Source organism: Lissotriton vulgaris, unplaced genomic scaffold (genome assembly GCF_964263255.1).
Source record: "Lissotriton vulgaris unplaced genomic scaffold, aLisVul1.2 SCAFFOLD_1365, whole genome shotgun sequence".
In the NCBI taxonomy this organism is placed as follows: Eukaryota; Metazoa; Chordata; class Amphibia; order Caudata; family Salamandridae; genus Lissotriton; species Lissotriton vulgaris.
Window position 1 is genome coordinate 315,381 of NW_028242984.1, and position 144,179 is coordinate 459,559.

General features: G+C 43.7%; 1 protein-coding gene across 1 annotated transcript; it reads left to right on the top strand.

The window, feature by feature from the left end:
- Positions 1 to 21,127: 21,127 nt before the first annotated feature.
- Positions 21,128 to 71,717, top strand: LOC147668761 (nicotinamide N-methyltransferase-like). Its single transcript, XM_086948450.1, has 3 exons — positions 21,128 to 21,308; positions 60,740 to 60,947; positions 71,022 to 71,717. The coding sequence occupies exons 1-3, from the start codon at positions 21,161 to 21,163 to the stop codon at positions 71,455 to 71,457; spliced, it is 792 nt and encodes a 263-aa protein (XP_086804576.1). The 5' UTR covers positions 21,128 to 21,160; the 3' UTR covers positions 71,458 to 71,717.
- The last annotated feature ends 72,462 nt before the right edge of the window (positions 71,718 to 144,179 follow it).

Here is a 144,179-nt window from a genome sequence, read left to right on the forward strand (position 1 = left end):
GCTACCAGACCACGAAACTCACCCGCAAACAGACGGAACCCCCCCTAAGAGCACCTCAAAGGCAAGCAAGTCATCAAAAACACAAAAAAAATTCCGCCTGGGATTTGGTCCAAAACACTTTTATCCGGTATTAGAGCTTCCCAGCAATGGCCCCAGAGCCGTCAACCCAGGAGAAAACGAGTAGAAGACCCCCAAACAGCCAAAGAGCAAAAGTACAAAAATGGGGACTTAGTCACTTTTTCACAAATTTCCCAAATCACTCTGCGCGCGCTCTGCAGCTAGGCCCTAAGTCCCCTCTGCCACCATGGATTTGCTTCAAACCTCTTGCAAAGTAAAGTATATATAGCCAGCAGTGCTCCCAGACCACGAAACTCACCCACAAACACCAGGAAGCCCCCCAAACAGGCCCCCGAAAACGCTACATAGAGCAAAATGTCAGAAATAGCCAAAAAAAAAATCGGCCTGGATTTTGTCCCAACCACTTCTACCTGGTATTAGACCTTCTCAGGAATGCCCCAAGACCCGGCAACCCACCCGCCAAGAAGCGTAACACCCCCAAACAGGCCAAAAGCAAAATCTCATACTTGCAATATTTCTGGGCCTTCGGTCCAAACGCGCTGCGTAGCTAGGCCATAAGTCGGGGTTGGCACGACGGATTTCCTGAAAAGCAAATGCAATCAAGATTAGAGTGTCCCAGCAGTGCTCCCAGACCACGAAACTCACCCACAAACACCAGGAAGCCCCCCAAACAGGCCCCCGAAAACGCTACATAGAGCAAAATGTCAGAAATAGCCCAAAAAAAATAATCGGCCTGGATTTTGTCCCAACCACTTCTACCCGGTATTAGACCTTCCCAGGAATGCCCCAAGACCCGGCAACCCACCCGCCAAGAAGCATAACACCCCCAAACAGGCCAAAAGCAAAATCTCATACTTGCAATATTTCTGGGCCTTCGGTCCAAACGCGCTGCGTAGCTAGGCCATAAGTCGGGGTTGGCACGACGGATTTCCTGAAAAGCAAATGCAATCAAGATTAGAGTGTCCCAGCAGTGCTCCCAGACCACGAAACTCACCCGCAAACACCAGGAAGCCCCCCAAACAGGCCCCCGAAAACGCTACATAGAGCAAAATGTCAGAAATAGCCAAAAAAAAAATCGGCCTGGATTTTGTCCCAACCACTTCTACCCGGTATTAGACCTTCCCAGGAATGCCCCAAGACCCGGCAACCCACCCGCCAAGAAGCGTAACACCCCCAAACAGGCCAAAAGCAAAATCTCATACTTGCAATATTTCTGGGCCTTCGGTCCAAACGCGCTGCGTAGCTAGGCCATAAGTCGGGGTTGGCACGACGGATTTCCTGAAAAGCAAATGCAATCAAGATTAGAGTGTCCCAGCAGTGCTCCCAGACCACGAAACTCACCCACAAACACCAGGAAGCCCCCCAAACAGGCCCCCGAAAACGCTACATAGAGCAAAATGTCAGAAATAGCCCAAAAAAAAAAATCGGCCTGGATTTTGTCCCAACCACTTCTACCCGGTATTAGACCTTCCCAGGAATGCCCCAAGACCCGGCAACCCACCCGCCAAGAAGCATAACACCCCCAAACAGGCCAAAAGCAAAATCTCATACTTGCAATATTTCTGGGCCTTCGGTCCAAACGCGCTGCGTAGCTAGGCCATAAGTCGGGGTTGGCACGACGGATTTCCTGAAAAGCAAATGCAATCAAGATTAGAGTGTCCCAGCAATGCTCTCAGACCACGAAACTCACCCACAAACAGACGGAACCCCCCCTAAGAGCACCTCAAAGGCAAGCAAGTCATCAAAAACACAAAAAAATTTCCGCCTCGGATTTGGTCCAAACCACTTTTAGTGCTTCCCAGCAATGGCCCCAGACCCGTCAACTCACCTGCAAAGAGGTAGAACAACACCCCCACAAGTGCTGAGTCTTTCTTCATTGGGCGTAAACCAGCCCTCTGCTTTGATGGAAATAGGAGTCTGGAGGAGGAGGATAGAGGAGCATGTTCTTCTGAACTTGTGAACCTGAGGAATGCAGACTGCGGCACCTTCAAATAAATTAGCAAACAAGTGAAGACAGTTCTGCTGATGGGCTTGTTTTTGTGATTATCTGATTAAAGTTTGAATTATATTAACTGTGCACAACAAAGAAAGACAGACACACAGGAATAAAAGTGAATAAGGATGAAAAAGAAAGTTATTGATTCGTTGTCTCATTTTCAGGGCTCGAAGTCGGTATCACGGTCCAGGAATAAGAATAAGGCTTCGTCATCATACTCTGCGAATTCAGCCAGGGTGAGGTCAGTGCCACCTGACAGAGTAGAAATTCCCTCATCTATGTTGCTGGCCACCTCCTCTTCATCCGGCACGCTCTCTCGTACTCTTATATCTGGTGGTATGAGGTGCTGATTCATCTTGATCATTGTTAACCTCTCCACATTTTTGGGCGAGAGGCGGCTCCGTTTGGGAGTTACAATCCCACCAGCCGCACTGAAAACCCGTTCAGAAGACACACTTGCGAGTGGGCAAGACAAGTAGTTTATAGCCAGGTTGGTGAGCTGTGGCCACAATTCTTTTTTCCCATGCCAATACGCCAATGGGTCAGAATTAACATAGACCTCTGTGGAGTCATTCAGATAGTCCTTCACCATCGACTCAAGGTCCTCCTCCAAGGTTCCTCCACTTTGCGTAGCTCTTGCTGTGCCTCTGACCTTTTGAGAACCAAACCCACGCAGAGCTAGCCAATCCTCTTCAGCCTCCAATGTTTCTGTTGTCTTTCGTGCAGATGATCCGGTTGCCGGTGTCTTTAACGGCTGAGAGGTCACTTGTGCCACAGCCACAGGTGCAGAAGTGGATTGTTTTGACTGGGGATGGCCTGCTGATGTACTGCCATTTCCTTCAATTTCCAGCCGTTCTGTTTCAAACTTCTTGGCTGACAAGGCTAGCCAACGTTTGTACTTTGTAACATCTTCATCACCAAAAGGAAAGAATGCTCTGCCTGCCAGCGCCTTTTTGTAGCGTGGATCCAGAATAGTAGCACAAATGTAATGCTGTTCTGAGTGGATCTTTTTAAGACGTTCATCACCTTGTAGGAGCTCTAATAATTGCTCAGCCAGAAGCAAAGAGTCTTTCTTTTTGTCATCTTTTCGAAACACAGAACACACCTCCTTCAGTTGGTCCTCCAGCATGTACAACAATGGGATAGCTTTTCCCAAATTAGAGTCCTCCTTGCTGACTGCACGCGTGAAGACCTCAAAAGGACGAAGCATGCGTGTTAGGCTTTCAACTATGTTCCATTGCGGCCCACCCATCCTCAGCTCCTCTATACGATCTTTCAAGAAATATTGATCGAGTTGCGTATACTGCTCATACAGACGCTCAAGCATGTAGAAGGTTGAGTTCCAACGTGTTACCACCTCCTGGATGAGTGCTTTCACTGGCATTTGACATTGATATAGCATGCTCCTCAGCTGCTTCCGGGCCTTAAAAGAATGCCTGAAATGCTTGCAAATTTTTCGGCAGTTCTCCAATACACTGTACGCTGCACTGCGTTTATTACCCAAGAATTTTTGGACAACCAGGTTTATACAGTGCGCCAAACACGGCACTCTGAAATAGTAACCGTCCCTCATGGCCTTAACTATATTGGAGCCATTGTCCGTGGAAACATAACCAACCTTGCGTTTTAGTGGGGACAGACAGTTAAGGACCTTTGTGTTAAAGACATCCAAAATGTTTTCTGCTGTGTGACGTTTCTCCAAACCAAACATGGCTAGTGTTGCATGTTTCCGAGCACCTTTAAAAACAATGTTAGTGTCAACACCTGAGTTTAGCTTTGCTTTAGCCCCTGAAAAAGAGACCCAGTGTGCAGTGATGCACATGTAATCAGCGCCTGCGCCACTGGTCCACATGTCTGTTGTCAGATGTATAGTGTGAACAGCACTCTTCTGCAAAGCTGCCCCAATCACCTTCAGAACATCTTCATGTAGTGCTGGAACCGCAACTCGGGCAAAATAGAACCGGCTAGGAACCTTCCATTTAGGGCAGAGCGCTGTCACTAATTCTAGAAAACCAACCCCTTCTACAAAAGAAAAAGGGAGAAGGTCCAGAGCTAGCATTTTAGCCAGCTTAGTGTTATACAGACGGGTCATTGGGTGGTTGCGTTCATATTGCGCTTCTGTAAACAACATCTTTTTAATGTTGCCCTGGACCAATGATTTACGGGATGATGATGATCTCTTCGACCCAGTTACGCTCGCTGATGAACTTTTCCGCATTGATGTCTCACTCTCTCCCACACTCTTAGTGTGGCTCCCATGGGGTGTGCTGCTGACATGGGAACTGGGTGTAAGTGAAGTGTTTGAATCGTCTTCTTCTACCTCCTCGTCATCAGCAGATGACAAATCAACGTTTTCATTACGTGCAATTCCGGCTTTCTTGACTTGGTGCGGAAACCATTCGACAGCGTGCCTTCTCTCAAGATGACCTCTCTGGCCTCCGGTACCATAGTTAGAACCAAGCTTACCACGACTAAATCGAAGCTTACAAAGGCTACAAATGGCTACGTTTTCCTTTTTTGGGCAAACACTAAAGAAGTCCCAAACTGGAGACTTGAAATGTCTTCGGGGGCCGGAGGAGGCGGCGATACTGGTGGTGGTGGTCCTGCTGCTAATGACAGATGAAGTGGAGGATGTGGATTGCCGAACTTCAGTACGTTTTGCACTTTCACCACCACGAATTGAGGTCGAGGACGAGGTGGGTACCTTCTTGCGAAGAAATATGGAAGCGGTAGGTTTTGGTGTACTACTTAACTCCAAATCTAATGATTCCATTTCCATTGCCTCCTCGCCGACATCATCATCACGCTCAGCAGCTTCTCGGGATAGGGTCAAAATGTCCTGCAGTGACCTTTGTGATGACTGGCTCGTCGTCATCGTGAGAGGCTTCATCACCAGCAGTATCTGTCACTTCTTGTTGAGCCTCATCACACTCCATAGGTTTGAGTTTTTGGACGACCTTCCTTTTACGCTTAGGTGCCGGTGTCAGATCATGGTGTGCCTCTGCCTCACTGTCAGACCGCAGTTGTGGTTCCCAAGACAGATCACTTGCACCAGAACGAGGTGGGCTTGAAGAAGATGTAGACACCCCCCTTGATCTTTTCCTTGCTAGGGATGTGGAAGACAATGAATGATCATCAGGAGGAGTGGCTTCCAATGATACCTCAGCTTCAATGTCGATTTCCAAATGTGCCCCTACTTCGGGAGGAACAACTATTGTGGGCACTTGTGAACCTCCATGCACCTTTGCTTGCGCATCTCCTTTTGCTGCCTCTCCTTCCACATGTACTTGGGCGTGTACTTGCACATGGTGTTGTTGTTGCGGCTGTGGTTGTTCAACACTTGTCAGATGAGTTACAACAACCTGTGTTGATTCAGGGACATTGCTGCTACTTTCTTGCGATGAGCCAACATCACTGGTCGATGGTGATTGGAGAAGTACACTGACTGCCTCTGAAGCACTCAAGGGCTTTGACTTAAGTTGGCGTGGTGGTGGAGGCACTGAACCCAATGGAGCAGGGGTGCTGCTCTCCGGTTGGTCCCCAGCAGATCCTGCTGCTGCAGGCGTACTTTTTTTTTTGCTCCCAAAAAAAGTGGCGGGTGGCACACCAGCCTCCTTGGTAACTTGCTTCTTCTGCTCCTCACTAGCAACTTTCTTGCTAGAGGAGCTACGGAGAACTTTCTTTGGGGGCGGGGCCATCTTCTTCAGAGCAGGTCAGACAGCAGGCCGCAGTTGCACGAATTGTAGAGTTGTCTGAGGCCAGACGTGACGTCGCGTGACGTTATGCTGCACACACACACCGCTGCAGGACTTCTTCCTGGCACTGGTGGTTCTCTTGAGTCTTGTGCACCTAAAAAAAATGGAAGACAGAGGAACATCAGTTCAGTTATAGAGCACAAAAAAATCGAAAAACACTGCAAAATCAGCACAATCCCAATCCATCCATGCCCTCCATAATGTTTAAATTCAAGACAACCCACAGAAAGACTAGGCCCATGCAAGACTCACTACCCCTGGGCATAAATAAAGGTTGAAAAGTAGGCAAAATGGTTGGAGGCCTAACAACAAAGCCTGCATTCAAAATGGCCACTTGCCTGCCAGCACATGGCCAGTGCCTGTAGCTGCACTCAAAATGGCCACCAGCCACATGGCATGTCCCTCCCCATGAACACACCCAAAAATCGAAAAACACTGCAAAATCAGCACAATCCCATTCAATCCATGGCCTCCATGATGTTTAAATTCAAGACAACCCACAGAAATACTAGGCCCATGCAAGACTCACTACCCCTGGGCATAAATAAAGGTTGAAAAGTAGGCAAAATGGTTGGAGGCCTAACAACAAAGCCTGCATTCAAAATGGCCACTTGCCTGCCAGCACATGGCCAGTGCCTGTAGCTGCACTCAAAATGGCCACCAGCCACATGGCATGTCCCTCCCCATGAACACCCCCAAAAATCGAAAAACACTGCAAAATCAGCACAATCCCATTCCATCCATGGCCTCCATGATGTTTAAATTCAAGACAGCCCACAGAAAGACTAGGCCCATGCTAGACTCAAATACCCCTGGTGAAAAGGCCACAAGTACAGGCCCAAAAATCGAAAAACACTGCAAAATCAGCACAATCCTATTCCATCCATGGCCTCCATGATGTTTAAATTCAAGACAGCCCACAGAAAGACTAGGCCCATGCTAGACTCAAATACCCCTGGTGAAAAGGCCACAAGTACAGGCCCAAAAATCGAAAAACACTGCAAAATCAGCACAATCCCATTCAATCCATGGCCTCCATGATGTTTAAATTCAAGACAACCCACAGAAATACTAGGCCCATGCAAGACTCACTACCCCTGGGCATAAATAAAGGTTGAAAAGTAGGCAAAATGGTTGGAGGCCTAACAACAAAGCCTGCATTCAAAATGGCCACTTGCCTGCCAGCACATGGCCAGTGCCTGTAGCTGCACTCAAAATGGCCACCAGCCACATGGCATGTCCCTCCCCATGAACACCCCCAAAAATCGAAAAACACTGCAAAATCAGCACAATCCCATTCAATCCATGGCCTCCATGATGTTTAAATTCAAGACAACCCACAGAAAGACTAGGCCCATGCTAGACTCAAATACCCCTGGTGAAAAGGCCACAAGTACAGGCCCAAAAATCGAAAAACAATGCAAAATCAGCACAATCCTATTCCATCCATGGCCTCCATGATGTTTAAATTCAAGACAGCCCACAGAAAGACTAGGCCCATGCTAGACTCAAATACCCCTGGTGAAAAGGCCACAAGTACAGGCCCAAAAATCGAAAAACACTGCAAAATCAGCACAATCCTATTCCATCCATGGCCTCCATGATGTTTAAATTCAAGACAGCCCACAGAAAGACTAGGCCCATGCTAGACTCAAATACCCCTGGTGAAAAGGCCACAAGTACAGGCCCAAAAATCGAAAAACACTGCAAAATCAGCACAATCCTATTCCATCCATGGCCTCCATGATGTTTAAATTCAAGACAGCCCACAGAAAGACTAGGCCCATGCTAGACTCAAATACCCCTGGTGAAAAGGCCACAAGTACAGGCCCAAAAATCGAAAAACACTGCAAAATCAGCACAATCCCATTCAATCCATGGCCTCCATGATGTTTAAATTCAAGACAACCCACAGAAATACTAGGCCCATGCAAGACTCACTACCCCTGGGCATAAATAAAGGTTGAAAAGTAGGCAAAATGGTTGGAGACCTAACAACAAAGCCTGCATTCAAAATGGCCACTTGCCTGCCAGCACATGGCCAGTGCCTGTAGCTGCACTCAAAATGGCCACCAGCCACATGGCATGTCCCTCCCCATGAACACCCCCAAAAATCGAAAAACACTGCAAAATCAGCACAATCCCATTCAATCCATGGCCTCCATGATGTTTAAATTCAAGACAACCCACAGAATGACTAGGCCCATGCTAGACTCAAATACCCCTGGTGAAAAGGCCACAAGTACAGGCCCAAAAATCGAAAAACACTGCAAAATCAGCACAATCCTATTCCATCCATGGCCTCCATGATGTTTAAATTCAAGACAGCCCACAGAAAGACTAGGCCCATGCTAGACTCAAATACCCCTGGTGAAAAGGCCACAAGTACAGGCCCAAAAATCGAAAAACACTGCAAAATCAGCACAATCCTATTCCATCCATGGCCTCCATGATGTTTAAATTCAAGACAGCCCACAGAAAGACTAGGCCCATGCTAGACTCAAATACCCCTGGTGAAAAGGCCACAAGTACAGGCCCAAAAATCGAAAAACACTGCAAAATCAGCACAATCCTATTCCATCCATGGCCTCCATGATGTTTAAATTCAAGACAGCCCACAGAAAGACTAGGCCCATGCTAGACTCAAATACCCCTGGTGAAAAGGCCACAAGTACAGGCCCAAAAATCGAAAAACACTGCAAAATCAGCACAATCCCATTCAATCCATGGCCTCCATGATGTTTAAATTCAAGACAACCCACAGAAATACTAGGCCCATGCAAGACTCACTACCCCTGGGCATAAATAAAGGTTGAAAAGTAGGCAAAATGGTTGGAGGCCTAACAACAAAGCCTGCATTCAAAATGGCCACTTGCCTGCCAGCACATGGCCAGTGCCTGTAGCTGCACTCAAAATGGCCACCAGCCACATGGCATGTCCCTCCCCATGAACACCCCCAAAAATCGAAAAACACTGCAAAATCAGCACAATCCCATTCAATCCATGGCCTCCATGATGTTTAAATTCAAGACAACCCACAGAAAGACTAGGCCCATGCTAGACTCAAATACCCCTGGTGAAAAGGCCACAAGTACAGGCCCAAAAATCGAAAAACACTGCAAAATCAGCACAATCCTATTCCATCCATGGCCTCCATGATGTTTAAATTCAAGACAGCCCACAGAAAGACTAGGCCCATGCTAGACTCAAATACCCCTGGTGAAAAGGCCACAAGTACAGGCCCAAAAATCGAAAAACACTGCAAAATCAGCACAATCCCATTCAATCCATGGCCTCCATGATGTTTAAATTCAAGACAACCCACAGAAATACTAGGCCCATGCAAGACTCACTACCCCTGGGCATAAATAAAGGTTGAAAAGTAGGCAAAATGGTTGGAGGCCTAACAACAAAGCCTGCATTCAAAATGGCCACTTGCCTGCCAGCACATGGCCAGTGCCTGTAGTTGCACTCAAAATGGCCACCAGCCACATGGCATGTCCCTCCCCATGAACACCCCCAAAAATCAAAAAACACTGCAAAATCAGCACAATCCCATTCCATCCATGGCCTCCATGATGTTTAAATTCAAGACAGCCCACAGAAAGACTAGGCCCATGCACCACTCACTACCCCTGGTCAAGGCCCCAACAACAGGTCAAAAATCGAAAAACACAAAATTTTACAAAAAAAAAAAATCGAAAAACACAGAAAAATCAGCACAATCCCAATTCATCTATGGCCTCCATGATGTTTAAGTTCAAGACAACCCACAGAAAGAATCAGTCCACCCACCACTGAGTACCCCTGGGCAAAAGGCCCCAAAACAGCCCAAAAATCGAAAATCCCAAAATTTTAGTTGCAGCAACTGTAATGCCCCAAACAAACTTACTTGTAAAATTTCTAATCCAACAGTGATCCAAACAAAGTCAAAAAGGCCTCAAATCCAAAGATCCAGCAGCATCCACAAAAAGTAATCCTTCCAGGTCCACATCCAAATGAAAAGTGACCAGGAGATGGACAAAGCACTGGGAGGAGCCTGCTGAACAGGAACAGGAAGTTGAAGACTATGGGGCACTTTCTTCCTCCCACCCCCCTGCCCCCTCCCCAAAATGGACTCCTCGCTAAAAAAGTGCAGGCAAATGTCAAACTAAGGAGTTATTCACATAAAAATCATCATTTCTAGAAGGTTTATGCTGCTTGCTGGTGGATTTCTTGTGCAGAATTGCAAATTTATATTTTCGCTCGCCGCATCTCAAATCTCGCAATTGCGAAGTACCGCGAGACGTGATCTCGCCGTACTCGCGTTGACAAACTATCGCTGGCAAGCCGCGATGACGTAATCGCGCTCGCCAATTCCCGCGGGATCACACAGCAAGATCCAAAATGGCGCAGCACTCGCAAACTAACGAAAAAAACAACTCGGCAAACGATGATAAACGCCGCGCGCCGCAAAAATTGTATCACCAACGCCGCGCGCCGCCAAAAAAATCCGCTCTGTGCGAATTTGCGGATTTTGCGGGAAATCCGCAAATCTCGCGGATTGCGGATTTCCCGAAAATCCGCAAAATCCGCGAGCGGAACGGATTTTCCGCCCACGCTTAGTGGCACCTGCCAGGGGTGCCCGTTATCCCCTCTGCTTTTTTCAATTTCTATGGAGCCATTTCTAGCTGCGCTATTGGCTCAGTCCAAGATAATCCCATTTAGCTCCGGACCCCACTGTTTGAAAATTACCGTTTACGCGGACGACATAGTGGTATACTCATCAAATGTTACAACAGCCCTAGAGGGTATAATGATTGAAGCGGAAAAAATTGGCAATGTATCTGGTTACAAACTAAATGCGAACAAAACTCAGATAGTGGTTAATTATAAATTATCGGGGGGAACTAAGGGGATCTGTAGTGCAGCTAATTATTTAGGGGTTAACATTTCATCCAAGATTAGCGATATAATTCCCATTAACTATGATGTGCTGGTCAAATTAACTAAGCAGCTTCTTAAAAAATGGCATAAACTACCATTAAATATTATAAGTAGAATTAACTTAATTAAGATGAAAATCCTGCCGAAATTTCTTTATTTCTTCCGTTCTATTCCTTTGGCACTGAACAATATTTTTTTTAAAAAGCTAGACGGAATATTTAGCAGCTTTATCTGGGGTTTCAGGAAAGTTCGAAAAAGCTTATCTTCACTAAAAGGATCTACTGATATGGGAGGCCTTTGCTTCCCAGACTTTAAACTTTACTTTTGGGCAACTTTTATAGGACATCTTCGTTCCTTACTTAATCCCGAGCTTAATAATTTTTTCTTTCATACTATAATGTTGAAATCAGATGCAAGAATGTTTCTGCTCAGATTGAACGACCCAAATTTTTACAAACGAGTAAAATTTAGGACAGCCCGAGACATTGTTAAGATTTGGTTTGGTATGATGTCCTTTTGTAAAACTTCCTTCTATCATTCAAAATTGAGGCTATGGGACAACCCAGGACTTCCGGGGATATTTAATGACAGTAGGGCTAGTGTTTGGGCAATACAGGGTATATCAACCTTAGGGGACTTGTATGGTACTAATGGCTTTTTAGATTTTGAGACATTAAAACATCTGTACCATCTGACAGAGTCTATGAGGTTTAAATATATTCAGATCCACGACTTTTTGATACGTCGTATGAAAATCTTAACTATCTCAGAATCCGATATTTGGGATTGCCTCTACTCATCTAAAATTAAATCAGTAATAAGCACTGGCTATAACTGTCTAATCTCTTATGTAAAACAAGATTGCTCCAAACTAGCGGAGAAATGGAGCTCTAAACTTGGTATGACGGTCTATCCGGATCAGATCTCACACTCCCTCTCTAATATAAATAGGCTGGTTCACTCAGCTAGCCTTCGGTTGCAACAGTTCAAAACTTCTTGTTTATTATATCACACCCCGGAAGTGATTCTTAAATGGTCTTCAAACCCACTATATACAGATCGTACCAAATGTCCTAAATGTGATACTATGGGTGCAAATATAGAACATATGCTATTTTCATGCCCTCAACTGAAAGACTTATGGCTCAATTTGGATAAAGCCTTGAAATTTAAATTGGCAAGACCACCGGTACTGTCAGCCTCTGCCATACTTTTAGATATACACGGTACTACCTTACCCCAAAAAGCTTTAGTCACTATTTTGCTATCCTGTGCTAAATTTATAGTAGCTTGGGCTTGGATATCGCCACAGCCACCACAGATTATGCAATGGTGGTTTTTGGTTAATGAAATCCACAATATGGAAGCTGGAATAGCTCAAATAAGGGGTACCAGTTCTCTTCTTAAATTTGAGAAAATTTGGGGCAACTTTCTGTAAAAAATTTCTTTGCAGGGACATTATCTTCTTTTCTTCCTACTGTATGAATTTTCTTGTATACTTTTTAATTTATTTCTTTTTTTTAGTTTCTATTTTTATGCCTTTCTGTATAGCTCTATGTATAGATAATGTTAATATAGTTGTACTGTTTGTGTTTGACTTTTCATTATGTGCTGATAATAAAAATAATTTAAAAAAAAAAGGGAATTGATATCAGTCCATTCCCTGAGGAGTGAGGGTATCCAAGTAATGACAGAGGTACTCTGAGTTGAAGAATTCTTTGGATATCCTGTCTTTAGTGATCTTCAGACGTGCAGGGCTCAAAGAGGCCATACTTGCTGTCTACCTGTTGAAGTCACGGTCTGAGAGAGATAAATTATTTGCAATGGTCATTTGTTTCCTTTGAATAGTCCACTGCTGTTCATTTCTCATAACTCTCAAACATGTATGGACCGTGAGTACAAGCTGCCCTGATCAATTGGCAAGCCTGTTTGTGATGAAGGAAACAGACAATAATCAGGCACGATTGTGCACTCTTTCCTGTGTTGGCTGATCCAATGTGGATGGGCTGTCTGCATATCTAATGTAAGGTCAAAAGTGAGACTTGTGAGTTTTGGGAGGACTGCCTTTAGAAAGAATTTAGTGTTGGATCCTTCTACTTTTTCTTGAATGCCAAAGAGGCGGTCATTAGCCCTGCACCTTCTTTCTTCCACGTCTATCACGTTGGTCCTGAGGGAGGAAAAGTTTTGGTACTGATCCAGTATGGTGTCGAGGTGGACCTCTACTGCGGCAAGCCATGCTGTAAGGCTGTCCATTCTGCTGTGGAATTCAGCAATGTCTGTGCAGATTAACTTAATCTCAGTTGTGAAAACATATGTGGATGACTCAATACCCTCTAGACGTCAGCCCACAGTAGAAATTTTTAAGAGTATCTGCTCTATGGTGGAGTCAAGCGATGTTGACCCTAAGGGGCTGGAAAGTTTCAAAGTCAAGGAGATGCCCATGTGTCTCCGAGATGGGGCAGCCTTGGGTTAGAGCCTCAGCAAATAGGAGTTCTCATACAGACTTTCCAGTCATCTTGCTAAAAGGCATTTCTTCACGTCTGTGTCGGTCCTCAAGTGTGTAATCATTGCCCACCACTTATGACTCCCCTGCTGTGTTCAGTGAGTGAAGGGACATAGAAAGTGGGCAAAGGAGAGAGGACCCAGAATCAGCACAGACCACTGTTCTGCTAGGAAAGAGGTTTGGGAGGCTTCTTATTGAAAGGTTCCTCACAGCCTGTGTTTTACACCAGAGGTATCTGCGTTTGGATCCAATTTTTATTTCACATAAAAGGTTGAAGATAGGCCTGTGTCAAGTAGAAGAGCAGATGGATGGTGGATAACAGGGTCCTAAAGGGTTTGTTGGCAGTATTCTGCAGTGTCTTCTGCTTTCAGATACCCAGCTGTGTCGCCTCCCTTGCTGTGTGAGCCTTTCGCTGGTAGTCAGCCCATCAGCAGAGGCGGCAGTCATAGGTTCAAGGGCCTACAATCGGGCAAGTGAAATTTGGAGACAGTAGGTATGAATCCACATGGGAAGGAATACGCAGGCAGTGTATCATATCAAGCAGATATGTGAGAGCTATGATGGCCATTTTTCCAGGTGTACACATCGTAAACAGGTTCCTGTGCAAGGGTCACTAGTGGGCCTGTTTGTTGAAGGGCCAGAGTACAATACTCTTATCTAATATCCCTCTGCTGATGTACATACCTCGGGCTACATAGTAGGGGAATAGGGAACAATGATAAACACAAATGCAATCCGCTTTATAAAGTGAGGGAACGTTTAGTCATTTACTGACAGGAAACCCCCTGTAGCATAGGACTGAGCAGGTCTTCCTTACTAGCTGTTAATTCAGGTTTAGTAATGGCATTGCATGGGCTCTTCAAAGTGGCCATTTATAGCAAGTCTCGCCAAGACTCCTGAAAGACTATGTCCCCTCCACTGGTAATCCCACTCAGTAGCACCATGTTCTTCCAGTTAATATTGTTGCAATTTCTCCCAGCAGTCTGGTATGTAGGGGCCACTATGGGCAGAAGACACTGAAAATTATACACTTCTCCCAGCTAGGCATTACAACTCTCCCCTTGTCTGGCAGAGGGAAAATAGAATGACATTTCCAAGATCAGTATAGCTCTTAAATGTAGGCATCCCTCTGTCTGCTGAAAGAATGACAAAAGGCCACAGTAACACAATGAGCGCAGATGAGCAGCGCCGGTTCACTTCGTCCAGGGGTGTGGGGAGGCCATGACCCAGTCACTGCACATTAACATGTCCAAAAAAGAAGTCAATCAGACTCTGTTGTGTATTGATTTACATTCGGTAAGAATTTCCTGAGTGATGCCCTTATATAGGTAAAATTCGCATTGCCCTTATATAGGAATAGAAATCCCCTTAACTGGATATTGATTTCTCCAAGAACATCTATTCCTTATGGGTTCATTCATGACGTTCTTATGCCTGACTTTAACATCAATACTGGCATTTCTAAACACCTTCAAGGTATAAATATACCTTCACTTGCTATGGAAAAGCACGGTGTGGTTCGGTGCAGTTCGACTACCTACTTCTTGCATGACACAGCTTGCCACAGCAAGTCCCAAAGGAAGCCAACTTTCCAGCTGACGCACTGACCAGAAGCTGCCATTCTCCTTGCTGAGAATCCAATTCCAGTGTTTCTGATTCCCCTTGAGGGGTGTTAGAGATCGAGTACCGGGAAAGAGATACCAACCTCTTTCATTCTAAGGTATGGAGCTGATTAGAACCTAGAGAAAACTTTGGCAATTCTTGGCACAACTAAACTAGACTATAGCTAAAACAGCACCTACTTCTTCCCTCATACTACACTTAGGTTAGGTACACTTGAGAAGGATTATATTATAAGCACCAGTTGAGTTTTTTAGCCTGTGTTATTTATGTATATATTTTAATGAACATGTGTTAGCCACAAAACTATGCTATTTCAATATTATTTACCCATTTCACATTCTGTCTTACGATTGTAGCAGCTTATATCTCTTGCATGAGAAATAAGACTGTTCAATAAACCCTTTTATTGAAACGGCTGTCTCACTATTTCTGTGCAACTCTGTAGAAGCGAAGCATGCACTGAGTGAAATAGTTATCGCTTGTTTCCACGAAGATATTGTTCCAACTCTAAGGGAAACACAGTTGTCATGTTTATGTGGGTGAAAGAAACTAATCCCTTCTTGTTAATTCAAGAAGATTCTAGTGACTCTGAGTTACCTGGCACACAAACACAATTAAGTTTAATACACTCAATAGAGACATACTGACCTCAGACCTATGTCAAATCTATAGTGTATGTTATTCCAATGCGCAGAGCCTATCAGGGATATAGGAACTACACTACAACTCCACATTGGAGAATCCGGCTCGGACTCAGTGCGGAGTCCATGACCTCTGTTTATGTCCCCAATTTCCCACAATAACACCATGTTGGCCCCACATTCTCACTGTGGGCCAAGGACTCCCTGTGACACCAGGCCTCACTTAAGTGTGTGAGGAGGAATGTTGGCATGCCAGCATGGGGGCACCACACTGCAGCATAATCACAACTGAATGCTCCCCCAGTCCTCTGCAGTCTAGAGGCAGAGTGTTAACATCAGGATAATTCACTGGAAGATCATGCCACCATCTGGGGCTCCAAAATGTTTTTTACCCACCCTGGACTTCCCAGGAAGTCTTGTTTTCTAAAATATCTGGTTTCATTTCCCTTGGTGACAGCCTAATTGCGGCAGCTACCCCATTGATGATTTCTCAAGATTGGTACCATTTGAGTGGTGTCGCGAAGGTCAGCCACACAAGTGGGCTACTGTTTTTTTCAGGAGCAGTGTGGGAATAGTATATGCTCAGACATTTCAGGATGCAGCTAATTTTAGAACTTTCTCTTAAACAAATTTGAATAAAAGTCTAAGGTTTGCAAGGTATTTTGGGGTAGAAAAAATTATTGGATCCATGTGTGGCACACCACCCTAGAGTCCCTTGGTGTCTATTTTTAAAAATACATTGTGGATTGGTAGGTTTTACCTATAGACAACGCATAAGGTCGAAATTAAATTCAGAAAAGACAACCATTACTGCACACCTATCTACTACTTTAGTGCACCCACATACTAGTTACATTTGGTAAGGGTGAGTGAAAAGTTAAAATTGTAAATATCTTTACCAAATCATTTAATCAAAAGGAAAACATGGAAATATTGAAATCATTTTTAGTAAGATATCTTTAATTTCAGAATACTGAACATATGAGAGCTTATTCTGGGCTATAAAGCAACTTCAAGACACCCACTGCTTTACAAACAATTCACATACCTTTCATGCATCACAAACAAAACAAACATTAAAATAGAAAGCTGCTGGCCCAATACAATACAACACTCACATTTACAGGGTCTTACACTTTTAATGCCAACTGGACAGACACAACCATCACAGCACCAATCATCCAGCCATTAGCCAATTTAAAATGCATTGCCAGAAAGTCACTACACATACACAGCGAATCAACTGCTACCACACCCCATGTGCTGATATCATGATCTCACCAGGGAGGAGGGTTGGGTGGCAGCAAAGGCATTTTTGTTACCATTCATATGGGTGCATGTGGTGAGGAAGCTCCCTGGTGGGCACTAGTGTTTCCCCCACAGGTGAGTGCTATAAATTACTGAATGTGCCCTTAGCACATGGCAAGCAGTGCAGAGGAGGTATAAAGCACATCATTAGCAATAACAAGTTAAATCTTGTATTGTCAACAACAACATTGTGAATAGAACATTGAAATTGTCTCAAAGCATGTTTTTCCTTTTATTAGCCTCAAACACAGCCATAGGACCAGCTATTAGAGATCTCTGCTGTCCTGAGCTCATATGGAAAAGCAAAGGGTCAGAAAGAGCTTAGAAATAGATAAGCAGCCAGCCCAGGACATGTCTTCTTGAACCTGGAAAACATAGAGTGACTTCTTTTTAAACATATCTGAAGGTTTTCATCCTTCTGCAGTCCATCAAACATGCTTTAGTAATGTTGGTGGTGTCCTTGCCCCTCCTTGGGACACCACCATCAAATGATATGTAAATTGTAATCCATAAACTGGGTGATGAGCAATAGATGAGAAGGCTTTTCCACCAGTTTTTGGGTTGGTAGCCTAGGTTCCACCCAGGACACCCATGAGCTTGAGAGGGTAACTCAAGACTCCCTCCTTGACACCAGCAGACTCACCATGTTCCCCCCACACCAGTACTGCTAGAGCAATTTTTCTTTAGCTCCCACCTTCCTGTATAAACAACAGTCCTTGGAGGTTTTTTCCTCTTTCTAAGTATGCTGCAGAAATCAGCATACGTTGATAGAGGTAACAGATGGGAGAAATAAATATATTTCTCTTGCAGTGCTTCTATTCTGAAATTATTTCAGAATTGTAGTGCTTCTATAGGGTGGGGGTCTAATTTTGACACCTTCCCAGGCTTACTAGTTGTTCTAAAAAGCCTGGGTAGATACATAGAAACAGCCATGCCCCACCCATGTGACACATGAAGGGTGCAATGCAATGTAAGGCAGCAACTTCAATCAATTAAGGATTTATGAACTGCAGCAAATCACCTGTGGGGGTCTTGAGGTACTAGAGTTGCTAGCTTTTTCATGGTAACCGTATTTATTAGAACAGTCAGGTCTTGAGTCTTTTCTTGAATTGCCGGAGCGATGAGGCTATGCTAAGGTGCAGGGAGAGGTCATTCCAGGCTTTGGCCCCCAAGAGTGGGAGCAGGCATCCCCTGTTGTTGCCTCAGCAGATCCAAGGGTGTCTGAGCGATAGAGGGAGGTGGATTGTAGCTGTCTGGTTGTTCTGTGGAAGGCCATGTGCTTGTTGTTGTATATTGGTCCTGTCTTTTACGGGGTTTTGTATGCAGTACGCCAACAACATAGTCTTACTAAGTAAAACAGAAGTCGGGCTCCAACGCCTAGCGAATACGCTGGTTTCGTACCTAACTGAGGAAAACCTGGAGCTGAACAAAAACAAAACCAAAGTGCTTCGAATCACGGAGTGTAAGAAACTGAAATACACATGGACAATTCATAAATCTCTCCTCGAAGAACGGGACTGGTACAAATACCTGGGGATGACCATCGAGTGCGGCAACAAAAAAAAGAAGCACATTTAGGTACTAAGAGGGAAAGCGCAGTCTCTAATATACGCATACAGATATCAGCAAAAGACAGTGGGTGGTCCAAACTACACCCACTTACTAAAAGTCATGGCTGCCCAAATAATCCCTACCTTGTCTTACGGACTAATCAGATGGCTCGGGAGCAAATCGGCAATCTTAAACAGCATTCAAAACAAAATATACAAAGTGGTGTTTGGGTTGCCAAAAGCAGCATCGGCAGCCCAAGTTCGAATAGAATTCGGTTTACAAAACCAAGACATTAGGTCAAACTCCACATTTGTAAAATGTTGCCACAAGATCCGATTCGCACCCAGTGACTCATTGGACAACATGTGCTGGGAGAAAATAAACTTTTTATTAGACAGGCCGAACACCACCCACTGGGGAGAATTCCTTAACCAGAGTTTGTCAACCCTTGGACTCCATGAAGTGTGGAAAAAAAACATTGACCACAAGCAGTTTTGCAAAATAGCAAATGGTTCGACAAAAAAGATCTCTTTGCTCAAAGACAAAAAAACCCTAAGTAAACGGAGACACGCTTGGACAGTAGTAAACTCTTATTCCATCCAAAAACCGCAAGTTTACTTAGCCCAACACTACAGTCAACACCTAAAAAAAACTCTAACAGCGTACTGTCTGGGCAAGCATTTTACAAAAGCCCTAATGCCTTCCTGGAAACGAAAAACAGAAAGTGCAAACTGCAGACTATGCGGATGTAAGAACGAAACAGTGCCACACATACTATGTGTATGTCCTGCGCTGCAAGCCTTTAGAAGAAGATATCTGCGGGCAATCTTCAACACACTGAAAATCCACACATGTAGACAGGCGGTCATACAGTGGCTAAGTGGTGCCTCCCCCATACTCTCATGTCGGGGAATCAAATTCATGTCTATGGCAACAAAGCAGATACTAGAAAAGGAACAGACTTAATGAACATACAACAACTAAACTGAAACCAATGGACTTAACACGCTGTGTCCGAGGTCCATGACAACCGTAAAGACTATTGACAGACAATTTTCAGACTCTACGACATTCTTTAACTCGTATTTTAAAATATTTTGCTGTATTGTTTTTATTATCTGTAAACATTGTAAAGATTTTAATTAATCAAACAATAAAACCATGATGATGATGATGATGTATGCATGGCACAACAGTTTGAACTGGCATCTCTTCTAATTGGAGACAGATTAGCTTTTTGAGGTTGGGTGAGGTAGGGCCATCGGGGAAGGCCAAGGATGAGTCTTGACACTTAAGGTCTCATTCATGAGGCTCCTTGTACCACCGGAATGTCACTTTTTGTGATGTTATGTGACACAGGAGTCTGCTCCAAATTTATGAAGCAGCAGTAAGCCAAATTTTTAGGCTTAATACTGCCCCATAAATATGGTTTCCTTTAACATAGTTTTCTGCATCAAAGGGTGTTGCTGGGGCCTTCCAAGCAACATCCTTAACTTTTTGACACTGCCCCAGATTTACAAGAAATCTTAAATCTGAGGCTACGCCAAAAACGTACGCCTCCCCGGGGGAGAGGTAAGGGAGGCTCAATGAGGAGAAGAAAAATATCTTTATTTCCATTTGTTTTTCCTTTTTCTATGACTACTGCATTCTGCAGCACATATAGAAAAGAAAAAAAAGACGCTAGTGATTGTTTTTGTGCAGGAAGGTTTCCTTTCTTGCACTAAAGCAATCATCCGCTCAAAGCAGGCACCCTTGCACCATGGGTAAAAGGTGCCTGCATTTGCGCACGGCAGTCAATTGTACGCTGGTGCAGGGTAAAAGGACAGGAATGCACTCTAGCTCATAGATACGATGCATTTATGGTCTTTTCTTTTGCCCTAGAGTAGTGAAGCAGGAAGGCCTGCTGTGCTGCCCGCCGACAAAAACACGTAAATGAAGCCTTAAGTTTTGTATTTTCCATGGTCGCATGCATTGATTCCCACAGTGTGTTCCCATAGTTCAGCCTCCATGGTGGACCTTCCTGGGGATATTGGGAGCCACCTGAAGATCTTGCGGAGTATGTGTATGGTGTGGAATAAGTTAGATGAGACAGCATTTACCTGTTACTTTATAGAGAGCTTACTGTCCAAGATGATGGTAAGGTGGAGGACTTGGTGTGTCAGATCAGAGGTAGGAGGACCTCAGCAGGCCTTCATGTTTTTTTCAATGGTGCGGTGTTGTTTCCCAAGATGAGTACTGTCTTGTCTGCCTTGAGCTTGAGACAGTGTACTTTATCCAGTAAGGAACGTTCATGCTACATATGTAAATGTTGACTCACATGGTCGAGGGGACTTCTGACAGTGAAAGGACGAGCTGGATGTTGTCAGCATAGGAGAAGATGCTGAGTCACAATCTGATGGTGTTGGTGGATTTAATTTGCCACTCTTAATGAGAAACTAACATTCTTCAGCATGTTAAACATTTGTCAGTCTGGACTGTAGTCTAACTGAACATGTTTTAAGTCTTCTAAAAATGAGAGGCATTGGATTGTATTCGTTTGTAGAAATGTATCCATGTTGTGTAAGGAGTTGCATTACGCTCCAAACTGTCATAATTGCAAACAGTAAGAAGTAACAAGCAACCACAAACGAAACATTTAAAGTCAGCTGAGGATCATTGTTCCTGAGGGTAAAGTAAAATTATGTTTGTATAAGAAGCTAATTTAAAAGTTAGATTTGAAGCTACATATCATGGGTGCACGTAGCGAAGGCTCAAAGTTGGAGAAGGTGTCACCAGAGAAATGGCTTCTACTATGAACCTGAAGGAAACCCACGAGAAGTATTTTGATCCAAGAACGGTCCTGGAGACATATTTCAAGCGAGATTCTGCATTTGTTGATGATACCATTACTGAGATGTTTTCTAAATTCTTAAAATTCACCTCATCAGGTATGTACTATTCTTTGGCTTATCCATTATCAGACAGTACCAACTTATCTAGTTCTGCTGGCAGCAGATAAACTCACAAATTGGTACTGAAATAGTGTCTAACAGAAATAGTGAGTCAAAACCATTTGCAGTAGCGGATTGATTATCAATGCTAGCACCAATTATGATAAGAACACTAAGAATAAAATCTCTTAATTATTGAGTAAAAGGTCACTCTTTGAAGAACTTGTGTTGAAGTGACCACACTTGAACAGTGAATACAGTAAATACTGAAGCACCAATGTAATGATGCAATTTAAATCACATCTGATTGCATGGGTTTAAGGAAGGACCAATGAAGGCTCAAATTACATGAATTTGTGCTCTTACTCCTCTCCACTGTGTTTCATAACCTTTGCCCTAAAACTGAAACATTGTGTAAGGCCTGTGTAAGGAGATTACCTATCAAGTTCAGGTGTATTTTGCTCAGAAATGCAAGAACATTTTTATACATGTCTTTTTTTGCTGGCTGAAAGACTCACAATTTTATATTCAATAAATCACTTTGGGCTATTCACAGCTTTGGTGAAATATGGTATATATGTATAGATAGATATCGATAGATTTCGAATTATATATATATTACCTATTGGCGGTCACCAGTAGGTGGGTAGAGTTAGGACCTATTTTCCATAGGAAAAATGTTTTTTCTTTGCCCAAGAACTTTGCTGCCGGATGATGAATATACACGTCTTTTTCAAAAAAAGTGGCCTGCTCCGGTCAGCTTCTGTCTTGGAAGTTTCAGGGTGATTCGTCAAGCAGGTTAATTTCCACAGAAACTTTTGACAAAGCTTCAGCTTGAACTGTTGAACAGATTACAACAAATTTGATCTAGGTTCAGAAAGCCCATTTTGAAATGGTGTAAATCCATTCAGTAGTTCCTGACAAAATTGAAAAAGAAAGTTTCGATATCTGAGCACCAAGGAGGGTTCGCACCCCCCCCCCCACCCCCCCGGGTACGCGCTTCACTTTGATTGGCTATCAAACACTCCAAACCAGGCATTTGATGACTTGGTTACTGAGTCAGAAGATAACTGTGGGAAAAAGAATGAAAAACAAGAATAGGGGGCATGGTAGGAACACCCTGACCCGCTAGGCCTGCTCGGGGGGTCCCACAAGTACCCCAGGCCCCCCGCATTATTTTTTATTTAAAAAATTCAAAGTTGCTCTGGGTTTGTGCCTCCTGCTGAGAAAATTTAAAAAAACAAGCACTTTGTTTTTCAAAACCCCCAGCTGGGCCAGGTCCCGGGGACACTCAGCAAATAGTTTGTGGGTTACCGAGGGGACTGCCACCTCCCCTGCACTGAAATAAAAAAAGATTTGTGGGGGGGTCCCAAACTCCACAACTGACCCAGGGACCACCACCTCCCCTAATAAACTGCAGGAGGGAACATGGCCCACCGCAGCGCCAGGATCACTACCTCCTCGGTGCTCTGTTTTAAAATAAAAATTATGTGTGTGGGGGAAGAGCCCCTCTCCACATGCCTCGGGGACACCACCTCCTTGTCAGCTGCTCCCCTAGCTCAAAATCAATACTGGCTCCTACAGGAGGCGGTGATCAAGCATGAGAGTGTGGGCATTGGGGTTCCCCCCACAGTCCCCGAACGAGTGGCCATGCCCGGGAGGATGGGGTCCCCAAGGCCAAAAATGGCACAGAAAGGGGGAACACGCAGTCCCCCTCCTTTAGGGGGTTCCCAGGTAGAATATAAATAACGGGAGTACACATTTTCATTTCTCCAAAGTTTGAAGTTGTGACCAGAGTGTAGTGCTCAGTGCGGCCCCCAAGTGGGAACGCAATGGGTACGTGGCTCCCATGAAGACCGTTCAGTGTGAACGCGATGGGTGCGTGGCTCCAAGCAAAAATAATTACGATTTTTTTTTTTTTTTTAAAGCTTGCTTATATGTTGAGTTATTGCCTCAAAAAAGAGCCCTTGAGATTGTTATAGCTACATGTATGTGCGGATGCAGAGCTTCAGATTGTACATAAACCCTCTGTTGCCTTGATCAGAGAAACGTACTCCATCACTTCTGTAGATGCCATCCATATGAAAACAAATATTTCTGTTATAGATAAAGCCCGTACTATGGTCTCTGAGGTAACCAGAAACAGCGTTATTTACATTTTTCTAGCTTTCTCAATCTGAGGACAAAATTGATTGGAACACTTCCATTTCTGTCTTTGGCATATGTTAGAGTATACAAAGACAGTCTTGGGGAAAAGGAACATCAATTCTGCAAAGGAGTCCTTCAATAGCATTTCCAGACCTACCCCAGTCAATATGCCTAGGTCATTGCCACCACAGTGCACACTCATTAGTTCAGGGCGTTGGAAATGCAAAAACGTTTTTAGCCAAAGGAATCAATTGATGCCACTTTAATCCTCTCTGTCCAATCCATTTAATATCTACATTTTGCAAAGCTAGGTCTTTGTCAATACCTCTGCATTCAGCATACCTTTTGAATGGATGACTGGAAGTAATGAAAAGATGAAAAGATGTCTGTAGCTGAAGTAGTCAGTTGGTAGAATGAGAGGTAACTAAAATGGTGGACAAGATACTGTTCTTAAGAAAGTATAGAATTGATTGGCTATAGAACTTTGTACATTCACAAATAGGGTGCAATTTGCTTTCTTCAAAAAGCAGGTTTCTTATTCGTTAGTAATACGTTTTCAAAAGGTACAGTAGAAAGGATAAGGTCATATTTTGTAAAGTCAACCACACGTGCTGTTTGCATTTGCAAAATTGTGTGGTGAACTTCAAGAGAACGACGACCCACCAACACCAGCAACAGACCGCCCGCAGAAGCTGGAACAAGATCACAGCAGACCAGCTCGCCACCTCCCTGAGCCAACACCCTCCTGCCAGCTCAGCGAACCCCAGCCAGGCCGCCGACTACCTCACGAAGTGGATCAGCAACTGCGCGGACGAACTAGCCCCGCTGAGGACCCCGCCTAGCAGACCCGGCAGCAAGAAGGCCCCATGGTTCACCGACGAACTCAAGAGCTCCAAGAAGAACTGCCGAGCCCTCGAGAAAGTCTGGAAAAGGGAACCGACAACGAACAACAGGACCTCCTACAAACTTGCCACCCGGAAACACCACCAGCTGATCCGCGCCGCCAAGAAAACAGCATTCAAGGACCGGCTGGACAACAACGCACACAACTGCAAGGAACTCTTCAACATCGTGAAAGAGCTTTCCAACCCCAGCGCAGGAAACAACGACATCACCCCATCGCAAGACCTCTGCAACTCCCTCGCCTCATACTTCCACAACAAGATCGCGGACATACACAGCAGTTTCAACAACCAACCAACGCACACCACGACCGACCAGCCACCCCCCCCCACCACCACCCTCCACGCCTGGACCCCGATCAGCACCGAAGACACCATCCGCACGATGAACTCCATCCACTCCGGATCACCGACCGACCCCTGCCCTCACCACGTCTTCAACAAAGCCGACGCTGTCATCGCACCCCACCTGCGAGACATCATCAACACCTCCTTCGACACCGCCATCTTCCCTGAAAGCTGGAAACACGCCGAGCTCAGCGCTCTCCTCAAGAAACCAACAGCGGACCCCACCGACCTCAAGAACTACCGCCCCATCTCGCTTCTCCCGTTTCCAGCCAAAGTCATCGAGAAGACCGTCAACAAGCAGATGGCCGCCTTCCTCGAGACGAACGGATCCCTCGACCCCTCACAGTCCGGATTCCGAGCCAAACACAGCACCGAGACCGCCCTCATCGCCGCCACCGATGACATCCGAGCCCTGATGGACAATGGAGAAACAGCGGCCCTCATCCTCCTAGACCTCTCCGCGGCATTCGACACGGTCTGCCACCGCACTCTAGTACGGCGCCTCAGCAACATCGGAATCCAGGACAAGGCGCTGGAATGGATCATCTCCTTCCTCGACGGAAGAACACAGAGAGTCCGCCTACCACCGTACAAGTCAGAGGCCTCCGAAGTCATCTGCGGCGTCCCCCAAGGATCATCACTGAGCCCCACCCTCTTCAACGTCTACATGAGCCCCCTCGCGGCCATCGTACGCAAACACCACCTCAGCATAATCTCCTACGCCGACGACACCCAGCTGATCCTCTCCCTGACCAACGACCCCGCCGCCGCCAGAGCCAACCTGCACGAAGGGATGAGAGAGGTAGCCGAGTGGATGACGACCAGCCGCCTGAAACTGAACTCGGACAAGACGGAGGTACTCATCCTGGGCTCCTCACCCTCCGCCTGGGACGACTCCTGCTGGCCTCCCGCCCTGGGCACCGCACCCAAACCGACAGACCATGCACGAAACCTGGGCTTCATCCTGGACTCCTCCCTCGCCATGACCAGGCAAGTCAACAGCGTCTCCTCGGCGTGCTTCAACATCCTACGCATGCTACGGAAGATCTTCTGGTGGATCCCCACAGAGACCAGGAAGACCGTCACCCAGGCCCTCGTCACCAGCCGACTGGACTACGGCAACGCCCTCTACGCCGGGACCACCGTCAAGCTCCAGAAGAGACTCCAGCGGATCCAAAACGCCTCAGCCAGACTAATCCTCGACATCCCACGATCCAGCCACATCTCCGGACATCTGAGAGACCTTCACTGGCTCCCCGTCAACAAGAGAATCACCTTCCGCCTCCTCACCCACGCACACAAAGCCCTACACGACCAAGGCCCGAGCTACCTCAACAGCCGAGTCAACTTCTACGCTCCCAAACGCCACCTCCGATCAGCCAACCACGCCCTCGCCGCCGTCCCCCGCATCCGAAGAGCGACTACAGGAGGAAGGTCCTTCTCCTACCTGGCAGCCAAGACCTGGAACTCCCTCCCGTCCGACCTGCGCCTGACCCAAGACCACCTCTCCTTCAGGAAGAAGCTGAAGACCTGGCTGTTCGAGCAGTAGCGGCACCCCCCCCCCTCCCCCCAGCGCCTTGAGACCCTACGGGTATGTAGCGCGCTTAATAAGTGTCACTGATTGATTGATTGATTGATTGAACTTGAAAATACGGTGAAATTGTGACCTGTCAGTTCAGGTGAAGGTTCCATAAACTCTTACTAAGGAAACTGGCATTAAGCAGAATGGAGGTAGAAGTCAGTTGATAAGGGTTATCAACTGTTAGCAATAGATGTACTCCCACCTGATAGATCAGACAAAGGAGCTTTCAACCATAATGATAGTTTGTCATCTGTTTGCAGTCAGGCAATGGGATGTGGCTTGTTGGAGGTGGGGTGTGATGTGTGGTGCTTTGTGATTCATGTTTGACATGTCTTGCATGTGGCAAATGTGTGGAATCACTGTGTGTTACGTTGCCTCACAGCTTCTCTTCTCTCCATCCAAGCCTATTTACTTGTGTGAACTGCGCTGTTGCATCACTTACACTCCTACGGCACACCATTGTCATTCTTTTCTGTGCATGTCTACAAGTCTGACAATGACACACTGATGTTGACTTTGAAGGTTGACGGCCATGTGAGTGTAGGCCTATGATACGGATAGGGCGGACACAGATGTAGAGTTCATGCCTGGCCGAGGTTGCGCTGTGAGTAGAGCTAGGCATTTGGCTCATGCTGCAGCATTACAGATACACAAAATACTTGGCATGTATGAGCCTAGACCCTGAGCTGTCTTGCAGTCCTTCATTTCTCCGTTTATGCGAGCCCGCCCTCCGGGTGCATGCTACGTTGCAACATTGTCAATTGTGTGCCAGGTGGCAACGGCACTAAAACAGACACACGATTGTCGAGTCCAGAACTGAACCATGTCCAGAGCCCTGGGCCAATTCTGCACACCCCTACGCTATACTGGCTTGCTCTGCCCACTCTACTTACACTTACAGGGTGGGGCAAAGCTACATAAACAAGGTCTTCTCCACTGCCAGAAGTAACATGGTTGTGTCCACTGTCCACAGCACAATGAAATGTGGTAGGGCCCAGGGCCCAGGGCCATCTTACATACCAAATGAACACACAGACACAGTTAGATAGATAGTGGAACTGGCTATGGGCACATTCATCTGGTCCCTTTTTATTACCAGGCTCACATGTCCAGTGACGTCTGTGCTGGATGCGTGTGGGGTGAGTGTAAACCAGCCCTCATGGAATGGTTGGTGCTGGCAACAGCTACAACAGTGATCATCGGATCACAATCCGAGATTTAATCATAAAGGGCATATGACTTGTGGTACACTGAGGAAGGGGCACCAGATCTGAAATCACACACAAAAGATTCTATTGTAAAGGGTCCATGAGTTGTGGTACACAGAGGAAGGGGCACCAGATCTTGAATCATACACAAAAGATTCTTTCATAAAGGGTACATGTGCAAAGCCAGCGACTCTGTAATTAATCATTCAAGACTGAATTTGGATTGTGAGCCCTGCTGACCGCAGTGTAGGCCGGAGGTAGCTGTCAGCAAGGGCCCACAACCACATGGCGTTGACTTGGGCTGCACAGAGATAGTGGTATCTGAAGCACTCAGGGTTTGCGCAGCCAGCGATGATGCGTTGCCCGGGTGGCCACACTGGATACAATGCCTGTTGCCTACTGGACGCCGCAATTAATTAATTAAGGCTAAATTTGAATTGTGAGCCCTGCTGACTGCAGTGTAGGCGAGAGGCAGTTCTCAGCAAGGGCACACAGCCATGTGGTGTTGACTAGAGCTGCACCGAGTTAGTGGCACCTGAAGCACTCACCTTGTGCATAGCCAGTGATGATGCGTCGTTCGGGCAGGCCGCACTGGATGCAAAGTCTGTTGCCTAATGGACGCAGCAATTAATTAAGACTGAATTTGAATTGTGAGCCCTGCTGACTGCAGTGTAGGCTGGTGGCAGCGTTCAGCAAGGGCCCAAGCCCACATGGCATTGACTTGAGTTGCATTGAGTTTGTGGCCCCTGAAGCACTCAGCATGTGCAAAGCCAGCGACTCTGTAATTAATCATTCAAGACTGAATTTGGATTGTGAGCCCTGCTGACCGCAGTGTAGGCTGGTGGCAGCGTTCAGCAAGGGCCCAAGCCCACATGGCATTGACTTGAGTTGCATTGAGTTTGTGGCCCCTGAAGCACTCAGCATGTGCAAAGCCAGCGACTCTGTAATTAATCATTCAAGACTGAATTTGGATTGTGAGCCCTGCTGACCGCAGTGTAGGCTGGTGGCAGCGTTCAGCAAGGGCCCAAGCCCACATGGCATTGACTTGAGTTGCATTGAGTTTGTGGCCCCTGAAGCACTCAGCATGTGCAAAGCCAGCGACTCTGTAATTAATCATTCAAGACTGAATTTGGATTGTGAGCCCTGCTGACCGCAGTGTAGGCGTATGGAACAAATGTGTATGGAATACATTGTCGAAAAATCGGATCTTCTGAGTACATTCTAAAAAACCTTAGAAATTCACTGAAAAAAGCACAGGTTTCAGGGACGTTATAGTTAGTTGCCTACTGGACTCTGCAATTAATGAATTAAGACTGAATTTGAAATTTGAACCCTGCTCATCGCAGTGTAGGCCGGAGGCATTGGTCAGCAAGGGCCCACAGCCACCTGCAATTGACTTGAGCTGCATAGAGTTAGTGGCACCTGAAGCACTCAGCATGTGAGCAACTAGCGATGATGCATTGTCCGGGCGAGCCGCAGTGGATGCAATGTCTGTTGCCTACTAAACTCTGCAATTAATGAATCAAGACTCAATTCTAATTGTGAGCCCTGCTGACTGCAGTGTAGGTGAGAGGCAGTTCTCAGCAAGGGTCCACAGCCACGAGGCATTGACTTGAGCTGCACAGAGTTAGTGGCACCTGAAGCACTCAGCATGAGTGTACCCAGTGATGATGCATTGTTTGGGCAGCCTGCACTGGATGCAATGTCTGTTGCCTACTAGACTCTGCAATTAATGAGTCAAGACTGAATTTGATTTGTGAGCCCTGCTGACCGTAGTGTATTTATTTTTTTAATTTATTATTTTTGGAGTTTTCTATAGCGCTGGCCAGACCCGAGGGCATCGGAGCGCTTCACAACCAAATATGTGTAGGTAAAAATAGCGAATACAATACACAGAAAGGATAAGCGAACAACCAGTCCAACATGTATAAGTCATATAACAAATCAAAAGCGCAAAAAAGTGAGCATACAGCAGGACCACAGATAAAATAAGCATACTAATAGGAGGTTCAACTGGCCCCAGAAGTCAAAAGTCAAAACCGTAGCGAGGCCAACCCCAGGAAAAGGGGCTGGTGAGGGCGGGAGAGGTCCGTTGCAGGTACGTGCGATCTGGAGGCAACAAAAGTTCGGATTAAAAGGTTGCATAATAGGATTCGGGAAGGCGGGTTTGAATTAGAGGTCTTTTAGTTGGTGTTTAAACTTTAAAAAGGAGGAAATACTTCTGATGTCTGCCGGGATGGCGTTCCAGATTTTTGGGGCATTCCCAGCAAAAGAGCCGTTTGCCGTCTTCTGTTCTGTTTCCGTGTTCTTAGGGGGATGAGCAGGAGGGAGATTGAACTTCTGAGTGATCTTGCTTGACTGGCTTTCTTGAGTTTCGAGGCAAGGTATTCTGGTTTCCCTGTGTGCAAGGCTTTATGAGTCAAGCAGGCTGTTCTGAAACTGGCCAGCATTTCCAGTGAGAGCCATTTTAGATCTCTGAGTGAGGGAGAAATGCGGTCGAACTTTTTTACTCCTGAGACCATTCTGGCCGCTGCATTGAGGGTGTTTTTTAGAGGGGCTAGGAGGGAGAGGGAGGGTACCAGAGAGGGTCGCGTTCCCGTAGTCCAGTCTGGATAACACAAGAGATTGGGTGGCTTGTTTGAGATCCGCAGGTGGGATGTAGGGTTTGACTTTGTGGAGTAGTTTTAGATTCAAGAAGGCGCTCTTGGCAGCGTTCTTAATGTGGTTCGTCATGGATAATTTGTGATCTAGGGTGATTCCAAGTGATTTTATAGAGTTAGTCAGAGTGGGCATCATGTTGAGAGTGTCAATGGCTTTTAGCCACTCAGAGACCTGCGTGTTTTCTTCCTTGTTAAAGATCAGTAGGATTTTTGTTTTTCCTTCATTGAGTTTCATGCGGTTCGATGATAACCATTCTTGGACTTCCTTCAGAGTATTATTGAGCTTTAGAATGTCATTGATGGAGGAGGATTCCAGGTAAATCTGGGTGTCATCTGCGTATAAGTGGAAGGGGATGTTGGCTTTATTTAGAATGGAAGCGAGGGGTAACCTGTAGATATTGAACATTTTTCGGAGGGAAAACAGAACCTTGGTGAACGCCTCTGTTCACGGGGAGAAGGTCGGAGGTGTATGACTTGATTTTGACTCTCTGGGAAATATTCTGGAAGAAGGATGAGAACCATTGTAGAACCTGTTCTTCCACCCCAAACTCGCTACATTTGAGTATGAGGAGGTGAATCAAATTATCATGTGGATGATGTCATCAGTGATGTAATTTGAGATATTATCAGTGATTATATTCTAATGCATGCACAACCTTGTGTTCGTATATCTTGGTGTAAACAAGGTGTTCTGTGCACCTGGGTGTCACTCACTGAACCCGAGTGAATCAACTATGAATTGGCTGCATCTCCACAATAGTGGGGTATGTCCCAAGGGCACTGATCTGATGTCCTCTATATGAGGTTACTCATGTTAATCTCCAAATGTGAATAAATAAACTCACACCCAATCTTTCACTGGTGTTTATTTATTCTTTTTATATTCTCTTTTATATTCTTGATTTAAACTTTTTTTAGTAGATTCGGCACTACACATCCCAACATGCATTTTGTAGGTCCTAATGCATTTCGGCCATGCGGACCCTCATCTGGGGACAGTCTAAAAATAATAATGAGAACCATCACTCAAATATACTTGAGGAGAACCAACTGGGTACTTTAAATCAAACAACAATCATAAGGAGTGACCAGGTGCATCAAGTGTATACGTGACATCACATGCTGCATGAACCAAAAGTTTGTATATAATTTGGGATGGTTTATGGACCAATGAATATGTGCTCGAAGAGAATTTGGTACCCCATATGGATTCAATAACAAGAGGAGCTTAGAGGGAATATTACGGGTATTAATGGGAAAGGCCCTCCACTCATCAAATACAATCAAAAAGATTCCCAAAACCCGGGACTCATGTTAGTAATTATCTAGCAGGCATACTACTATGATGAGCCCAAATTCGCAAAAGTAAAATTTGGGAAGAACACCCGATATTATTTCTATATTAAGGTGTTTGTTGTCTCTAATGCCTTACCGTCTTAAAACAGACATTTTAGTCTGTCGTTATCACTGATTGTGGGGGGTTCGTAATTTTTCAACTCGGCGCAACCAAAAATGTCAGCCCTGTTTAGGACCATACACAGACCCACACATGTACCAAAATAATAAGTGAAAAAATGTGTGGCGGAGAGGAAGGCACCTCACGGGCGAACACCCTCGGGGCAATCTGGTCAGATGTTTACCAGAGACTTGGCCCCTTTCTCATCATAGGCGGCCGTTCCTATTCCAGAATTTTGGTGAATAAGTGAAAAGAAAAGAGAGAAAGTGCATATCAAGGAGATTTAGAGCGTGGCTCCTTGGACATATAAAACAGAGTGAAGGATAAAATCAACAACCACAATACTTAAACAACTTTTATTCATGAATCGGGTGTGTGAAGTTGAAATAAAAAGGAGAGTAGCTTAAAGTTGCATACCACTACCTGTGACCAACATGTTTCACTACCCAGAAACCTTTATGGCAGATTCATCAGGGTCAATACTCTGTTACTGCACCCCCTTCCAACATCTTTTAAACAGGAAGCTGCCGAGTTGAAAAAATGAAAAAACTAAAATCACGACCAGTTCATAATCTAGACCACCCAAATGTTTGTACTTTTCATAGCAAAAAATATTCAATGTTAGTTTATGTTTCCAAATTAATTTACCCTTATTCAGCTATGCTCCCTCGTACCAGCTGAACACAGGGTACTCCGCCGAACAGTCGGTTGTCACATCAACCTGTAGGGTATTTATATGTAGTTAATATCATGAGTATACGTTGGCCAGCTCTCAGAAATGCCATTTTATGCATGGGCTGCAAACCAATTGGAACAATTGCGTCACCCCAATGCATGTATATATATACCCCAGCAAGAGCATCAACAGAGAATGATGGAAAACCTCTCTATTTTGCCCCGTCAATACATGTTGTCTGACTAAATGGTGGCATTCAATGGTAACTGTGTTAAAAATGACCGACTACCTAGGTTTTATTTATAACAAAAACATTTTTAGTAGTATGTATAGAGTAAACCGTGGAGATGTTCACATATCATACATATTTTTTATATTTTGTTATGTTTTATGGCCCAGTGTTAAACAATCTATGCATGACAACCTCATTGCTGCTACTGGCCCAGGCATACATAATTCAGAGACTATGCATTCATAACCTGCGGGGGGGAAAAGGTGACAAACTAGCTAACCGGCTGCCAGGCTAGCTATCAGCATGTAACTGGCATCCTCACAACCCGGAAAAGAGTTATGTCAAATAAGGCCAAATATTCATGCCGATCTTAAGTTACCTCCTCGGTGAATGAAACCGAAATGCATAAATCGGGCTGGCAGCGGTGCCCGTGACCCAGAGCCCTCTCCTTACCGGACAAAAGATGAACTTGGGCGTTGTATCATCCCAGGAACACCAGGCGGGAGCCGAAGTGCACAATTTAAACCTCCCAGCAAGGTAATCCCGCGTCACGCACCACAATCACGTGATCGGCGGATCCCCCCGTCACGTGATGCGGGCTACACAGGGTGCAATGCTTCACTCACCGAACCCGGGCGCCATTATAGAATGGCTAAATCAACCGGCATGGGTGGATTAAAGTAAATAGAAGTTATCGAGAAGCCTTCTCGAAAAAAACTTGATTGAGGAATGTAATAAAATCAAAGGGAAAATCACTTAACCCTCCTCATATATATCGATCTTGTAGCCCTCATACATCGATTCCTCTGGACTGTGTACATGCCCATAAGAGTGAAGGGGAATCCATAACTAATGTGGGCGCCATTACAGAATGGTGAAAACATTATGAAATAACCCTCCTCATGTATATCAGTATTCAGGCCTCATACATAGATTCCTCTGAACTGTGTACATGCTCATAAGAGTGAAAGGATATACATAGCTAATGTGGGCGCCATTGCAGAGTGGTGAGGACATTACGAGATTGTGTCTAAATAGCCTGAAGACACAGAAAAAGTAATTATACACTTGACATTCGATTGGGGTAAAACACTAAGAATGAAGCATTTTATGTATATGTATATAGAATGTAGCGCAGGTGTATTGCTAATGTCCAGTAATGGTGTCAGGTTGTGCAGCTCCAGAGCAATCGTTTTACAGTACTGTTAACCACACTGGCTATAGGGAGCCAAATCGGATAGCAGAGCATTGTAGGTGGTTAACCAGTTATTTAACCTTATTCCACTCTATAATCTCATTAAGGCCCTGCTTGTCACTGCTCTCTCTGAAAATTCATTTTGCTTCCTTTGTAATCAGGATTGACTCAACGTTAGTAGGATTTCCCTTTACAGTTTCCAACACTGTCCATGTGAAGCTGTGTTTCTCTTTATAACAGTGTTGGACTAATTTGGTGGTCAACTTCCCAGCCCTGATGGTACTTAGATGTTCCTGTATGCGTACTTTTACTTTCCTTGTGGTGAGTCCAATGTATTGTAAACCACAACTGCACATCAGCCTATAAACCACATTAGTGGTGTTACAGTTGCTGAATTGGTTTAGGAACCATTCTCTTCCAGTGGATAACGTTACACTACTGCATTTACTGGTAAGTGGACATACTGAACATGTACCACATGGGTAATGTCCCTTAGGTATCGTCGTAGTATCACTTCTCAAAAGTACTCGGTCCCGAGTATGGACAAGTCTGTCCTTTAGATTCCCTGACCTTTTGAAGGCAAATCTTGGGGGGGGCATCGTAAAATCTTTATTGCCTAACAAACCCCAATGTTTTCTAATTGACTGCCTGATCTTCGTAGCCATAGGTTCAAAGGTCATAACCACCGGTAAACAGTCTTTTTTCTCCCTGGTATTATGCTCAAGTAAGGTGTCTCTAGGGGTGTTGAGCGCCCTCTTTCTTGCATTATTCACAACCTTACGTGGATAGTTACGCTGTTCTAGTTTTTTCGTAAGGTCCATGGACTGTTCAACAAAAGTTTTGGTCTCAGAACAATTTCTCCGGTAGCGAAGAAATTGGCCCACCGGAAGATTATCACGCAGGGCCCTCGGATGGTGTGAATTGTACAATAAAAGGGAATTCCTATCCGTGAGTTTTTGGTGGACCCGAGTACTCAAAGTACCAATATCATTGGCCTCAATGTCCAGATCTAAGTAGGTGGCCTTAGTATGACTGTATGACCAAGTAAATTTGAGGCTCTGGTCCTGAGAATTTAACCAAGTGCAGAATTCAAGCAGCGACTCCTCTGAGCCGGACCAGATGCAGAGCACGTCGTCTATATATCTTTTCCAGAGTCAGATCTGCCTCTGGAAGGGGTTGGTATCCGGATAGACAACGTGCTCCTCAAACTGGCCAACATATATACATGCCAGGCTGGGGGCCATAGTGGCCCCCATGGAAGTCCCAGAGGTCTGTAAGTACAGTTGGTTCTTGTACATGAAGTAGTTGCGGGTCAGTGCCACTTCAACACATTCCATGACGAATGATTGTGGAACATCATAGAAACACTCGAGATCCCTCAGGGCGCGTGCTGCTGCCACCAGCGTTGCGTCCTGAGGGATACTCGTGTACAAAGATTCTACGTCGATGGTTACCAGCCATTGTACATCCGAATCGAAGAAAACATTCTCCAAGAGGTTCAGAATATCAGTGGTGTCTTTTATAAAGGAAGGTTGGTTCACCACTGCCTCCCGCAGAAAATAATCCGCGTATTGCGAAAGGGGCTCAAGAATAGATTGTATCCCCGATACGATAGGCCTACCGGGGGGTGGGCGAGTAGGCTTGTGTATCTTTGGTAAGATATATAGAGCTTGAGTCCTAGGAGTGTCATTGATTAGAAACTCCGCTTCTTTTACCGAGATCCATTTGTTGGTCTTAGCCCTGCTCACCATCGCATTGATCATTTGAGACAACTCCTCGACAGGATCCTTATTAGGAGGACGGTAGTTAGTTTGTACACTTAATAGACGTTGCACCTCTGCATCGTAATCTTTAGTATTAAGTACAACAACCGCGCCACCCTTATCTGCTGATTTTATAGTCAGCAGACTATTCTGTTCAAGGGATCTGACTGCGTTCCAATCATCTTTAGTCATGTTTGAATATCTAAAATGTTCCTGGGATTTTTCAAAATTTTCTATGTCTTGTAAGACCCTTTCCTCGAAGACAGCCACCTCCGGACCCATAGTCACCATAGGAGGACAAAAAGTGGAAGGTTTTTTAAGGGTAGTCCCTCGAAATGAGTCAGTGTCTTTTTCTTTATTAGCAAAAAACTTTTTGAGTTTAATCCTCCTCATTGTTTCATGGAATTCAGTGCGACATTTAAAGGCATCGTGTCTGGGTGTAGGAACGAACCCTAAACCTTTGTTCAAGACTCGCTCTTCATCAGGTGTTAGAGTGTAGTCTGACAAATTCACAACAATACTTTCTTCTAGCTCTGTGTGCGGCCTCTGCTGCGAGTCACCCTGGGTGAGTGGGTCTGCCCTTGGGGTGCTGAGTTGCCTCTCCCTCTGCCTCTTCCTGGGTTCCCCCTCCCCCTGTTGTGATTGGTTCCCTGACCTTGCCCTAAAAAAGAGCGCAGTGGGGCCCCCAAATCTTCGTCCTGGCGGTTCTGTTGGTTAAACCTAACCCTTTTGCCCTGTTGGGGTTCCTCTTCCTCTTCACTGGAGGTATTATCGAACGTCCAGTTGTTAGGAGTACATCTGAATTGCTGTCTACCCCCTCTGCCTCTCTGCCGTGTGCCTACACTTTGCTGATCTGTTGTCTGTTGGTAGTACTCTTCCTTAACATACGGAAAGGCCCACTCATGTGAATACCTCTCTAAATTTTTGGTTAATCCTTTAATTTTTTGATTAACCATGTAATTTTTATAGTCTGCCAAATCGTCCTGAATTCTCTGTAGATGCTCTTTGCTATTCAAGAGGGTCGTGTCCTTAGATATGGTTTCCTCTAACTCAATAATTTCCTTCAGAAGTTCCTCGCTCAAACGTTGGGCGGTACTGATTATTAAAATGAGCCAGTCTCTAGTACATTTGTTAGCGATAAAACTCCAATCCTGGCGGAATTTATCGTCGTCTAGGAAAATCCTGGGCTCAATTCTAACTAGAAGGCTAGGGGGTGCTGCACCTGCTGTGTAATATTCAGTCATCAGCGCACCATGCAGTGCAATCATCACTTGTTCTTTCTTAAGATTGGATAATTTCTCCCATTCTTCCCAGGCCGATGTATTGCCCCTCAGTGGGGCACCCGAGAGTAAAGATGGCCCTGACAAAATTGCGGCTATCAGGTCATTGGTGAAGGCAAGACAATTTTTATCCATCTAGAAAAAATCTCCTTTCAGGGAGACTATACAAGGGGGAAATTCTACCCCACAAAAATAAACCAGTTAAGAGCACCCAAGATGTAGTGGTACTCTTGCTGTATCTATACAGAAGATCACTAGTCAGAAGGGTACTGTCTAGACTTGGTCGTGAAAAACAGAATCATTAAAATGAACCCTACCAAAGTTGTTTAAGTGGTGTGGTTGTTGATTTTATCCTTCACTCTGTTTTGTTTGTCCAAGGAGCCACGCTCTAAATCTCCTTGATATGCACTTTCTCTCTTTTCTTTTCACTTATTCACCAAAATTCTGGAATAGGAACGGCCGCCTATGATGAGAAAGGGGCCAAGTCTCTGGTAAACATCTGACCAGATTGCCCCGAGGGTGTTCGCCCGTGAGGTGCCTTCCTCTCCGCCACACATTTTTTCACTTATTATTTTGGTACATGTGTGGGTCTGTGTATGGTCCTAAACAGGGCTGACATTTTTGGTTGAGCCGAGTTGAAAAATTACGAACCCCCCACAATCAGTGATAACGACAGACTAAAATGTCTGTTTTAGGACGGTAAGGCATTAGAGACAACAAACACCTTAATATAGAAATAATATCGGGTGTTCTTCCCAAATTTTACTTTTGAGAATTTGGGCTGATCATAGTCGCATGCCTGCTAGATAATTACTAACATGAGTCCCGGGTTTTGGGAATCTTTTTGATTGTACCCCCATATGGATACCAAAGAGTGTTAATGCTCAGTTGTGAATTAGCTACACGCTAATGACAAAACGCTCGTTAGTCTGTAACCCCGTTTCCAGCTGTTAATATTATGGACACCAAAGTGAGTTACAATCACAACCCTCTTTGAAATTATAAGTTTAACTACATGCTGTGAAATAAATCATATCTCACATTGGTGCGTATGTGTTTCATCAAGCTTCCAGTTGCTTACGGTGGCTTGATATTAACTACGAGTATGTGTCTCACACGTTGTGTTAAGTTACAGAGCTTCATGAACGAATGTGACATGTTTGTACTACGACTTACTTGTGTAACCGAGTCTCGAGTTTTGTGTTGCGCGTTCTGATGGCTGGTGCTTCCTATGGATCCCCACCGACACAAGAAGACCTGTCACCAAGGCCCTCATCACCAGCTGGCTGGACTATGGAAACGCCCTCCACGTAGGAACGTCGTCCAAGCTTCTGAGCCAACTGCAATGCGTCCAGGACGCGTCAGCGTGTCTGATCCTCGATAACCCCTGCTGCAGCCACGTCACATCCCACCTGAGAGACGTGCACTGGGTCTCCGTCAACAAGAGGATAAACTTCAAACTCCTCATCCACGTACACAAAGCTCTCCATAAGACCGGCCCAGCATACCTCAATGCGTTTCCTAAATAGCAGATGACAGACTACTCCCAGTTAGTACCAGCGGATCATGGACATAGAAAGGTGGACTGTTGTCCACGTTCATGTGCAGTGGGTGTAATTAAAATACTAATGTCATAGTGAATACCATTAAAATGAGTGATTTGAAAAGTATGTAAAACATGTCGCAAATCATATATATATTTCCCAGGTGTTACTACAATGACTCATCTTCATGTGACATACATAAAAAGACACTATGTGAAACTGATCTGGATGCCATTACATCCATGTGAACCCTATATTCAAACATTCTAGGGTGCTCCTGGGCACCTATAATCCATGTTCAGGCATGGTACAAACAATATATGAACAATAAACAATATGACAAAAAAATGGTGAAAAAATGTGCTAAAAAATTAAACTTAAGTTCATGAAAAGTATCAGAGAGTACTGGTGGTCTATAGATAACATTGAAATTCCATCCGGTCATTTAGCCCATTTTGTTTAAGTGAGCACAAAAGTTGGATCCAATAGTTTTCTCGCTGTAGAAGGTGCAGTGCATTGCGGGGGCACAAGTTAAAGTTAGCTGAATTAACTATAACGGCTGAGTTTCTCTGGTTTTGTACGGTTAAAATGTCCAACTAACTATAATGTCCCTGGAACCTGTGTTTTTTCAGTGTATATACATATACATATATATACATTAATTACAAAAGCAAAGGTTACAGAGATGTTATAGTTAGTCTGATATTTCACTTGTAGAAAAAGAGACAAACCAGGATGTAAATTCAGCTGAGCAAACTAAAACTTACTGCACAGCAATGCACTGCTTATGACCTCACATATTACATCACTCATGACATAGTGACATCACTAATGACATCTCAAATTACTCACTCACTGATTACATCATGCAGTGACAGCTAGTGTTTAAACAAGTATATGAGTGTTACATATAAATATAGAGCCATGTAGTGATGAATCAGTAGCTGTATGGATGATTTAATGGGTGTGTGACTGACTGTAGAAGTGATAGATTAAGTGTCTCAGTGAATGTATTGGTGAGAGCATATGTCTAAATGTCTGTATCCGTCTGTCAGTTGGTGTCTAAGTGTCTGCATGGGTTGCTGAGTGGGTTTGTGAATGTCTGTATGGGTGATTCCTTGGATGTTTGAGTAACTGTATGAGTGCATGAATATATGTGTGGATAGATGAAGGTGTGTGTGACTGCCTCCATGAATGAGTGAGTGAGTGAGTCAGTGGCTGTATGGGTTAATGAGTACATCTTTGAGGAGGTGTATGGGTGAGTGAGTGTGTGTATGGCTGTGTTGGTGAGTGGATGGATGTGTAATTGGTATATAGGCGAGTAACTGTAAATAGGAGAGGCTGTATAGGTGAGTGTTGGTGTATATGAGTGAGTGCATTTGTAACTGGGTTATTGTGATATTAGCCATTTGAGTGACTGTGTCCTTGTGTCAGTAACTGCATAGGTGACTCTTTATGTATATGTATGTGACTTCTGTATATATATGAATAAATGATTGAGTGTGTTTATAACTGTATAGGTGAGTAAATGGCTGTGTTATTGACTCTATAGGTGATTGAGGTGGTATGTGAGTAGCTCAATAAGTGACTGTGTGTAAGCGGCTATATAGGTGTATGAATGGATATATCAGTGGCTATATTAGTGAGTGAGTTGGTATGTACGTACTGGTATTGGTGTATCAATGGTTTCAAGAATGGCAGTCTGAAATTTGGAGTGGGTGTATAAAAGGTTATATTGGGATGTGATGAGGTGCATCGAAGATTGTATGAATTATGTCATCAGTGATGCCATTTGAGATGTCATCAGTGAATCCTTGAGTGATGTAATATGTGATGTCATCAGCAGTGCATTGCTCAGGCACGAGTTACAGTTAGTTAACTATAATGATTGACTTACTCTGCTTTTATACGAGTGAAATGTCAGCCCAACTATATCATTCCGACAACCTGTGTTTTTTTCAATGACTATCTAAAGTATTTTAAATGCTAATTTATAACGTAAATGTCCCCAAAACTTGTTGTTTTTTCAGTGAATGTGTAAGGTTTCTTAAATGCTAATTCCTAAGTAAAATGTCTCTGAAACCTTTGTTTTTTAAGTGAATGTATCAGGTTTTAAAAATGCTAATTGTTGACTATAACATTCCCAAGACAAATTTGTTTAGTGAACATATAGAAACATATACAAACACGTTTTTTTTAAATATATTTTTATGTTTTAATAAAATTGTTTTATGTAAATTATATACATCTATACTGTAAATAGTTTTTTCAAATATAAAAATGGGCTTGAAGATGCTACAGAGGAATTATTGGATTAGTGCATTGGTATTGCCTGAGTTATCGTATGAGTAAATGGGAAGTGCCTGGGTGACTGGATAAGGATGTGGGTAGTACCTGAGAGAATGCAGGAGTATATGCATCGTGCCTGAGTGAATGGTTGAGTACAAGGATTGTAAGTGAGTGAATAGATGAGGGAATGGTAGTACCTAAGTAAATAATTCAGTATAAGAATAGTGCCTGAGTTATTGGGTGAGTGGTTGGATACTGTCTGAGTGATTGGAGGAGTTCATCAGTAATCCCTGGGTGATTAGATGAGTGCAAAGTTAGTGCCTGGGTCATTGGATGAGTGCCTTGGGGACTAACTGGGTGATTGGATGAATGCATGGATAGAGCCTGGGTAAATGGAAGTGTGCAAGGCCAGTCCCTGGGTGATTGGATGGGTGCACGGGTGGTACCTAAGTGAACGGTTGACTGTAATAGTAGTGGCTGGGTGATTGGATGACTTTACAACTAGTATGTGTATGATGGCATGAGCGGATGTAAAGCTACTGGTTGATTGGATGCATGGTTAGTTCCTCAATGAATGCATGAGTGCAAAGGTAGTACCTGGGTGATTGAATGAGTGCAAGGGTGGTGACTTGGTAAATAGAATAGTGCATAAGTAGTGCCTGAGTGAATGGGTGAGTGCTAGAGTAGTACCTGGGTGATTCCATGGGCAGAAAAATGTCAGAATGAGGAAGAATGGTGCAGAAAAAAAGAGAGGTGCAGAAAGAGGCAAGAGAAGTGCAAAAAGAAGAAGAAATGTACAGAAAGGAGCAAGAAAAATGTAGAAAGAGACAAGAGAAGTACAAACATAGAAGATAAGGTGGAGAAAGAAGCATGAGAAGTACAGAAAAAGCAATAGAAGTGATGAAAGATGCAAGAGATGCACAGAAAAAGCAAGAGAAGTGCAGAAAGAAGCTAAAGAGATTTAGAAAGAAGCAAGAGATGTGCAGAAAGAAGCAAGAGAGGTGCAGAAAGAGGCAAGAGAAGTGCAACAAGAGGAATAAAGGTACAGAGAGGAAGAAGAAAAATGCAGAAAAAGGCAAGAGAAGTACAAACAGAGGAGATATGGTGGAGAAAGAAGCATGAGAAGTGCAGAAAAAGCAAGAGCAGTGATGAACGAGGCAAGAGAGGCACATAAAAAAGCAAAAGAAGTGCAGAAAGAAGCAAGAGAGATGTAGAAAAAGGCAAGAGAAGTTCAGAAAAAGGAAATACAGGTGGTGACAGGGGCAAGAGGAGTGCAGAAAGGAGCAAGGGAAGTGCAGAAAGATGCAAGATAGGTACAGGACGAGGCTAGAGAGGTACAGAAAGAACCAAGTGAGGTGCAGCAAGAGGCAATAAAGGTGGAGAAAGAGGCAAGAGAGGTGCAGAATAATGCAAGAGAAGTGCCGAAAGAAACAAGCAAAGTGCAGAAAGAGGAAGAAAGGTGCAGAAAGAGGAAGAAAGGTACAGAAAGAGGAAGACATGCACAGAAAGAAGCAAAAGAATTGCAGAAAGAAGCAAGAAAGTGACAGAAAGAAGCAAGAGAGGTACAGAAGAAAGAGATTGTGGTATAGAAATAAGCAATTGGGGTTCATAAAGAGGCAAAAGGGGTGTAGAAAAAGAAAGAAAAGTGCAGAAAGAGGAAGAATGGCATAGGAAGAATGAAGAGAAGTACAGAAATAGGGAATATTAGTGCAGAAAGAGGCAAGAGAAGTGCATAATGAGGCAGGAGAGTTGCAGAAAGAAGCAAGCCAGGTATAGAAAGAGTCAAGAGCGTGTAGAAGCAGGAAGAAAGGCACAAAAGAAGCAAATGAAGTACAGAAAGAAGCAAGAAAGCAAGAGAGGAACCGAAAGAAGCAGGAGAGGTTAAGACAAACAGAAAAGTAGTACAGAAGGAAGCAAGAGAAGTGCAGAAAGAGGCAACAGAAGTACAGAAAGATAGAAGAAATGTACAGAAATAAGCAAGAGAAGTACAGAAAGAAGCAAGAGAAGTGTTGAAAGAGGCCAGAGAGGTTCAGAAAGAAGGAAAAGAGGTGCAGATAAAAGCAAGTGAGGTGCAGAAAGAATCCAGAGAGTTGTAAAAAGAAGCAGGAGGGGTACAGAGAGGTAGAAAGGGACAGACAGAGAGGTGCATAAAGAAGCATGAGAGGTAAGGAAAGAAGCAAGAGATGTGCAGACAGAAGCAAGAGAGGTGCAGAAAGAAGAAAGAGCAGTACTGAAAGGCAAGAGAGGTGCAGAAAGAAGCACAAGAGGTCCGTAAAGAAGTAAGAGAGGTAGAGAAAGAGGCAAGAGAGGTGCATAAAGAAGCACGAGAACTGCTTGAAGGCTTGAACTTTTGCCCCCGTGAATTTGCGGATTTAAGGTAAATTTGCGGGAGTTCGCGGACTGCGAATTTACTGAAAATCCTCGAAATCAGCGAGCGGAATGGATTTTCCGCCCACACCTAGTATTCGATCTCTTGTGGGATCACCTTTTCTCTTGGTTCTGCCCTTCCCCCATTTAATCTCAGTGCGAGCTGGTTATGGTCATTACCCTCGCTATGATGTACCTTAAATTATTGTGAAACAAAGTGAGAGGTACGGGAAGTAGGGTTAAACAACCAATACTGAGAAGAAGTTCCCTTGAATGAGATATTCAATAAAACAACTTAATTAACAAATCAATTAGGACAATAAAGGTAAGAAAATTGTACACAATTTATTAATATTACAAAATATATTAAGAAACATAAGTGGGCAAGAGCGCCACTGTACACAAATAAAAACAAATGAATTGGAGGAAAAATTGTTAAAACGGTTTTTTGACATACATGGAGATCAAAATCGACCAGCAATATTGATACAAGGAAAGGGGAACAGACAACAGTACGACATCCAATTGTTACAGTACTAGGTGTACATTCAAACTCAATGTGATACCCATGTGCTGGGCACAGTTTTTATATTGTATCAACACAGGTATCCGAGTCTAGGAATTGTACTTGAAAATGCGTCGGCGCGTTTCGGTGGTTGAAATAGTTTTGGACCACCTTTATCAAGACTCTATCTTTTGTCTGTCGTGTATCTGGGGTCAATAAAGATCACCCTTTAAATTCTTGTTTGGATAAACTCCCTGTACGTTCAGTTGCAGAAATGTGTGCTTAAGGATAAGTGAGTTGACATCAGTTTTCCTTCACACTTTTGTATGTCTGACTTCGGTTTAAAAGTCCTGCAGATAAACGTGGTGCGCTTGGCGATACTGCTCGTTAAAGAGCGTCTTTTTCTGTTTAAAAGAAGTAGAAACCAGGGGCGCTTTCGTCTTGTCCTCCCGGCGAAACAATTGTTTCCCTATTCGGCCGAAGAGAACTGCCTGCTTCTCTGGTTTAGTCTTGCACTAAGGGGAAGTTCCAAGCTAGCATGAAGACGTAGTCAATTGGGGAATTTTGTAAACCTTTTTTAAAGGTCTTCTTTGCCGGGCAGTCTGTTTTAAACCTGCAATTTAGGCAAAAAAGGCCCTTTTCCCCTAAATAATTGACCAAATTCCAATCCAGTTTCGAGGGAGCACATGCTGGGAAACTAGCATAATTAATTCCATAGGTGTCCAGTAATTCTGTGTACCAGTGATCTGCCTTCATTGGATGTAACTTATGTGTTTGTAACTTATGTGTTTGTAATTTATTGGATGTAACTTAGTGTGGCTCACTGGTTAGAGGCGGCAGACCCAAGAGCAGAGGACGGCCCGGGACCAGGGTTCGATTCCCAGCGCGGCAGGTTTCTGGACCAGGGTCAGCGGACTCGATAATTCTCTCTCCTCGGTACCCACTCTGATCAGCGATCACACTCGGCAACTCTGGGCATTAGCTTGCCTCATCCTCACTATCGGCCGCACCAGACCGCCGGGGATGCCTGGTCTCACCCTGGAGATACCCATTAAGGGACCATCTCTCAGGGAAGCCAGGAAGGGTTTCGCAGCGGTCGAAGCGCCTTGGGACCCTACGGGTAAGTAGTGCGCTATATAAATGCCTATACATTTACATACATTACATGGTTAAAATCTCCTAAAATTAACAATATGTCTGAGGCATATATTTCAAGAATATCATCTATATCATGTTTGAAATTCCCCATCTTAATTACATATTCACCCACATTGTCCCACTGCATATAAACATTTATGACAATTATTTTTTCACATGTCTTGTCCAGGGAATGATGATTTATCCTGCAAGCCAGTAGCCATTTACACTTTGCTTTTAACAATTCTACTTTACTTAGTATTCTCGTTGAGATAAGTGTCATAATTCCCCCCGATGGGTGGCCAAGTCTTTGTCTCGAGGCCAATCTTTTACAGTGTTGTTTATCACTACCTTCAGGCGGCTACCCACTTCTTCATTACCTTATGTAGTCTCACTTGTCTCTTCCTCAGACCTGCATGGCACTTTAGGAAATTCCTTCCTAGAGGTACTTCGCCACTTAGATCTTTTTTCAGTGATCACTCTTACTCCCCCTTGGAGTATCTCACTGGCTGCTCTCGTGATTGCCCTTTTTACCAGGTACGAGTATAATAGTACTTTTGTTACTTCCCTACCTGTCTTACTTTCTATGAAACCCACCTGTCTCAAATCTTTTGTGCCGATCCCAATCAGGCTAATACATTTGTAGAAGATTGACAGAACTTGAGTTCTATTTAAGGGCTTTATTTTCCATGATTTTTTGCCCCTTTGGCCTTCTTCAGCTGGTTTTAGATAGACCCATTTATCAATCCCCCACTCATATCCTTTCTATGGGGACGCTATGTTTGTCTGTCTAAACTCTTCCCTCCCTGTAGGCCTCACTTCTAGCTCATGTGGCTGAGGAGTTACCTCCAGGTTATAATGCCTCAGGGGGATCTGCGTTTGGCTTTTTAGTGATGGGATTATTTTTTGCTACTCTCTCTTTTGGGTCCTTGCTACTCTGACTCTTCTTTTGTGTATTTTGTACCTTTCTTATGGTTTCTGTTGCAGAGGGTCCGGTAGGTACAAAGGACCGGGCTGAAACATTTAGAGTCCTCCCACCTTCCTTTTTCTTATTTTTTTCCTGTGTCGCTACCTGTGGAATCTGCTTTTTTTCCTACCCTGCCTTTAATGCGGGCTCTTATATGTTCACACTTCTTTCTTACCAGCATTGGGCGCCTAGATATATACTCATAGTCTAAAGGCTCTTCCAATTTATTTCCTATACTTTGATCAATGGTTTGAGCAGTCCCTGCTGGTCTTAGCAAGGTAGTCATTTGTCCTTTGATTCCGGACAGCTCGTCTTCTATCATTTTTAGAAATTGCTTTTGGGCATTTAATACCCCATTGTTCAGCAATGATACTTCTAGGATTCCCCGGAGAGTTTTTTGTAACATTAGTAATAAGTCCATTATTGAAGAGGTAGGTGCTGCTGAAAAATTGGGGTCTTGTGGGCTGTTTCTCTCTGGGTTTGCTTGACTTCCAGTCCTTCCGGGGTCCTGCTGTTTTGAGTTGTTTCTCCCCTCAAGGCTCTGTATCACTTGGTTTGAGGGTGCCCCCCAGATGAAGCTAGATTCAAGACTTTCCCTTCTCAATTGCACTTCATTCCTCGGCGTTTGAAGGGAATACAGTTTTGGGGATGAAGAGAGCCGCGGTGCCATCAATTTTGAGCTTTGACTGTGGAGTGATAAGTTTATTAACAAGGGGTCCTCTATCTCATCCTCCAATTCTTTTTCTGAGGCACTCCTTTCACTTTGGTCCGCAAGGGGCAATTCTTCTATTTCTGTATTTATTGTACTCTTGGGGCGAGGCTCCTCTTCAGAATCCACATTTGTTACAGTTGGATTTTGGGCTTTGTAATGTTTGCCTACAAAGTCCTTTACAGAAATATAGGGCACGGTGATCTTTTTTTAGTAGATATTGAGGTGCATCTCTTTTTTGCCTGCGGGGCCTTTTTAGATCCTTTTTTTACATTTCCCTTTCTTACGTCACCCCTCGATAATTTCCTCGTGGGAAAACTGACTTTCTTTGCTCTCTTCCCATGACCTGGATACTGCCAATACCTCACTCGTCTCCAGGCTATTATCTTGCTCTTCCTTCCGTGATTTCTGCCTGAGTTTAGGGCCCATATCCTTCCTTTGAATTTATACTGGGGGGTTCTTGAATTATCCCTGCTAGGCTTCCTATTTTCTTCTTACTTTCCAATAAAATCTAATAAGATAAACTGATGTTGCTAGTCTGCTCCAGCGTTTAAACAAACAATCCAGCACACTCCTGCTCACTTACCTCTGATGTGCCACCGTCGCTAGCCTGCCTTACCGAGAATGGAAATCTCCTTCCTCCACTGGCAACCTTTTTCCGTCTTTCTACCCCTATACAGGGGCACTTTGTCTCCAGCTTCTCGTCGTTCACCTGGGGTCTCGTCAGCCCGTTTTGCCACACCCCACTCGATCACCGAGTCCCTAGGTCTCCCCAGCTACGACCTGGAGCTCTTGAGGGGCATTTGCTGGCTTTCCATACTTATCTCAATTGGGAGACGCAGGGGACTTGGGGGATGAGGGTGGGAGTTGAGTCCACTCACCCGCGGCTCCTCCGTGCCGCTCCTGCCTCGCGGCTCAATCAGTCCACGGTGTACTGTCTCTCCGCGCTCCTTAGCGACACACACCGTCCATGGCGTTTCCTCAGAGTTTGCTTCTCAACACTCCCCTTTCCTAGTTTGCTCCGTCCACAGTGTTTGGTGCAGTTTGGCCTTCCACACGCTGCGTTCGATTAACAGGACTGGGCACAGCTGCGTACGTCTCTCCTCTCTCCTCCAATGATGCTCTGGCTCGGCAGGGCTAGGCAAGGCGTGGCTACAATCCCTCAATCGAACCGTGCAACCTTAGCTCTATTGATGGAACAGGCGCAAAGAAGGAAAGTCCGCCTCTTAGCCTGTTTCGTGGACATCAAATCTGCTTTTGACATAGTGAGCAGGAATCACTTATGGAATACACTTAAAAGATGGGGTATACCACATGCACTCCTCACCGCTATTGTAACCTTGCATACTGACACCTGGACAAGAGTCAAGCTGGGAAACCGGTCGAGCACCAACGGAAATATTCCTACACAAAGTGGTCTGAAGCAAGGCTGTATCTTGGCCCCAAGCCTTTTTAATCTGTATTTATCAGATATCGCCCGACACTTTGATAACCCAGACTGCCATCCCCCGAAACTGGCCAACAAACCAGTCGCAATCCTCCAATATGCAGACGACATTGTCTTGTTAAGCCAAACCCCAGTGGGACTACAAAGATCAATAAACAACCTGGCATCCTACCTGGACTCGGAACAGCTAGAGATAAACAAAGATAAAACAAAATCGTTTGTCTAGTTGACAGCAGGAAATTAAATTTCAAATGGAGGGTTAAGGGCGCCCATGTGGAAGAAAAAAGTTCGTATAAATATCTGGGTGTAATAATCGGGCATGGCACAAGTCACAAAGAACACAAAATGTCCCTCAAGGCAAAGACTCAGTCCCTGATATACGCTTATAGATCCTTGCATAAAAAATTGGACTGCCCTAACCATTCGCATTTGTTAAAAGTCATGGCTGCTCAAATCCAACCAAGTTTGTCATACGCCCTTGTCCCCTGGTGCGGCAAAGATTCGCATCTTCAGAACGAATTTCAGTCAAACATTTATAAAGCCAAAATGTGTTTCGCCCGCACAGGTGAGACTGGAATTTGGGCTTCAGGATCTTAATTACAGGGCAATGAGTAACTTTATTAAATTTTGCCACACCCTCCGGCTATCCGAAGCGGAAACTCTAAATAGACTCTGCTGGGATGAAGTAAGGTCACAGAATGAGCAACATACCCCAAATTCCTGGGGGAGTTATTTGAGCTCATATTTGGCCACTTTGGAACTCCAACTAGCTTGGGACAACAAGCTGGATCGAGTGTCCTTTAATAAAACTGTGAATGTCGCAAGCAAAAGGAAATCTTTATTGGAGGATAAATTTGCGCTCACAAAGAGACGGCACGGATGGACAGTCATGAATTCAAATAGGTCTCTAAAGCCACAAGCCTACTTATCTGCCCATTTTAGTTCCTATTTAAAGATGTGCCTTTTAAAGTTCAGGATGGGGGTGTATGTCTCTAAGGATTTATCCCCCTCTTGGGTGACAGGTTTTAACTCAGAACGTTGTCGCTTATGTGGATTCCAAAAGTAAAGCTTGGCCCATTTGTTGTGCGCCTGTCCAGCCATGTTGACCCAAAGGAGACAATACCTAAAGGCGATCTTTATCAATCTGAACATTCCCTCTAGCAGACAAGCAGTGATAAGCTGGCTGGAGGGCTCGTCATGCATCTTGTCTTGCCGAGGAGTTAAGTTTATGAGATTAGTCAACAGCTGTCTATTGCAAGCGGACGATCTTTAATCATAATTGCATGTAACATATCCCCATACTTTTAATCTGGTTGGTATATAATTTTAACTTTTTGGCTGTAATCTGATCTAAACATAGTTTTAGAATGATTTTATAATAACAGAATTTCATACACTTGAAATGTATGAGAGAAAGAGTACGGATGTAAAATGAGCACTTGCATAATGATACTTCCTGCTGTTCGAGTATATGAATCTCACTTATTTTATGTAGGGGGGATTGTGATGATTTTAACCTCTTAAGTGCTGCGTCTGGGCGTTGGCCGACGTCAGCACTACCTCCCCAGTGCTGCGCACGACCATTGGACGTCCATTCAGCACTAGTTCCAATGGACAGCGCAGCACTGGGGAGGGATATTTGCGCCGCATCTAAGGTGTTAATTAATCAAGCAATAAACTTAAACTTGAAACTTGAACAGAGATGGGCATTGTTGCAAATAGCATTAGGACATGTGGGGTTATGGTTTACTTTTTTCCTGCTGTTGTTTTCTATTGTTCCACTTAAAGTTTAATGTTTATTAACGGAATAGATCTTAGAATCCTCCCCAATGAGTGTTATTTGTACAAAAACTTGATATTATGGACTATTGGAGCCATGCCTAGAAAAAAACATAAACATAACATGTACTTTTGTATAGCGCATGTATCAACCGAAAGTCTCAAGGCGCTGAATAACAGATTTATATTGTTAACCAACTCAATGGCACTCATTTGATTGACCTCAGATGGATAAAAAGGCTGAGTGGAACAACCGGGATTAGAACCTATGACCATGAGGTAGGACACGCGCCCCTACAATGGATGCATTTGTCCACTGCGCCACCAGACCCTAGGATCACATTCGGTTGCGCCACTGGACATTGAAGTACTGATGGACCCCGAAAAGGCCCCACAGATATTTTGGTCCTCAGCGTATTCCATTGCTGAAGAATGCAGTTGTTGAGCCACCCTATGATGCTTTGGCTCCTAGTAAAATGGACACCAGCTTACAGGATGCAGACGCTCCCTCAGTGGCTGCAGTGGGAATTGGATGAAATCAACTTTGCTCCAAAAATCTGCGTTGAGGTGCTCCTGTGGGACTATTGTCTATGGTTTCTGAGAGCAACAGTGTTGTGCCACTACTCTAAACACATAATCAGTTGGCTTTTCCTATGTGAGATCAATTTGGCCTATTTTTAAACCAAAACAAACCAAAACAGTGTTTGCTTTTCCTAGACGTCATGGCTTTCGGGGTGGTTGGTAGTTCAAATAGTTTAGACGATTTGTAGATACGTTTTAAACCTTTTCTAATTTTGCTTCATTGTAACCTGTTGGATGTGTAAATAGCTTTTATATATGAATGCTTTGTATGAGGAGCGGGTGTTATGTTCCCATGTTAGGCCTATGTAGCAAAGCTGTCCATTTCCTTCACTGTTCTATTTTCCACAATAACATTTTTGCTATGAACCTTTGAACATATTTACATGCACAACAATGTTGGATTTATTTCTCTGATACTACTTTATTTATACATCTAGATATGCACAGCATTACCACAATGCCTCAAATGTCATGTACAAGGCCTCTTCGTGCGCAATGTTCAAATGTTATTTTATCCTAATCCACGGGAGGACAGAGGTATCTTCATATACATTATATTGCTAATCTTCATCATACATAACAAGGCTTTTTTCTTTTATAAATATTGAGCATCCCCATAGTTTATCAGAGAAGGCACTTCAGCTGAAGCCGAGGGTCCCTGCATTCTGTGACCACACCAAGCAGCAGTCTGACATTTCCGTGAGGGGGTTTACAGTTTGTAACCGAGACAGGCTCTTACATTCTCTTGCGCCAGGTAATGGGGTTGTATTGTCCCTTGGGGGTATTCTTGGCTTTACATCCACACACCCTCTAGGTACACTAAGAATATGGTTTTGCATAGTAGGAGTACACCAGACTTTGTTTATATACCTGCATATACAGAGTTTAAGCACCAGGGTATAATTATATCTACTAACAATTCTGGTGCTTTTAATCACATTTATCTGCTTCTGTCTACTGATGATCGCAGTGCATATATGTGATACGAGAATAACATTTGTTCAGTAACTACATTGAAAATGTCCCACTGTGTGTTCTCTTCATATTTCTCTGAGCAGAAATAAGCAGGAGTGACTGAGCAAAAGGTTCTCATCTGTTTCCAAGATCCCTGAGGGGTCAGGGCTGTCATGTTCAGAGGTTGACAAAAACTATGCAATGCCTGATACGGTTAGGGGGGGTTATTTTGGTACTGTGAGTTAGCTGGTCTCTAAGCCAACATATGTCACTGAGGTGCTTGGAATCAGTATGGGTACCTCACCCAAAGTTTATGTTGTCCAAAAACACACACAGGACTTACAGATTAGTGGGAACTACACAACAAAACTTACACTTTTGTGTTTACAATTTTTTGGTATTCGCAAATGGATTAGTATCTTTATAAGTACTAACTTGTTATGTGTGGAGACTCTACACTCATAAAGATAGTTCTAGTAAAATACCTTTGTGAATAGCAACCAATTGTAAACGTACACAGAAATGTAAGATTACCTTTATGAATCAGTCCCTAAGTGTATTTCCATTTGCGCATACATCTTAATGATTAGCAAGTTCTCCATGCAAAGTAAACACATATTTTCTATGCTTCGTCATATATATATTGGTTGAAGAAAGATAGACGATAAATGTTACAAATGTACCATATAGGTAGTCAATATATATGCAATATACATATGATGTTTGTATACCAGTAAGTTGATTGTGGATTTTGAGCTATGGGAATAGGAAAAAAAGTTTGCAACAAGTATCCATTGTGAGAAATGTTAACTAAATGGAAGAAATGTCTGCATCAAAGTTTGCCTTGATAAAGATTTGCAACAGCTGGAACACGTGGCCTGCACCATGCTTGCAGTTTATATTATTGTCAAATAAAGTTGTTTTTAACTTTTTATTCAGAAGTGATGTGCTGTTTTTTTGGGTGTTTCCAGTTAAAAGATGTACTTTTAGTGCATAACATGCAATGATATAAAATCACATATTCCATTGTTCCCTATGACATGAGTTTCATCATCATAATGATGGTCTGAAACTAATCTGCAGAGTTTACCATTGCACCCCACTAGCATTTCCCTGCACTAGAGAACCACATTGTTCAGCAGTACTATCAAATTCTGGAACATAAAGAAAAGGATGGATATTCAACTTGCAGAAAATGCTCGATTATAATTAAATGTAATTGCCTCAGTCCTGCCAAATTACAGAAGAAGTGTAATTTGGTATTTAGATCAATTGTCTCAGAGCATCTAAAATAGACATGCGGTTGCATTTGGCCTGAGAAATAGAGCTTAATGTAACAGAACACAGATAGCAGACAGATATTTCCCGAAACATACACTAGGCATTTAACAATATTTTCTTAACACAAATTGCACTTTCATTTCCACAATGGTATCAAGTTGGATATCAAACAGATATCCATTGCTGTAGGTGAAAAGACAACATTTTTGTAGGGAAGGCCAGGCGGACATTCCTGTTTCGAGCTTGGAAATGGTTCCTATGCTTGAAAGGGCATGAGGGGGAAGATCTCTGCCTGTATCAGATGATAAAACTCCATTCATGTAGCACATTCATATTGGTGTGTCCGAGGTCTTATTATCATCATTTAAAAGTGGAATTTTACAAAGGTACCAATATATTTTATTTCTGGAGAGAAACATCATTGACATTTAACCTTGAAGGACATTTGGAAATCCATTCTTTGTTCTTCTAGTGGCTGGATCCTGAACCATACCAGGTTGAGGTAAGGAATTCAAAATCCATGTGGTCCTGTGAGGTTTGCTTAAGCTTCATGGATGATGCTTGTAGTCCAGTGTTGACTCTGAGAAAAGCATGTGATATTCAGACTACATCTCATTTGGCAAGTCTGATAGTCACCAGCTCATTAATGGATGACTAACATTCACTATCATTTCAACTAGTAGCTCTAAATGATGTACTAGTTACAACTCTTTGTTTAGTACTGTACACAAGAAAAGATCCAAGCTGCCTCCCGATATTGTTTCAAATATATGTTCCCCTCTGAATAAGCATGGTTGTCTTCCTACCTCAATGTCTTAGGTCTGTGCAGCTTTAAGAGGGCCACAAGTCCATTGCATCCTCGCCATCTGCTGTTACTCATTTTGGATTTGGGAAATCATTATGGTCAGGCTCTTTCGGTAACAATAGTTCTCTGAAATTAGCTTTAAAGAAAAAAATTCTCAAGCGGACCCCCTCATTATATGTTATATGTGAGAGCAGCAAGGAAATATGACAAAAGAAGTCAAGATCATTGGCACTCGCAGAAGCTTGCTGAGAAAAGCAAAAAGACTTTCAAGTTTCTGAGGAAAGAGAATGAAAACTTCAAAGACATTTGTAAACAAAACAAGAATTACTTTATGATCTAGGAGACCCAGTAAACTGATAGGAAAAACCAGGACTTGTTAACTATTATTTATTGACCTAGAAAGCACAAGAGTACTTACTGTGACATATTTCATAGCACCCATTACCTCCCACATCCTTGATAAACTATCCAAAAATAGTATCACTCCTAAAAAATAGTCTTCCTAATCAATGTCTTTAACCCCTTGTATGCTGCCCAAATTTTCACCCTCTGCAGGAGTTTTTAACAGTGGGCAGGATTCGGACGTCCCCTGGCCTCCATGAGTACATCCCCATTGTGACGCCAGTGGCCGTCATGAGCATGCAAGGAGTTAAAAGTGTTGTAAATAACTTCAATCACAAAGTCTTCCCTGATTAATGCTACTTTTGGCTAAAACTGCTCTCATCTTCATCCCTCACCACCCTCCAACTAGCAGGTAATCATATCCAAATAACTGAATTGGAGCAGTCTAGAAAAACACCACGTATCACTAAATCAGTGATATCCTCCTTGTTGAAGAGCTGTTGATCTTAGTTTTAAAAAATGGCAAGATAAAAATTCAATAAACAAATGAGGCCCTTGCACATTTCAACTATAAACGCCATTTTGACAAGGGGAACGCCATTTTGACAACAGGGAGTAACTACCTGCCTTGTATTGCTCGTGGGAGGAGATTGCTGCTCGAACCCCACATCTCGCAGCACCCGCTTCGTGCTGGTGGACACCGGGGGAGCACCCTTTCCAGCAGGGGACCTGTGTGAAAGTGCTCTAGGGCGTGTGGGCTCTGAAAAGAACTCGCCGAACGCTAGCAGGAACTCCGAGTACCAGGAGTACCTGCCCGACCTGGTCCAGCTGGTCCCGCGTTTGGCGGATAGCCCCGCCCATACCTGCTCGCTATAAACTCCCCTGTGCTTCTTAAAAAGGTGGGATCACCATTTGTACAACGAGGAGTCACTACTTGCCTTGTATTGCTCATGGGAGGAGATTGCTGCTCGAACCCCACATCTCGCAGCACCTGCTTCGTGGGTGCCGCTTCGCGGGTGCCGCTTCGTGGGTGCCGCTTTGTGTTGGTGGACACCGGGGGGAGCACCCTTTCCAGCAGGGGACCTGTGTGCATGTGCTCTAGGGTGTGTTGGCTCTGAAAAGAACTCACCGAACGCTAGCAGGGACTCCGAGTACCAGGAGTCCCTGCCCGACCTGGTCCAGCTGGTCCAGCCTTCAGCGGATAGCCCCACCAACGGTCACCTGACGCCCTATATGATTGTCTCAGACGTCCACTGTGCGGGAGTGAACAGGAGCATCCCGGGAGATGCCTGGGACAAGGGCGGGGCCATCTGTGGCCATCAGGGGCCAGAAGAGGACCGGCCAGGCCACCCCCCTAAAATCTTCGGACCCCGCTTGGAACACTGATCAGGTGACATTGACTCTGTCTGTAACAATCGGACAAAGTAATTCCCTATTGTTGTTCATTGTTGTGATTATTGTTCTCTGCAAGCTTATATTTCTCTAAGGGTACACCATGCCCCGTCGTAAGGAAAATGGGGGACCATTACCGTCTAAATCTAGACGGGGAAGCATTACTGGTACTCTAGATTGCTTCTTTACCAGGGCAGTGGCTGTCCTGGAACGAGAAATAGCAATCACCGAGGAAAGGTTATCATCAGAATTCCTCAGTGCCAAAAGATCATCTCTGGGTAATATCATGAGTAGTGTAACCCCCAAAAGGCGAGCCAGCCAACGCCTCATAGACTTAGGGTTACGAGAAACTAGCACTATTTTGGAAAGCCAAAGCATCATTATGCTGGGGAACAGCATACAGGATAGCACTACCTGTAACGCTAACAAAACACAGGGCGACACACCCCCTATAAAGACCAAAGCCTGCCCCACTGTATAGATATCTCCCACCAGAAGTAATCAAACGGGGAAAAGTAAAAGGCATGGGGGTGGCTAGAGAGGAAAAGGGCAAAGATCCCCAAGCTCGCGGTTAAAAAGATTAACCCCCCAGGTCCACCCAGTCAAATAAAAGCTCCTGCCCAGCCTATTAGTGCCTCAGCCCCAGCCCCACCTAACACTAGGCACCATTCCCTGCCCAGAAGATCACCACTGACTGCTCAGGGAGAAGGCAGCTTGATCGGACAAGTGGAACAGCTAGTAAAGTTGCTTACCCTTCCCCTCATAGAGAGACTTAGAGTGGTCAGTGCTAATCTAGAGAAGGTTCAGCAAACCACCATAGATAATAACCATCTACTTCAAGAGTTTATGGGTAACAAAAGGTCCTTAGGATATGAACGAAACCCAAGCATAGGGAACGGTACCATTAATTCATCTATACCCACCACCTGCCAACCCCTGACGACGCCACTCATCGGAAACTTGGATGCAAGGGACCTAGGACGAGTTGACAAGAAGGGCAGCCCCTAAAACCCTGGTGGCCGCAGTAGCTTACCGAGGCTCCAAAACCCCCCTCACAAGAAGATCTACAACCGGTGCGACAGTCCAACGGGCCCACACAGCTCAGCAGTGGGGCCCAAGGTCTGGGTAATCGATCCATTTTGCACTTGCCCCCACAGAGTACCCCCCTGGTAATAATATTGGGGAACGTTCCACCTTTGCCCTTGGGGAGGAGGTTGGACTTTTCTCAGATTAAAAACAAAGTCACCCACTGGCTTGCAAACAACACCATAAGTGTACCATAACGATAACCGATGCCACCATAACGGATCATACTGGCTCAGCTGGTTTAATAGTAACACCTGGAGACCGCGAGGATCATATCACAGGAACAATGCGGATTGGCACACCTGGTGTAAGCACTGGGGAGGTCATAGAAGTAGGATCTCAGATCCATTATGGGTGCAATCTGTAAAGGACTATTCTATCATTTGTCTTCAGCAGACATGGGCAACCGACAGTAACATCGCATTAGAGGGCTTTAAATCATTCTGTGTTCCGGCAACAAGCTTTAGAAGAGGGCGGGCCTTGGGCGGCTTGATCATCTTCTTTTCCCTGGCACTAAGATGTAGTGTTAGGGCACTCCCCTGAGACAATAAAAACTTCCAGGCCATTATGTTGGGGAAAGATGAGAACAGCGTGTAAGTGATCAACTTTTATAACGCAAACAATCAGGGTGAGGGCTGTAGGATCTCCAATTTGCATAACTTTATTATCCAATGTCGGGGAGCGTCCAAAAGAAATCTGCTACTTGCTGGGGATTTTAACATCCACCTATTTGGTGATCCCTTGTTACATACTTTAGCAGACTTGGGTTGCCCCCTGTCTTCGGGAATCCATTTTGAACATACAACCCAGTGTAGTGTCTTGAACTACCTATTAGATGAGCAAGACCTCCTGTTCTCTATGAACATTGCCCCACCAATGACTATACAAAAAGAACCCACCTTTAAAGGAGGAAGTCATGGAACCTTTATTGATTGTATTCTAGTTGACAGGAACCTTATGACACTCCTATCTGGTTTTAGAATAGCCCCCAGCACTTATAGTGACCACAACCCGGTCTGTGTCTCGTTAAGAGGGACCCTTATGAAAAAAACTAAAAAGGTTAAACCCGCAAGAGACAACGTGTTGCAACCCATCAATGGCGGGCGATGCATAAAATGGAACAAGGAGATACCGACCGACTTCCATGAAAAACTGAAAAAGGACTGTGAGAAGGACCTTTTAATTTGTCTCAGCCCTAATTCCGAGAGCGAAGGGGTTCTTACAGCCTTTAAGAACATCGGCCGAAATGTAGGAAAGATGTTGGAAGCACGGGGGGTAAAACCACATCGGATAAACCCAAATGGTTCTGCCACAACTGTTCAAAAGCAGCTAGAGATCTGAAAGAAGCCCTCAAAACTTTTCCCCGAGATAAAGTTTTAATTAGATCGCTCCGGCTTATATACAAAAAGGTGTTGTTGAAAAGGAAGTCCGAGCTGAAAAACGAGCTATGGGAGGAACTTTTAAATCCTTTGACCCTTTCCAACAGCTCTAGATTCTGGCGTACAATTAACCACTCGCACCATCAGGGACCACGGAAGCGGGGTCAAATATCATGGAGGGGGAATGGGTGAACCACTTTCCTACCATCTTTGTGGATAAAAACGTACAACCAGCACCAACATACGAGAGGTCAGGGCAGGACATTGTGGTATTCTCAGTAGGTGGACTAATGGAAGGAATAAGTCGCCTCTCCAACAATAAGGCTCTAGGCCCAGAAGGCACCCCTCCTGATCTTTACAAATCTGATCCTACTTTTTGGGCCCCTATTCTCACAGCTGTGGGAAATGCAGCGGCGGCAGAAAAGGTTTGTCCACCCTCATTGGGTCTTTCAACAATAGTTCCCGTATTTAAAAAGGGAGACCGTAACTGCACTCTAAATTATAGGCCTATCTCCCTGATAGACTCCATTGTAAAAGTCCTAGGGAGGGTTATTCTGAAGAGGCTATCCACTTGGGCAGAGGAAAACAAGATCATTTCCGATATACAGTACGGGTTTCGTGCTGGACATTCCACCATGGCCCAATGCCTCAATCTCTACCTAATCCTGGGCAAATATACCATCGCACGACCAGGAACTGTTTACATTGCCTTCATGGACTTTTCCTTGGCTTTTGACTGAGTCAACCGGGGAAAGATGTGGCAGTTCATGGAGGCCATGGGGGTAGAGCAACATCTTGTAAACTTCCTGATAGATTTACATAGTGACACAAACGCTAATGTCAGATATACCAGGGATTTCAAGGTTAGTCGAAGTTTCAAAACCAGTCGGGGGGTCAGGCAAGGGTGCATCCTGACCCCTTTCTTTTTAATTTATATGTCAACAACCTAGAAGATCAGCTGGTTATGACGGGAGCAGACTACCCGTACCTGGGACAATGGGGCCTGCCAGTCCTACTGTATGCCGACGATGCCGTCCTCTTAGCTCGCACCCCCAAAGGACTACAAACACTATGGATGCCTTTTATGGATTTATGTTGTCATGAGATCTACATATAAATAACACTAAATCCTATGTGCTGCAGGTGGGGAAGGCAGTCAGAAAACAGCACCCATTCAAGGTAAATGGAATTAGGGTGCCCACATGCACTACCTTTTCTAACCTGGGGGTACTCTTAGACCAACGGTTGAACTGGACTGCACTTATGAACAGGAAAAGGGGAGAAGTAGTCAGGGCTAAGGCTGCGCTCTTTGACTTTGCAGCCAGAATGGGAAATAGACCGGTGTCGGCTATACTAAAGGTCTTCCGCTCCAAGAGCACAGCAATAGCTACCTACGGGATCGAACTATGGGGATACAGCAACCAAGAGGGTCTCCAAGTCACTGAAAACACATTTTTAAAACAACTTTTGTGCATCCCCCAGGGAACCCCGAACACATCAGTGCACGAAGAAAAGGGCATGCCTTTCATCAGTGACACTCTGTCACTGCGCCCTCTTTTGTTCTGGACGCAGTGTTGGCTCAAGAAACACATTGGGTTAACACATATCCTGTTAAAAGAAACCCTGTGCCTGGAACACATGCCCACAATACCCTGGATGAGATATCTCAGAGATAGTTTCCGTATAGAGGGGCGACCAGACTTATTTGAAAACCCATCAGGATTATCGGGGAAAGATCTCACACTAATAAAACAGTCATACATTATCTGCAAGAAATCGGACAGAGAGGAAAGGGACTGTTGATAACCTTGCCCGTTGAGGAGCAGTACTTACTCTGCCCATTACCAGCATATGAGCGCTTTCTTTTCATAAGGTTTAGGTTAAACCTGTTTCACCTTTTATTGGCAGTCCCCAGGGGGTGTCACAAGGGGATGGTGTTAGCACCCTGTGGCTGCGACAACTTGTCTTCACAGGACTTGCTTCACTTCATGTTCTTTTGTAAATACTATGAATTCCCCAGGGCATTTTATCTTAAACCTATTTTAAAAAGGATGAATTTCACACAAGCTTGTCCTGCGTTATTTTACTCAGAAAGCATTCCTCATGTGGCTGGTTTTTTAAAATGTAGTATGAAGTACAGGAAATGTGTGGATATGTAAGACAGTTAAGAGCAAAACCCTGTGTCTTCTGCCCCCACCGATTGTGCAACAACCGAATTTTTAATGATATGAATAGTTGGATTTTATAAATTGTAACCTGTCTGGTGTATTGTATCTGCTAGCTTGGACTGCTTGTTTTAATGTTTTGTGAACTTTTATGGTTTTGTACAAAAAAAACAACTAATAAAGTACTTTTTGAATTTGAACTATAAATGCAAGGTAGTCTTTGAAATGCTTTTCCCAATCTCTCCCATTACTGACCTCATCCCTGCCTATGTTGCATTACTTTCCTTTTGACTCTATCCTAGATCTTCCCCTCATATTCCTCCTCATTCTCTGCTTCTCATTTTTACTCATCTAACTTTAAGCGCAGCTTACCAGCATCCATGTTCCTCCCACATCTACTGTACACCTGCTGGTTAGTAAACTCAGTCAGAACAGGACTTCCATCGGATTTGATAGGATTTGTATTTCGGTGGACAAGATATCCATCACTTTTGAGACAGAGTATCATGCTCGCTGATATCTAAATTAGGCCCTCAGTCCTCTTCTGTCCCCCTCTATTGATAGCTTTCCCTACCAAATTATTTTCCTTCTCTAACACATTCCACTACAGAGGAAACACTTCCTCCCAGACACACTACAGGAGCTCAAGAGTTTGGAGCTTTAACTGATAAAATGTGTCCTAATATTTCTGAAGTGGAATCTCATTTAGTGTACCACAGCACTATTCAAAAATCTCTGGAACCAAATACTTGCTATATTGTCTGTCATTTCCCTTATGACACAAAGATACATCTGAACACGTATGACTAGGCTACCCTTATTGACAATCATCTTTCTGAAGTGACACAATTACCTTCACTAATTCTGCTTCAGAAACTGATCATGTACTCCCTTGAATCCAAGCTCAACCCTCACCTGTTCTCTTTGTGATTTTGACAGGAGAACCAAAACCCACTAACCCCCACTGAATATCACAGCTGCAACATATGCAAGGAAGGGAAACCCTTTCAATGTCCTCACCATCCAAACACTGCAGATGAGTTCTAGATAAGACACTGGAGACCAAAACCTAGATCTGGGAAGGTTATGAGGTCAAAGGAGAGCCTGAGAGGTGATATGGAAGACTCATGTGACATGAGAAGAACAAACATGTAACATATAAATGAGATGATGTTGTACTGGACATTTTAATTGTTTCTAGTTTGCTGATTTTGAATTCACTGAAGCATAAATGTTTATTCTAAACAGGTCAGGTGAAAGGAGACTCAGTGATTGTTCTTTCCTTTGGGCCCTACGTCTACTACCCTCTTCCAATCTGTGAAAATTTCAACGAGATTACCTTTGCGTGTGCAGACGACAAGTCTATCCAAGAGGTAAAGAAATGGTGGAAGAATGAGCCTGATGCCATCGATTACAGTCAGATTATGGAAATCGTTTGTGATCTCCAGGGAAGTGGGTAAGGAGTTTGCTCCACATTAAAACAGCCCTGCTTTGCTTTCCAAATTACAAGGGGAAAAGGTCAAGAAAATTAAGATTTTGACATCTCAGTTAGAACTGTAAAAGAAGGAATACAATTAGGAATAATCTTCTGTCTGCTCTACTTCGGATTCAACAACTCAGTTAAACAGCTTTGGTGATAAACCAACGGCTCACTAGGCTACCCTTGGTTCTGTTGTGTCATAACTTACTTCATAGCTTCAATGCCTTACCAATTCATTTCCAGATATTTATTTTAAAAGTGTTCATCTAGTTCCTCACTCTGACGTGTACCAGTATATATACCGCAACATGCATATGCTCAGACTGTGCAAAATCTGTTTCACACAAGTGGGAAATAAGAGGATATTTTAGATTGTTGTCTTCCTCTTCACTTTACAGTGAACATAAAATGAATACACCCCCTGTTGGTTACTGAATATTTAGGAGATTAGGAGATTACCATTTTATGACGCTAGTCTCTTTGTTTGATGGTATGCTTTTTCACTGGATTAGACATTTAACACTTGTACTTGCATTCATACATCCACCTGTCTTATGACCTGCCCGTCCGTCACTTGCAAAGATGAGGGTCCAGATGAGTGCATGTTTTTTATAATTAACATTTTCATCATGTGTTGAAACATGTCAATGAGAAAAGACATTGACGCTCTGAAGTGTGCACCTCGTATTTTAATTGTTTGACATTAAAATCATACCTATAAAAACAATTTATGTACCACTCCATACACAGTCAAAGTTTAGACACATGATGTAATGTGACATATAATACCTGGCATTCTTAGAAATCCCAAACCTATCTATCTAATGAAACCCCAAACAGACAGGCTGACAGATTGACATATTAACACCAGCCTGATGTCTTACTTGGAAACTAACCATTTGCTTCACGACTCACAGGCAGGGTTCCGTCCTAAACTGGGGACAGAAGCGGCACTTCTGACGGTGACTGAATTAGCACGCAGGCACATGGATCAAGGCGGCACTACAGCAATAATGTTGCTAGACTTAAGTGCCGCCTTTGATACCGTGAATAGCAACATCCTTCTCTCCCGTTTAAAGCTCCTTGGAGTAACGGGCAACGCCATTCTATGGCTTTAATCCTTCCTGGAAAATCGCACATTCCAGGTGGTAGAGGGTGAAGTCCACTCAAAAATCTGGCCTCTTAACCAAGGCGTGCCTCAGGGCTCCTCCCTGAGCCCAACGCTTTTTAATGTTTACATGCAACCTCTGGCAGAAATCGTCCGTCCATTTGGCTTTGACATTGTGACCTACGCTGACGACACTCAGCTGGTGCTAGCTTTGAATCAGCCAGACCACACTTTTTCGAACTTGAGTAGCTGTCTGATAGCGGTCACAAACTGGATGGCTTCCTCCCATCTCAAATTAAATGGGGATAAAACAGAACTTATGTTTCTGGGAAACCCAGCCCTCCCCAGCCCCATCCTACCTTGGCCACCTTGCATGGGTTCTCCCCCTGAACCAAAAAAGCAAATTAAAAGCTTGGGCATGTGGCTAGATAACACCCTTACCTTTACTCATCAAGCCACCACACTTTCCGCCACCTGCTTCGGACTGATGCGCATGCTGCGGAAAGTCCTGCCCCTCCTCCCCTTCCAGGCTCGCAGGATACTGGTCCAGGCCATTATCCTGTCTCGCCTGGACTACGGGAACGCCCTTTATCTGGGTGCACCGAGTAGCACACTTAAAACACTACAGGTCACCCAGAACGCTGCCGCGCGTCTGCTGCTGGGCCTGTCCCGTAGCCATTCAGGCACCATGGCTCTGAGAAACTTACACTGGCTGCCCATTCAAGCCAGAGTTAAGTTCAAAGCAATGTGCATCATGCATAAGGCCATGAGGAAAAATGCTCCCGCCATGATCTGCGCCTTGGCCACTCCCTACCACCCCCATAGATCTTTGCGGTCTAGCACTGCTTTTCTGGCAACAGCGCGGAAAATTAAACGAGCTAGGTGGGGCGGACGCTCCTTCTCCCTTAACGCTGCCACTACCTGGAACTCCTTACCTCCTGCCCTCCGTAATGAGCCCAATCTGTTAAAATTCCGTAAATCTCTTAAAACTTTTCTTTTTTCCACATAATTCAGTAAGTCTCCCCAGAAGTAAGCAACTTTAGCGCTACGAGGCCTTCGGGTAGATTTGCGCTCTATAAAACCCCTTTCATTTCATTTCATTTCATTTCATTGACAGACTGTTAGAAATTAGGACTCAAATTGGCAGCGGTATACACCCTGTCAGAGAAGAGACCACCATCCTAGTCAGGGTAATTCAGACACCCTCCCTAAATTAACCTGTGCTCATTCTCTGGTAGCTTGAGCAGTCGGGCTTAACTTAAGAAGCAATGTACAAAGTATGTGTTCAACACTTCAAACAGCGAAACAATGAAAAGAAAAGAGAAAAATGCACACAAGGTTAGCAAACCAGAGCTTAATGTATTCAGAAAAATGTGACAAAAACAACAGAAATTCAGTAAGAAGAACCAAAGTTATGATTTTTTAAAGAATAGCTGCAAATATAGTGCTTAGAAGCATAAAGTGTCACCTTGGGCCATCTGGTGGTCAATGCAAAGGTTCAGGCCAACCGGAATGGAGCATGGGTAGGATACAGGGACCAATCTTGACCTGCTGAAAAGGTACCTTGGTTGGAGGAGTTATTGACATTGAAATGCGAGGAATAGGGAGGTGATGCATCAGTTCCATTCCCTAGGATTTGTGGGCGATGCTGCATTTTTGAGCTGCTCCCTTGGAGATGTTTCATCATCGTGCAACACTAGATGTAGGCAATACTTCATCATTTAAGACATGCAAGCGAAGCATCTGTGCCGAAGATGTGCAGGTTCACGCAGACGCAACAATGAAAATGCATGGATTTTGAAGATGCAGCACAAATAACCTACTTCAACAACCCAGGACTGTATTAGCACTACTTAGAAGGGTAGGACTCACTGATGACCGAGACCAGGTGCTATTGAAGTGCTGCTGACATTCTTTGATGGCCCTGAGACTTCAAAACAGGAAACAAGCACACAAACCCTTTGAGTCACTTTGGGTTCAAGTTGTGAAGGTCTAGTCCACTCACCCAGGCAGAGATGCCAGCAGGCATGTCAGAACAGCAGTTCTTCCAAAGAAGTCCAGTACAATGAAAGTCCATTAGTAGTCCTCTTCCTGCCAGAGTATCCACAGTCACAGAAGTGTATTTAGTTGGTAGGGCAGGGGCAATGCTCCAGCTCTCATAACCAGTAGTACCTTTGATGTGTGGGGCGCTTGAAGGAGGGGCTTTTGAAGACCACAAAAATTCTACCTTCCAGCCCTGGGTTCCAGACTCACTTCAAGGAGTTAAGCATTCGTTAGTATGGGAGAATGTCAAAGCCCAATGAGGTATCTAAGCTCCTCCATCCTTCCCTGAATGACTCATGAGTATGTTAATGGCCCATCAGATACATCTAAACAGCCTTTGCATGAGACTGTGTGGAAGAAATGCACAAGTCATCAGGCACACAGAGGTGAAGAGCAGAAAAATGCCATCTTTAAATAAGTGTTATTTTTAAATGTGTAATAATAAACTAAAATTTACTATTAATGGAGGATTTTTGTTACAAATCCATATGTATCAAACATGACAGGTCTATTCATTCTCAATCAGAAATGTCATTCATTACATGTAATAAGGAATTTTCAATGTTAACCTCAAAGTAGAGAAAATAAAGTTAATTGGGAGTTTCTCACTGGCAGTATATGTAAAACTAAAATGCATATGCCCTACCTTTACTTACATAGAATCCTGTCCTATGGGCTACATAGGGTCTACCTTGGGGGTAAGAAAAGGGGGGTTTAAGTTTTGGCAAGGGGTTTTAAATGGCAAGTCGACATGGCAGTAAAGTTGCACAAACAGGGTCTGCATTGACAAGCCTGAGACATATTTAAAGGGCTACTTAAGTGGGTGTGCACAATCAGTGCTGCAGATACAGTACTTGGAGACAGGGGTCCCAGCAGAAACATACAGTATTGACAGATAATTCAAAACAGTCAATTCACAACGAATACATATACAAATCATATATTATTTAGGTGGGAGATGTTGTTTATTCACATCCTCAACTATACATCGTTGGTGCAGAAACACTTCAACATATTGTTATATCCAAACTTGTTGTGCCCAGAAGGGGAAGAGGTGGGGTGGGGAAGTGTTTTGGTGAGTATTGAAGGTAAAGAAAACGTTTCAAAGAGTTATAGTGTTGTCACATCATACATAGCTGACATAGCACAGGTAAGTCAATAGATATACATCAGAACGTAGATGGTGTCCTATCCCATATAACAGAACACAGTAACTTTTGATCAATTTGTTCATGGGTAGGAAGGAGAGCAGACAGTCGACGTTTCGACCTCCGGAGTCATGTAGGTCATGTTGCACCTAACAATGGGGTCTTCATCAGGACGGGAAGGGTGTGGTGGGGGCGGGAGGGGGCACCTAAAATGAGGGAGAAGGGGTTGAATAACAGGTAAACATTATGTAAATACTGTGGCAATGAAACTCGGTGTGCTAGTTTATGGATTGTGGTACAAAAGGGGGTGGTGATGGACGGAGCATCTGAATCAATCAAACACTCACACCCAGTCAAAAGATCTGGGTTTAATCCATCACCGTTCTTTAGCCCACTCTGCCACCCCAGTTCAGACATGGCTATATGCAAATCATTCTGACCCATTTTTCTTTTCAAGTACATGTAAAACAACGTGGCTTTCTTATACTATGGTAGGAAGGAGGAGGAAAAGCCCTCAACATGGGACATTGACTTATGTCTGGATTGGATTTCTTTGACGGTACCATTTCCAATGAGGTACACCACCTGGGGTTCATCTTTTTTCACATTTATCCTCTTCTTTTTGTGGCACTGCACACAAAGACAGGGGATTCATCGTTAAAACTAACTCTCTCTAAATATAGGACTATGCTTAAAAAGACCAGAGAATGGCTATACATTCTGGTGTAGGATATCCCATGAAATTCTACAAAACAGGAAGTGAGACAAAAAGGCTCAAATAATGTTAAAGCATGATGACATGGTAGAGGTAATGTTGTCAATCAAAAAAGATGGCTGGATGGCCTACATTTTTCAAAGGTTCCCTTGCAGAAAATTGATAATTTCACCACTGGATATTATACCTAAAAAAGGTATTGGAGAATTTAGACTTTTATATAACATAACTAAAGGATATCAACCAATGATATTTGGAAACCGCTGGGGCTGTTTCACAATGGGCTTTTTGTAAACACACAATGTGGTCGCTCTTTGCTTTTTCTAAAAACATTGATACATTTCTTAAAGTTCTTTGTTAGCCTTAATGCTTTTTATTACAATCTATCTCTAAGTTTCCCATCGGTCACCTTTGTGTTTTATATAGATCAACAAAATATACACACTAAAAACAGGCAACCTAACAATATTTAGGACTAGAACTTTATCAGAAGATATTTAGGCAACACTTTTCTAGGCGGGTAATATAAATGTTTTCTAAAAGTGAGGTGCCCATGTAGAAAAAAAACCTGATGTCGTTTGCATAGGTAGTTGTAGGAAGTTTCCAGTGAATCTATATTTTAGATTTCAAGGTATGGTTGAGGGTAAAATGGTTGCTGGTGTAGAAGTTGGCTAACAGATCCAGTCAGATGATGAGACAGGGATAATCTTTATCTGCGATCAGCAGAGCATTGTCTATGATTTGTAAGATAGGTGACGTGTGCTACAGTGTACCTTAAGCTAGATTGGTGCAGGGAATAGCTGCTGTTGGATTTATATGTTTCAATTATTCTGGTGTCAACGGTTAGGTGATTGATGGTCCAGAACTTGATACATCAATTAATCAATCAGAATTCTTATAAAGCATGCCTACTCACCCAAGAGGGTCTCAGGGCCCTGGAGGTGTATAAGTTGTTCAGTAGAACCGCCAGTCTTGAGGTCCTTCCTGGATTGAGGCTGTGGCAGTGATTTCCTGACAATATCCTCAGGATTGAGTGATCGCCTCTGGTGGGGGTTTCTCCAGGAGTGGCAGTGTTATCAGAGATTCTGGGACAATTATTTGATTAAAGAATATATTTACAATGAGTAGGTTTGATAAGGTATCTCCAGTGTGGGTGTTGTTGAAGAACCGGTACAAATATCTTTATGGATATGGCTTTGATGGATTTGAGGGTATCAGTGAGGTCCGCAACAGGCAGGACTTCGAAGGAAAGGAAAGCATCATGTAATACAGCATAGAGAGGTGGGTGGCATAGGAGAATAAGGCTTGGTGACGTCAAACTATTTACGGATCAACTACACGAAGAAGAAGTTAATGGCTTTGCAGGTGCCTGTGGAGTGATGTATTAGAGGGTAATTTTGGCATTGGGCAAAACGTGATTTTCAAGAAGAGTCATCAGCAACTTGTAAGAAATGGGGTCCTTGGTGTTTAGTAATAGACACAATCTTTGTAAGGTGAACCACAAAAAGTCACTAACGTAACATTACCTTAATCAAAGGCAATTTGACACAAAAACATCAGTCAAAAATTAGAGGGTATGTGTAAAGAATGTATGCAACAACTTAAACAGTAATAAATGAAAACACACCAAAATAAAACTCCAAATGTAAAAAATGCAATTAAACCAAAATGTAAAAATTCAAAAAGTAGATCCGTAGTTCTATCCAAAAAGCAATCTGCTCTGCTTTGAGTAGGCAACAGTATTTTCTGCCCTTGCTCACTCAAAGTAGAGCATTGATTGCTATGGCTTGGCGAAGGCAGCGTCAAACCCTGGGACATTTCTGGAGTAGCCCTGGTGGGTGGCACTTCCCAAGGCTATCTAAGGCTCCAGGAGTGTGGCCGCATGGCCTATCTTTTCTTTGACTTTCTATTGAGAATGAGGTTGTGCCAGGGGTTCCGTGATGGACACCCTTCATTATTGTGTTGTTTGCCCGGGGCTAGGGATGGTGGCTGCAAGAGGGTCCACACATCCCCCCAAATTATTACTGGGAAAGCCCTGGAGAGGTGATGTACCCCGGGGCTAGGAGTGGGTCCAAGACCTTCCCTATATTAATTAAATAAACAAGCCCAAGTGAGGTTGTCACCCCAAGAGCACAGGGCTGCCGTGCAGGCACTCCCTGCATAAAGTGTTTTATTTAAATTAAGCCATAGGAGGGTGGGAACATGTGCCCCCCACCATTAATAAAACAATCCTACCAGGACCTGGCTCCTCTCCCGGGCTTAATGTGGTGGAGAAAGGGGTATGGTCTGCGACCACCTCTCAGAAACCCACTGTGTGTAGTTTACTGGAGGTAACAGGAGGGCTGGGGAATAGAGTCCACATGACTCATGAGGGACCTTGGAGGCCCTCCTGGTACCTCATGTAAGTCCTACACAATAGAATTCATGAGAGCTGGTTTGAGGCCGACCCCCCTTTCTCCACCACTCTGCAAACATGAATACTAGTTAAAGAAGCATTATAAATGCACTGGAAGAAAACACATGTAATAGGAACATTATAGTTAGGCTGACATTTTACTTGTACAAAGCCTGTCAAATTCAGCTGTTATAGTTATCTGACCTAACTTTACATCACTCCCTTGCAATGCACTGCTGATGATCTCACATATTAAATCACTCATGACATGGTCAGTGACATCACTGATGACATTTCAAAGGACAAGGCTATATGTCCACCAGCGATGTCTTCTTTATAGACATCGAATATGAGTCTGAGATGTTACTGCACCCCCTCCATCGCAATTTTGGAGTTTGACTAAATAGTAGCTAAAATCTAAGACATTACCCAACTCCTGATCTCTATTGCTCTCCTGTCTGGCTGTATATGTAAGAATAGACAGTGAATTGTTGCTGGAAAGGGGTTGATTCTTGTACATGGATATGAGATGGGAGAGCTCCCTGAGAATTGGTACCAAGGATTTGGACAGCTAGCATGATTTTGTTAGCTATTGCATCTTTAAACTGATTACTGACTTCATTCTTGTTAATATTAGAGGTCAGGGACCTACTGGTGCCTTCCTGCCAATCAATTACAGCTTAATGTTCCCCCCACAGATTCTTCATTTGTTAATTTTCAACATGATAGTGATGGTTGATTGTTGAGGCCCTCTGCCAGTGAAGAATGATTGACGTTACTCGCCAAAGGGTTGATCTAGCAGCTTTTTGGCGGCCATTCAAGTTTGATTCCAATTCTGGCGGGATGTATTTTCCAGGAATCCAGCCCTAACAAGACTGGTTGAGAATGGCGAAGTCTATTGAAAGTAACAAGGAGCATTTGGTGGAATGAGTCAACTGTCCCACAGTACAAGTAAGTGACTCATAGTGGGTCTCTCCCTCCTTTTGTAGTAATTTATCCTGTTCCTGCCATGCTGCTTTCAGGTTAACCTGGGATAATTTATGTCTCCCCGTTCCCTGCTGAGACAGTGCTTGTTTGAGTTTTTAAAAGTTTGAGCGGGGGCTCATGAGTACCTAGGATGTCTCACACAGAGTGATTTTGGATATTTATTTGGTCCAGGAACCCCAACCAGAGGCTTTGGCTAGTGAAGCATAGTGTATGGCAAAAGATCCACCTCCCCTCCTGCAGTGCACCTGGCGCAGAGACCTGGGCGGCCAGCACGAGGAGCACAAGCACGCTGAAAATGTTAGAATTATGAAATCTGCACATTGAGCGGGTGGGCCCTTATTGTTACTGTTCTTCTGGTCTCGTGTCCTCCACAGGCACTTTATCCTCAGTGCACCTGTACATTCCTAAGCACTCCTGTAACTCACCAGAGATGAACATTGAAGGTCCCTGGTAAGCAGTGAACCCAGCTCTGAACAATTACTGGGCTGCGTGTTGTATTTCGGAAGAGAGGTGCAGGAGAGGAGGAGGGACCTTTAGAAAACCAGGCGGCTTTAAATTCTCAGGGTGCCTGAATACGTTGCCACAATTGCTCTGTTGACCTGGATGCAAGCAAATCTGCATAAGAGCCAAGTCACCACACCCGCTGCCAGCCCTGTTATTTTTATTTTTAACTGTTGTGCCATGCTGCTCAGCACTCTGCACTTCCAGGCTTGGGGGGAGAGGTTGATGCAGTAGCAGTTCTGGTGTGGTAAGGGTCCTCCTCAGGAGGAAGCGGAACCAGCCTAATGCTGCCTGTGTCTGCACCCATTCAGAAGAAGCCCGCATCGCTGTCCATTATCTTACCTCCACTTACACCCATCTCTGCTCCTTGTCACTTTCAATGTACTTCGCCATTTTCAACCAGTCTTGTTAGGGCTGGATTCCTGGAAAATACATCCCGCCAGAATTGGAATCAAAATTGAATGGCCGCCAAAAAGCTGCTAGATCAACCCTTTGGCGAGTAACGTCAATCATTCAACATAGAATTTTAAAAAACCTTGGAAATTCCCAAAAAAAACAAAGCTTATTGTGACCTTATAGTTTGGCTCACAACTTACACACACAAACCCATGAAAGTTCATCAGTTACAGGTAGAGATCTCTCAATAAACTATAATTCAAGTCTCTTAGATTTTGTGTTTCATTCGGGGTGAGGGATTTGAGTGGATGGGAAGTTTTATTGATGGCGATGGAGATGACTGCTCCCACACAATGTGTGATGTAGATAGAAGGGTCACTGTAAACATATCTTGCAATGAGCATATTTTAGTAATGATGGACCTTTTTCACTTTGCCTATGTACAGTATTCTATGTTATGTCAAGCAAACCTCTAACTCCAAAAAGCAAAACTGACACCAGCTTTTTAAATAGGAATTTAGGGAGAGCAGAAATGTAATGAATAGTGAATGTACTAGTAGATAATAAATCTGTGATACTGATTGCTCTAGAGAAGTGGAGGATAGAAAGACCTCAGCACAGGCTATGGGAGCAGCCATCTTGAAACCGTTTATACATTTTTCCATAACAGCTATGAAGATAGTTATCTTTGTATTACAAAACATGAGTCATTCAACAATTAAAAGCATATTAATTACCTTTTATCTCCTTGTTTCAGTGAAAAATGGACTGAGAAGCAGCAGATATTACAAAGAAAATTCAAAAGAGTCCTGAAATATGATGTCATGAGCTGTAACCCTTTGTCTCCCATTAGCCACCCCCAGGCTGACTGTCTGCTCCTGGCACACTGTATAGAGCACTTTGTCAAAGACAAGAAGTCCTACTGTGAAGCTCTTGAAAATATCTCTTCACTGTTAAAGCCTGGAGGACATCTGATAATGATTACGAAATTCTACGCAACATTTTACATGTGTGGTGACTACAAGTTTCCTGTTTTCTGCTTGGATGAGGATATTCTGAATGATGCTCTCAAGGGGGCTGGTTTTGTTATTAAGGAAAAGTACATTTATCCTCGTAAAGCAGAAACGTTGTACAGTATAGCTGATTACAAATATTTTGTCGTTTTAAAAGCTTGCAAAGAACAAAAAATATAATTTTTCAGTAAATAAAGAGTAGACTTCCAGGAAGCAAACTGATGAAAAGGTACGCTCAGATGGGCGTCAAAGAATGTATTTGTCATTTTCCAATGATGTACCTTCTTTAAAATTATCAAATTCCTTTAAAATTGGACTGAAATGCTGGTAAAACATAAAATCAGTCCATTATGCTACAGTGTTTAGTAAGAATAGTGAATACAACTGTTACTGATTATTTGTTGCATAAATACAATCAATAAACAATGACGTCATCCTAACTCCTGGACATGACTTTTCTTTCAAGACTTCTCATTCCTGGTGTTTTGTTTTTTACTCTGAACCCAAAGGAACTGGATCCTCGTGCTGCAATATTATTCTCAACCCAGACGCCTGAATGAGCACCAGTTCTCAGGACAAATGTGTCAGTATTTGAATTTAACTCAATTTTATCTCTGTGAATAAAGTTACATTAGGAGAGGTTAAGCAGGGTGACCATGCACTCATGCTTTCTTTATATTTATTATTAAAGTTAAGAGGTCAGTTTATTCTGCTTCAGCCAGTGGCACACATTGAAATTCATTATTTTCAAACTCAAGGCTTTAAACATGAGACTTAGAAGAATTTAGGAAGGTGGATATGCTATGATGATGTTGTTTTCAAGAGTGACCCAATAGATAGTGTCATGTTTGTGTATACTGCTTCAGAACTAACTCAGTCTAACCAAAGATTGCTGCTCCCAGCCCATGAGCACTCTGGGTGCATTGGGACCTGCCATAGGAGTTGGCCAGCCCATGAACTTCAAAACCTCTCATGATACAGTTTAGGAACAGAGTGACACCAGTGGCCACATCCTGCACTGAAAGCTCACTGAACTTCTTTCAGGCTGCAGAAAGATCAGGATGTGCATGGGGACGGGCTACAGGTGATGGACAGCCCATGTACTTCAGATCTTCTCATGATAGAGACTAGGGCCACTTCCTGCAGTTAAAGCTTACTGGACATCAGTTGTACAATTCCACCAGTGGGTTCATTCCTCTCCTTAATCACAGTCTACTGTCCACTGCCACCAACTATTGACTCTGTCTAACCATCCTGCCTGCCAAAACAGATGGAGAATTCAAATTCTGCTATGAGTGCACATCATCACCATCACTCCTGTCCTCCAATCAGTCCCCTTGACACAGTGGAGCATTAATGTAAACTGACCTTCTTTTTTACTAAATTTCCCAAAATGCAATTGATCACAATCAGTAAATATTTCCATCTGCATAATCTTTATTTTGGTTGAAGCAACTAATGAAGGTTTTCTCTTTCATTACGCAATCAAAGGCATGCTTATTTTATACTTTGCTGTTTACTCTTTGTATTTTAAGCTGGATGTTATATTAATGTGTTGTTGTTCATGACTCTCCCTATAGACCTACTTGGCATTCTATCAGGTGTCTAAATTCATTTGAAATGAACAGTTCAAGTGGAGATATAAATAAGTAAAAAGGTTTTGGTTTGTTAAAAAAAGTTAGAAATGCACTGAATTAACAAGGTTAAATTGGAGATATACACAGGTTTTCTAATAATTAGAAAATGGCTTCATTTACTTATAACCCATCTAGTATAACTCAGATGTTATTAGCCAAGAGCCCCACTCCACGTTTCCCTACATTTAAAATTTGTATCAATCCTGTGGGACTCCTGAAGGAATATAGGAGGTGGGAAGGGCACACCACACACAAAGACCACAGGGTCAGTGTGCACCTATCCTGCTCCTGTATAGTCTATATTTCAATTTTGAAAGGCACAAAGACCCAGCCCAACTGACCTCTAATGAGAGACACAACATACATAACACATGTTTATGCTGTCCTTACAAACAGATTCCTTTGCTAAAACAAAACTGCTGGGTCTTGCAGAACTGAAATGGGCAAATCAAAACATCGCTCTCGACATACAGATACAGTAATTTTTTTCAAATGTGGAGTTTTGTGGGACTCTCGCTGGGGTCTGCTAAGGCTATCCATCCTGAACAATTTTACAATAAATCACAAACAGCTCACTTTAAAGTAAATATTTAGCTTTCTGCCAAATTTGATGTCATTCTATTTTGCTCCTTTGTTGGTTTTACATTGTCTAATTCCCTACTCAAATTAAATGGGGAAAAAAGTGTTTTGGGACCCCATGCCTCTTTTTCCTAATCCCCACCTGACAGATAGCTCCATAATAAAAAAACAGCTTGTTTGACCTAACAACCCTAAAGTTGTTTCCCCCAACTTTTTGCCTACGTCATGTACGTTTCTGACCTCATGTTTGCTGTTTTTAGGGCTCTGTGTGATTTAGCACTGCTAACCCATGCTAAACTGCTTGTACCTTTTCCCCTCCTCATAGTAATATTGGTTTATCCCTAGTAGGCATATTTAATTTATTTATAAGTCCCTAGTAAAGCGCACCAGATGTGAACAGGGCCTGTAAATGTAATGCGACTAGTGGGCCTGCAGCATGCAATGTGTCCTTCTTAAGTATCGTTCTAACCTAGACTCAGACCTACCATGGCAGAACCTTTGTGTGTCATTGACACTGCAATTTCGAACAAAACTATAAACCAATTTTTGGGCCTAAACTTTCCCAGAGGGCAGGGTGTAATCTATGTAAAAGGCAGGACATGCACTTTTAAGTTTTTCACTTTCTGATGGTGAAAAACTCTCTAAAATGTAATCCGACTACTGCAAGTTCTATCTCTCCCACAGGATGACATCAGAAATAGATGATTAAAATGTAAGTGTAATTTTCAATTGTGAAGATATAGACTTTGAGTATTGTCTCTCTGTAGACACAATTTAAAGTCACAACTTATGATGAAGTCAGATTTTAAATTGAAATTCTAAAGCTTCAGTTTGTATTTTTTTACTTTAGCCATTCAGTGCCAGCTACCTGCCTCTCATCACTTGTCTGGGGTGGGTGACAGCTGTGCTTGTTGAATTCCCCTAAACAGCCAAACACAATGAGAGCTTAGTTGATACTTGATGGTCAAACCTGTGAGGATAGGAAAGAAGAACTCGACTTACACCTGAATGGGCTGATCTCTGTCCAACTCAAAGGGCTCCTCACTCCCCTGTACTGAGTCGGGGGTCTTTGTAGATAGGGAGAACATCTGTGCACTGAAAAGGACTAGTTGTAAAGTCTCCCCCACTTCACTTGAAAATCCCAACTGGGTGTTAGCACAGGACCTCGGACACCATCACTTCAGGTCACATCTAGACCTATAAAGGCTCAGCCAGGAATAATGGCTGCTGCGCTGTTACAGAACTGGCACTTGCTATGCTGCCCTGATACATACTCTTCCCCTGCCTGTGTAAAAAGGACTGGACCTGCATCCCTTGAACCCAAACTGACTCCAAGGGCTAGCTCGCTGGCCTCCTGATCTGAAGTCTCATGGACATAAAAGACTTCCAACAAACCGGCTTCTGCATCTGGATTCTGTCATCTGTAATTTTGCCCTGCCAAGTAGAGTCACCCCAGGCCCGGTCCCATGGAGATGGTCCTTGCTAGATCCAAATCGATGCAACCCCTATCAAACTGGTGCATCACTGCCTTTGTGTGGACACAAACCTAGGTATTATCTCTATTGCGTAGATCAGAACTAGTGCATTGCTCCTGCAGTGAGACCAGAAGTATGGGCATCACTTTTTCTGTATGGTTTGGCTTCATATAGTTACCCCCACTTTTTGCTGATGTATCACTGCTTTTGACCAAGACTGAGATCCTGCTATATAGGACCCCAGACTATCTGCTTTCTCCTCTGAGTTGATTGCATGCGTTTCAGGTACACTCCAGATTGGATACTATAGTACCCATATCAGTCCTTAGTATATGGTACACCATGTACCAAGGACATAGGTAACCCAGAGGCCTCCCAGGGGCTGAAACATGTATTGTGCCACCCCTGAGAGACCATTCAAAATGACACCACAGGTCTTCCACTGCAGTCTGTCTATGCTGGTGCATGCATCCCTTACTTAGATATAGGTTTGTACTATAGAAATACCATATGGTTGATATACCTAGCATTATGTATGTATGCATGCATGTATGTGTGTTCTTATATAGCGCTCAATGTACCCTTGGGCATCTCGGCGCTTGCCTTTGGAACCCATCCTGGTTTTTCCCTGTGAGATCACCCGTGCTGGGCATCCCCAAGGTGAAAGCCAGGCATCTCGCCGCGGGGGGCCGTTGTGGAGATTAAGCAAGCTTGTTGCCCAGAGCTGCATAGTGTGAACTCATGCTTAGAGTGGGCACCAAAGCGAGAATTATCGAGTCCGCGAACAATTGGGTTCAGGACCCTGCCGCGTCTGGAATCAAACCATGGTCCCGGGTCTGACCTCAGCTTCAGGGTATGCCTCCTCTAACCAGTGAGCCACACTTCTCCAATAGCCCCAATCCTATTTATAAATAATCAGTCAGTTGGCAGTGAAGAAAGTTCAATCATTTATTAAGCAAAATACACTATAGAGGAACCTCTCCAACCCTCACGCACCAGGAGCATGGAGAAGACTGCTGGCTTACAGTCAAAACCAAACATATATACTTTCAGTTCAACTCATGAAGTTACTGTAAATGGAAAATCACCAGTTGGCCCCCTCTCGCTCAAGGAAGGGACCATATATGGCACAGCTTGTATAAGAACAAAATGCATAGCTATCTATTACTGGGGAGAGTAGGAGGTGAGACATCCTTTCGTCTAGGTGCTTGGAAAAGAAAAGGCAGCGCCTTCAGGAATGCTCTAATCACTTCTAAAGCCAGATGAGACCTTGAGTCTAAAACAGTAAAGTAAACAGGCTCTCTTACGCTGATACCAGTAACTCATATGAAGTGGGGCTTGACAACTGCACGTGATCAACACCTGATCATGGCCCGTGCTTGAGGACATGTTCTGAAAATGGCGTTTGTATAGTTCTTGGCCTTCTCTTCTAGCAGCAGATTTACATGGAAGGAAAAGAGGGTCTCTTAAGCAAAAAAAAATGTATATCAACAGAAAGTATATATATAGATGCATCATGCTAACATAACATAGGTCCAATACCCCTATGCAGGTGAAATCTAATTGTTATCCCTCAGTTAGCTACATCTATTCTAAATCACTGCACATGTAAACGTATCAGTCACCGCTATTGCAGACCTTATCAATCCTGAAGGCAGGGTGCTTGGTTTTGTGTGAGAAGGTGCCCCTGCATGAAGAGAGACCCACTGCAGCCTTCAGAACCTATTTTCCAGGGTTGTCTGTGAGGCAGCCATCCATATATATTTAAGTGCATTATAACCTCGCGGGAAATGCTAACTTTAAAATGTATGCTTAGAAAAATTTTGTGTTTGCTGTCAAACATCTTTGATTCCACCCTTCTAAAGGGACCTCTGTGAAAGACTGGTACACTCTTTTCCTGTTCATGGATGCTGCCAGCCACATACACGAGTCTGTCTTCCTGCTGCTGAGCTAAGCTTGAGCAGGGGAAGTCCTGAGAATAGGTTTCCTAACACAGGGATGTGTGATGACCTCCCAGACAGGCATTAGTGTATTGCGGCGGGGTGGGTGAGCTCTGAGAGTACCCGAAAGTCTGCACTGGGGACACATTTGGTGTCCCTGTGCATAGTCCAGCTCAAACCGGTTGCAGGAGCCATTTTCTCCTGCTCTGGCATGAAACTGGACAAAGTACATGGACAAAGGACATGGGTCGGTCCCCAGAGTGTGTCTAACTCCTTCTTTGGGTATAAAATAGGAACCCTGACTACAGGACTTAAGATTTTACCTGGACTAAACTCTGCAGGCAGAAACCACATGCTTCAATGGTCTACACTTCGCTGGATGACAGAATAATCTCCCCGGGAGTATAGGAGTTACTCCCCTGCAGCAGCAGGCACCTTAACACATCTGACAGGTTTGTATCTCCTGTGCTCCTGAGGACTCTGAAGATTTCGGCAACATAGAAGGTGGGTTCTGGAGCATCTCTGAGGTCGATTTGCATTCTCAGCATTCCTAAAACCAGTATCCATTGTGGGGACTATGCAACCCGAACCCCTGTGCCCCGTATACTTTTGTAAACACAACAGGTGATGGACCGAATGTGGATCAATGTCACACACTCACCCCAGTCCAAAGATCTGGGCCCAAATCCATTGTTTTTTTGCAATTGCCGTATACTTTTGCAGCTGCATTTGCTTTTTGGAAATCCCTGAGGCTGTGAATTGAGCTATGTGTAGTACTGACCCAGAGCTAAATTTCCACTGATGATTTCTGGCTTCCACTCCAGGAGTGCTCCGTGGGCTGTTACTTTGTGATTCAGCTTGAGGTCCTTTCATGATCCCTGGTCTGTTGGCCTGTAGGTCCCTGTAAAGGTAACTTTAATTTCCCTGGTTGCTCCAGAAATGCCCTGACACCCCATAGCTTGGACAGTCTCCTGGAACTTGCTGGTCTGCACTGTAACTTGTTTCCTCTGCCCATGTGGGTTGCAAGGCTTGTTGGTGTTCTATATGGACACTGAACCCTCAGCACTCGACATTCTTCATGGAGCAGCTTACCTTGTAGTGTAGTTCCTATTTTCCCTATAGGCCCTGCACATTGGAATAACATAAACAGCAGTGTAGACGTAGGAGTGCGGTCTTCTAGGTCTCTACTGACTATGTTACACTTAATTGGGTTTGTACCAGCTAGCTCAGAGGTCACTGGAAACTTTCTTGACTGAATAGGAAGTGATCAGCTTCCCTGGCTCAGACAAGAAGGGATTCAGTTTTCCAACAACCGCATTAACATGACAACTTTGCTCCTCAGAATAAGAGTCAATCTCTAGAGTCGTGTGAAACAATAGACATCTATTTCACTCAGACAGTTGTGCAGAATTACTTTCACCAGTATGCAGAGAATAGAGAGACCGGCGTTTTCAATAAAAGGTATTATTTATTGAACAGTCTTCCTTCTCATGCAAGAGAAATGAATTGCCACAACTGCAAGACTTGTTATTATAAAAAGTGAGTACTGTAAAAGGAGTTTTACGAAAAAATACTGTAAAAGCATTGATATGGTTTCTTAGCCATACGATAGTTAAAATGAATAAAATATATACATTCATATATACATTTGGCTAACGTCCTCAACTGGTGCTTCTAACTACGCCTACTCCGGAGTACCTGACCTAAGCCTAATACCTGGGAGGGAGTAAGTGAGTAGCAGTTTAAGTTAAGTTGGTTTTGCCAAGGGTTTGCTTCAAGAATTCTCTCTAAGGGTTTAGTCAACACCATACCTCTGGAATAGAATGTTGGAGGTCTGGTATCTCCTCTCAGGACTCAATATTCCAGTTACCCACAAGGGTAGGCTGGAAACGCCGGATCTGGATTTTCTCGGCAGGAGAAAAGACACCATCTTTCTCAGCCTGTCAAGGAGGAGGCGGGGCAGTGTCCATGGGCTTCTCGCATCTGCTGGGCTCTGCAAGGGACAGCTGTTCTGCTCCTGCATTCACCACCACCATCGTGTGTGTTTAAGGCAACGTTGGTATTATTTATACCTGAAAGGTGCCTTGTTTGACGTAAGTTTTTGGACATAAGACGTCAATAAAGATGTCACTAAGAACTGTTCGTTCTTACAGTGCTCGCAAGAGTTCTATTACTAATCAAAACAAAGCAAGCAGGGCTTTCCCAGGTTGCTGGGGGTTTAATTTGTTGAAAGAACTTGGTGTGTTATCTAGGAATCTAAGGAAGTGGCTTCTGCTGTGTCATGTACTTTAATTAGCTGCAGAGATGAGTTACTGAAATATGGCTCTGATCGTTTATGCCATCCTAGGGATATGTATTGATTATAGCCGTATAGGGGCATAAGGTCACAATATTGATCGGGGTCCTAGATAGAACACAACACCCACTCTACAAATTTATGTCCATCAAATTACTAAAAAGTAAAGCAATAAGATGTGCCACCCCAAATTACATATTGCATTTGAAATGGCATATATGAAATACATGAGAGTATAGGTACTGTACGTTTTTAAGCATAGAATTCATTCCAAAAATTATTGCATATGTAATCTGTTGAACGATTTTGCAAAAATTACACATGAAATGTCTCTTAATACAGAAAGGAAGGGCGAGACTATTTCATCACATATAAACTCAATTGCTGTAAAATGTGCTAGAGGCCGAGGTAAAGTTTTTGTCTCTAGATCTACTAAAAATAGAAGTTCTGTTCTTTATGAATAGTTCTACTTCAAGCAAAAGTATTTGTGCCAAAAAAAGGTAAATATTTTGAAAAATGCTTGATTCAAAAATATTTCATGGTGAACGGGGAAATAGAGTTCCAAACGCCTTGCAGTAGTTTTTGTTTATCAAAACTGAAGGCCGAATTCAGAGTTCATGGGAATGCTGTGCGCCGGAATGCTTTCCAAAAATCATTGTTTCTGTTCAGGGTAGAACATCATATCAGACAAGCTCTCAAAGAATAGGTCTACATATTCAGGAGACAGTTCGACCAGGTTCGATAGTGCAGTAACCTGGCAGTTGTGAGAATGATTGCTATCATCGATGTCTGGATCAGCAATGCTCACAGAAGGCCGTACCTGGGTGATGTTGCTTTCATTTACCGCTTCACAGCCGCCACCTAGTCGTAGCGCAGGAGTCTCAACGAATGCCGTCATCAGGATTGGTAGCCGCTGGGGACAACACGATGCATGAGCCGTTACAGGGCTTAGCAAAGTATCGATATCCATTGGTACTGCTGATGGTAGTGCAAGACAGGTGTCTAACACGCATTCTTCTCCGTATAGCATACATCGAAGCATAGGTAAGATTCAGGTCTGCCATATAGGTCTGAATGAAAGAAACCAGGTCATGTTCAGATCTCTCGGCTGGGCCAATCCAAGGATTCTAGTTATGCGGTCCCGGTAGCGTATTGCTAGGATTGTTTCTTCCATCCTTGCCGGAGTCATGTCTGTGTTTTGGCTTGCCATATTGGAGCAGGAGGGTCAAAAATATAATGCCTGCTACAAGTCCCAAAATTAGCGGTATGCCGCCAAAGACTGAATGGACAAAATTGGGAATAATGCCCAGAATTGCTTTGAATGGTGTTAACAGTCCTGAAAAAATTGTCTTAAATACGTTTGAGATACCAATGGCATCCGACATATTTAGGATTTGGCTTAGCATTTCGGTGAAATGCACGGGGCAATTTGTTGATAAAAGTTCATGTATCTCCGATGCTGTCCTTGCAACTTGGAGATCATACGTCTCTTTTGATGACGTGATGGGCACTGTTGTCTGTAAAAGCACAAACTTCATTCTGCTTAAAGTATCAATTCGCATAGAAGAGACATTCAAAGGAGGCCAAATCGGCGTCTCGGAATCTCCTGGGCCGTTTGGAATCAATGCTTGCATACAGCAAATGACCATGGAAGTCACGCTTACAAAATATGCTTTCCCTGGCACCAAGCCACAACAGCTGTGATCGGTTATTAGAATGTAACTCCCATAGAAAGCTGCCTAAAGAAGGGCTCTATCAGCGTTGCAGGTGTGACGTGCTGGTGGCATGAAAGGTTGTTTGAAGTCCATTCACAGGCCCCATGTAAATATTAATACCCTGGCACAAAAGTATACCGCTTATTGAATGTTTACAATTTTCACCACTAAGAAATACATTTTTGTTGTTGTCACTATAGCATGTGTGTGTATATGGTAATTTCCATGATGACTTAATGTACACTTTACCCAATCGTTCATACTGGCCTGTCGGTACATACTCAAGGCAAATTTTAAATCGGAAAGTTGTTATCGGAATTGTGATAATTCTGTGTATTATTCATTCAATGACAGGTCTTTCTGACATTGTCAATGGTAATCTCCCAAGTTTTTCGATGCTCAGGATTAAATAGTCTGCTCCTTTCTGTGCCAAACTGACCTTAGTGCGGCCTTCGATACGGTCAATCATGGAGTGCTGATACAACGTCTAGCAGAATCAGTTGTCACAGGAGTGGCCCTGGAATGGTTGGCCTCCTTTCTGGAGGGGCGTACCTTCGAGGTTTGGGAAGGAAACGCAAAATCTCCTCCCCTCCCACTTCACTGCGGGGTGCCCCAGGGCTCATCCCTGAGCCCCACGTTATTCAACGTGTATATGGCACCCCTGGAGGGTGTGGTGTCTCCGTTTGGCTTCAAGACCATAAGCTATGCAGATGACACCCATCTAGTGGTGGGTCTGACACAGCTGGAGAAACAGCCTGAGATGCTCCACTCATGCTTGGGAGAGGTGTTTGATTGGATATCCAGGTCATCGCTCAAACTGAATGGCTCAAAAACAGAGCTGATGATCTTGGGCCAGTCAAGTTTAGCCCTCTCGCCGAGCAGCTGGCCCAACTGCATGGGCACCCCGCCTGACCCAAAAAAGGAGATCAAGAGCCTGGGGGTCTGGCTGGAGCTGGATTTGTCCTTTAGGACACACGCCAAGAAGACCTCTGGCGTGTGTTATGGAATGCTCCGGTCGGCCCGTAGGGTTCTTCCCCTGTTACCAGAACTCTCTCGGAAGCTGTTAGTCCAAGGTCTAATCATCTCGCACCTGGACTACAGTAATGTGCTCTTTCTCGGAGCGCCGGAGTCAACGTTCAAGATCCTGCAACAAGTGCAGAATGCAGCAGCAAGGTCGCTGCTGAACGTTCCGGCCAGACAGTCAGCCAGGCCTGCTTTAAAAGCACTCCACTAGCTCCCTATCCGAGAGAGAGTCACCTTTAAGGCCCTCTGTATTGCCCATAAGAGCATACAGGGGACAGGACCAGCCATCCTGAAGGATATGATCCGGCCTTACAAGCCTACAAGAGCTCTACACTTTGACAACAAACACCTCCTTCAGACGAAGAGAGTTAGGAGAGCTCGTTCAGGCGGCAGGAGCTTTTCCATCCATACAGCGCGGGCCTGAAACTCCCTCCCACTCTCACTACGTTCTGAACCAAATCTTCTCAGGTTCCGGAAACATTTAAAAACCTATTTATTCCCGGTATAACTTTAGCTCTTTTGCTCTGCATGTGCAGCTCGCTCTAGGTCTCTATAAGCGCTGGGATGCCCCTGGGTAATCGTTTGCTGTACAAAATTCGTTATTAATAATAATAATAATAATAATAATAATAATTTGTTTATCAGTAAGGTTAAAGATGGAAAACAATGACGTTGTGTTGATTAAATGCCATGGCACATAGCCTGAACGGAGATTTTGCAGCGTCCAGCCTAGCTGTACAATAGAACGCAATTGCGACTGGCCATGTTGTAACATTAGCAAGTCTTTATCTATTATATCGATGGCAGATGATACAATACGGTCCAGTGAATATATTCTGGAGGACAGAGTCAATAACCCATTGTACACAACAGAAAGTGATTTTTCCAAATTAATACGATCAATTTCTCGTATTTTTCCTGCTGTTTCAATTTGCATTACTTTCCATGCCTCGTTGTGTGCCGCATATACACTTGCCGCTATGAAACGTTTTTGACACTGTTTGCGTGGTCCCATAATGAAATCGCGCAAATCAGCACCATCTTTAAGTAAAGATAAATGTTGCTTAATTTCTGCCAGTGTGGATGATTCTAGCCATTCAAGGCACAGTTTCCCTACACAGTATGTTGTTACTATCCCTGGATGTTGTCTCTGGGAGTATCTAGGGTCTGGTCTGGTCATTTTTAACCCCTGTGTTTTGTTCAGTAATCTATCTTGACAGTTATTCGTGTCAGTAGGCCAGATTAACCACTTTTTCCAATCAGGATGTGTTCTGTTTAGATGTAAAATGTTTGATACGTCTATTTCAATAATAAAGGATTGCAATATCAGGTATTGGCTTTGGAATAGATGGTTTATTAAGGTGTTTAATCTTAGCTAGGCCAAGACAGGTTGTTTGGTGAATTGTGTCATTTAAGAACATTATTTGTTCAGGGATCATGCAGGCTCTAAATAATGCTTCTAGACCTTGTACCTGCCATTCTTTTGCACCCCAGATGGTTTTTGTTTCAATGTTGTTTTTCCAGAAATCAAAACCACATGTCATCAATTTTTCTTAAAATGCTTCTGAATATATCAATTTAGAATTTGTCAGCATTGTTTTCATCCCTGTTTTATCCAACAGTTTATAATAAAGCGTTTCTGCATCACTTGTGTTAAACCCTGAGAAGTATTGGAATTTCTCATTGAAAGTTTTTGAACTACTTTTAGGTGGAGTAGCACAATGTTCCCATTGATTATATTTAAAAACATTTCTAGGTTGTGCAGATTTATGTAAGTAGTGGTCTGCGTAATGTGAAAAACAATACATTTGTTCATAATTAGATGAACCTTGTAAATAATCATGTTCTGTAAATTTTGCTGACAACACTAAATCCGACATCATATTATTTATACTTTCAAAATTCCAATCATCAGAGAATGTACTTGGTTTTACAAAGTCACTTAATGAAACCTTGAACTGGTGAGGATATTTCAAGATCTCGACCGGGCCATATACTTCATAGTCAGTCTTGTCCCACACTACCCCGCCGGGTATTGGAATGGCTCTGACATTTACTGTTGATGGTCCTCTTTTCTTGGTGTGAGATGATTTGTGAGTTTTCAGAACTAAGTTGATGTTCTGACTTGCTGTGTCCATTGAATTGTATTTCCCCTCAATGAATTTTCCCAAACAAAGTATCATGATGAGCCAAAGCAGGAGGAAAAATACACCTAGCCCAAACCAAAACTCTAACCATGGAGAAATAAGGTAAGTTTCCTTGAGTTGATGAAAGAGTTCTGTTCCATTTTCTTTAAAAGTGTTTGTTTCTGGCGTCACTTCAGGGTCGTTTTGATCTTCAGAAAAGTTGTCAAAGTTGATGAAGTACCCAGAGGCAGTTCTGTCAATTGTTGGTATTGTTTTCTCAATTTGTCTTTCATTAGCACATTCTGATGCCACATCATTGTAGACTGGAGTTTCATGACGAACTGTTTCAATCTGTGTTTCAAGAGGCAGGAGTTCCATGGCATTATTGCATAGTCCTTCTCTGTGCACTGCAGGTTTATCAAATGTGATTAGTCTTTCAGTTTGAACCTCTAGGATTTTTGCAAATTTGGGTATTCTGTTATTTCTCGGGAGTCCACTTGGCTTACTGTTGATTATAGGCCACATGATTTTGGTTTTACCAGGTCGATTGATACAACTTGGTTCTCCTTTTTACCAGCAAGGGGCGGTAGTACTACTGATCTTGTTCCGTTGATTGCTAAGACAGGTACTGCTTTTCTGTAAGAAGGCCCACATTCCTTCTTCACCGCTATTTTCTCTCTGACCAGATACTCAATTTCTTGAATCCAGACAGGTCTTGCTGGGACTGGTGGTGTGTCTTCAGTGGTAGTTGGCTGTTGCTTTATTTTTATGTTGCTTAAGGATTTTCTTGTTTCATTCAAGTCCTGTAAAACAGCCAAACGATCTTTGATGTCAAAGTCTTTATTCTTATCTTTTACCACTGAAGCCTGACTATCAAGATCCTGAACATACATTCTAGTTCCGAACAATAATTCGTACCGGCTGAAACCTTTTAGAGAATTTCTTGGCAAATTATTAAGACTACGTTGGACACTTATTAAATGTTTGACCCACCCATCACCCGAACCTAATACCTTCGCTGTTATAGATTGCTTTATGTCACGTTTTTTTCTTTCCACTACACTGTTTCTCTCAGGGTGAAATGGACAAGAGAATCGCAAGCCAATGCCCATACTGGTCATGGCCTCCTTATAAGCTTGAGAGCTGAAAGCAGGACCCTGGTCAGAATGAAACATGGCAATTGCGTATGTGCAGATCTTTTATAACAGTTTTTGCGTCAGCCGAGAGCTGGGGCCACATTTTTATAGTGAATGTAGTCTTAAACAATTAATAGGACGCTTTCTTGTGTGTAGACTGCATTACCCTGTCCATGAAAGGTATCTGGGTTACAGGCTGGACCGGATCGCAAATGCGATCTCTGCTGCAGTCTTGGCAGTTTTTTGCAAATATTTGATGTTGCACGCTCATCCCGACCACCAGTATACTGATTGTAATTCAGTCAGAGATTCCTTCATCTGTTTGTGCCTTTGACCCAATCCCATGTGTGCGTCTGCTATTAAAAATATTCTCCGGTTCGTGTTTGGAATTACCCTATCCCCCACTCCAGGGATTCGAGCAAAAGAAACGGAGTTTGCATCAATTACGTACGCATCATTGAGTGGATAGTTCACGGGTAGTGCTGCACAGCTGCCTTTTGAAGACGTTTTTACTGCTAGCATGGTTTCCCCGTCTATATATGTTTTTGAACGCTTTTTTGTGGCTATGGAAGCCGGTTTAGTTGCTTCTGCTACGGCTGTATTAGCCAATGAATTCCCTGCAACGTGATCGCCATCACGTTGATGACTCAGAGTGTGTATCACGTGAGTCTTTTGTAGTTCTTTCTGTAAAAGAACTACTTGCTTCCAAAGCATTTTATGCTTGATTGTGGCACCTGTGTCATCTTTGTAATCATTTTGAATCCAGTTCTGCAACTCATTATTGTAAGAGTTGACGCAAAAATGTGAATCGCACACAAATAGTGTCGGGAATTCACGTCCTGCATTTTCAAGCGCCATCTTTAAAGATCTGATTTCAGCTCGCTGAGCCGAACATTTTCTAAGTGATTCAGTTTTTGTTGTTTTCGGTCTGAATTTACCGCAGAGCCAGCGACCTTTAACAATCGCGCAGGCTGCATTGTAGGATTTATTTTCTACATTGTAATGCTGTACAAATCTGTCTGTATAGATTACACAGGAGTACTGTTCTAGAGGAAGAATTTCGATTGGCAGAGGATATTCTTTTTCATAAGTTAAATCATTCAGTTTTTTCATGTGCGGGGCGAAATAGTATTTCACGTCTTCTGCAGCAGGAGAATTTTCCCACTGTATCAATTTTGGATCCAGTGACACTGTAGGCAGGTTTACTGGGCTGAATAGTGCCTCGAAGGTGGATTCTGCTGTGAGAACAGTGATCCTTTTGCCGTGTGCTAGTTCTCGTTCATTCGCTATTGCAGTTTGCACTGCTTTCACATTCTTTTCTATGAGACTGAATGTTTTTTCTGCTTGTGTGTACAAGTGAGATTTGTAAGCTATTGGTACCGTTTCTCCTTCATTAGAGGTCAGGTACGTGAATCCGCTTCTTCCTGAGATGACTCGGATTACAAGGTTTCGTGTATTGTCACGTGTTTCTAATTTTGTTTTTGCTAACATGTCTATTTGCAATGATCTCAAAATTTCTGTGTGTTTTTGAGTTCAGTTGATTTATCCTTGAGAAAGCAGCTAAAAACCTGGCTATTCGATAAGTAATACACACACCCTCCCTCAAGCGCCTTGAGACCCTCTGGGTGAGTAGTGCGCTATACAAATTCCTGAACTTGAACTTGAACTTTAAAATCAGCTTTAATTAATTCATAGAGAGGTTTAACCCTCTCTGCATAATTTAGAATGTAAGTTCTTCCGAAATTCAGGAAGCCTAGTATCGATTGTAAGTTCTTCAGCATTTTTGGTGCTTAGAGTGCAGCGCTTCTCTAAGAAGTTGTCCGCTAGGCTTTTTCCTTCACTTGATAATTCGTATCCTAAAAACAATACTGTCAGATGGGCAATTCTTGACTTTTTAAAGTTGAATTTGTAACCCTCTGCAGCGAACCCAAGTATTATGGTGTTCACCCTTTTCAAGTGAGTATCCAAGTCGTCGTCTGTTAGATAGATGTCATCGACATAAGATAATTCCTCATCATCATATATTTGTAGTAACTCTGTTACTCTGGCTGAGAATAGTCCTGGGCTATTCTTGAATCCCTGTGGGAGCATACAGAAATTTTTCTGTGACCCCATTATTGAGAAAGCGGTCAAGTACCTGCTTTCAGGTGCAATATTTTGACAAAAGAAACCATTAGATATGTCTAATGTTGTTTTGTATTTTTAGCAAACTATGTTATTCATTAGTGCAGCACTATGCAAATGTTGTACTGCAAATGTTTTGCAACATGAGTTAAGGTGTCTGTAGTCCAAAACTAGACAATACGAATCATCTGGTTTGGAGACAGGAAACAAAGGACTGTTCATTTGAGAGGTGCATGTTTCAATCACCCCCTGGTATTCAAGTTGATCTAAAATCTCCCTGACCTGTTTTTTAGCTTCTTGCCTAATTGGATACTGCCTTTGTGCAGTTGGTTGACATTGTAACTGGATTTTGTGAGGAGGAGAGTCCTCATCCCATCCTACATGATTCTTATATAATGCTGGTGCCTGGGCTACTGCCCATTTCCTTGCATATATATATATATTTAGTGTGAATTGGAATGTGATTTGAGAATGAAGTCATAATCATTTTTTTTCGCCATGAGGGCACTCCCTGACAAACTGCGGGGGTCAATCTTTCTCAGCTAACAGGATATCATAGCCTTTTGAGAGGTTATCCCAAAATAGACGCCTTGTTTTCCTAGTCTTATCTCCCTCTATACGCAGTGTTATTTCGTATATCTTATGAGGTACGCTAACTCTGGTGTCGGCAGTTTCTACTTGAATGTATTCATTCGTGTCCACTGTCTCCAGATGACTCATCAGGATCTTACGAGCTATGGTGATTTCTGCTGCACTGTCTAGCATTGTCTGTGCCCACTCCCCGTTTTTCAGCTGTGTCCTCAGTATTCTCTGCATGTTCGATTACTCTAATACTGGCTACCTTCTTTCTTGGAAATTGTAATTTTTTACTTTGAGCAGGTTCCTTGTCTTTGGACTTGATGTGCTCTCCTGGGTCTGACCGTCCTCTTCTTTCCGATTTCTGCGAAAAAGATCGAGAGGGACTTGTATCAATACTTTGAAATCTATCAGGCTTTTTCAAGTTATCCCAATTTCTAAGGTTATATCTTTTCTCAGGTTGCTCCCTCTGGGGAGACTGGTGTTCTCGAGTGGGAGTTCTTTCCCTCCATCGAGGAGTCAAGTCAAGTCAAAAACCACTTTATTTGATTTTGTTAAAAATCATAAAAGCATACTTCAGCAATATAAAATCATTCCAATATAAAATCATTCCAATTACACATTTTACAATTTCATATAATACAATGTAGTTAAAAACACATTTTATAACAATTCCATGTTGTACAATACAATTTTAAAAAGGTCATAAAAACTTATGTGCAAAAGAGCCAGAAATATTTTAAATCATCCCAGTCCCCGTTTGGGCTTGTGCTTTCCTCCTCCTAATTCGAACTGCAGCCACAAGATAGTTTGCCACACTAAACATTACTAAGGGAGAATCAAGCATTTGTAGAAACAGAAAAGCGGGTTTTGCTTGCAGGAACGCTTTCTCTTTCAATAAGGGTAACAAATACTTTCTCCTTGGGATTTGGTAAAAAGGGCAAAACAACACAAGGTGTATGTTGTCTTGTATGGAAAAATTATCACATTCACATACTGGTGCATCCTCAAGTTTGCACCAACCCTGTCTATCACTGAGTACCAAGTATATCTGGTTGAACCTAAACTTAACCAGGAGCCATCTATGAAATGGGATATTAACTAAAGCAAGGTACGGTTGGATGGCAATACATGTAAGAGTCATATAATGTGCTCTGACCGTAGGTTTTAATAACTGGAGTTGTTCTCTCTCCAAAGACTTGAGTCTGCAAAAATTCTCTTTGACCCAAGCTAAATCAGCTTTTTTTAAGCCAAGCGGGGAGGAGAAAATCTCCGGGCGTCCAAGTTCTTTCGAGCACTTATTAATGTAAGCCAGCCAAGCAATATCTTTATGTTTATCCAATTTTAAACAGTCCAACAAAATTTTGTGGTTAAGACTTAAGTTATTGTTGGTCCAGACTCTTATCCATAATAGAATAGGAGCCATGGAGAGGATATCTGTGATATAACAAACTCCAAGCTCCTGATGGACAGAGAAAGTGGCTGTTGATAAGGGGAGTCCTAACACAGAACATAAAAACTTGTTAACCTCTGTTTGGATGGTTTCAGTTTTTACGTAACCCCATAATCCAGCTCCGTATCTCGCTATAGCCAATGATTTTGCCCTATACAAGGCTAAAAGTGCACCACTTGGTTTCCCCCCCAATCTCCTTGCAAAACTTAAGATTGCATTTACAGAACTCCTTACAGCTTTGGTCTTTGCTACTACCTGAGGGGTCCAGCTACCCTTGGTATCAAAGATTATTCCGAGGTAAGTGAACACTTTAACATTGCTGATCACTTCCCCTTTGCAGTAAAAGGATTTGGTGTTATTCTTTGCTGGCCCAAAGACCATAACATGAGATTTTGCATTGTTAACTACAAGGTCAAGAGAGGACATAAAGTCACTAAATGCATTAAGAAGTCTCTGGAGGCCCAAATGTGTCCTAGCTATTAAAGCAGCATCATCCGCGTACAGGAGCACTGGGATGTGAGTGTCTCCTGCACGTGGAGTGTCCACAGATGAAGCCAAAAGAGTTTTTTCCAGAGAATTTATATACAATGTGAACAGCATAGGGGCAAGGATGCAACCTTGTCGCACACCCCTGCCTGATTTAAACCACGCTGTACGATGCCCCTCTTGATCCATTCTAATGGAAGCCTTGAGGTCTTTATGGAGTTCAGCCAAAAAGTGAACCAGAGGGGGGTCCAACCCCATCTGTAACAACATGCCCCACAACCTAGCTCTGTTCACTAAATCGAACGCTGTGGACAGGTCCATATATGCAACAAAAATAGTCCCTTTTTTAGCCTTCGTATACTTAGCAATTATCATGTTCAAGTTCAGACATTGGTCCTCTGTCCCTCTACCTGACCGAAAACCATACTGGGCATTGGACAAAATATTATTCTCTGAGGACCATTTGTTAATTTTCTCCAATAAAACTTTTCCCAGGATCTTCATGGAGGAATCCAACAGGGATATGGGGCGATAACATTTTGGGTCATTTCTTACTCCTTTTTTAAAAATTGGTACAATAACTGAACATGCCCAAGTATTTGGAAAGCCCCCCTTAAGCACATTATTGTAAACATTCGTTAATACAGTTACCCATAGCTCTAGGTCTGATTTATATAAGTCCAAAGGGACCCCATCGGGTCCTGGTGCTTTGTTCTTGGCGGACCCAATTATAGCGACCCTGACATCATTTTCAGTAAAAACAACCGCAGGTTGTAGGTCAGTATTACACGGTAAACAGAAGCTTTCATAGAGTAAATTGCTCCCATAAATAACTGAAAAATGGTTAAGCCAATCTGACTCCGGTATATTGGCCTCAAGGTCTGTGTTGCAAGTTTTAGCAAATATGGGGTTATTTACAATGGACCAAAATTTAGAGCTGTGTTTCAAGGTGGTAGAGTCCATTAGAGCATCCCAGGCTTCTTCTTTGACAGCTTTTTTTCGTATTTTAACCGCCTCTGCGTATTTTTTCCTCAGTTGAGCTATCAGTTGCCTGTTTCTTGGGGAGTGTTTTAGTGCAGCTATCAGTGCAGAGTGGGCTTTTGAACAAGAATGGTCAAACCAGCCAAAGACTGGAGCGGGTCCCCTTTTAGGGCTAAGGGTTAATTCTTTCTCCACCTTCACGCAAATAGCCTCAAAAGCGGCAATAATATCTTTATCCTCCCTAGCTGGGTCCCTGCAAATCTGAAATTCCACCGCCATTTCATGTTCAATGAGGTTCAAAAAATCTTCAGGGCAAACTTTGCACCATTTTAAACGCCGCCCATTATCTTTACTCTTAATGTGTTTCACAGAAGTGGATAACAAGACCTCCTTCAACAATCCAAGTGAACCATCCAGCGTTAGACACACCGGATTGTGGTCGCTAAAGCCACTTTCAATGGCGTTATAAAAAAGGACATAGTGGAGAAGCCCTGGGGACATAAAGATGTAATCAATGATGGATTCACTACCCCTTGCATTGTAGGTTACCACCCGTTCATTGTGATCAGCAAAACTAGGTTCATAAAGATCATTAGCTGATAACAAATGTTCCATAGAGGAACCCTTCGGGTTATGCTCAAAATGGGGAGGGGTCGTAAGATCAGGCCCGTCGGGGTCTTTAATCTGGCAATGTAATTCACATAAGTGAACGTTAAAATCACCCATTAAAATAATTTGAACAAAAGTGGTTTGTTTTGACATGTAATCCTCAACAAATAAATTTAAACAATCTAAAACAGAGTTTTGAGGGTCACCCTGCGGAGAATTATAGCAATTTATAAGGAGTGTTTTATTTTTGTCTAATTGACATATTTCTACCAGTTGAAAGTGGTATGAGGAGCTATGAATTTCTCTCACACTCCCAGCTATATTGAGGGATACTAAGAACATCAAGCCTCCAATGTCCCTTCCCGCCACGGAACACTGTGCTTTTACAAAAAAGGAAGAATAGCCATCCAGCCAAAAAGAGTTGTTCCTGGCCCATGTTTCCTGCAAGGCTACAATATCGTATTCTTTCAACTTGCCTAGCCAGATTGGGTCATTTTGTTTTGCACGTAAGCCAGCAATATTCCAGCTCGGAATCTTAATGTTTCTATTACCTCCCTCTGATGTTGCCTCCCCCACATTTGAAACCATATTACACGGTGTAAAGTTAATAGCTGAATTGCAGGGGGTTGGGATGTCTATAAGGGCATCCTGTGTAGTAGCTGAATGGTTAGTTAGCACAGGATCTAGTCAGTCCATGACGACCTGGTTGTCAAGAACCGCAAATCTATTTGAAAGAGGCAGGTTGTCTGGGAGTGTATTCATTACCGGTGTGGCGACACCACTACCCCTAGCCCTTTTAGTCACCCATTCATTTCCTTGCTGCTGGAAATTTTGGTTGCCCTGGTGCCATGAATTATTATTTAGCTGGGGCCTACCGCACCCAGCCCCGGTTGGCCTAGGTGTGGGAGGATAGAAAAAACCAAGTGGCATAGCGCGCACACCTTTACCAAAAGGATCTAGAGGGGACGCATCCCAGAAGAGTCGGCTAGTGACATCACGCGATTTAAAATTTATTATGACACAGTCACCCGCCACACATTTCTTGGTTTTACCAACCCAATTGACCCTTCTACACATCAATATATTAGCTGAGATGTTGCTTTCACCCGTGCAATTTGTATTGCACCACTTTTCTGTGTGGTTACGCAGCGTTGCATGATGTTCTACCTCCCCCGCACCTAATTTAGGTACGTTAACCAGGACAGCCACAAAGGGTGTTGCATCAGGAGGTAGGTGTACTGGGGGCACCCTAAGCTCCTGATCTCCCAAGGGGCACGATGGCCTAGCCGCTACAGATGTATTCAGTCGAACCTGATTTGGTGCAGCTTGTGGTAAGGGTGTGTATCTACCATTTACAACTTTTCCTTTGACTGGTGCAAGGCTTTCTGTTGGTATGTTAATTACTGGGTTACTTAGTGGATCAATTTCTATGGGTACTATGGGTGTTGAGACAGGCGGCTGATTACTCAAAAAATTATTAATGCGTTCACATTTGATCAACAAATTGTTAACACAGTCCCTCAATGTCTCTGTAATATCTGTTGCAATTTGGATTAGGGCTGATTCTAGCCTCTCAGTAAAAAGTTTTTCCAATATTTCCATAAGACCCTCCTTAGTAACAAAGGAGGCCTGCTGTCCCCCAGGTTGAGTGTTGGCCACAGTTTCATCCACACTCCCAACCTCATTACTGGCTGGTTTTACAGAGATAGGCAGTTCTGGGGAAGGCAGGACTGTGGGAGTCTGGGCCAGATTAGTCCGGCACGCTTCAATTATGACCCTCGGCTCCAGTGGTACACACCTAATGGGCGAAGAGATTGTAGTACTACTGCTCCCAGATGTAGTTTCCAGCGCCAATGCACGTTCAGAGACTGCTATCTGGGTAGTTAATTCGTCCACTTTGGAAGTCAGATAAGTGAGGATACTGGTTGTGTATTTCGGCACCTTAGCATTAGCCTCGCCTGCCGCCGATGTGTTCAGTTTGCGCTTACCCATGGTGAAAGGGACGTGGCCCGTCCCGTCCCTGGTCGTCCTTGGATGGCCTTAGACGGCCCGCCCTCTGCCCGGGCTCCGCCCGGCGTCGCCCGCGCGCGTCCCGCGACGCGGAGGAGTGGGCTGTGCTTTCTAGCGCCTCCGGGCGCGAAGCCGGTGTCAGGCAGGAAGTCCACGCAAAGCCCGCTGGGAGCTGTAGTCTCCAGCCGCTCCAAGGTGGACGATGGCGGCGAGACCAACAGCGTTACCAACCCAGGGGCAGGAGCTGCGTGCTGGCGTGCAGGTCCGGTGAGTGCGCAGGCTGGAATGAGACCCCCGCTCCACCGAGGGGTGGGCTGTGCTTTCTAGCGCCTCCGGGCGCGAAGCCGGTGTCAGGCAGGAAGTCCACGCAAAGCCCGAAGGGAGCTGTAGTCTCCAGCCGCTCCAAGGTGGACGATGGCGGCGAGACCAACAGCGTTACCAACCCAGGGGCAGGAGCTGCGTGCTGGCGTGCAGGTCCGGTGAGTGCGCAGGCTGGAATGAGACCCCCGCTCCACCGAGGGGTGGGCTGTGCTTTCTAGCGCCTCCGGGCGCGAAGCCGGTGTCAGGCAGGAAGTCCACGCAAAGCCCGCTGGGAGCTGTAGTCTCCAGCCGCTCCAAGGTGGACGATGGCGGCGAGACCAACAGCGTTACCAACCCAGGGGCAGGAGCTGCGTGCTGGCGTGCAGGTCCGGTGAGTGCGCAGGCTGGAATGAGACCTTCCTCTGGACTGGAAAAATTTTCTTTGGGAGTGGATTGTTTATTTCCATCCCAGCTCTTTTTAGGAGTGTTTAGATTATTTTTAATAAATAATTTTTCAGGATTTTCGAGTAGTTGGGGATTTACTGGTTTCCCACCCAAACTATCTCAACCTAATTCTTCATAGCATTTTTTCTATAATTCTGGCAAGCTCAATTGGTTGATCTGTTATATCTGTTTCCTTCAATTTCTTGTGGATCGCCACAGATGCTGCTTCTCCTTTTATATTGGCTAGTAATATAGCCGAGACCTGCTTGAAGTCTTTCAGTAATTTCATACCAAGAGTTAAAGCAGGTTCTGGACCGTATTCATTCTGAATCTGTTTTAGCACATCTGGTATTACCGGCATGGATGGAACACCATGTGTTTTTGTGTAAATGGAATCAAAGACTGTACCCCAAGTGTCACAGTCCTTCACATGTGGTGCGACCCCCATTGGAAGGCAGATGGTCAGAATTCTGAGTTTCTCAACAGGGGTAGTATTTGGAAATACTACCTCTATTTGAGTAATTTTCTGCGCTAACCAGAAAGGAATTTGTTCCCGTTTTAAGGGTGTTTTACCAAGACATGATTGTATGTTCTGTGGTGTAATTTTATTTGTGTTCCCCTGATGAGGGGTCAGCTCTGAAACATTAACAGCTGTTTTGACTGTTGCAGTCCGCATTACATATTGGACTAATTGTCTATGTATTTTAATTAATGTTTTTAGCTGTGCTAAAAGTTCTTCACAAGACATTTTATGAATGTCTGGATGTGGTGTGTAGCTGGCTAGAACCGGCCACATTGCTCCTGGTCTACCTAGTGGACCGAGCCTGGTGATGTGATCATTGTGTTTTAGGGCGCCTTTAAACCAGAGCAGGTGCTCTTGGTATTTTAATGGGATTTCAATCTCCTCAAAGGAGCTTACTCATCCGGTGGATCCTCTATTTTGTAATTGTGGAACTCGTGTGCTGTAAGTTCAAGTTCAAAACAACTTTATTTTGATTCATAACGAATCATAAAAAGCACATAGACACAAAATGCATAATTATGGGGTACGGTTACATAAAATTGTTGTCACTGTTAAAATTGAACAATTATATTGTGTGCTGTAGCGTTTGACGCTGGAAATTTTATCCAAGAATAGAATACCTCTGTCTGCCGATATTCATGTGCCTCTATCACGAAGACGACTGTGCCACCTTTTGTTGTCAGCCCGTTTTCTATAAGTTTTAACGTTATAGTTTTTCTTATGTTGACCGGAATGATAATCGCACCCGGTTCATTAATTCCTGTAACATCGGGAACCTGCTGAGTCGCATTTACTGCGGCTTCAGCGGTTCTGTTGTTCTAGCCTTCTCCTGGCATTTTACTGTCAGGAAGGTCTTTTGTTGCAGATCAAGTTTCATGGAAACAAAGATTAGGTGCACAATATTTTGGAACACTGTATCCTTCAACATTGAATAAACCAGAGCTTTACATAGGAATCTCTTCCTACTAAGTTCGGGCGGATTTTTAACCTTTCACCCACTCCAGACGTCTATTGGAGTATTTACGGGAGAAAGGGTCTGTGTGAAAAAGCACGACTGAGTTACTCTAACGTCTTGCGTTAGTTTTATCACCTTACCAAATGTTGGGTGCCATGTAGTGTGGTTCCTATTTTCCCTATAGGCCCTGCGCATTGGAATAACATAAACAGCAGTGTAGACCTAGGAGTGCGGTCTTCTAGGTCTCTACTGACTATGTTAGACTTAATTGGGTTTGTACCAGCTAGCTCAGAGGTCACTGGAAACTTTCTTGACTGAATAGGAAGTGATCAGCTTCCCTGGCTCAGACAAGAAGGGATTCAGTTTTCCAACAACCGCATTAACATGACAACTTTGCTCCTCAGAATAAGAGTCAATCTCTAGAGTTGTGTGAAACAATAGATAGCTATTTCACTCAGTCAGTTGTGCAGAATTACTTTCACCAGTATGCAGAGAATAGAGAGATGTGCGTTTTCAATAAAAGGTATTATTTATTGAACAGTCTTCCTTCTCATGCAAGAGAAATTAATTGCCACAATTGCAAGACTTGTTATTATAAAAAGTGCGTACAGTAAAAGGAGTATTACGAAATAATACTGTAAAAGCATTGATATGGTTTCTTAGCCATACAATAGTTAAAATGAATAAAATATATACATTCATATATAGATTTGGCTAACATCCTCAACTGGTGCTTCTAACTACGCCTACCCCGGTGTACCTGACCTAAGCCTAATACCTGGGAGGGAGTAAGTGAGTAGCAGTTTAAGTTAAGTTGGTTTTGCTTTCAGGATCAGCGCATTCCACTCAGATCTACTGGAGGAACAATAATGTTCTTTATTGTTAAGAAGAGACATCATTCTTTTTTCATAATCATCAGAATTCATTAAAACAATGCTCCCTCCCTTGTCCCCGGGCTTAATGGTTAAAAGGTCATTATTTTCAAGATTTTTTAGCGCCGCTCTTTCGGCAGGGCTTAGGTTATTTATGCCTCTTAATGGGTGAGTCAGGAGTTCAGAGATGTTGCTTTCGACTACCTTCTCGAAGAGATCTACTTGTTTATTCACCATCCCAATATTGGGTGTCCATGTAGATTTAGATTTGAGACCCGATTTATTAGTGATACTCTCTCTTGGGGGTTTGTCTCTAAAGAAGTCTTGCAATCTAATCTTTCTAAAAAATCTGTGTAAGTCTCTTTCTAAATTATATTTATTAATTTTGGTACTTATAGCGAAACCTAAGCCTTTCTCAAGGACTTCCTTTTCTATTTCTGTTAAGGTGGTATCAGAGAGGTTTATAATTGCAGCTTTTTGGTTTAGTCCCACTTCGGTTGGCTTCTGGTGAAATATCTCCTCTGTTGTTGAGGTTGAGGGAAGAACTTCCCTCTCCCATTGCCTTTCGGGTGATTGTGGTGGTTTTGATGGTTCCCTCGACCGCGTTGACCTAAAAAAGGCAGCAATTCTCTATTTGGGGTTGATGTGGACTCACCTGTCCTCTTTTTATCCATTGTTAAAGAGAAGACTTGGAAAAAGTTCAAGAACCATGTAAACTGAGTACATTCATGAAAGACTCGGCCAAATTCATAACAGGTTAGTACCCTGTGCCCCTGAGATCAGGGTTGTTAAAGCCGCCTGCCCCTTAAAAAAAGAACATAATTAAAAAAGAACATATGTAAAGACAGTATGGATAGATATGTTATTTTGGATTTTTTTATATATACATCCAGGTCTAAAGACTATAAGAAGTTCCCCCCTCACTGACGGTGGCTCCTCCGTGTATATATAAGATCGCGTTTTTTATATTGAGAGGTAAATTGATACTGCTCATGAATTTAATAGTCTAGAACCTATTTAGATGAGTTATTGAATTGAGTTTTTGTGTTTATTATCAGTATAGCTCAAGGGAATTGAAATACCTGAGCAGCTCGCAATTCGTGTGGAAACCATTTGAAACGCATCAATTTTAAAACACAGGTACAATTGATAAGTTGCATCTAAATTCAAAAAGAGTTGCATCTAATTTTTAAAAAAGTGATGCACCAAGACAAATAAAGATACCAGAGAGATATTTTCTCAGATATAATGATAAACCTTTGTAGGATCTCCATATGAGCTCCTTTGTGGACTCCATCTACACAAAAACTCTGGTCTTCCAGAAAAGTGGTCTGGCATGATTAAATATGTATAACAATAGGTAGTGTAAAAACTAGGTAAGCTAGATGAACCCATATAATAAATTACAAACACTAAAATGCTTTTATTTATTTCTAGAAATAATGGAGTCAAATGTTTTAAGGTCCTGAAGAAGGTATCAAGAGAAAAAAAGCACCGAAACGCTGCGTCGACTGTTTTTAACTTTGACTTGTTTGAGATATTTCATTGCATTACCACGTTAGGTGGTTTTTTATTTAATTTGTGATAATGTTTTAGATTGTAACCCAGTTGGGAGGCAAATAATAAATTCCATGATCATTTTTAACTTTACAAAAATCGTCTGCCCGTTATATTCAATTGTGTTTTTAAGTTTATTAAGTTGTGGTTCAGCGACTCACTCTACCTAGTGTGTATTTTTGCTCTTTGTATGTTGGTATAGAGAATTATCCCCCTCAAGCCAGACCACATCCACAAATATTAAGTCAGTCATTTCCAATCTGCTGCTTTAATAGTCAGGGACTCCAAATTATACCTGGCAACAGGCCATAGCAGCTGTGATCATTCAACATTAGGTAACTCCCATTAGAGAGTAATCCAAAAATTGGATTAATCACTGGAGCTAGTGAGCCTTGCAGGTGACAGGATAGGTTTGTAGTGGAACCATCGCAGGACCCGTGTAAATTAATACCCTGACAAAGGAGATAACTGATTAGTACGTTTTCACAGTTAGAACAGCTAAAAAACACTTCATGTACCCCACTAAAACATCTGTGTGTGTATGGTAAGTTTCAGGATGCCTTGATGTATTCTGTACCCAGCCCCTTATATTTGTCTGCTGGTATGTGTTTTAGGCAATACTGAAAATGAAAATTTGTAACCAGCAGAGTGATTTTACAAAGTATGATCCACTCAGTAGCTGGTTTTCCAGCCACTGTGAATGGCAATATTTCCATTTTTTCAATGCTCAGCACTGTGTAGTCTGCTCCCCTTTGTGTCAGTTTAATCTGTTTATCAGTGAGATTGAATTCTGAAAACAGTGACGTAGTGTTGATAAAATGCCACGGCACATAGCCTGCACGTACAATTTGTAGCGTCTAGCCTAATAGCATGTTGCACATGACCAAGTCTTGTTCCATGATGTCTATGGCAGAAAAAACAATGCTCTCCAATGAATATATCCTGGACGACAGAGTTGTTAACCTGTTGTCTACTACAGAGAGGGATTTCTCTAAATTAATACGATCAATTACTCCTATTCGTTCTGCAGTCTCTGCTTGGGTAATCATAGATACCGGCATATATGAAACATATTTGACGCAAATTTCTTGGTCCTTTCAAGAATTCCTTAAGGTCTGCACCATCTTTAAGTAAAGATAAAAGTTATTTTACACCCTCAAGTGTAGATTTCTGTCAATCAAGGCATAGTTTCCCTACACTGTATGTTGTTACCATCCTGGATGCTGTCTTTAAACATATCTTGAGTCTGGCCAATTGATAGTGAAACCCTGTGTTTTGTTCAGGAATCAATCTTGACAGTTGTTTGTGTCTGTGGGCCAAAGCAACCATTTTTTCCATTCTGGATCTGATCTGTTGTGATGCAAAATAGTATGTACATCGACCTCCCACCGTGTAGAGCTATATTACTTGTAAGTAGACTTATGGTCGGTGTGTTCATGTCTTTGATCTTGGCTAAGCCAAGGCAAGACGTTTGTTGGACTGTGTCATTCAAAAACATAATTTGCTCAGGGATGATACAGGAGCTAAACAAAGCTTCTAACCCCTGCACTTGCCAATCTTTTGTACCACAGATAGTTTTTGTCTCAATGTTGTCTTTCCAAAAGTCTAGACCCATGTCTAGACAGTATGGCAAAAAAGGCTGCAGAATAAATCTGTTTTGTATTGGTTAACATATTTGTTGTTCCTGTTTTGTTTTCCTTTTTATATTAAAATATTTCTGCATTTGATAAATTGAACCTTGAAAAATATGGAAGTTTTACTGCAAAAGTTTTTGAGCTACCCTTTGGAGTTGTAGGACAGTGTTCCCATTGGTTATGCATATATACTTTTCTAGGCATTGCATATTTGTGCAAGAAATGATGACCATAATAGTTATAACAATGCATTTGTTCATAGTCTGATGAACCCTCTAAGACAGACATCATGTTACTAACAGTCTCAAAGTCCCAATCATCAGAAAAGGTACTAGAGGTAATACATTCACTTAATGAATTCTTTTATAAGTGTGGATTCTTCAACAGCTCCGACGGGCCAAAAATGTCATATTCAGTTCTGTCCCAAACTATACCATCTGGTATAGTAACATCTGTGATGTTCACTGCTGACAAGTCTCTTTGTTCACAATGGGATGATTTGCGCGGCCGGAGAAGTTCACTCTTTTACTTACTGTGTCCATTTGAATATATCTTCCATTTATCAGCATACACAGAGTTATTACCAGAGTTAACCAAAGTAGGAAGAAGAATATTCCCAAAACAAGCCATAGTTAATTCCATTGTGAAACCAGAGAAGTCTTTTTTAGGAGATGAATGAAGTCTGTTGCTAGTTCTTTGAAAGTTCTTTGTGCTGGCAATGTTTCAGGTTTGCTGGGATCCTCCGAAAATGAATCAGAGTTGATGAAATAGCCAGAGGCAGTTGTGTCAATTGTTAGAATTGCATCCGGATTTGTTGAAATTGCTGGAACCACTTGATCACTTGTTACTTTGTTGTAGGCAGGTGAATCAGGACAAACTGTTATTTGTGTTTCAAAGGAAAAAGTTCCATTGCTTTGTTGCTTAGTTCTTCTTTTCTCACTGTAGAATCTTCAAAGGTGATGAGTCTTTCAGTTTGAACCTCTTGGATTGTAGCTAGCGGAGTGTGTCTGCTACATTGTCGGAGTCCACTTGGCCTACTGCTTAGTATCGGCGACATATTGTGGTTTGATCAGGTCAATGGACACAAATGTATTCTCCTTTTTTACCAGCAGGGGCCAGCAGTAGTACTGATCTTGATTAATGGATTGCTAGGAAAAGTACTGGTTGTCTGTAAGAAGTGCCAAATTGCTTCTTGTCCGCGATCTTTTCTCGGACTAGATCACCAACCTTTGGGATCCAGACAGGCCTTGCTGGGGTGGTCTTTTTTTCTGCAGTGGTGGTTAGCTTCAGGAACACGTTGCGTTGTTTCGATCTTAGTTCATGTAAGTCCTCTAAAACAGCCAAACGATTTGATATCAAATTTCTTATTTTCCACCCCTGTTCCATGACAATCAAGGTCCGGAACCAACATTCTTGTCCCAAATAGGACCTCATAAGGAGTGTCACCCCCCTAGAGAACTTCTTGGCAAATTGTTAAGACTACGTTGGACCCCTTAAATATGTTTCACCCACCGATCAACCAAATGTAATACTCTAGCTGTGTAGACTGCTTCATGACCCGTTTTTTTCTTTTCACAACAGAATTTCCCTCAGGATGGAATGGAGAAGAGTACTGCAATTCAACATCCAATCTGGCCATGGCTTCTTTGTAAGCCTAAACACAGGGCCCTGGTCAGAATGTACTGTGCCAAATGCTTATGTGCCAATAAAGACTCGCAAATCTTTTAGAACAGTTTGAGCGTCAGCCGAGCGCTGGGGCCACATCCAAAGGATCCTTGATTTAGTTTTTGTGGGACTGCATTCGTCCATAAAGACACCTGAATGTACATAGTTTAATTCTGACTAACAATGGTGTCTGTACTGGGCTGACTATGCCATAATCAGGTATCTGGTGGCGTTCAGTGCTGCAATCTCTACTGCAGTTTATGCAGTTAATGAAGACAATGTGAATGTGTGCATTCATCCCTGGCCACCAGTAGATCTCTTTTAATGCTAATATTGTCTTGGAGATCCCCTGAAGTATAAGACTCTCTTCCAGAGGTTTGAGTTTAAGTTTGAGTTAAAAAATATTTATATAGCGCACTTTCACTAGCGGTTTCATGGCGCTGCAACAGACAGACCCCTTAGGTGGGAGTAACAGAAATTAATAAGAATGGAGACAAAAACAGCAAGTGATCTAGTTAAAAGATTTAGCAAATAGATAGGCTTTGAGCTTTTTTCGAAATTGAGGGTAGAGAGGTATGGATCTAAGCTCTAAAGGCAGGGAATTCCATAGGACTGGTGCAAGGGTCGCGAACTTCGATCCTCCCCATTTCTTCCTCCGGAAACGAGAGACTGTCAGGAGGGATTGCGTAGATGAGCGTAGTTCCCTCGTGGGAACATAGGGAACGATCGCAGATGTAATGAAAGCTGGATCCATGCCCAGTCATGCTTGACAGATGATGGAAGCAAGCTTAAACTGGACACGTTCACGAACAGGGAGCCAGTGAAGGGATTTGAGGAGGGGTGTTATGTGATGGGATTTTGGGAGATTGAACACCAACCGTGCCGCCTGGTTCTGGATCAACTGCAAACGCCTTAGGCTATATGCAGGTATACCTGCATATAGAGCGTTGCCATAATCCAGGCGGAAGATAACCATCGCCAAGATGATCAATTTCAAGGCATCAAAGGAAAAGAAATGGGATACCTTGCGTATGGTGCGTAGTGACAAAAAAGAAGAGGACACCACAGAGCTAACCTGGGAGTGAAGAGTGAGCTGAGAATTAAGTTTAATACCCAATGTTTTAACTGAGGTAGAAGGGACAGGGGGAGAACCAAGGGAAGGGGGCCCAAAAAAGTGAGGACCAGGGACTGGATGAACCACCCGTCAACACCAGCTCGGTCTTGTCCGGGTTGAGTTTCAAATGGTTGTGGTTCATCCAGTCCCGGATAAAAATCATAATAGACTGGAAATTTAAGATGGAAGCAGGGGAAGAAGACAGATTGAAGACAAGTTGGAGGTCATCCGCATAATTATATATGCTGACCTCCATTTGCTGCAAAGAAAAAATAAGGGGGACAATATAAATGTTAAACAAAAGAGGTGAAAGGGAGGAACCTTGGGGGACCCTGCACTGAACTTTCTGGAAGTCAGCAGAAAAATCACCCAGGCAAACAGCCTGGGTGCGGTCCCTCAGGAAGGAGGATAACCAAACCATGGCGGTACCCCCGATCCCCGCCGCCTTGATACGGGAAAGCAAGATTTATATGGTCAACCGTGTCAAAGGCGGCTGAGAGATCGAGAAGGACCAAAGCCTGGGTCTGATTTGATTGGTATACATTCCCTCCCTGAGGTTGTCAAGGACCGAGAGTACTATGGACTCCGTAGAGTGTGCGGGGCGGAAACCAGCCTGGCGAGGGGCTAAGACCCCATACTCCTCCACCAAAGTGCTCAAAGAACTGGTGACATGACGTTCGAGCACTTTGGCCAGAAATAGCAGAAGGGAGATGGGGCGATAGTTGGCGGGGACCGAAGGGTCTGCACCGGGCTTCTTTAGGATGGGGACAATAACTGCTGTTTTCAGTGAATTGGTTACAACCCCCTGAGAAAAAGAACTGTTGAGGAAGTGGAGAGGGGGGTCTGGACAAGTAGTATAGATATGGCGGAGGATGTGCGCGGGGCAAGTGTCTAATGGGGAGCCAGATTTAACAAGGGGAATTATCGAGGACAGGGATTCCTTGGTCAGTGGAGGAAGGGCATCGAGTTGTCCCTTAGGAGGAGGGCACTAAGGGTCAACAAAAGTGAGGGGAGGTGAGGGGATGTTGGCTTTAATAGTAGCAATCTTCTCAATGAAGAATTTATTTAAGGATTGACAGAGGTCCTGGGAGGGAGTGGGCTTCAGAGATGTCCTATCGGAGAATGCCAGATTGTGAACAATCGAAAAAATGTCCCTCGATTGATTCTCAGCTGCAAGAATCTTTGAGGAAAAGTAGGCCGTTTTAGCAGCCAAGATAGCCTTCTTGTATTGAGCCAAAATACTAATAAACTCAGATCTGAGTAAGGGGCAGTAATTCCTCCTCCAGGCCCGCTCGGCTCAGTGTACCGCTAGTTTGGTGGTCTTGAGCTCCTCGTTAAACCATAAGTTGGCATCCTTCTCCCGCTTTGAAGTTACCCGCTTCAGCGGGGCATTGGAGTAACAGCCTGAGGAGAGCCATTGTTCAATGGCAATGGCCTGAGAGAGAGTGGATAGGCCTTGTAAGGTGGGGTAGGAAGAGGTTAGTAATGTGGATAGATTGTCAGTATCCACTCGGCTCCATGAGCAGACCCAGACATTCTTAGGGAGCGGGGGCCTAACAGTGGGGTTGATGGGAAGGGTAAACGAAATCAAATGATGGTCAGACCAGGTGCAGGGTGAGATGGATAGGGAGTCTACCGGACAGTTCAGGGACCAGATCTTATCTAAAATATGTCCTTTGACATGAGTGGGAGAGTGGACCTGGGACACAAAGTTAAGGGATTGAAGGGTATCTGAGAACTCTCTTGAGGACGGACATTCCGCTGGGTCTGAAGGCCAAAAATTAAATCAAAGCTGTCCTACGTTCCATGTTTGGAATTACTCTATCCCTCACTCCAGGCATTTGAGCAAATGGAACGCTATTTGCATCAATTATATATAAGTATTTGAGTGGAAACTTTTTAGATAACGCTGCACCACTGCCTTTGCATGAAGCATTGACAGCCGGTAATATTTCATTGTCTATTTTTGTTTTTGAACGAGTGATTGCAGCTACGGAAGCCGTTTGGACACCCCTTTCGCGGCTTCCTCAGCCAATGAATTCCCTTCAACGGGAACGCAATCACATGTGTATCACATAAGTGTTTTGTAGTCCATTTTGCAACTGAACTACTTGTTCCAAAAGCATTTTATGCTTGATTATGCCACCTTTTGCATCTTTGAAACCATTTTGAAGCCAATTCTGTAAATATTCATTGTATTATTGAACACAGTAGAAAGAATCACACACTATGAGTGTAGGGAATTCGCGATCCATATTTTCAAGTGCCATTATGAATGCTTGTAGTTCGGCTCGCAGAGCTGTACAATCTCCTAGAGATTGAGTTTTCTTCACCATAGGTCTGAATTTGCCATTGCACATACAATCTTCAATGATTGCGCATGCAGCACTATAAACTTGTTTACCCCTCCGTAGCGGGTTGTGCTGATCTGTCAGTATAAATTATGCATTCATACTGGTCTAGAGGTAGAATTTCATCAGGCATAGGAGATTCATTTTCGTATTGCAGGAATGCTTGTGTTTTTAAATAAGGATCAAAAATGTATTCAACGTCAATTGCAGCAAGAGAATTAACCCATTGTATCCATCTCGGAGGCAAAGCTTTAGCATTCGGAATGCTAGCTTTTTGTAACTGCTTCTAAGGTTGGTAGAAGAGTTACAACCATAATGCGTTTCCCCTGTTCTAGGGCTCCTTCTTTTGCTCCAGCGGTTTGAACTGCAGTCAGAATTGTTTCTGTAGAAGTGAATTTATTTACTGTTTGTGTGTACAAATGTGATTTGTATGCAATAGGTACTTTTTCACCTTCGTTAAAAGTTAAGTAGGTGAATCCGCATTGACCCGGAATTATTCGGATCACTAAGTTACACACATTTAGGCGTGTTTGTAAATGTTTTGTTGCTAGCATGTCTGTTTGAAGTGAACGCAACATTTCTGTTTGTTCTTTAGTCCAAATTTGTGTTTTAAAATCAAGTTCAAATAATTCTTAGAGAGGTTTAACCCTTTCTGCATAGTTTAGAATGTAAGGTCTACCAAAATTCAGGAAACCTATAATCGACTGTAAGTTTTTACGCATTTTTGGAGGTTGGAGCAGCGCACACTTTTCTAAAAAGTTGTCTGCCAGGCTTTTGCCTTAATTGATAGTTCATATCCTAGAAAAAGGACGTTGAGATGGGCAATTCTTGATTTTTTTTATTTGAATTTATACCCTTCAGAGGCGAATGGTGTTCACCCTGTTCAAGTGCCTGTTCGGGTCAGAGTAAGATAGATATCATTGAAATATGACAATACCTCGTCATCATAATTTTGTAGTAACTCTGTTACCCTTGCTGAGAGTAACCCCAGACTATTCTTGAATCCTTGAGGGAGATGAAAAAATTGACGCTGGGTCCCTGTTATTGAGAAAGCGGTCAAATACCTACTTTCAGGTGCAATGTTTTGACAAAAGAAACCGTCAGAAATATCTAATGTGGTTTTATATTTTTTACGCACAATGCTATTTATTAATGCTGTACTGTGTACATTTTGCACTGCAAATATTTTGCAATAAGAGTGTAGGTGTCTGTAATCTAAAACTATACAATATGTACTGTCTGGTTTGAAAACAGGAAACAAAGGATTGTTTATTGATGAGGTGCATGTTTCAAGCATCCCTTGGTATTCAAGTTGATCTAAAATCTCCCTGACCTGTTTTTTAGTTTCTTGCTTAAATGGATACTGCCTTTGTGCAGTTGTTTGATTTTTTAACTGGAGTTTATGGTGAGGTGAGTCCTCATCCCATCCTACAAGATTTTTGTATATTGCTGGGGCATGGGCATCGGGTTTTAGAATCTTTTTTCTGCTGAACGTTGTTTGGTATTTTCCCATTTCTTTCTCTGTTTTAGTGTAGATTGCAGCCAAGACTGTGCCCCAAGTGGTGCAGTCATCCAGATGTGGTGTTATCCCCATTGGTAAACAGATAGTTAGAATTATATGTTTATCATAGGGAATGGTATTGGGAAATACCACTTCGATTTGAGCAATTTTCTGAGCTATACAGAATGGAATTTGTTCAAGTTTTGCGGGTAATTTTCCCATGACTCTGTGTAAAGTCTGTGGTGTAATTTTTAGTGTATTACGCTGGTGAGAGGGTTGTTGTGGAATAACTATTGGAGGTTGGACTTTGAGAGTCCGTATGACATATTGAACCAAGTGTCCATAAATGTTGATAAACTCTTTGAGTTGAGTGAGTAATTCTTAGTCTGACATGTCATCAATGTCAGGATGTGGTGTGAAGCCGACTAAAACCGTCCATGTTGCTCCTGGTCTAACTAGTGGACCGAGCCTGGTAATGTGACTTAAATGTTTTAAACCAGAGCTCATGCTCCTGGTATGTGAGAGGAATTTCAATATCCTTGGAAGGAATATATTCCTCTGGAGGATCATCTTCGTTGTAGAAGTGAAACAAATGTGTCATTAAATCTGATTATGGGAACACTATCCATGAACAGGATACCTTTATTTGGTATTATTCATTTTCCTCTATCACAAAAACTGCTCCACCACCACTTGATGTAAGGTCATGTTTTATAAGTTTTAGAGTGATAGCTCTCCTTAAGTTTGGAGGAATGATTATACCATTCTCATTGATTTCAGTAAAACCTGTTAAGTTAAAAGCTGGTACATTGTTGTCGACAACAGCTCCACCGGTTTCGGTGTTGTTGTCCTCCAACATTGTTTAATGAATGTTGCAGAGCATGTTTCAAGGGTACAAAGATAAGATGCACAATATTTTGGAACACATATCCTTCAACGTTGAACAAACCAAAAAAGCTAATACAGACAATTTTTCGTCATACTCAGCTATGGCGGACATTATCGCTACCCATTCCAGACGTCTTATGGAGTATTATGAGTAGAGGGTCTCTGAGACAAGCACAACTGAGTTACTTCAGTATCTACCATTGAATTAGTGCCTTACTAAACTGTTGGGCGCCATGTAGTGTAGTTCCTATATCCCTGATAGGTTCTGCGCATTGAAATAATATACACTATAGTTTTGACATAGGATTGAGGTCAGTATGTCTCTATCGAGTACATAAACACTTAATTACTTGTGTATGCCAGCTAACTCAGAGATCACTAGAAACTTCTCGAATGAACAAGAAGGGATTCGTTTCTGACAACTACATAAACATGACAACTTTGTTTTCCTTAGATTCAGAACAATATCTTCAGAGTCGTGAAAACAATAGATTACAGGTTCATTCAGTCAATTGTGCATGTTTCATTTATACAGAGTTGCACAGAAATAGAGAAACGGGCGTATCAATAAAAAGGGTTTATTTAACAGTCTTCATTCTCATGCAAGAGATATGAACAGCTACAATCGTAAGACAGAATGTGAAGTAAAATACGTACAGCATTAGCAGTAAGATAAAATAATACTGCAGTAGCATGGTTTGTAGCTATGACATATATAAAAATACATAGATAAATAACAGAGGCTAAAATACTCAACTGGTGCTTCTAAAATAATCCTACCCTAGTTTACATAACCTAAGTGTAGTACGAGGGAAGATGTAGATGCTTTTTTAGCTCTAGTTTAGTGTAGTTGTGCAAGGAATTAACAAAAGTTTCTATAGGTTCTAATCAGCTCCATACCTTAGAATGAGAGACATTGGAATGTCTTTCCTGGGACTCAATTTCCAACACCCCACAAGGGGAGTCAGAAAAACTAGAGCTGGATTCTCGGCAAGGAGGATGGCAGCGTCTGGTCAGTTTGTCAGGTGGGGATTTGTCTTGCTGTGGAGTGCTGCATCATGCAAGTAGGTAGTCAAACCGCACAGTGCCTTGCCATATCAATTGAAGGTATATTTATACCTTGAAGGTGTTTAGGAATGCCAGTATTGATTTACAAGTTGATCATTAAGAAACATAGACAGAGCACAGCGGACAACCAAGTAAATAGCTGATTGAGCCAAACCAGCAAACTTATTTAATGCAGAAACTTCATAATGTGTATTCTGTCCAGCAATCAATCTTCGTTACAGATGTTCTTAGGTTACAACATTGGTACAGGTACAGCCGACACGTGTTTCGTCGCCATATATTTTTCGCAACTTTTTCAAGGCTTTCGGTAAACTTTACTATAATTTCTGGAATCTCAGTACAAACCAGAAGGATCCATATACTTCGGAACCAGATAAAATAGTCCAGATAAACGAATAACTAAGTGACTTCAATGTGTGAGTCACTTTGCAAACAGCAAAAATCTTCTCACATTCAAATGTATGTCAAAGTGGCTTCCGTCTCTTGTTGCAAACAAGACTAAAAATATGGTAGTTTAAAGTCGACAGGTGCTCTCACGGGTAAAGTCATGTGTTAAACTAGCTTCTTTTCCATCATCCAGAGGAGAGCTCTGTTAGCACACCGGAGGCCCCTAGCTTCATTCAAATGAACATGTCTGTCCGGTTGTTAATCCACTTCCAGTTTACTCCAACGCGTCCCTCTGGCAGCAACAATCAATCCGTGGTTTGACATACAAATTGGGCATTAGAACGTCATGAATGAACACCTAAGTAATAGATGTTCATGCATATTAAATGAGTTCTTAGAGAAATCAATATCCAGACAAGGGGAAGTAATAAAGGCTTAATAGTCTGGTTTTCCATGAACTCGCTGTGACGAAGAAGAACAGATATAGTTGATCATGCCTGTATTTGGTTAGCATGAGTAATGCCTAAATAAGGGTGGGATTTCTAAGCCTAAATAAGGGCAATGTGAATTGTACCTATATAAGGGCATGAATCGGGAAATCTATATACAGTATCTAAATTGACACACAGCAAGCTCTAGTGCCCCATCCTCAGTGCACTGCAACTCATGGACACTTCTATTTACTCCTCTGTTTCTTGCTCCCACAACCTCTATGATTATTATTAATATTATTATTGGGCATTTATTAAGCGCCTGGTTACGCCACTGGCGTGTCCCCGCGCTATGACAAGTGGAGTGACTGTCCCCCCTCCTCCCAACCACGCTATCTACTGAAAAAGTTTTAAGTTTTTTCCTAAACTGGATTTCGGAAGATTCAAGCCGAAGTTCCAATGGCAGATTATTCCAGCATTTGGGGGCAAGGTATCTGAAGGATCTGCCTCCCATGCGAGCTTTAGATATTCTGGGTACTTTTAACAGCCCGGTCTGCGAGGACCGGAGGCTGCGTGTAGGCTCATAGTAGGCTATTAGGCTCTGAAGCGGGAGAGGTGCCTTGCCATTCAAAATACGGTGGCAAGTGGCAAGGGCCTTAAACTTCACTCTCCTCTCAATAGGGAGCCAATGGAGCGCTCGCAGGGCTGGCTTGGCGGATGCCCTCCTAGGGAGTCTGAGGACCAGCCGCGCTGCCGCGTTTTGAAGAACCTGCAGACGACCGATGACCCTGCCTGTGGCCCCCAGATAGAGTAGGTTCCCGTAATCAAGTCGGGAGGTGACCAAGGCATGCACCAGCGTCTGACGAGCAGAGATAGGAAGCAGATCTAAGACTTTCCTAAGGGCTCTCAGAACACTGAAGCATACCCCCGCCACCCGCCCGACATGCGGGCCAAAGGTGAGGTCCCTGTCGAGCCACACGCCCAAATTCCTGGCCTCACGGCAGGGAGTGGGAGCTTCCCCCAAACAAGGTGGCCACCACGCCGACGACCACGCCGACGGTACACCCCCCACCACGAGCACCTCGGTCTTGCTCCCGTTTAGCTTTAAACAGTTGGCAGACATCCAGGCAGCAAGGTCATTCATGCAGTTCCTGAAGATGTCTGCCGCAAGACCGGGCGCGCGCGATAGGGAGATGACCAACTGCGTGTCATCGGCGTAGGACACCAGGCGGAGGCCATGACCCTCCACAATGGCCGCTAGGGGGGAGACGTAGATGTTGAATAGAGTTGGGCTCAGGGACGAACCCTGAGGAACGCCCTGGCCCAGCTCGATCTCCCTAGAATAGCACTCACCCAGTCTGACTTGGAAGCACCTCTCAGAGAGGAAGGACTTGATCCATCCAAGCGCAGCTCCTGTCACCCCACCTCCATTCAGACACTGTAGCAAGGTGGAATGTGCTACAGTGTCGAATGCTGCGCTTAAGTCTAAAAGGATCAGTGCCATCGTCTGGCCCTCGTCTACTCCCTGTCTGAGTGCCTCCACCGCCACGAGAAGAGCAGACTCCGTCGAGTGACGGGGACGGAAGCCAAATTGCGAGTCGTGGAGCAGTGAAGCCGCCTCCACGAACTGCATGAGCTGTATGTTGGCTATTTTTTCCGCCACCTTCGCCATGTAGGGAAGGAGGGAAATGGGACGGAGATTGTCCACAATTGTCTCTGCAATGCTGGTGTTTCTGTTTCCATATTCATAGTGTTTACTTTTGTATTTGTTGCCAGCACCAACAACTCCCTGAGGGCTGGCTTACACTCACCCAACATACATCCAGCACAGGCGTCGCAGTACATTTGAACCTGCCAATAAAGGAGCCATGTGCATGTGCCCGAAGCCAGTTCCTAAAACTATCTGCTTGTTTGTGTGGTCATGATGTGTGCATGAGGGCCCTGGGCCCTGCAATGTTACATTGTGCTGTGTACAGCGGACGCAAACCATGTCATGGCAGGCAGCAGCTTAGAGTTTGGAGATGTAGCTTTGTTATCAGCGACTAAATACTTAAGAGGTGTGTACTGGGCCTTTGTACAGAGGACCAGCGTGGGTGTGTGGATGGTAATTCTAGGGCTCTGGGTGTAGTTCAGTACAGGAAATATGCAAATGCATGTGTCTCTGTCACAGAGTGGCTCTCTTTTGTGGGGTGTAGGTGGTCCATGATGAGACTTCGACACCCTGTATGTGATGTTGTTTGGCTTCCATGAGCTCTGAGCCTACCAGCACCTGTTCGGACACTTCATTTTGTATTCTGACACCTGGCATTGGAATGTTGTGTGTGTCTCGTAGAAGTGTTGAGAGCCAGCTGTCGTTGCAGGTGATTCATGCTGTGTGGTCTGTGCACGGGCTGTGGTCTCTTGTATGTAGCTTGGCTGCCCTGCACCTGGGGGTGGGTTGCCTGAGATGTCCATGAGCTGTTGTAGGGTGTTGGTGTTGAAGGTGTGGTTGTCATCTCTAGCATCACTGATGGGTTGTCTGGTCTGCCCTGCTGAGGTGTTGTTTGTCCCAATGCAATGTGAATGGGAGATGTATATTGACATTGTGTCTATATTTATGTTGGCACATTGTTATTGTTGACATGCAGACTGTGTCACAATGTACTTTATGACTGGACGGTTCTGGCAATTTGAGGGGATGCAGTGGACATTTGGACTACATGACTGATTTGAGGTTGTACACGCACATATGCATCTCACAGTTTCCTGCTCTGTTCAATGTGATTGGCCTGTTTCTGTGCCTGAGCAGATGTGGTGTGATTGATATGTGTGTGTGCTGCAGAGTGCCACGGGGATCAATGACTTGATTGTGCGTAATTTTGGATGTGCAGTGTGCTACACATTGTTGTGCATGTGTGTCATGGTGCCCATCTCCCACTCCCCCAGTCTAAGGTTGTTACTCACAAGTTGTGTCAGGTTCTCTCAAGCTGTGCCCGTACTCCCACCTCCTTGCACCGTCTACACACTGATGACGGTGGCCTCCATTTCCTCCAGCTCCTCCTGTGGCACAGGACTGCCACCTTCTGTTGCCGTTACTGCCTTCCTGTTGTCAGCAGGTTTGTTCTTGGTTCGGCTTTTCACATCATGCCAGCGCCTCTTGGCCTCCTCCATTGACCTCCTCAACACTCCGACTGCATTCACAGTAGTCCAATTGTGGGTCAGTTGATGGTAGTGTTCTGTGGCCTCCTTGACCCCGTTGTGCCTCCCTCTTCTCATTGGCCTTCCCCGACTCCGTTGTGCCTTGCTGGTGGTCTGTGGGTCTTGTGGGATTTTCGTTCACTTCTGCACTCAGTCAGGGTGCATCCATGTTGCTACACACTTTGGAATGTTGTTGGTCTGTATTTTTCAATACTTTTATAGTGCATTTTTCCACCAGACATGTGTGATTGGCAGGCCTTCCACTGGTTTTCGATGCTTTTTGTATCGCATGCTACCGCCGTGTTGTGAATACCTAGATAACACAAGTCATTTTCACGTGATATACTGCGATGTTGAGTGTTGCGTTAAGTTACTTTTGCGATGGCTATCACACATTCTTGAGAACATCCTCCATAGTGTGATACTGACAGAAGGAGTTAAACAATGAGTTACAAATATAGTCACAAATATTAGGTTTCTAACAGCAATGGGGATACTTTACAGTCACACACGCATTTCTCAGGAATTCAATATTTTAGCCACTACTCAGGCAGTTATCAAATCACTTATGCACGTATTCATTCATGCAGACACTACACATGTATGCTTCCAATACTGCAGGCACTAATTATGTGCATGTTGATCTATGTAGGTAACACCTATGCATTCATCCAATCACCCAGGCATTAACCATTCACATATACATTCACATATACTGTCATCAAAGCTGTTCGGATGCAGGTATTCAAACGCCCACAGGCACAACCCATTCACTCATCCAAACACCCACTTATAACCCTTGCATTCATCCAGATACAGAGGCACAGCCCATGCACTCATCTAAACATTTAGGCAATAGGTATGCACTCATCCAATTACACAGGAAGTAACATTGCAGTAATTCTATTAAATAATCCTTTATGTATTTGATCATCCAATTACTGAGGCAATACTCTTGCACTAATACATTCACCACAACAGTGCACTTGCTTTCATCCAGTCACTCAAGCTTTTAAAATTGAATCGTACAATTAATCAGACATTAGTCATGTACTCATGTAATCAGCCAGGCACTATTGATGCAGACATTCAGTTATCCTGGCAATACCAATGTACGTATGTAATCACCCAGCCACTTCCTATTCAAACAACCAAAAACACATGGGCAGCTGTCATGTCCTCATTCAAACACTGAAACACAACTCATGCACTCATGCAATCTACCAGGTGCATGTACACACACTCCATGCACTCATTAAAACATGAATATGCTATGCATGTAGTCCTGGTAACACCGAGGGACTAGAGTAGCATTCATGTATTCATCCAACCACTATCTATGCATGTTTTGGATCATTGAGGCATTAGTTATGCACTTATCTAATGACTCAGGCACTATTCATGCACTCATCCAAACACCAAGATAGGAGCAATATAGTAATGTCAATAAACCAGCAGTAACTTTACAGATACGGAACAACCAATGTATTTTCTACATACTCAGTGAATCATCCAGCGCTACCTGTAGTCTTACGGAATCACCTATGCACTCATCCAATCATCCGGGGAGTATTGTTGGACTCAACCACAAACACATGGATTTACAAGGATTATTAAGTAATAGGTACTCTTTTAGAATAATCTGGTGAATTTTAAATGTATCAACACACAGAGGATGCCAAGGGTCTCTAGAAAAGCTATAAAAGTTCTTAACACTCAATTGTAGTGTATGAAAAAGGTTTGTACAGAGGAGAGGGAGAACAACAGAAGGAAAAACTGCCCACCAGCCCACCCATTGGCCGAACCTCGTCATCTGGGTTAAAGGTGGAAACTGGTATCCACTAGACACCACATCATTTCTTTTACGAGGAGTACTAGTACTGGATCCTCCAGTGAGAAGGACAGCCAGCAGGAAGTATTAGGAGGCTGAAGGGAAAAAGTTGCAGTGCTCAAATGATTGCGAAAAAATAAATTTGATAATATTAAAAATGCCTGTTATGATGGCAAGAGAAATGCTTTATTAGGGGTGACCAACATAACGGCATGGTTAAAAGCAGAGTGAAGATAGTATGAAAATCATATTTACTATCAATCGTAGAACTTAAATGGTCAACATGTTTCCGCCTTCCGAGGCTTTCATCAGGACCTGCAATGTACACTACTGCAAAGGTGAATCGTAAACAAAATGGAGACCTACTAATAATCAGTGAAACTCTGGTGGTCTTACGTACTTGTGATACGAACTCTCCTGAGGACAAAAGAAAAAGAAATATACACAAAACATAACAGATGTAAACATACTAGGGAACATTGGTCTTATGTATTTAATCAATGAACCACACTCTGGTACTATTGACTCACCCATATAATTTATAGAGAAAGGCCTCACCTCGCCTGGCACTCGCTCAGGTAAAAGAGGCCACGCTCTAATTATGGGGAAAAGGAAGAGAAATGAATGAAATATGCATATGCAGCTCAGAATGTAGTGCATAATAAAATATCTTTGATGATGCTGCATATAGGCAATGGCTGATGGCAAAAAAGGCAGGAGGAAAGCACTCAATTGGAGTCAGGGGTACAGAGAAAAGCGCTTCAGGTAAGTGTGTGACTCAGCGCTTAAATGAGATGAGCGAATACTCATGCATATCTTACTCACAAGTATCTTTAGGTTAAGCCTGGCTAAAATAGATGGGAAAAAACACATGTAGAGAAACCTGGACATGTGTTTTTATTTTAGAGTATATATCCCATATGCTGCAAATTAAGAATTCAAAGGCGCTCTTGAAAAATTATTAGGAAGCGATAACAAGAATTGTTGTTAAATAAAGTCCTTAAAGTTATGGCTAAGCAAAGCGCAATAATCAGCAGAAGTATCTGATGTTTTTAATTAAAAAGAGACATGTAGCAAGACCCGGATCGTATTCACCCACCTGTCCGTTGTTGCCTCGATTGCTCAACTGAGCCGAGGAGAAGGTGGTGAATACTCCGTTTGGACGCAATACAAAGATCAGTAGTGGACCAGACAGGAAACGTTATATGTATATTTACCAGGTATACTCGGTGATGATTGGTTGAACTAAAAGCTGGAAACACTCGGAGAAGGATTTCCGCTGCATCTAGGGAGGGGGAAAACAGAGACGGACCGGATAGACAACCCGTGACAATACCTCACAAGATGCTCTGTGCCAATTGGTCCATGCCTGCAGACCGGAAACTAACTGCAAACACAAATACGCCGCTTCTGTAATAAGTGAAAAGAAGCGGACCATATTGGAAAAGTATCGCTGAATGTCACGTATGAAAGTTTGTGAACCAATCAGAAGCCCTTATCAGCAGTGAGGCAGAGGTGGACCTGATGGAAAACGTCTCACCACATTTATCCAGATCGGTCCGTATAAATACTTTAAAATAATTCTCCTCTATTTTGCGGCGTCATTGTACTATTATTCACTGTGATTGCCACTACTTGCTAATACCTGCTGCCTTTACATTGAGCCTTGCCCCGGCATTTCCCCGGCCCACCGTGGGTAAATTTTCCTGACTGAAGTGGAGGGAAAGGCTGTTCCGGGTAGGCGGTGGCCGAGTGGTGCTGCTGGTTATAAATTTCCCACACAAGGCAGAGCCCGCAGCGGATGCGCGCAGCGGTGCGCCTGAGTTGGGCAAGAGTTAAAGCCGTCTGCGCCCGTCCGCGCCAGACCAGCGCCAGCCGCCTCCTCCCTTGCAACTTGAGGCAACACCGCGCCATGGCCATCATCATGTATACCCGGTCTGAGCTCCTCTCTGAATATTTCCCACTCCCTGCCCCATAGCCCTGCTCAACAGCCTCTATCTACGCCATGTCCCAAACATCTTAGCTGTATGTATGGCAATGTACGTTCACTACCGAAAAATGCCCTACCAGTATGGGCTTTACTTGACCTAGAACAGCCAGATCTTTTCTTCATTACGGAGACATGGCTGAAAGACTCATCCTTCCCTGACCTTGCAACAGCCCTACCCACGGGCTATAGTATCATAAGACTAGATAGGACTGAAAAAAGGGGAGGTGGAACAGCTATAGTATTTAAATCTCACATAAATATTGCCATCATTGACACGCAAATTACAGAGAGAGGTGAATTTCTAGTTTTCTCCCTAAAAGTAAACAATAATGAATCATGGAAATGAGCACTCGTCTATAGACCACCAGATAGCAAAACACATTTCACCACCCAGTTATTAGAGATTCTGGCCCGCATGTCCTTGCCTGCAATAATTTCTTGCTAATAGGTGAATTTAACTATCATATAGAATTAAAACAAGACACGCACACCATGGAACTCATTGATAGCATCAATTCTCTTGGCATGACGCTACTAGAAACTGGTCCTACACACAAGGCTGGCCATACTCTTGACTTCTTATGTACTAACTCCCAGAATATACAAATGGTGGAACTCTGCCCAGTCCTATGGTCAGACCATACGATAATAAAGTTTAACATTTGTATGAAGATGGCTAAACCTGTCCATACAAAGAAGGCGAAATTAAGCAGGCCTTGGAACAAAATCACTCCTGATTCCTTTGCCAGTGCATTTACACTCTCTCCTGTGACTCCCAACATGAACCCAGATATAGCTGTAATAAATTTGGACATAGCTATCACTAAGGCATTAGACCACATTGCCCCAAAACAACAAACTAAATGTCCTAATACTAGGTCTCCTTGGTTTACTCCTGAGTTGAAACTTGCCAAACAGGCTGCCAGGAGCGCAGAGCGCAAATGGCGTAAAACTAATCACTTTACTGATAAACAAAAATACAAGTCCGCACATAAAGAATATATGTGCCAGATAGCTGCAGCAAAAAAAGTTGCCTGGGAAATAGAATTGGAAAAACAGGCAATTCCCATAAAGTGTGGCTCACTGGTTAGAGCAGGCAGACCCTGAAGCAGAGGTCAGACCCGGGACCAGGGTTCAATTCCCGACGCGGCAGGGTCTTGAGCTCAAATGTTCATGGACTCGATAATTCTCGCTTCGGTGCCTGACCTAATCATGGGTTCACACTCTGCAACTCTGGGCATTAAGCTTGCTTAATCTCCACAACGGAACCCCGCGGCAGGATGCCTGGCTTTCACCTTGGGGATACCCTGTAGGGGCTATCTCACAGGGAAAAGCCAGGACGGGTTCCCAAGGCAAGCGCGGAGATACCCCTTCGGGGGTCGATTCAGGCGCTATGTAAGAAACATAATAATAATAATAATAATAAAGAGCTTTATTCCATACTAAAAGAATTCACCAACCCTGCTTCCTGCCAACCTCCCACCATTGAGTCCCAGGAGTGGGCTGACAGGCTCTCAAGCTATTTTAAAGACAAAATAGATATCATACACGAAACCTTTCCTGAAGAAACTGATCTCACTGACGCTAAGGAAAAAAACATCAGCACACCCAAACTGCCTGCCGCCCAATTAACACCTCTGCCTATATCCCTCTCAGAATTTAATACTTTTACAGAGGAAGAAGTTAATGATAAACTAAGGAAAATGAAATCAGGTTCCCCAAGTGATCCAGCATCGGCCCAGATCCTTGCAAAAGTTTCACCAGTCATGACAACTCAAATCACAAAAATCTTTAACCTGTCGATTACCCAAGCCATCCTTCCTGCAACATGGAAAAAAGCAACAGTGAAACCCATCCTTAAAAAGAACAATGCAGATCCTAAACTGTCTATTAACTACCGTCCTATTTCCCTTTTACCATTTTTTGGCAAAGTAATGGAGTCCCTAATAAATAAACAACTGACTAAATATCTAGAAGACAACATGATCTTAGACACCTCCCAATCGGGCTTTAGAGCCTGTCACAGCACTGAGACCGCGCTTCTAGAGGTGGTAGACAACATCCGGCTGGCCCTGGATGCCAAGCAATCTGCCATCCTGATCCTATTGGATCTGTTGGCGGCCTTCGACACCATTTCCCAAAGCGTCTTGTTGAGACGGCTGGTGGAGATTGGTGTCAGAGGTCGCGCACACAGTTGGATCCAGAGCTATCTTGCCGGAAGACAATCTCAGATTAAGATCGGTCCATTCTCGTCTTCCTTTGTGGAAAATGATAAAGGAGTACCGCAGGGCTCCATATTGAGCCCTACTCTATTTAATGTTTATCTATCCCCACTGGCAAAGGTGATCAAAGCACACAGCTTTGATACAATATCCTATGCTGATGACACTCAGATTCTGATAACCTTAGGCCCCAATCCTGCAGATGCCAAAATCAGATTCCAACAGTGCATGCTCGACATTCAAAAATGGATGAACAACAATTATTTAATGCTGAATGCTGCAAAAACAGAGATCATGCTATTTGGCATGGCCAATAAAATCTGGTCCGATGAATGGTGGCCTACGGCCCTAGGCCCCTGCCCTGCCCCCAAAAATACAGTCAGAAATCTGGGAGTCATTATTGATGATAAACTATCCCTGACCCCACACTTAAACAAAGTTGTCCATTCAAGTATTGGATTAATGAGAAGTCTTAGAAAAATGTTTAAGTGGCTCCCACTTGCTTCTCGAAAACCCCTCATTCAAGGCCTCATAATCAGTCGTCTTGATTATGGAAATGCGTTTTTTGGCCGATGTGAATGACAGTGCCTCACCAAACTCCGGGCTCTGCAGAATTCAGCGGCTAGGCTGACTCTAGACCTCCCACCCCGCACACCCTCAGCCCCTTGTCTGAAGGCGCTTCATTGGCTCCCCATAAGAAAACGTATTTCATTCAAAATCTGTTGCCTGGTGCATAAATCCAACAATGGACACGGACCAAAATACCTGCAGCGGAAACTCAAAGGTTATTGTCCAAGGAGAACCCTGCGCTCTTCCACTAAACATCTTTTAAAGGTCCCCAAGGTCAGGACCGTAGGAAACAGAGGCAGGAGCTTCTCCAAAATAGGCCCCACCACCTGGAACACACTACCACTAACCATCAGACTGGACCCCAACCTTAAAACTTTCCGCAAAAACCTAAAAACATGGCTCTTTAGTCGGTAATGAATCCCCTTTGGGTTCCCTTCTCTCCAGTTGTCTCACAAGCGCTCTGAGACCTATTGGTGAATTATGCGCTATATAAAAATAAATACATAGACATAGACATAGACATAAATACCGGAAACCTAAAAGCAGTCGCTGCACCAGATATGTGCAACAAAGGCCATGTGTATCTGCCAGCTTGTAAAACAAAGATCGGCACGACAAAAGACCACAACAGTTACCAACATGAAGACAGGGGCTAATGAGCTCCTAGGTGCACCTGTCGCGTTCTAATCTAGGACCCCGATCAATACTGTGACCTTATGCCCTTATACGGCTATAATCTATTTATTCCCCTATAATGGCATAAACAATCAAGAGTGATATTTCAGAAACTCGTCTCTGGCCTAACACGATCAGAGCCACATTTCAGAATCTCTTCCTCTGAACTTCCTCTGCAGCTCATTAGAGAAAATGACACAGCAGAAGCCACTATCTAAGATTCCTAGATTACACACCGAGTTCTTCAACAAGATAAAACTCAGCAACCTGGGTCAGGTACACTGGGGTACGCGTAGTTAGCACCAGTTGAGTACGTTAGCTAAATGTATATATGAATGTATATATGTTTTATTCATTTTAAACCATTGTATGGCTAAAAAACCATATCAATGCTTTTACAGTTTTATTTCGCAATCCTCATTTTACTGTACGCACTTTTTATAATAACTAGTCTTGCAATTGTGGCAATTCATTTCTCTTGCACGAGAAGAAAGACTGTTCAAGAAATAATACCTTTTATTGAAAACACCCGTCTCTCTGTTCTCTGCATATTGGTGAAAGTAATCTGCACAAAACTGACTGAGTAAAATAACTGTCTATTGTTTCACACGACTCTAGAGATTGACTCCTATTCTAAGGAGCAAAGTTGTCATGTTTATGCGGTTGTTGGAAAACTGAATCCCTTCTTGTCTGTACCAGAGAAGCTGATCACTTCTTATTCAGTCAAGGACGTTTCTAGTGACCTCTGAGCTAGTTGGTAACAAACCCAATTAAGTTTAGCATAGTCAGTGGAGACCTGGAAGATCCGCACTTCTACGTCCATACTGCTGTTTATGTTACTCCAATGTGCAGGGCCTATTGGGAAAATAGGAACTACACTACACACCCACACTTAGACATGATGCTAAGGCGCAGACAACGCTGTTTGTAATGCCAATATATTTTTATGTTTCGGCTTGACAGATTGTAAGGCTTTAGCTGGTTCTTTCTCATTAGTTTGTGAGATGTTGCCACCTGACTGTCCCATCTTCACATTTGGATGACAGTCCGCCCTAAATGTCTGTCTTCCTACATGGGGGCATGTTAAGTTGTTATTACATTTACTCATGGAAATTGGATAGCGCACAATCTTGATGGTACTAGAGGCCCCTAAATGACCCAAGCTGCAAGGTGTATATTAGTGATCATCAAACAGCACCTAGAAGTCTAGCAGATGGGTCACCACTGTGTAGAGGCATCAGAGCTGAATCCATGGTATTTCGTCGTTCAGCCCCTCTGTGTCGCATTCAAGTTTGAAAATCCATTTCTGTTCTTTGACAAACAGAAATTGGGAGATATCGCTGACATAAGAGGGTATGAACGGCTGTTCAAGTACTAACCATTCCATATCTTCAATAGAATGTTTCATCATCAGAAAATGGTTTGTCATTCGAGTAGCCTGTTTATTGCGCATAATGGTGCTCTTATGTTCTTGTATTCTTAGTTTGACCTTTCTGGTCATCATGCCTATGTACCAAAGGGCACATGGACAGGTGATTTGGTAGATGATCCTTTCACTGGTACAATTCGTATGTCATTTCAACACCCATGGGCGTGATCTGCCAATGTTCACTGTTAAAGTTTTTTTGGTTTGGGGACATACCGAACAATTACCACATGGGTGGTGACCTTGCACAGGAGGAAGGTTTCACAATGTTGTCGTGGATTCACTTAAGGTAGATCGTGGTCTAGTATGTACTAGTTCATCTCTAAGATTTGAACTTCTCTTGAAAGAGAAAAGTGGCAGTGGAATGTTGTCACCAGCAGTGTTTATTATTCACCAATTGTGCCTGATGATTTTTTGGACCGCTGATGAAGCCGTATTGAACGTGGTGACACAAGTTAGTCTATCAAGAGGCGGTTTTTCGAGAGGGATAGTCAGTAGGGCTTCACAATGGTTGTTAGAGGCCCTTTTGCATGATTTTCTAATCAGCGCTCTCGGATATAGTCGTTGTTTAGGTTTTGTGGAAAGATCATCGGCTGTTCCTGGAAGTCAGATTTCTCAGAACAGATTCTTCGAACCCTGAGAAATTGTCCAAAGGGCAAGTTCTCTCTCAGGGAGGCCGGATGGTGGCTATCGAACCTGAGCAGCGAGTTTCTGGCCTTTGGCTTCCGATACAGACTGCTGGTAAGGTGACCATCCTTGGGAATGATCAGTAGATCCAGAAATGGAAGTTCTGTCTTGCTGAATTCCACTGTGAATCTTAAATATTGGTTCTGATTGTTAAGCCAATTGAGGAACGTAAGTACAGACTGACTGTCTCCGCGCAATACTACAAGGGCATCATCAATGTACCTCTTCCACAACACCGTTTGATGGTAATACGGATTGTTGTGGTTGAGGACATGTTGAGTTTCAAAAAAGTGGATGTATAGGTTTGCCAGACTAGGGGCAAATTTACTGCCCATAGAAGTCCCCGATGTCTGGAGATAGAGCGAGTCTTCGAATTGAAAGAAGTTCTCAGTCATTGCGAGCCTTGCCAACTCCATTATAAAGTGGATGGGTGTTATGCTTTCATGAGTGGTAGTTTCTAGGAGACCTCGCACAGCCTGCAGGGTTTCATCTTGCGGAATGCAAGTTTAGAGCGATTCCACATCGAAACTGACAAGAATGTCAGTCTCGATGATGAACTCAACTTCTGGTAAAATGCGAAGAACATCTTTTGTGTCCTGAAGGTAAGTGGGCATGGTTTTCACTAGAGGTCTTAGAAAGACATCCACAAAGGAGGAAAGGGGCTCAAGGAGAGATCCAATCCCAGAAATGATAGGACGTCCTGGGGGTGGCCTGGCTGCTTTGTGGATCTTGGGCAGTGCATAGAAGTATGGAGTGACTGGATAAGATGTAACCAAGAGCTTAGCTTCTTGTGGTGTTATCCAGCCCTCCGCACTTGCTTCTTCCACTAAGTTCTTAATTTCAGTTAGTAGCCTAGGGGTGGGATCAGTGGACAGCAGTGTGTAGGAATTGGTATCACCTAGTTGCCTCAAACATTCGGCCCGGTATGAGATAGTGTCCTGAATGACTATCGCACCGCCTTTATCAGCAGGCTTGATGGTAATATTTATATCCTTGGATAAGGTGTCCAATGCTAGTCTCGCTACTCTGGATACATTTCACCCTCCCTAGATGCAGCGGAAATGCTTCTCCGAGTGTTTCCGGCTTTTATTTCAACCAATCATCACCGAGTATACCTGATGAAAATACATATAGCGTTTTCTGTCTGGTCCGCTACTGATCTTTGTATTGCGTCCAAACGGAGTATTCACCACCTTCCCCTCGGCTCAGTTGAGCGATCGAGGCAACGACGGACAGGTGGGTGAATACCATCCAGATCTTGCTACATGTCTCTTTTTAATTTAAGACGTCAGATACTTCTGCTGATTATTGCACTTTGCTTAGCCATAACTTTAAGGACTTTTTTTAACAACAGTTCTTGTTATCGCTTCCTACTAATTTTTCAAGAGCGCCTTTGAATTCTTAATTTGCAGCATATGGGATATATACTCTAAAATAAAAACACATGTCCAGGTTTCTCCACATGTGTTTTTTCCCATCTATTTTAGCCAGGCTTAACCTAAAGATACTCGTGAGTAAGATATGCATGAGTATTCGCTCATCTCATTTAAGCGCTGAGTCACACACTTACCTGAAGCGCTTTTCTCTGTACCCCTGACTCCAATTGAGTGCTTTCCTCCTGCCTTTTTTGCCATCAGCCATTGCCTATATGTAGCATCATCAAAGCTATTTTATTATGCACTACATGCTGATCTGCATATGCATATTTCATTCATTTCTCTTCCTTTTCCCCATAATTAGAGCGTGGCCTCTTTTACCTGAGCGAGTGCCAGGCGAGGTGAGGCCTTTCTCTATAAATTATATGGGTGAGTCAATTGTACCAGAGTGTGGTTCATTGATTAAATACATAAGACCGATGTTCCCTAGTATGTTTACATCTGTTATGTTTTGTTTATATTTCTTTTTCTTTTGTCCTCAGGAGAGTTTGTATCACAAGTACGTAAGACCACCAGAGTTTCACTGATTATTGGTAGGTCTCCATTTTGTTTACGATTCACTGTTGCAGTAGTGTACATTGCAGGTCCCGATGAAAGCCTGGGAAGGCTGAAACATGTTGACCATTTAAGTTCTACGATTGATAGTAAATATTATTTTCATACTATCTTCACTCTGCTTTTAACCATGCCGTTATGTTGGCCACCCATAATAAAGCATTTCTCTTGCCATCATAACAGGCATTTTTAATATTATCACATTTATTTTTTCACAATCATTTGAGCACTGCAACTTTTTCCCTTCAGCCTCCTAATACTTCCTGCTGGCTGTCCTTCTCACTGGTGGATCCAGTACTAGTACTCCTCGTAAAAGAAATGATGAGGTGTCTAGTGGATTCCAGTTTCCACCTTTAACCCAGATGACGAGGTTCCGCCAACGGGTGGGCTGATGGGCACTTTTTCCTTCTGTTGTTCTCTCCCTCCTCTGTACAGCCTCGACCAAATCTGGTCTCTGAACCTACCCCTATCTGTACTAGACATAAAACCTTGCTGTTGGTCTGATCACCACAGCATTACTTTCTCTTTCCAGCTAGATAAGACAACCCATTTTAAACTACAAACCAGCAACACCATCAGGAAATGGTCCTCCATAGACATGCCAGCCTTCCTAAATTTCTTGGGCAACTCCCCCCCTCTCGTTAGCAACAATGTGGACGAGGCCGACAGCCGGCTCAACGATTGGCTCACCGAAGCGATTAACATCTATGCTCCCCTTACGCATCTCAGCTGCTCAAGGAGCCCGGACGCACACAAATGGTTTACACCCGAACTAAAAACACTGAAACTTGAAGTGAGGCAAAAGGAAAGAACCTGGCGTTCCCAGTACTGCCCACTGGCCAAAGCCGCATATTGCTCAGCCAGGAAGACATATCAAAAAACCCTACAGAACCTGAAAACAACCTACTATTCATCTAAAGTCCTTAACTCCACCAACAAATCTAAAGAAATCTTCAGGATCGTGAACGACCTTTGCAACGACGACAGAACTTCCCCCCCGGTAGTTCCCTCACAAGCACTATGCAATTCCCTGAATGACTTCTTCCGTGACAAAATCTTAACGATCAAGCAAAACATCCTCACATCTCCATCATCCGCCCCAGTGGATGACATCTATTTCAATCCCTCAACTCTACATTCCTATCCCCTTATCGACTCGAAAACTTTCTTAACCTTATTGTCTAGAGTCAAATCAGGATCCCCTATGGACATCTGCCCCCCCCATATCATGAAAGAAATTGGTCGAGCTATGCCCGACAGCATGTTATCCTTACTCAACGACTCTCTTATGTCAGGGACAGTACCTAGCAGCTTCAAACAGGCCTTACTGATTCCCCTTACCAAGAAGCCCGGCATCGACCCGCTCGACCTTGCGAACTATCGGCCCATATCACTGCTACCTTTTCTATCGAAAATGCTGGAGGCACATGTCACCAACTGCCTCTCTAACTTCGTGGAGGAAACAGAATACCTCCAACCCAACCAGGCGGGCTTCCGACCTGGTCACTCCACTGAAGCGGTAATATTAGCAGTCCAAAACACCCTGAGGTCCAACGCCGATAACAACCTTCATCAAGCCTTAGTACTTCTCGACTTATCCGCGGCATTCGACACGGTTGACTATTCCATTCTGGTCAACCGTGTCGAACAGGCGGGCCTCAGAGACTCTGCCCTAGCCTGGTTAAAATCGTTCATCTCCGAACGTACCCAATCGGTTCGCTTAGGCTCCTTTTCTGCCGCCAAGGTCAAGTCTCTCTGTGGGGTGCCCCAGGGCTCCTCACTATCCCCCTTGTTGTTCAACCTATACATGCGGCCCCTCCTCTTTGCCCTAAGTAAGCATAAAGTCACTGCATACAACTATGCAGATGACTTACAGCTTATCTTTGTCCTCAACTCTCCTAACGCGGTGGAGGACTTCCAAGCCACCATGACCCTAATTCAGAGCTGGATGTCCTCAAACCACCTCAAACTAAACCCAGGGAAAACTGAGTTGATCCTGCCCGGCAAGAGCGAAATTAGTTGGAGCCCTAACTTCTGGCCATCGGACATGGGCCTCCCCCCTAAAAAATCTTCCACTGTGAAAAGCCTAGGGATAACCATCAACGAGGACCTCTCGCTAAAATCCCAAATTGGCACCGTGGTCTCCTCCGGATTTTTCCAATTAAGGAAAATCAGGAAAATCGCCCATTTCCTCACTCCCTCCGCCTTAATCCAGGTGGTCATGGCCCTGGTACTCTCCCATATCGACTTTTCCAACAGTCTATACCTAGGCCTACCCGTAGGACAACTCAAGAGACTACAGTACCTGCAGAATCAGGCCGCTAGGCTGATCTGCAAAGTACCCAAATGGGAACCTATCAAACCAGGCCTCGAGAGTTTGCACTGGCTCCCCGTGGCTCAAAGAACCGAATTTAAAGCCGGATGCATTATCTTTAAGGCTCTGCAAGGCAAAGGACCCCTATTCATAAGACAGCTGATCGGTAGATACGTCCCCCCACGGAACCTAAGATCTGCCCACAAAGATCTTCTAGAAGTTCCTCGTTTCAAGAAAAAACGACAAGGCGGCAGCTGCTTTCACTTCCTTGCAGCCACCCTATGGAACTCTTTACCTCTTGCCCTCAGACAGAGTAGAGACCTTCTTGCCTTCAGAAAGGCTTTTAAAACACATCTCTTCATACAAGCTTACCCGAAATAACTCCTCCGCCAGACTCTCCTCCTGTTATGTTTTTTATCTTACCAGCGCCAAGAAGCCCTCGGGCGTACGCGCGCTTTATAAATTGCCAAAAAAAAAAAAAAAAAAAAAAAAAAACAAACCTTTTTCATACACAATTGAGTGTTAAGAACTTTTATATCTTTTCTAGAGACCCTTGGCATCCTCTGTGTGTTGATATATAGTTCTCTGGGGGATAGGATGCAAGCCGGTCTATAAATAATTTTCCCCTTGGACCCCTCTCAAATTCTGTTCTTTGTTGATTTAGTGCAGCTACGGCTGCGGGTCTTTCTCTGCAGGAGCTTAGCTCAGGTAGCATTACCTTCCCTCTGTTGTTACACAGTAGGCGCGCATAATGGCAGATTTTGCAGGTTTAGCATTCGATGATGAGACACTATCATCTATCCTTAGTGAGAATCCCAGCATGTTGGATTCAATACCCACAACTGGACCAACTCCCCCGGGAGATTGGGATACCATCCTCAATTTAAAGAAGAGTCATTCACGTACTATCATCCATGGACAGATTATGGCCGAGTACCTGCATGGTAAGTGTGCTCCCACTGGTTTAATTGTGACTAATGCTACCAGATTGCTTTTCACGGATAAAGCATTTTTAAAAGATTGGTCGCTAATCGCATTGCGATGCACCCGCGATTGGTTAAACCTAATAATAACGACTGCCAAAAGGGTGGCTGATGCCATCCTTGTGGAGATACAAGTGTTAGAAGGCCAAATAAAAACTACACTTACGACCAAACGATTTGAGAAACAATAAGAAGAAACTAACAAAGCAAACAAGGAATACAAGGACCCCATTTTTTTCGCCAAAATTGAAAAATTTTAAAAGGATCTGGCGAAGTTTTCCCATGAAAAAATCTATCCCTATACTGGTGATAATTACATACCACCAGATACTAGTAAACAAGAGAAAGGATATGGGTCTAACGATTCTAGCTCCTCCTCTGATCTGATTCCAGTGATTCAGACACCAGTGTAACATCACAGTGGAGAGGAAGAGGACAATATAATCGCCCAAATAGGAGGCGTACTGGACTAGGCAATATGTACCAACGAGGTCCCTGGTGGCCACCAATCCCATGGGGATACCCACGATTTCCACCTCCCATGTCCCATTATCAACTGCAGCCCCAATTCTATGATAGCCACGCTTTTTTAGGACAAGGCCATGGCTGGAACAGAGGCAGACGGAGAGGCCAACACCAGGTTCAATGGGCAGACGAGCAAGATCCTCCAAACACCCGCAGCAAACGAGGCCAATAACTATTATTCCAGGCAGCAACGAAGATCTTGTAGTTAATTTGAGCTCTCGCACCCTGACCTCCACAGAACACCAAGTGCTCAACAAAGACCATGGGTTTGTACCCACTAACAACGGGGATGCGTTTCAGCTTCGGAGTGTAGTTGAAAAATTCTTCCGTGAGGTTCGGATCCATTTCTTTTTTGCTGACAGAAGAAAAGAACAGGCACCAGCCATCACAGAAACCAACACTGGCCTCAATACCAAGTCCACTTTCGTTCCCCTCCTTCAACAGGTACCATCTATGTTGGGCACCTTTGAAAAAGCAGTGATGTACGAGATTGACCCCCTCAATCTGTCTAAAACAGACAATTTCCAAAATCTATCCAGAGTAGAGAGACTAGCATTGGACACCTTATCCAAGGATATAAATATTACCATCAAGTCTGCCGATAAAGGCGGTGCGATAGTCATTCAGGACACTATCACATACTGGGCCGAATGTTTGAGGCAGCTAGGTGATACCAATTCCTACACACTGCTGTCCACTGATCCCACCCCTAGGCTACTAACTGAAATTAAGAACTTAGTGGAAGAAGCAAGTGTGGAGGGCTGTATAACACCACAAGAAGCTAAGTTCTTGGTTACATCTTATCCAGTCACTTCATACTTCTATGCACTGCCCAAGATCCACAAAGCAGCCAGGCCACCCCCAGGACATCCTATCATTTCTGGGATTGGATCTCTCCTCGAGCCCCTTTCCTTCTTTGTGGATGTCTTCCTGAGACCTCTAGTGAAAACCAAGCCCACTTACCTTCAGGACATGAAAGATGTTCTTCGCATTTTACCAGAAGTTGAGTTCAACATCGAGACTGACATTCTTGTCAGTTTCGATGTGGAATCGCTCTACACTTGCATTCCGCAGGATGAAACCCTGCAGGCGGTGCGAGGTCTCCTATAAACCACCACTCATGAAAGCATAACACCCATCCACTTTATAATGGAGTTGGCAAGGCTCGCAATGACTGAGAACTTCTTTCAATTCGAAAACTCGATCTATCTCCAGACATCGGGGACTTCTATGGGCAGTAAATTTGCCCCCAGTTTGGTAAATCTATATGTCCACCTTTTTGAAACTCAACATGTCCTCAACCACAACAATCCGTATTACCATCAAACTGTGTTGTGGAAGTGGTACATTGATGATGTCCTTGTAGTATGGCGCGGAGACAGTCAGTCTGTACTTATGTTCCTCAATTGGCTTAACAATCAGAACCAATATTTAAGATTCACAGTGGAATTCAGCAAGACAGAACTTCCATTTCAGGATCTACTGATCATTCCCAAGGATGGCCACCTTACTATCAGTCTATATCGGAAACCAATGGCCAGAAACTCGCTGCTCAGGTTCGATAGCCACCATCTGCGCTCCCTGAGAGAGAACTTTTCCGTTGGACAATTTCTCAGGGTTCGAAGAAACTGTTCTGAGAAATCTGACTTCCAGGAACAGGCCGATGATCTTTCCACAAAACTTAAACACGACTATATCCGAGAGCGCTTATTAGAAAATTGTGCAAAAGGGCCTCTAACAACCATGGTGAAGCCCTACTGACTATCCCCCTGTAAAAACCGTCTCTTGATAGACTAACTTGTGTCACCACGTTCAGTACGGCCTCATCAGCGGTCCAAAATATCATCAGGCACAATTGGTGAATATTAAACACTGCGGGTGACAACATTCCACTGCCACTTTTCACTTTCAAGAGAAGTTCAAATCTAAGAGATGAACTAGTACATACTAGACCACCATCTACCTTGAATGAATCCACAATGACATTAAGGAACCTTCCTCCTGTGCAAGGTCACCACCCATGTGGTAATTGTTCGGTATGTCCCCAAACCAAAAAAACGTTAACAGTGAACATTGGCACATCACGCCCATGGGTGTTGAAACGACATACGAATTGTAACAGTGAAAGGATCATCTACCAAATCACCTGTCCATGTGCCCTTTGGTACATAGGCATGATGACCAGAAAGGTCAAACTAAGAATACAAGACCATAAGATTACCATTATGCGCAATAAACAGGCTACTCGAATGACAAACCATTTTCTGATGATGAAACATTCTATTGAAGATATGGAATGGTTAGTACTTGATCAGCCGTTCATTCCCTCTTATGTCAGCGATATCTCCCAATTTCTGTTTGTCAAAGAACAGAAATGGCTTGGTTGTGAAAAAAAGAACAGAAATGGATTTTCAAACTTGAATGCGACACAGAGGGGCTGAACGACGAAATACCATGGATTCAGCTCTGATGCCTCTACACAGTGGTGACCCATCTGCTAGACATCTAGGTGCTGTTTGATGATCACTAATATACACCTTGCAGCTTGGGTCATTTAGGGGCCTCTAGTACCATCAAGATTGTGCGCTATCCAATTTCCATGAGTGAGTGTAATAACAACTCAACACCTTGTTGTCTGCGTGCCGCTTAGCTGCTTAGAGGATCGGAATCACCGCCTGTTGCCTGGTGCCCTGTGCTGTGGGGGAAGACGCTGCAACTTGCCGGACCCGCTCCGCGGGTCCCGCTGCACCAGCAGTCATCGAGGGAGCAAAGGAGAAGACCAACTGACCCCTCCCGCACCGGCAGGGCTGCGAGCAGCCTAGCAGGGACTCCGTTGACCAGGAGTCCCTGCGCGGAACACCTGTGGCCGCTCTCCCTGCCGGACACGCCCCTGACAGCTCAAAAGCTGCTCTGTGATCCCAGCCTGCGGGAAACCTTGTTGTCTGCGTGCCGCTTAGCTGCTTAGAGGATCGGAATCACCGCCTGTTGCCTGGTGCCCTGTGCTGTGGGGGAAGACGCTGCAACTTGCCGGACCCGCTCCGCGGGTCCCGCTGCGCCAGCAGTCATCGAGGGAGCAAAGGAGAAGACCAACTGACCCCTCCCGCACCGGCAGGGCTGCGAGCAGCCTAGCAGGGACTCCGTTGACCAGGAGTCCCTGCGCGGAACACCTGTGGCCGCTCTCCCTGCCGGACACGCCCCTGACAGCTCAAAAGCTGCTCTGTGATCCCAGCCTGCGGGAAACCTTGTTGTCTGCGTGCCGCTTAGCTGCTTAGAGGATCGGAATCACCGCCTGTTGCCTGGTGCCCTGTACTGTGGGGGAAGACGCTGCAACTTGCCGGACCCGCCCCGCGGGTCCCGCTGTGCCAGCAGTCACCGAGGAAGCAAAGGAGAAGACCAACTGACCCCTCCCGCACCGGCAGGGCTGCGAGCAGCCTAGCAGGGACTCCGTTGACCAGGAGTCCCTGCGTGGAACACATGTGGCCGCTCTCCCTGCCGGACACGCCCCCTGCCCTGTCAACATCCTACATAACTGGGCGGGGCTGCCGCTGCGCAGGATCGACCGGGGCGAAGACCGGGCAAAGAGCGGGCCGTTTGAGGCCGTTCGAGGACTGAGCGGACTGGACTGGCCCACCCTCTTTCGCCATTGTCCCTTTACCACCCTTTACTGAGCCTAAAAAGGTAAACTCATTCGAGTACTATCCCACTTTCACTGCTAGATTGGCAATTCCCTTCTAATATTAAGATATGTGTACTAGGATAACCAGGAGTAAGGCTTCCAAAGGCGGCCCACCAATTAGTGGCCCCATGGATGACTTCATTACCGGTACCAATCTAGGTATAGACCAAGAAATATCTAAACTCCAAACTCGGGTCTCCCTAGAATTGGTAGCTGCTAGAAGATTGTCCCAGGTTATTGCGACTTCTAAAAAATCCTCCCTAGGCCACATAGCCGCTGCGGTTACCCCGGAGCGTCCTGTTATTTCCCACTGTGTAGTCACGCAGGCTGATGTCCACCAGACCCCGCTTCCATCCGCCCTTTCCCCGCCCCTTGAACAACTATCTAAATTAGACGAAGTGAGTTTATCTGTCGCTTCTCGCATTCAGAATGCTACTCCCAACCCCCCCCCCCCGGTGTTATTTAACGCCACTAGTGGCGTACAACCCAAACGAAAACGCCACTCCCGCTCTGCCTACTCCCGCAAGAAGGCAAAAATTGCAGTGACACAACATCTGGCACTGACGAGAGTTTTGGCACCTAACGCTAAAGGTGAGCGCACCCCTAGTAAGCAGCCTTCAATGGAGGGAGGGGGGGATGGGATAACTGTTGCGCCTCCTACCATTACCATAGAGGCTGAGGGCTCACAGGCAGAGGGGTTGGGCAAAAATGAGAGGGAATTCATAGATCTGGTTTGGGAAACCCTTAGACCTCAGACTCTCTCGGATTGAAAACAACCTACTCGAGATGGAAAAGAGCATCATTGCTCTGGCCACTCTCGGCCTGAGAAGTCTTGAGAATCAGGGTCTCCCTGTAGCTGATCCAACACCATTAGCTCCTACACCACAAGCCCAACAACTCCCCCCCACAGTACCAATTACTGTACGGCCGGTTCCTAAACCGCGGACTGTGGCTGTGGATCAAACTTCCACTGCCACAAAGCCTAAGGCTCCTAAACGGGCCTCTACACATCAACCAGCTAACTGCAACCCCGGAGCTATCCTTAGACCCCATCCTAGTGAAGTGGCTTACCAGCCTACCCAGGACCCCCCGCAAAGAATAACTTTAGAGGGGGTTACATTGATCTCCCCCCGGAGGCCAATGATTTTGTGGTCGTGCTGACGGGCGTCCCCCAGATTGGTAACGGCCAACACGAGAACCACTGGTCTCTGAAAAACAAGATAATGCACTGGCTTAATGTCAATAGACGTATCCCTAATGGCCGCAGAAGCAGAGTCCTGATGGTTCGTAGAACTCCCTGGGTGGGCCCAACAAGGAAAACCAGTCCTGGGGATTGTATAGTGGTGACCTTTGACGACCCACATATGGCACAGCATATCTGTTCATGGCCCTGTAGTGAAGGGTCTTCTGTCATTCCTAGGCCGCTGTCTTTTTTCTACCCACCTCGCCCCAGACATAACCAGGCCGATGACTGGTCATTGGTTCATCACCATTCATGGAAAAGCCGCCCTAAGAACCATGTGGATTTTTTCTCACATTGGAATGGCTTTCCAACCTCAAATAGGTTTGGAGGCCTAGAGGAGGTAGATTGACTCTCTAGGCATCCTGCTTATCACCTACTGGGAAATGCATCGCTACCACAGGTTCTCGGGTCTTGAGAATCTCCCTGTTTGAGTACTGAACCTTTAGCTACTGACCCTCCAACAGGCCTAGTAGGAACACCAAATAGTCCACTTTCCGAGGGGGGGTTGATAGTTCCAAGTGGCTTAGATCCCCAAGGGGGGTTGACTGCTCTAGGCGGTTTGGATCCACAAGGTGTGGAAGATCAGCTGGCTCTACCCTATATGCTACCCCTGCCACTTACTCAGCCTATCTCACTAGAGGGAAAGCTGCCTGGGGCAGTTATGGCTCTTAAATCCCCCCAGACTGAGCCTTCACAAAGGCCATCTAGAGTGGCTGTGCCCATTCCACCTGCACCTATCTATTCTCCTAGGCAGCCTACCCCAGATGAACCCCTGCTAAAGATTGTAAGCTGGAATGTGGCAGGGCTTGCTCGTAACCTTGACAACCCAGAATGGAATGCGTTCTTAGAACCTTACAACATCTGTATTCTACAAGAAACCTGGTCTCAAGAACCTAGACACAGAGTAGGCTTCTCAACCTACTTTGTTCCAGCTCGCCAACAATGTGGATCTAAGGGTCGCCCGTCTGGCGGCCTTCTCATATGGGTCAGCATTGCTCTGGGTTTAAAAGTGAGTCAAAGGATCACGCAATCTCCTGACCTCCAGAGGATAACAATACACTGCCAAGGGGGAAGGAACCTAGAAGTTTTTAACCTCTATCTGAGGGGCGCCAGGGGCGGGGTATCATGTCTATCTTCAACAGGACTAAGCAACGACCTAGCTGCTTGCAAGATTGACTCCTACGTACTTCTTGCAGGCGACTTTAACTGCTGTTTTGAGCCACTGGCTAGGGAAGACATTTTGGATACTTTTGATGAGGACACAAGAAGAGGTATCCCAATCCTGACCCTCGACCCGATTCCCAAATGGACGCAAAGTGCGATAGACATCAATGCTCTTTGCATGGAACACAACTTGAGACCAACAAATGGTCGATCGAAATCGGACTCTATGGGTGCTCATACGTATAACAGGACGGGTCACACCTCCAGAATTGACTTCATCATGTTGAATTATAATCTCTGGCCATTCCATCAAGACATGGAGGTTATAGTGTCTTGTGATAGCGACCATGACCCCCTTTCCTTAACCCTTACTCCCCCTTGGCAGGTGGGGAAACAAGATAAGACTGTCCACAAGTGGAAATCATCTTGTGAAATTGTCCCGTCAAACTGTGGCAGGCGTCTGAAGTGGGTGAAAGTAATAGCAGACGAGGCAAGGTTGGTGCAAGCCGGGACCATCTTGTCAGTGGTGGAGCCTCGGCTTGACGCATTAAGTCCATCTAGTAAAAAAGTTTTACCAATATTTATAGAGACTATAGCGGCACTGGGTGAACTGTTTACCATTTCCCAATCCAATGCCAGGGTTGTACCGAATAGCGTTTCCAAGGCTAGAGACAAATGGTATTCCCCTAAATGTCGAGCTGCTAAGGGGGCACTTATTTCTGCGGTAAAGAACAAGGACCCAGTTAATATCAGATCCGCAAGGACATTTTACAAAAAAACTGGGCTGAGGCGAAAGAGGCTCACGAATCTTTTGGTGGGAGCTAGTAGAGGCAAGTACCAGGAAGGATTCAAAGGGGTTTTGGGATTTATTGAGAGCCAGGAATAAGCCCATTGACCAACAGATAACTTGTAACATCCCCGGTGACGTCTGGTTTGCCCACTTCTTCAAGCTATATTCTGCTCCACCGGGGTCACCCTATTTAAGTCTGGGTTTCTTGCCCAGTCCTGGAGTTGATCTTCCTTTCAACGACGGCCCCTTCACTAGTCAGGAAGTAGAAAGGGCAATTGGGTGTATCGTTTCCAATAAGGCTGCAGGCCCTGATGGGATTCCGGGTGACTTGCTGAAGTGCTACCCAGCATCGTGGAGCAGATTAATTGCTTCACTCTTAAATGAGGTTTTGCTAGGAGGCTCTTTCCCTGACTCATGGAGGGGCGCTGAAGTCGTCCCTATTTTCAAGAAAGGCAGCAGGGACGACCCAGCCAACTATTGCCCTATCAGTTTGATGGATTCAACCCAAAAGGTTGCAGGCAAAGTGGTACTGGGTAGGATTTTGCAGTGGGCTGACGAGGAAAAGATCCTGTCAGACTTTCAGGCAGGTTTTAGAACAGGGACAGGCACCATCGAGCAGACATTCCGCCTCCTAATGCTATATTGGAAAGTGGTGGTGCTGGGAGAGGGTAGTTTGTATTTAGTCTTTATAGACTTGCGAACAGCCTTCGACCTGGTCCCACGAGCTCTATTATGGAATGTCCTTGATGGGTTAGGTCTACCCCCCTATTTGCTGTTCTTGCTTATAAAATTCCATGAAAACAATTTCGCCCAGATCAGATGGGGTGTCCAGGGGGAAAAAACATCTCGTATCCCTGTAGACAGGGGCGTCCGCCAGGGGTGTGTGCTCGCCCCCACTCTGTTTTCTCTTTATGTTAACGGAGTGGTGGAGCATCTCCTTCAACATCCTTCGGATGCACCTTCCCTGGCGGGAAGAAAAGTTCTGACGCTCCTATTTGCGGACGACACCCTTCTGATCTCGAAATCACCAGCGGGCATCCAGAAATTGCTTTCGAGCTTCAAAACCTTTTGTGACACCAAGGGCCTGGCTATAAATATAGGCAAGACCAAATTCCTTGTCCTTAACCCCCCCAAGAAATCTGTTGCCCCTCCTGCCTTAGACTCTATCCCTCTCGAAAGAGTCAAAGAATTTGACTATCTGGGAATACGTCTCTGCGACACAATGAGTTGGAAGGCACACCACCAAAAGGTGTTTCTGACTCATAAGAGGGTCGCAGGAGCCCTGCTCAAGGAACAACGTGCCTCAACCATAAAACCAATCGGGGCACTGTTAGACATCTATAGGGCAAGAGTTGTGAGCGCAGCATTGTATGGTGCAGAACTGTGGGGCACCCAGAGAGTTGACACCTTGGCCCACCTCGAAAACAATTTTCATAAAGATCTTATGAGGCTACCCCACAGTACCCCTACAATCCCCCTCCTGTTAGATGCAGGCACCCGGCCAATATGTGAGCAAGCAAAACTGTGTCCCCTGTTATTATGGTCCCGGATATGGAATGTCCCTGAACTGTGTATTTACGCTGACGCCCTGAATGAACTGTTGTCCCTTTCAGGTTGTTGTAAGGTATCCTGGCTCAGGGAGGTCAAACAACTTCTCTATGAGTTGGGTTTAGGAGATGCTTGGGTCAATAAATCAGCACCGCCTAAACAACTCCTAAAGAAGGCCTATTGGTCATGGGTAGACAAAAAGAGAATGTGCAATCCAAACCATTGTAAATCTGTTGCCCAGTTTCTGCTAGTTAAGGAGCTCCCCTACAGGGAACCCTATCTGGACTTAATCCACAACTCGGGCGACAGATCATTGTACTTCAAATTCAGGGTGGGTGTACTCCCTTTAGGACTGCTCACTTCCACCTGGAAACCACCACTACAAACTGTACCGCATTGCCCCTTCTGTGTCTCAAGGGTCGAGTCTGTCGCCCACTTACTGTTCGAGTGCAATGCCTATGCAGCGCCTAGATCGAAATGGTTAAAGCCCTTATGTAGGAGCCTGGGAACGATATCACATTCAGAAGCTTTACGCATATTGCGTTCAGATGCCCGCCCCTTTTTTGCCTGCTGTACGGCAACATTTTTAGGCTGGGCATGGCAAATAAGATCTGCTAAGAAGCTGTTGATCCAGTAATGTGCTCCCTGCTTGTACTGTATTTTATATGTACCCATAAATGTTTTATCGCTTTTCTTACTGCTGATCCCTTAGGATATTTTATAATGTGTATTGTTGGACTGTTTTTACTGATGTTTTGTATTACTTTTATGATATGTACCATATTGAAATAAAGCTCAAACTAAACTAAACTTAACATGCCCCCATGTAGGCAGACGGACATTTAAGACGGACTGTCATTCAAATGTGAAGATGGGACAGTCAGGTGGCAACATCTCACCAACTTATGAGAAAGAACCAGCTAAAGCCTTACACTCTGTCAAGCCGAAACTTAAAAACATATTGACCTTACAAACAGCTTTTTCTGCGCCTCAGCATCATGTCTAAGTGTGGGTGCACCTAGGGGCTTGTTAGCCCCTGTCTTCATGTTGGTAACTGTTGTGGTCTTTTATCGTGCCGATCTTTGTTTTACAAGTTGGCGGATACACATGACCTTTGTTGCACATATCTGGTGCCTCGACTGCTTTTATGTTTCCGGTATTTATACAGACCGATCTGGATAAATGTGCTGAGACGTTTTCCATCAGGTCCGTCTCTGCCTCACTGCTGATAAGGGCTTCTGATTGGTTCACAAACTTTCATACGTGACACTCGGCGATACTTTTCAAATACGGTCTGCTTCTTTTCACTTATTACAGAAGCGGCGTATTTGTGTTTGCAGTTAGTTTCCGCTCTGCAGGCGTGGACCAATTGGCACACAGCATCTTGTGAGGTATTGTCACGGGTAGTCTATCCGATCCACCTCTGTTTTCACCCTCCCTAGATGCAGCGGAAATGCTTCTCCGAGTGTTTCCGGCTTTTATTTCAACCAATCATCACCGAGTATACCTGGTGAATATACATAAAGCGTTTCCTGTCTGGTCCGCTACTGATCTTTGTATTGCGTCCAAACGGAGTATTCACCACCTTCCCCTCGGCTCAATTGAGCGATCGAGGCAATGATGAACAGGTGGGTGAATACGATCCGGATCTTGCTACATGTCTCTTTTTAATTTAAGACGTCAGATACTTCTGCTGATTATTGCGCTTTGCTTAGCCATAACTTTAAGGACTTTCTTTAACAACAGTTCTTGTTATCGCTTCCTACTAATTTTTCAAGAGCGCCTTTGAATTCTTAATTTGCAGCATATGGGATATATACTCTAAAATAAAAACACATGTCCAGGTTTCTCCACATGTGTTTTTTCCCATCTATTTTAGCCAGGCTTAACCTAAAGATACTCGTGAGTAAGATATGCATGAGTATTCGCTCATCGCATTTAAGCGCTGAGTCACACACTTACCTGAAGCGCTTTTCTCTGTACCCCTGACTCCAATTGAGTGCTTTCCTCCTGCCTTTTTTGCCATCAGCCATTGCCTATATGTAGCATCATCAAAGCTATTTTATTATGCACTACATGCTGATCTGCATATGCATATTTCATTCATTTCTCTTCCTTTTCCCCATAATTAGAGCGTGGCCTCTTTTACCTGAGCGAGTGCCAGGCGAGGTGAGGCCTTTCTCTATAAATTATATGGGTGAGTCAATTGTACCAGAGTGTGGTTCATTGATTAAATACATAAGACCGATGTTCCCTAGTATGTTTACATCTGTTATGTTTTGTGTATATTTCTTTTTCTTTTGTCCTCAGGAGAGTTTGTATCACAAGTACGTAAGACCACCAGAGTTTCACTGATTATTGGTAGGTCTCCATTTTGTTTACGATTCATTGTTGCAGTAGTGTACATTGCAGGTCCTGATGAAAGCCTGGGAAGGCTGAAACATGTTGACCATTTAAGTTCTATGATTGATAGTAAATATTATTTTCATACTATCTTCACTCTGCTTTTAACCATGCCTTTATGTTGGTCACCCCTAATAAAGCATTTCTCTTGCCATCATAACAGGCATTTTTAATATTATCACATTTATTTTTTCGCAATCATTTGAGCACTGCAACTTTTTCCCTTCAGCCTCCTAATACTTCCTGCTGGCTGCCCTTCTCACTGGAGGATCCAGTACCAGTACTCCTCGTTAAAGAAATGATGAGGTGTCTAGTGGATTCCAGTTTCCACCTTTAACCCAGATGACGAGGTTCCACCAACGGGTGGGCTGGTGGGCACTTTTTCCTTCTGTTGTTCTCTCTCTCCTCTGTACAAACCTTTTTCATACACTACAATTGAGTGTTAAGAACTTTTATAGCTTTTCTGGAGACCCTTGGCATCCTCTGTGTGTTGATATATAGTTCTCTGGGGGATAGGATGCAAGCCAGTCTATTATTAATTTTCCCCTTGGCCCCCTCTCAAATTCTGTTCTTTGTTGAATTTTAAATGTAACCTGTCACAAACTGGTTGCATGTACTCCGAGGAATTAGCGAGGTATATGCTGTGATACAGATTAATGTGCAGATTTTTATAAGTAGTGTTTCTCAAAACTTTAATCTGATGCATCTATGTAGAAAAGTATTGAAAAACGAAATCTACCAGTGACACAGTTGCGGAGAGGCACAGATATAGCTCCTATGTTGTGTTTTCGGATTTACAGTATTGAGACACTGTCTTTGTTGTTACACTTTGGTTGTTGTTTATTGAATAAATTATGACAAAATAGAAAAAGTGGTCTTTTACCATGCATAAGTGAGAACTGAGATATGGTGCAGTTGTGTTACAGAAAAAGGTGCAATAATATTAAAAGGTAACTAATAAATTAATGGGCATACATACATGCCGCTATCGCCACAGCGTTCCTGTGGCGATATGGGCTTCACCTTATTGATAAGGCAGCATTAGGCCACTTAACATGCCTTAATGCAGCTTCATAATTAAGGCACCATTTGCCACTATACTTAGCATGAAAGGGCCAGACAATATGTGTTGTGTTGCGCGTTCTACCGCAACACCCATTGATTTTGATGCTGCCTCATATTTACAAGAGTGGCATAAATATGGGGCACCCCCATAATTAAGACCAGGGAAAACAATCACTAAAGGCTTTTGCGTCTTTCAATGCATGCTGTAAAATGCAGCACACATTGAAAGAGGAAAAAAGAGAACTGAAAACATTTCTCCTTGTTGCGCCTCCCTATGCCACCACTAGGGTGGCGTAGCATTCAGACGCATCTCCAGATTTATGATTTCTCGTAAATCTGGAGATGTATCTTGTTACATGGCTTTGCTTGTTAACACCCACAGCAACACCCATGGAACATACCTTCAACACAAATTGCTGCTTGTGAAGGAGTCATATATACAAGGAAAGGAAAAGTCACGTAGCATGGCTTTTCCTGTCCTTGTAAATATGGAGGAGACCCTACACAAAAAGTGACGTACTAGTGGTGCATGGGGCTTTTAAATCTGCCCTCTAGAGGCATTCTATGGGTGAGTTTATGGCTTGCGTATGCTCGTAAAAGGAAATGGAATCAACCACTGAAATCTAATTTGAGATAATCGGGACAAAAGATCGTTTTTCCATTAAGCCTTGTTACAGTTGTTCAAGCCATGGGGAACTCAAAGTGAGCTACTTAGAGAACTTTACTGTTATGAAGAGTAATTCAACACTGTGAAAGACAGCATGGAGTGCTCTGTGTTTCCAAAATATCTTAAATTGTTGAGAGATGAGATTGAACTAGAAGAAACAATTGCTTCTGAGATAGCAAGAAAGACTTCTCAGAAGTTCAGCACCTGGAAGTCAAGATCCTCCTGGACAGCCAGTCATTGAAAATGAATCTGCACTAGCCATGGATGAGTTGGAGAATGCAATGTAAGACAGGAACGTGTGGATCTAGAACGACTAATACAGCAATTGAATGCAGATCAGAAAGACATTCGTAAAGATGTAAGAGTTAAAGTAGCACATGGATTTCTGAATGAGAAAATAGAGTGTGCATTTTCTATATGTAAACCAATCTATCTACAGAAGGCAACAGAGTCCAATTTGCCATGTGTAGTCACTGCATCAACAGGATGAGCTGCACATAATACTAAAGAAGTTACCCTTCATCGATTATTAATACTGCCTATTGAACATGACAGCAAATTACAATACACAAATTATCTGGTGATGCTTGTCATGAAGTGGCAAGAGAATTAAAGAAATTAAAGCTACTAATTAATGAAGAAGTCAGCATGGTTTCTAACCTAATGCCAGCTTTTATGTATTATGGATTGCAGCACATATTAAAAACTAACTACAAGATGTTTTTGGGAGGAAAACACTTAATATTCTTAGGAGACCTGTTACAACTAACTCCTGTAAAAGTGCAACCTGGAGTCAAGAAACTACTAAATAATGAAACAAGGAATTCACTTAGAAGTATTGGAAATGTAAACATTTGTGAAAATGTTCTATACAAAGACTTAACCCAAAAATGTGCGCCAAGCATCAGGTATGCATTATGGAGATATACTAAAGCACATACGAGATGGAGTCCTTACAAAAAAGGAAAGACAGTATTAGAAACCTATATAAACAATCTGTTCTCAAATAATGTTTCAGCTGCAGAAGTAATGTATAAATGTGTATGACAGAGAAGTCTACTGTTTGTTTGATGCCAACTCTTGAGAGATGGAGTAAATTCAATGAACAATAATTGCAACTGGAAAAAGAAGAGATCATCAAAATCAGAGCAAATGATAAAATGGAACATCAAGGAGTTACAGTGCAACTAAAATAAAAACTGCAATCAAAATTGGATAGTTTAGAAAAGTCTCTGTCAAAAACTGCAGGATTAAAAAACAATAGTTGTGTATCTGTAAAAACTGTTGTGTAATCTTAATTTAATTGTTGAAGAAGGGTAATTTTATGGCATGACACAGAAATGATGTGGAATACCTTGCCATAAAATGTGATGATGTTGGTGAAGTTAGACAGATTGGTGGATGCTTTGTACGTTTCCTACTTGTGAAAGATTTGCATGTCCAGCCAAAGCAGTTCCCAGTACCTTTAGCGCATGTCGTAAAAATCCAAAAATCACAATGTTTAAGTATAGATACAGCTCTTGTTAATATTGGTATAAGTGTATTCAAAAAAGGAATATATATATCTTTGACACAAATTGGAACATTGTCAGGTTTATTTCTGAGTGAAGAGAAGAAAGTAAGTGCTGATGTTAACTGTGTAAAGGGGTATAATCGGTTAAGCGGTCAATGTGCTCCAACAATTCTTCTACATTTGCACTGACTAGAGTGGGAATAGTAAATGTTACCGCTACTCAAGCTTGTTATTTGAGTCAGGTGCCCGGCTGGGACTTGTCGTTCTGATGGTAATGAACTCACATGATGATTGCCCTGTTGTGCTTCCTTACTGACTTGGTGGCAAATTGTTTCATATTCATGTGCGGACTACAGAATTCTAAGGGGATAGAATTATCCCAAGTGCATAGGAAAAATGTCTTCTGGAACCATAGTGTCTCCTCCTTTCGGAACTGAAAGGGGGCTGCCACTAGCTTGAGGCCTAAACAAGTTGAAGAATGGGGTCCTTTTGATCTGGGGTGTAGCCTAGTGACTATGGTGAAGGCTCTGGGGTGCCTTTTTTATTGCACTGGTTCGGCCGTCCTGCCCCCTCATCAGACTGCCCTTCCCTGGAGCTTGGCCATCCAACCACGCTCATGGGGTCTAGCAGCAGATTTGATACTAGAGCCCTGCTTGCAAATAAGATGCTAGATTTTGGCGTGATATCCCAATCAACAGAACATACAACAGCCCTTATTTTTTCCTGAATGCAAGTAAAGGTTTTAATTTTTCCTAATGGTGTGTCACAAGTCTTTATTGGTGTGGTGAGTTTTCTGATGTAGGTATAAAGTGAATGGATCATATGTGTGATTTTTAAGCTTACTGCACATTTGGCCCGGGTGATTGAGTAAAGGCATCAACTCTTGAGACAGTCATCTCTCCCTGTCGTGGTTGTGCCCTTGGGACCCGATGTAGGTAATCCTCATTTACAGACTCTAAAATACCGAATTTTACTGATTCGGTATTCTAGAATCGGCAAATGAGATGTAGCTAACAAGTCAGTATTTTTTTACTGAATTGGTAGGATTCTGTAATTATCGAATTGGCATTTACCGATTCGGTAATTGCCATTGATTACTATGGGCCTTGAGACCCATAGGAATCAATGTCAATTACCGAATCGATAACTACCGATTCGGTAAAAATACTGAATTGTCAAGGGGAACAGGGTGTCACTTTGACACCCTATTGAATCCCTGAATTTGGCTTGTGTGCCATGTGACACACATACATGCCCTTAGGGCATGTATGTGTGCCACATGGCACAAGTGTACATGCATAGATGTGCATGTACACAGGAATTCGTTATTTACCATGCAATAGTATTATATGATAAATAATGAATCAGTAATGGCCTGTGGCACTGTTTGAAGTGCCACCTACATCTGGATTTACCCATTCGGTAAATTTACTGATTCGGTATTCTACAGAATCAGTAAATTTACTGAATCGGTAAATATACTGATTCTGTAAATATAAGGCCTCCTACATGTCAAACACCAAATACCGGTCGGTAACGGCCGAAACCGTCCGTTACCGACCGGTATTTGGTGTCCTACATCTGGCCCTTGGTGCTTTGCTGGGCTGAGTTCCCAGCATGAAATGATAGCATGTTTGATACCTAATTTCCTGTGACTGAATATTTGACTCCATTTGATCTGGGTTTGGTAGATGTTGATTTTTTGGAGATCGTCCCAGGCCTGTTGAGCTTTACTCATGGCAAGCTTTCAGGTGGCATTGGTTGATCATGTTGCCCATTCTGTGACAGGAGTTAAACTCTCATGGGTCTGGCTGCTGCCAGTCTCACTGACCTCTGTCATTAGTACTGGGTAGAAACCCTCTGGAGTTCAATAGTAGAGCTTCCTTCGAGACTGGTCCTACTTGCATGCTTGCAGCCAATGCTGCCCCCTCGAGCGTGGTCTTTTTTAAAACTTATGTTGGACAAGCTTAGCAGGATTTCTTTGGGCTTGCTCCCAAATTTCCCTATCCATTTACTGTTTCTTCCTGTAGTAATATAATATGTGTGCCTGTATTTCCCACCAACATTTGGTGTATAATCCTACTACACGATATATAATACACTACACTATAAACTACTTCTCCTCAGTCTTTTTTTTTTTATTGAACATAGCAATAGGAAGTCATTGGTACAAAAAAGACATCTTTCCCTTCGAATTGTAACATTTAAACAACTTTTAGACAATTAAAAAGAGATAAAAGAGGAGTAAAAGGAGAACATGAAATTCATCAAGATTAAAAAGAGAAAACACAGCTGGTGCCATTATTAGGACTTTCGAAAGCCCTGTGCAAAAACCGCAATTTTTTTAAGTAAACAATGCCACTGCGAAGTGCAAAACTGCAATAAAGTGCAACTGCAAAGTGTGATACAATCCAATAAAGTGCAATCTTAAAGTGCTAGTGCAAAATCGTGCAAAAACAGCTAGTACAAATCTGCAATCATACAAATAAAGTGCAAATATTCTGACAAAGACCCTATTTCATTCATTAATGAGCCGGCTGTTAAAAGAAACTTTTCATAACCAATCTCGACTATCTTTCTTCTCTC

Bases quoted from the DNA above. Each gene is read 5' to 3' on its own strand.
- LOC147668761 (XM_086948450.1), top strand. From the start codon at position 21,161: ATGGCTTCTACTATGAACCTGAAGGAAACCCACGAGAAGTATTTTGAT. The intron at 21,309-60,739 runs GTATGTACTATT...TATTCTAAACAG, and splicing joins CTTAAAATTCACCTCATCAG to GTCAGGTGAAAGGAGACTCA. The intron at 60,948-71,021 runs GTAAGGAGTTTG...TCCTTGTTTCAG, and splicing joins TGTGATCTCCAGGGAAGTGG to TGAAAAATGGACTGAGAAGC.